This window comes from Cryptomeria japonica, chromosome 1, assembly GCF_030272615.1.
Source record: "Cryptomeria japonica chromosome 1, Sugi_1.0, whole genome shotgun sequence".
Lineage (NCBI taxonomy): Eukaryota > Viridiplantae > Streptophyta > Pinopsida > Cupressales > Cupressaceae > Cryptomeria > Cryptomeria japonica.
In genome coordinates, this window is record NC_081405.1 from 663,258,500 (window position 1) to 663,402,678 (window position 144,179).

Genomic DNA, 144,179 nt, shown 5'->3' on the forward strand with positions numbered 1-144,179 from the left:
AACAAATATGAAGACATATAGAAACCACTCATTCTCGCAAACCTGTTTAGACTCTCATGCTATCTTTCTACAATAACCTGCCCCCAATCTAGGTAGGCGCTTCCATTGAGCATGACTTGGATGTAGAAATACATCCAGTCTTCCCAGTAAAAGGCAAGGGCATTTCCTTTTAACCTATTCAGCAGAACGACAATGTCCCACACCTCTGTTATGAAGTGCACTCTAGTATGTGGCCTTGGTAACCTTGAACCTCCCTTTTGAATCTTCAATAACCAATTCCTAGCAATCACACTTTTATAAGCACTCTTTTTCTCAGAAAAGGAGGAGTATGAAGTGCCAATAGTCCAGTCTTCATATGGCTCCTTATGAGGTATGCCCATAGCTGCCATTACGATTTCCCTGTCTATTTTTAACAGCACTTCACCATTAATGTTCTCGATACACCTGTGCTCCACATCATACCGGTTCATACATTCCAATACTAACTCTAGGCATGGTACGGCGATGGGAAATGCAACAACCTCAACCAAACCACTCTTCACAATTTTCTCCATCATAGAATTTTGAGCTGGGTTTTTGGCTCTCTCAAGAAAATCAGAGAAGTTTGCCTGCGCTAATGAAGTATCCCCCATTTCTGGAAGTGAACTAACTAACAAGAAGTGCGGCCCAATTTGGGCAGAGTTGGCCTGATAATGGCCCCTCTCATTTTAAACAAACAATTTTAGGAATGAAATGAATTCTCATACACAACAAAGGGGAATGAACAACAACTAGCTCCCAGAACAAGTAAATACAGCAGAAGAGAGAACGATTTAAACTAACTTGATCTCGACAACAAATTCTCGGAAACCTTTTGAATGCAAATACAATACCTCTAATTTTCATCACTTGTAGGGCTACTGAGAACATTCTAGAAACAATTGCTAGATTTTGCAACAAAAATGGACAAAATTTACATTCAAAACTTAGCTAGCTATACTAATTAAGTAAGTTTGTGTGAGCTGACGCCTGATTTGATATATAACCAACATGCATTTATTTTTGGGTCATAATTTAGAATCTAACATTTTGAATTCCCCAAAATATTCTCTTTTCTCGTCGCCACATTCACTTCATGATGCATGTGTCAATTCTACATGGAACTTCAGACTTTAAGAATTCAAACTTTGAACCTTGAACCAAGAACCAAAAGGTTGAAAGGTTCAAGTTCAATTATGAGAAATAGCACAAATCGACACATAAAACCAACTACGCGACATAACAAAGAACAATGAATAAGCAAAGACAAAACCGACGCATGATCGACTTTGAACCTTGAACCTTGAACCAAAGAGGTTCAATGGTTCAAGTTCAATACCAATTTCAACAAAGCGCTCGTTTTTACCATAAAACAAAGCCGTGATGAAAATTCTTTTAAAACATGATTTGAACTTTGAACTTTGAACTTTGAAAAGGTTCAATGACTCGAGTTCAAAGAGAAGAAATACATGACCAAAAGGAAAATAACACCAAAAGGCGACCTTGGAATTTGGAATTTTTAATTAAAATAGGAAGGGCTAACACGTATATAAATACATATATATATATATATGTATGTATATATATGAATATATATACATATATACATAATATATATGTATATATGTATATATATATGAATATATATATATGAATACATATATATATACATATATATATGAACATACACACATATATAAATATATACACACAGAGTATCATATATCATGTGTTAGGCCTCATTTATGCGGGTGTCGCTCGGTTGGTTGAGGCAATCATTCACTTGAGTCGCCAGAGCGGATGGTTAACAGATGATCATTAATAGTTAAGTAATTACAATCTCTTGAAACGATCCAGCATGGCATCCTAGACACAGATACTTGTCAGAATCACTCGATAATCATTGCACTCACCTATCATGAGATGAAGAGCCACTCATGGCAAGATAGCATATCTCCTAGCACCAGTCTTTATTGTTTAATCCCTGAAATGAGTGGCAGAGTTAGTCATTAAAAGCCTTATATATCTAGAGGCAGTATTTCCACTCCAACATTGCACTCTGTCTTCAACAATGGATTCTAGTATTTGCTTATTTCCGGATAAACGAGAGATGACCTTTGTTGGAGAGATCTCTAAGAAGCGTTGGACAATTATTCTAAGATTGGAGGATGATTTGGTCATCCATGCGACCGAGAGAATTTTGGGTGATGAGCTCCTGAACACAGAGCATCGGAAACACGTTAACAGTGACATCCCTGCTGGTTTTGCAACCATTCTACTCACAATGGGAGAGGATAAGGTAATTGCAGCTTCATTATGCAATATAATCTTTAACAACAAATACTCGGTTAATCTTGAGATGGCCATTAATTGTGTAGACGACAAACTCCTTATCCCCTACCCGGAAGACTATGTTAGGGTCTCAAAGGCTATTGATAAGGGTGAAGCACTCAGAATAGACTTCAAGAGACCCATTCTCATGATCAAGGATCAGAAATCCTTTTTACAACGCAAACCAGATATAAGGAGGAGTATCATATTCCTCAAGCAATGGCTTGGTGTGGTAAAAGAGCCAAAAGGAGAATGGTGGGTAGATTATATGATCGGTGGGGGTTGGGTACCGATGTAGGCCGAAAACCCCAACGGCATGGGTGCTGCAGAGACACGGGATTCTGGTACGGAAGTCGTAGATGAAAATAAGGAATAAGGGTATCCTCATATAAAGGTTTTTGCAACCGGGGATGGCTCTGGCTTTGGGATGTGCCTGTATAGTTAGTTATATCATATATAGGCATGGCATACGTAAACCAAACTGGCTTGAACCATAATAGTATAAGTTGGTATAGTTATGTCTATAGTTTATAAACTATATGCCAATCCCTGGTTATGTTTTCATTTCGATAATGGGGATGCCCTGTTATGTCCTCGGTTATGCTCTCTCTTGAGCTTCTTCATCCGCTAAATACACATAAACATACTTATAATGATATTGATACTGTTTTCATTTGGATAACTAAGGATAATGATATTGATATTGTTTTCATTTACGATATATATATATATATATATATATATATATATATATATATATATATATATATATATATATATATATATATATATATATATATATATATATACAATTTTAGTTTCTATCATAATCAGGGCCTTTCCTTTCACACATCTTACATCAATGCAAATGCTCTAATGGAAGTATTCATGTATTAGCATATAGATATAACTTATCAAGTATGGTACTTTCTATGTGACCCTCCATCGCTATAATTTCTCTCAGTATGCAGGCACAGTAAGTACCGTTGTGCTCCAGACTGTACTGTGGAATTAGCCTACATGGTTTGTTTTTCGTTGAATCATCTCTCTTAAGCTACTCCACTGATTATATTTTCTAAGTGGCAAATAAGGTACTAACATTGAAAACAAGATAGATGGAACTTGTCAGTTTTGAGATGTGCAGGTTGCAGGTAGTCTAGCTTTATAAGCTTGGTAGTGCCAAAGTTGGAGGGGTCGGGGGAGACTGCATATCTTGATACAAGTTGCTCCATTATATCACATATATATTTTCATGTATCAACAACCCAAAAGGGCAATTGTATGTATGGTTTCAGTATAATATGTAAAGAAGAATATCCTTGAATGCTCCTCTATTGTTCGCATGGAGGGATAAGAGGATGTTATGTAATCTCTTAAGTTTTCATTTTCGGGGCTAAATTGGAGGTTTTCTCTACCCAGCTCTTTCCTACCAGTGCCCCTAGTAAGCTGGGTTGTATTAGGTCTTTAAAAATTAATAAAATGATTTGGCTATGGTCATTTACCAAAAAAAAAAAAAAAGCTCAAAGGATTCATATCCACCATAATGAAACTCCGAATAGCATCACCAATCTCCTCAAAGAGAGAGTCAGCCCACAAATGGATAGGAAGATAAGGAAATCGAACCCAAACCGGAATTTTGTTGAACTTCTCAAAAAGGGGGTTAAAATCGAAGTGCTAGGGTTTGGCCAAAAGCGACATTTTATCTTTCTCATAGAAAAAAATTTCACGCAGGATTTTTCTTCTATCCTTAGCATTCTCAAATTTACCTACAAAGACACCTTTAGCCATAGGGTATATGTGAACAGTACCATAAATGAGTGGATCCTAGTGATGAGAGATCCATTCATGCAGCTCCGGGAGGCTAGGGCAAATACCCTTGAATCTACAGATAATGCCATGCTCCGTAAAAACCTTCACATTATTCTCTATTTCCCAATCTGAATCCTTATTCACATTAACAGAGGCTGCACAGGAGACAGGGATAAACCCCCTTCCCCCCCCTCTGCGAAAATATGTTGACGACGCCCGGGCAGAGCCGTTGCAGGGGATCTCTGCAGCCACCATCACCCATGAGGGACCATCCAAATTGGGTGGAGGTGTCATCAAGGAGAACAACAGTAGGAGAGCGAGCGGGAACAACAAGTGAGACGACTGCAAGAGACATTTTATTTTTTAATTTTTATTGATGCGTGAAAAAAAAAAGTATTTTCTATCACCTTCAACCAAATTTCCCTGGATTTAGTTATTAGTTGTCAACTTTAATAAAGTTGTTCCCACCTTAGAATATAGTTTATGTTTGTTTCTATTTAGTAAGTTCTTTTTATTTATTTTACATTCATAATGTGGTTTGTCATCCTTCATAATAATCCTATATAAGAAATCTTATGCTTCATATTTTATCAATGAATATTTTGGTTATCTATATGTACTCAACATGGTATTAGAGCTTAGCTAAAGCCAAAAAGATTATAAGAGCGTGAAGACCTAAGGACTTTTGCTAGCAAAGACTAATCAAGGAATCATCCACGTAGCATAGTAAACAACCAAAAGGATTCATATGGAATTATATATTGTCATTTTTTAAGATTACATAAATGTCATTTCTAAGGAGAATCAAAGGTCACATGGGCCCACATTTTTTAAATCACAACTAAGCTTTTATTAAAAATCAACATTTTTTAAAAAGAAAAATTGTAGATATTTTTGTCAAATTTGCATCAAGGTTTCTACAATTATTTTGCAAGTCTTTTTGGTAAGTTGAGACATGTTCTTATAGTAAATTATGTTTTCGCAAGGCCACAAACTTGTAGGTTGTGTTGGCTAGGGCACATTACACTAGTATAAAAAATGAATCGTTTTTTCCTTAAAATAATAGCTAGGACAATCTCGATGGAGTCTATTTTTTAATAATATTTAAATATATTTTTTGCTACTAGGGCATTGATTTAAATGTCATATTTACAAGATAGTTAAAGGTTTTTCTATGGTGTCGACAAGGAAGCATTTATTTATTTATTTGTTGTTGTGGTGAGAATCACAATAAAATATTTTTTCTTATTCTGAAACTATAGGTTGAGGAAGGGAAGAATACTATAAATGGCCTCATTAGCCAATATCATGTTGAAATGAAAGGAAACCATAGATACCTTAGAAAAATTATAATACATAGAAGTAGTGTATGTTAACTATTTTTTGTATAGATGCCTCACAAATATTGTCCTTGGTAAAGAATCATATCTGGTCATTATAGGTATAGACGAAAATAAATTTGATGAACATGACTGTGAAGCAATAACGTTGATCAAGTTATCTATGACAAATGAAATGCTTCCTAAAGTCCAAAGAATGGATGACAAAGATTCATTGAAAGTGTATTTATTCAAGATCAAGGACATCAAAGGTCAATTGTTAGTTATTAGTTGGAAAACGGAAGAAGATGACATGGTGGTAATCACTTTGAAAAACTTATCATGTGCTTATGAAGTTTTACTAACACCCTAAATATCACCTCTATCAATGTTGACTTGAAGTTTGTAGAGTTGTGCAATAAACTCCTATAACAAGACAGGGGGAAGAAAAAATTCAATAGTAATAATGAAATAGAGGTGTAGGAAGGGCTTTGTAGCCAAAGACGAGGGAAAAGGCAAAAAGAAAAGTCAAGGTAGCAATCATGATATAACAAGGAATCTAAAAAATATTGGATGTCATTATTGTGGTAAAATGGGTCATATGAAGAAGCACTATAGAAACATATTGGCTAATAAAAAATCCAACCAAGGAGGGCCTCAAAAAAATGTTCATATCACAAAGCATTTAAGGACAAAACTTTCTATATTTTCACAACCAAAAGGTCAATTGATTCAAGATCTTAGGTGGTAGTGAGTACATGATGGTCAACAAAGTGAATGTGCAAATATCCTCTAGAGGAAAAATATTTTCTCAATATCTTATGTGTTGAGAATGGAGCTTGATCTACTCTTAATGAGTTAGATTATAAGACATTGCCCCCATCTAAATGTCATCTTTAGCAACTACAAATGCTACATAGTGACAAAGTGACTAAGGAGACTATTTCTCTTGGTGCAGAAGATCTTGGACTATATAGATAAGTCAAGGAATATGTGTTGACAACCACGAGTGCATTAGACATCAATACACTTTGGCATCAACAATATAGACATATTTAATTTAGCTTAGCTCTCTTAATTGACTTGAAAGAACTTGGTAGATGGGCTTCTTGACACCAAGCAATAGATATAGGATGTCTGTGAAGCTTGTGGAGGAGGGAAGCAACATAGAGCTCCATTTGATAACTAACAAGCTTGTAGGGCCAAGAATGTCATGTAGCTAGTGCCAACTATTTTCTTCTATTTGTTATTTTTAGTAGAAAAATATGGGAGTTTTTAAAATTAAAACCAAATGTGTTTAATGAATTTCAAAGTTTAAAGCATTAGTAGAAAAAGAATCAAGTTGTTGCGTAATTACTCTTAGGTTTGATAATGGAGAATTATGTTCAAAATAACTCAACTTATTTACTAAACACAATATTGAAAGACAATTTACTTCACCCTACACTCCATAGCATAATGGAGTGGTTGAGAGGCAAAACCACACTATCATGGAGATGGATCAATATATGATGAAAAATAATTGTTCCCAATAGGTTTTGTGCCAAGGCAAAATATTAGTGGCAATATATCTACTAAACAAATCTCCAATGTACATATTGAATCAAAAAATCTCAAAGGAAGTATGGTCTAGAAGTAATCCCAAAGTCATGACTAAAGAAGACCAAATGACTAGATTCTAGATTAAATGAGAACCAAGTTAGATCCTAAGAGTAAGAAACTGAGGATTATTGGGTATAGGGACACTCGTAAGGTAGCATGTTTGTTGATGTTGATACAAATTTAGTAACCTTCAACCAAGATGTCCTGATTGATAAAGAAACTAAACCTTTCTTGACTTCTCTAGAGTTCCAAATTACTAAAGAAGAGCTTGCTATGACAAAGGATTCAAGAGTTCAACTTCACTTGGCTCCACTTGAAGGGGGGAGGATCCTAAGAATGAGGAGTCTCCCAAGAAGATAATAGTCGCAAAATCTATTGAGGACAACCTAAATTAGCATTCATATGACATTTTATAGGTAGCCAAAGTCACGGTGACAACACTAATTTATACAAAGAGGATCCAAAGAAGATAACAAAGTGGTAGCAAAGCACCATTGGAGATGTTTAAGTGAAATAATCACAGGATTATCATCAACAAGCACAAGCAAGAGGAACACTGTCAACTTTTCTCTAATGGGCAATATTCAAAGAGTACATGAATCACAAGTGTTTGAGGAGACACAAGAAAAACCTATATGAAAAAAGGCCAAGGCAATTGAACATTAGAGTTTTATGAAAAATAAGACTTGGGACTTCATAGATCTTCCACCAAAGAAGAAAATCATTGGTTGGAAATAGATGTACAAGGTGGATGATACACTAAAGAAAGTTCAATTATTTGCAAAAGGGTTATCACCTAAAAAAAGCATCGACTATAAGAAGAACTTTACCCCTATAACAAAGATGAGCGCCATTTAATAAGTCATAGTCATGGCAGCTCAATTTGGCTAGACAATCCCTCAAATGGATATAAAGAGTGTCTTCTTCAATGAGTATTTGGAGGAAGAAGTGTACATGTATCAACCATAGGGTTTACAAGTTACAAGGAAGGAACATCCTATATGCAAACTAAAAAAAGCTCTATATGGCATGAGATAAACACCCAAGGCATAATACATCAAAATTGGCAGGTACTAGTTGAAGAAGGATTTCAACGTAATCCTTTGGATTTCAATTGTACATAAAAAATCATATGTAATAATCTCATTCTTTTGTTTATATACGTAAATGATATCATTAATGCAAGTAGTGAAGCACATGTTATTGAATAGATCAAATCTAATATGTGTAAAGCCTTTGACATAATTAATGCCTACTTGCATTATCGTTTGGGTGTACAAGTTTAGCAAACAATGAGAATATTTTTTTTGTCTCACAATCCAAATATATCAATAGTTTTTTTACAAATTTAATATGACTAGTTGCAAAATCTTGTCTACACTTATGGAAATAGAGTTGAAGCTTTCAACCAAACTGACTCTAAGACAATTAATGGGTCAATCTCCAAGCAATTCGTGGGAAGCCTCATATATCTTACAACCACTAGACCTTATGTGAGTTATGTTATGAGTTTAATTTCTATATTCGTAAGAATACCGAACATAATATAGTGGATTGCAACAAAGAGGGTGTTGAGATGTGTAAAAGGGGACCTTGGTTTTGACATCCTATAAAACAAAAGCAAAGATCTTAAGCTATGCAGATTTACATATTCAGATTGGCTGATTTTGATTGGGTGGGCTCTATGGATGACATAAATATACTATAGGATATGTTTTCAACTTTGACACAAGTGCAATCACATAGATCGACAAGAAGTAACATAAATCGTTTGTGCTTCACAGGGTGCTGGCACAACTTCTGCTGGTTGTGACTCTGTGCCCGCGACGGTTGTTGCTCCCTTTTCTAACACTCTTTTTTCCAATCCGGAAAGATCGGTGTTGGGCCTTTTGGATTGGTCTGTGTTGTGACGTTTTCACACATCGCCCCATTGCAAATGGGGACCCATGTTTTTTTGCTTTTTAGGGTTTGTTTCTTTGGTCTTTTAGGGTTTTGTTAGTTAGCCTTTGCATTTTGAGTGTTGTCGGGAAGATCAATAGGATAGCAGGTCCTGCTTGAGTGATGTCCTGATCCTGAAATTTGGCTAAGTCTGGAATGTCCTGATCCTGAAATTTGACTAAGTCTGGAAACTGAAAAACCTCAAAAAACTAGATTTTGCAATATAACTCTTGGAGGTCTGAAACCACTCTCAAACATCCTGAAAGTATATATGGAATATAACTTAAAGTATAAGTGTTTCTTCTTTCTTATACTTAAATGTTATATTCCATAAAAGTTATCCTGATAGAGAGTTCGGAAAGTCAAATTTTGCTCCTGTCCTTCTCCAAGGGCCCAGAGCGAAAAGCGCTCCTGTCCCTCTCCAAGGGTCCAGGGCAAATCGCTCATGTCCCTCACCAAGGGTCCAGAGCGAAAAGGCTTAGTGGAGTCATTCCTGACCTTGTTTGGTTAAATTGAGACATCAAAGGCATGGTGAAGGACGAAATGAGCATGATAGAGCATCCAGACTTGATCAAAAACAATGAAATGATGAAGTTTTTGCCTAGAAGGTCAAATTCGCTCCTGTCCCTCACTGAAGGACCAGAGCGATTTTCTTTATATGCACAATTTTAGACCTTTTTTTGGACATTAACTTTTACTCATAGCATGAAGCAGGATGATATCTTCCCTAGCAAAGACATTTCATGGTGAAAAGTGAAGCATTTGGGCCTGGAGGACAAAAATCGCTCCTGTCCCTCACTGAAGGACCGGAGCTTGAAATCCAAAATTGCCTTGTCCTTGAAAGATTTGAACGATTTCGCGAATTGAGAAGATCAAAGGAGATACATTTTATTAGTTGAATATAACTTGAAAGCGCAATCATGAGGAAAATTGACCCTAGAAGCAAAATCGCTCCTGTCCCTCTGCCAGGGACCAGGGCGAATTTAAGTGATAGCTCCCGTCCCTCTCTCAGGGACCAGAGCGATTTTCCCTATAAGACAGGTTTTGGGCGAAGATCAAGTAAGTGTTAAGTTTGAGGCAAGCAAAGGAGGCGTAACGAGTCCATTGAAGATAATTTGAAGATTGCAAAACGCCAAGTGAAGCCCATGTTGTCCAAAGCGCTCCTGTCCCCCAGCCTGGGACCAGAGCGATTTCTTCCTAAGGAGAATTTCTCACCAAGTTGAAATGAATTCCATGCCAATGGTGAATGAAAGGGAGCATGACGAGTCCGTTGAAAACAAGTTTGAAAGTTGGCAAAGCAAGAATGAGCTTACAAGTGCAAGATCGCTCCTGTCCCTCAGCCAGGGACCAGGGTTAAATCTTGGTTACTTTGCCTTCCATCCAAGTTTAAACCACTCCAAACCAAGGTACAAGGGGCAATGATGTTTGGAACGCCTCGGAGAGAAATGAAGTTGCAAAGACCGCAAAATGTGATGAAATTGCCCAAGTTCGCTCCTGTCCCTCTCCAAGGGACCAGAGCGAAATAGTCAAATATGCTTAAACTTTGAAGGCCACGTTCGTTTCAAATGTTCAAGAAGGAATAAAGGACATCATTCTACACCTTGAAGATTATTTGATATCAATATGATGGAGGATTTGCACCATAGATCAAAGTTCGCTCCTGTTCTTCAGTCAAGGACCAGGGCGATATTCACAAAATCCATCATTTTTCTTCCTAGATCACATCAAAGCAAAGTTATACAAGGTTGAAAATGTCATTTGAAAGGTGATAGGCAAGACGTGAATGTTAAAGGATCACAAATTTGAGCTAGAAACTAAAGTTCGCTCCTGTCCTCCAGTCAAGGACCAGGGCGAAAACCACTTGAAGGACAAATTTGCTTTGCAAAGAAGAAGTTTGGCGTGTGTGAAATAAACAAGGGGATCATTGCCTACCTCACAAATCAATTTGGCAACTTAAAGAGACAAAGGCCAAGGGGAAAAGCAAAGTTCGCTCCTGTCCCTCTCCAAGGGACCAGAGCGATTTTCCCTCAAGACAAGTTTTTGGCAAAAGGAAGGCAAGTTTCGCGTTTGAGGTGGGTGAAGGAAGACGCAATTGATCCGTTGAAGATAATTTTCGAAGCTAGCAAAACACAAGTGAGCTTATAAATGCAAAATCGCTCCTGTCCCTCTGCCAGGGACCAGGGCGAAAAACACATTAGCCAACCTTCCTCTCCAAATTCGGACGAATCCAAGTCAAGACGCAAGGTCAAAATGATGTTTAAAAGGTTTCACGGAGGAATGAAGTTGCAAAGACCACAAGACTTGATAAAAATGGCTAAGGCGCTCTTGTCCTTCACTCAAGGACCAAGGCGAGATTCTTAACAAAGTGATATTTTCATCATGCTTAGGCGCCAATATCCTTCAAATTGTATTAAATGCCAAATTCGCCAAATCCTTGAAATATTTTAATTAAATTTGCATTTAATAAATGTGCGTTGGTATTTAATAATTAATTTAAGCCTTTAAAAAATTGAAAATTTTAATTGTAAAGGCATTTTAAATTAATTATTATTAAATTAAATTTAAAAAGAGAGCGCTTGGGATATTATTTTAATATTTTATAAAGGTCGGCCTCTCCTTTTATTAAATTTTAATTATTTTTGACTTGTTTTCCAAGTCGGCCTATGGAGAAATGTAGAAGGTGAGCGCTCTATATATTGGAGGTGTTGTTTCACAATTCAAATCATTCAATCATCCTTTCAAGTGCAATTTGGAGAAGCAAGGAAGGAAGTGCGAAGTCTAGCTTGTGTGGAGCGAATTTCTACCAAGTGTGGAGACTAAGGAAGGCGAAATTCATCTTGAAGGCTATTGGAGAGGCGTATTTCTTGCTAGATTGGAGGATAATTTCCAGATTTTTTGAAGACATTTGAAGGCGAATTTCCAGATCTTGAAGAAGCTAGTGGATGATGGAGTTCTTTTCCAAGCTAAAGGGGGCGCATTTTGCTAAAGGGAGTCTTGATCTACATTTTGCCTAGCGAATTCTCCTATTTTTGCATCATTTTTTAGAATTAATTCCCAAGTGGAGGTATGGCGTAATCACCTTGGCACCATTTTTAAAGATTTAAATTTTGCTTTGAAAATCCTAAATTAGGAAATGATAACTCAAGATTTATCATGAGGTTTCCTAATTTAAAACTTAAATCCTCTTTCTAGGTCTATATTTCCACGTTGCAAATCATGTTACTAATTTTGAAATGTTGTGTAGGTATCAAGATGGCGACTCCCGAGCTCGAAGGATCTACAAGTCGGAAGGCTCTCATCAAGGACAATCAAGCATGGACAAGGACGGCCTTCTTTGGACTAACGTCATCAAGGGCGACCTCTTCCAAATCCAGCATTCCAAGGCAAGGTACATCAATCGTCCTGCACATCAAGGACAAAAGGAGTTAGAACAAGAGTTAATTAAAGATAGCCTCTCAACGACATCAAATTGAATATCTAGCAAGCTACAAGTGTCAGATGAGGTGGCATCCCAGTCATCACTCCTCCAGTCAGTGTGGTCCACCTCAGCATGTCCAGATTCAATGTACCTAACTCATGGAAGGTGGCACAAACTCCGATGTACCTACCTCGGCTATCCATTGGTCGATTTTTCTAGAGAGGACATGTGTCCAAGCAATACAATTTTATCATTGGTCAAGCATTAAATGTTATGTAATGGTTGTAACAAACCCTAATTAGGGTTTTCATTGTTGAATCTTGGCCATTGATCTCGAATTGATCTAAGCCATTGAATTGTATTGAGGGCACTATATAAGCCCTGACATTTCATTTTGTAAAGGCTAATTAGCAATAGTTAGATAATAGTTAGTGAATAGAGAGTAGGTAGAAGGTGATTAGAATAGCAACTAGAGTAGAGTAGAGAGAGAAGGCAAAGATTGTTGCCAAGAGGTTGTTGTAAAGGACTTGTAACTTCATTGAAGAAATGGTGAAATTTATGGGTCAATTCGACAATTTGCATGGTCTTTATACTTCTCATATTTGATTTCATGTTATTAGATGAGTGGAAGAAATATGCTTGATTGATGGTGAAATTCGCATATCCATACTACTAGCAGTTTGTTGATTGCAGACTTGCCTTGTGTAGTCAACTGGAATCGTTCAGCTTAAGCTTAACTTCAATTATCGCTTCTTCATTGATATGCATCAACCTGATGGTGTCTATGCCTGCAGTGATGATTTGAACATCATAAAGCTTCCCTTCGAAGATCGCACTAGCCTTGTGGAGATGGTCCTGCGATGTCAAAACAAGACCTAGTTAGAGTTTCATCAAAGATCAATCATTGCTCCTACATTCTTAGTATTAGGATTAGATCCTCTCTTCGCCCTCATCCTTTTTCCATTTTTTCAAATCTAAGCTAGTAAGAGCCTGTGTTCCAGCAAAGCAGATCAGAAGTTCAATCATCAAATGTAAGTCCCCTTGTGATGACACAGCAATCACAACGACCACTAGTGCTTATCCACACGTAGAGACCCTATTAAAAAGAACCTTGGAGTCATCCTAATTGATCCTTTTTCGCGATATCTTCAGCAATCAGAGACTTTATTCAAGAGAGGATAAGATGCCTTTGGGTATTTTATTCTGTGTATGATTGTGTACAAAATACACGCCAACAGTCTGCTGCGGCAGTTAAAGTTGAAGAGGGTTGGATTACTGTTAAGGGAAAGCATTCAAAGACGTCCAAGCCCTCTTTTGATGTGACTCTTCGTTCCCACAGGGCCAAATTTTGAGGGCCCTTGTAGTTGGTTGTTTGGGCTGGTTTTACTGGCCCTCTCTTTGTTTGGGTTGCCTACTATCTTTTGGGGCAGTCCCTGTCTTTGTTTTTGGTTCTATCTAGCCGGGCTTTCAATGCTTTATCTTTCTTTTAATCTGATGTAAAGGGTTTCGAGGCCCCTTCAAAACCTGTTTTCACTTAATCAAAAACATAAATCATTTGTTATTGATAATGTTACATTATTCCTCAGTTTTCAATGGTCTACACCTGATTACTCCAATTTCCAATACAACATGCCATTCACCCAATGTCCCATCAAAATAACTCAAAGAAACTGTGCTAACTAGTATATACTATCAATTTTCAAACTGCAAATAGATTATATCAACTCCAAACATGAGTGGAAAGGAATAGGAGATTCATATGCAGTCAGCAACATGCAAAAGAAAGGCAGACGCTAGCAATCCAGATTTGTGCTAGGGTCAACCGTCAAACTATTTCTAGTGTTCAACCAAACCTTTCAATGGCAAAAAGTTGAACAGCGATGCTGTCATTTACAAGCAAAATCTATAAATGACAAAAATAAATAAAATGATTCCCATGATTATTGAATCACTGAGGCAAAAATGTCTAGTAGCTAAGGTCAGTCATACATAAAATTCTTGATAGCATCTAGTGTACATACAACTATCACTCCAATCATTGGCACTTATTACCACATGGCACAATTGCTCTTAAAGACATTTTACCAAAAAAATCTGAGCAAGTTAAGACTTGGAATAAAAATTGCCTTATCTGGCTAGAAAATTCAATTGAGGAAATTTCTATTCCCTATCTTTTGAGATGAATTGGACTCCATATCAACAATAATAAATAACATTCTTGTGCACATGAGATTCTAGTTATCATTAAACCTTTCACCTTTTACACTGCTGCTAAAGGATGTTTTTGTAAAGCAGCAAACGGTTAAAAAGTGGGAACCCATTGAACTTATTCATGCTTGCAAGAAGGACTTCTTAGTTAACATAGAAAACATCCCACAGCTTCAGTTGGGCATCTAAAAACTAGAGTTTTGAAACAAGTATATTTTCAATGTGATAGAAATCCTTGTCGATAGTTGTAATATTGTTACAAGTAAAGAAAACAACAAAATTCCCCCAACTTTTTATTTCAAAGCTGCCACTGCTCAAATTCCCCCAACTTTTTATTTCAAAGCTGCCACTACTCAAATTCCCCCAACTTCTTATATCATGTAAGCTGTTCGATTTTGTTCCATTTGTACTGAAACATTAAGGCAATCAAAATGGAATTCCTTCATGCATGAAATTCCCTTTTCTTCAATGAATCACACAAAAATCTTTATAGGCTATAGAAATGCTAATCTTCAAAAAGGATCTGTGCAGTTATGAACCTTAAGGCAACCTGCTCCTGCATGCATCCTTTGATTTGCTATATATTATGTCTGACAACTTGCTAGTAATGTGAGTTGACCACCAAGGTAGTCATTACAGCCTGATCTTTCTATGGACAACAGAATAAAGTTGATACTCATAGTGCCTGAAAAATAAATAAAAAGTATCACTGCAATTCTTGCCTCATCCTATTTAGACTTTATCCATGTCAAAGACGATGCTATTACATTACTCAATCTGAAGATGGTCCACGTTGACTCAACTGCACATTACAAATCAAACATATATGATAATTAGCATTATGCTACAAGAACCATAAACTGAAGTTATTGGCGAGTTATGAATTCCAACGAAACAAGAAAGGTTCACCAGTTACAACGTACACCTAAAAGAAGCTTTAATCAAAAAATGGAAAAATTAAATCTCACTTTGAGAGCATGATTTTGATTCTGGAAAAATTTTGCACAAATTATTGTATAAACAGCATTGAATGCAATTAAAAATAAATAAAAATATATAAAACTTTGGGAGATACTAAATTTGGCTGATAAATTTGCAATGGTTTGGTAAGCATCATTGCATCCAAGATTTTTTTTTATAAGACTACATTTTCCATGTTGCTTTTTTATTCTCCCTCATATCACTTATAATTATAGCACCTCAAATGCCTTGTGAAAAGATGTAAGGTGTGAATGGTGTGTAAGCCATTGTCAAATTCATGTCATATTTCAGTCGGCAGTTTATCTCAACCCCGTACTAACAAAATCTAGTGACTCTATTTATATATAATATACTCATAGCGTAGCCGAATTGGATGGCACTGCTATACCCAGACCGGTACCATATCCCACATGCCCAAGTGACTATGCAAGATTCCTTCTCATCCAAGAAGGATGGAATGGAGATATGAAAAGAGAAATTAAAAATGTAGGACAGAAAAGAGTCGGAACAAAACAATTTATTTTCTTGTTCATTTTGCATTGCCAATCTTTCCATTGACAAAATGTATAAAATTAGAGAAAAATTATGAAACTAGCACACACCATGCTACTTTCATTTGATTCAGGATTTTCTTCCTTAAACTTGAGGATGCACAAGCTCATACTAGCACTTGTATGTATAGGAGGTTCAAGGGATTCACAAAACTTAAATTCAAAACTTAAATGTATTTTAACATCTCATAATTAGCTATATAATAATTAAAATCTATATATGTTTTGACATATAATAATTGAAATCAATATATGTTTTGACATATTGTTGCATGATTCTTCATGTGAAACACCCCTTTCGGGTTATTAGATATTATTATAGTAATATGTTAGAGCTGATGGAGCATTATTATTTTAAATTAACTTAATATTTAAATTTTAGTGAACAACAAATTTGTAAACAAATAATTATAATTATAAATAAAAGTAATAGCTTAAATATTATATGGTGAAAAGTAGTGTATGTAATAACCTTAGTGATTAATATAAATAGCGGAGAAGTGAGGTAGAGTGCATAAAAATTAAGGGAGAAAGTTAAAGGCTGTTCTTGTGGACTTTGCAATAAGGTGGGCTATTTACATTGATAGATTATATAATATTATTATGTATTATATATATAACCAATGAACCACCAAAATGCGTCTCCCCCCCCAAGCCCCCCATTTTGGAGACTAGGACGTCTCGGAGATGTTGAGATGGAGACGGCACGCCCCACCGCCGAGACGTCTTAGAGACGCCCAGGCGTCGCTTGAGCATCTCAAAGACTTTCAAGCATCTCCTTTTTTTGGATGTGCCAAAAAGTGTTTTTTTTTATAATTATTTTCAGGTTATTGACAAACCCTAATCTTATGTGGGCCCCATGTATGCCTTCCAAAGCTTACAAATCCCCCTCAAATCCTCTCATTTTCTCACATTTAGTTTAATAGTTTTTTAACCAGCTAGCTGAAGAGGAGAGAAAAGAGTGTTTGAAGAAGTGAAAAGAGGCTGGTTGAGTGAGTGCAAGTGCAAGAGGAGTGACAAGGCGCAAGAAGAAGAGGAAGAAGATTCTACTTCAAGTTGGAAAGATTTTTCAAGCTCAAGGTAGGTGTTTTTTGTTTGTTTTATCTTTCGATTTTCAATTTTTTTTGTCGTTTTTTCTTTGTTTCATTTTCAAAATCAGATTTGATGTCGAATCTTGAGGGAAAAATGAAGAATGTAACATTGGGATCATTCTTCATTTTGCACTCAAGATTCAACATTAAATCTGGCTTTTTTGTTTTCAAATTTGTTAGAAACTTAAAAATAAACATTAAAAATTAAAATAGGCTGAAACTAGGCACTTATTGAGTTTATTTTTAATTTTAATTTTTGTTAAATGCAGTGTCACAATGAGCTCTCATGATATGAGTGAGGATGAGTTAGAAATGCATTCTCATAGTGGAAATGAATCAGACTATGAACCTAAGGCTGAGGGGGATGACCATGGGGTGATCCTAAAGCCCAAACTAGTTCCATGGCAAGTGCACCAGCTACTATAGATTGCCCCTCCAAAATATTGTCACAGTAAGCTAAGGGTCCTTTTGATCCTAAGTCTCCTCTCAAACAATTTGCAACAAAATTACCAGGCACAAGGACGTCAGCTAGAGGCACAAGGAAGTGGAGATGCAGATTTTGCAGTGCAGAATGGTTTGGCAGCATTATTAGAGTGCTTTTTTATTTGAGAGAAAGGTGTGGAACCATTGTGCTTTTTTGCAAAAAACTGCAAATGTACAATATAGAATTGAGATCAACAAGCTTTGAGGTGTTCCCAAGGATAGTGTGGTTGCAATGCCTACTACTTTGGCAAGTAGGACACAGGTTCAGCAAAGTCAGCCAGTTGCTTGTAGTCATACATTGCAGGTGAGATCAGGAATGATGTCAGAACCTTTGTCCACTCAGAGTGTTGTGGCCCAGTCACGAGAGGGTACAGGGAAACGCAAGCTGCCAGTGCAAAGTAACCCCATAGCTGATTTGTTCAATGTGCAGCCAAAGGATGAGGTAGATGATGCCATTGGTAAGTTCTTCTTTGCCAATGGTCCCATTTCATGTAGCTCGATCTCCTTATTATAAGGAGATGATATCAATGATGGTGAGGGTAGGACCATCATATGTGCCACTAGGTGAGAACAAATTAAGGACCTCGATCTTGGATAAGAACTATTCCAAGATCAATATTTTGATGGAGAAGATGAAGGCATGTTGGGCAGAATCTAGATGTAGCATAATTATGGATGGGTGGACGGACATTAGGCATTGTCCACTCATCAACATCATGGTTACATGTGTAGAGGGCCCATACTTTCTCAAGGCAGTTGTTTGTACAGGGCATCACAAATATGCTGATTTTCATTTGGAGGTCCTTAGGGAGGGTATTGAGGAGGTTGGGCCACAAAATGTGGTCCAAGTATTGACATATGTAGCACATGCGTGCAAAGCTGCAGGGAAACTTATTGAGGCAGCCTATAGACATATTTGGTGGACTCCATGTTGTGTGCATGCCGTGAAAAATGCACTCAAGGACATGGGGAAGATTGGGTGAATTAGAGGAGTGGTCAACGATGCGAGAGATGTGTAGATGTTTATCTGCAACCAACACACTTCACATGCACTCTTCAGGAGCTTCGTGAAGGAGTTCTTGAAACCTGTTGAGACTAGATATGCATCTTACTTCATTCTCATAGAGAAAAGGATTGAGTTGCAAGAGGCACTGCAACTCATGGTTATGACTACATATTGGAATTGGTGGGCCGAGGCCAAAACAAAGCAAGGGAGAAGGGTGAAGGAGATAGTGAAGAGTGATGTGTTTTCTAGTGAGGCAAAATACATAGTCTCCATCATTGCTCCAATTTTCCAGGTCATCAGCTATGGGTATGGGGATGCACCTACACTTGGAGAGGTGTATGAGTGCATGCTTGACCAAATGGGGGTTATTGTGTGTGAGAAGGACCCCAATTTAGCATTCTATAATGAGCACATTTGGTCAATCATTCAGCATAGATGGGTCAAGCTCAACACTCCCTTGCACATGGTTGCCTATGCATTGAATCCTAAGTGGCACCTACCTAGGCCTCGTAGAGTTAGACTGTTTCAGGATGATGAGGTGAAGGCAGGGTTCTTCAACCACATTGATAGGATGTATGATCCTAATGTTGCCAGCACGATTCACATTGAGTAGACCAAATTTGCCACTCTCAGGAGTTATAGAAATAATGCTAAGATGGATATATGAACTATGGCACAGGAGGACTTGCTTTTGTGGTGGAATTGGCATGGCCAAAACTCAAATACTACCACTCTTGCCATTCATCTACTATCTCAAGTTTCTAGTTCTTCAACTACTGAGAGGACCTGGTCTAACTATAGCTTCATCCACTCTCTTAAGAGGAAAAGACTTACCTCTAGGAGAGCAGAGAAGCTAGTGACAGTACATAGTGCTTTGCGTCGCATTGATCACAAGACACAAGTGTACAAAGAGAGTCCAACACAATGGGATGTAAAGCCAGAGGCGCCAACACAAGTTGATGAGGATGCTATGACTTCAGATGTAGGGTTGGTTGGTGTCAATTTGGTGGATCCATGAGGACTCCAGTAGTTCCAATGATGAGGAGTTTGGGGATGAGTAGAGGCCTCCCTTCACTACATTTTGTGCTTAGTCTTATTTTGATATCATGCTACTCATTGTAATCATCCTTATGATAAATTCAATATAATAGAAATCTCCAATTCAACAATTTCATTTGTCAAATTGAAATTTTTAATTTTATTTAGTATTGAAGTTGCAAGTATTTAAAATTAAGTTTCATTTGAAATGTAATTCAAAATTCGAAGATTCTTATACATCTTTTCATAACTAGTTATTCAAGTACTATATGTATATTAGCACCACCCCTTGGCACCCCCCACTGTCGTCCCCCCACCATCCCCAAACTTAGGCCCTTTGCCCCCCCGTCTCGAAACGTGGTGGAACACTATATATAACTAATAATATATAAATATTATAATTATATTATATCATGCATTATATTAATTATTATAATGTTAATATTGTAAATATAAGATAATTATATGTAATATTATTATATCTATTAATATAATATAATATATAGATATGGAAAAATATTTTTATTAGATTATAGCTTTTGATGTCGCTTTCGTAGCCTCCAGAAGCTAGGGCTTCTTGCAAACCTTCAAAGCATCCTGATATTTGGCGACATCGCACTGAGCACTGATTTACAACCTCTCGCCTCTTGTTATTTGCCTCCTCATTTCTTTTGGAATCCTTTTGAACTCTCTCAAATGGATATTGTTGCTAAGGCTGGCTCATTTTGGGCTCCAAATTTGTGTGATGCGGAACTCAAAGGCATGCAGAAACCTTCATATTCTTTTGTGACTAATCCAGATCATGTTAGGCCCCGACATGGGCTGAATAGGTTAGATCCGAAAGTTCACTAGATGGGGAATGGAAATCCCCCTATGCTAGACCGGGCACCCAATACAACACCTTAGGTTCTCCAGCCGGCTAAAACCCCTCTCAAAGTTGACTTTGGGATGGATATTTTACAGAAGGTTGATGAGAAAGTTGATATTTTTGCAAAGCATGAAGTGATTGGGAGATTTCGAGGGTTGTGGTTGAGTCTTGCAGAGCTACATAAGTGGATTTCTGACATTTGGAGGTCCATTATGGAAGGCAATTTGCAGATTTACCCTTGTGCACCGAATTCTTCATTGTGGCTTTAGACAATATAGAGGATCATCACTCCATCTGTAATTACCAATGGGATTGTGAGGAACATTTGTTAATGTTGAAACCTTGGCACCCTTCTTTTGATCCGGTTTCAAAATCTTTCTCTGAAGTTCCGACTTGGGTAAGGCTTCCAAACCAACCTCTTCAATTTTGGTTTGATTCTTGCTTCTAAACCATTGGCAATTCATTGGAAAAGTTTTTATGGGTTGATGAGGGATCCACAAATTTTTCTCACACAACATATGCTCACATTTTGGTGGATGTTGACATCTCTAAAGATCTTTTTGCTGAGATGTCACTCAAAACGAAAAATGGATTTTGGACACAAGTTGTTGACTATGAAGGTATCCCCTTTCGATGCTGCAAATGCTTCAATGATAGGCATGTTGCTGCCCATTGTTCCAAACAGAGAAAAACAATCAAGCTACATGGTAGAAAGAAGTCTCCCCACATAATTACTATGTCTGAAAGGAAGAGTCAGTTACGGAAGAAGAGACCATTGAGGTGAATCTCAAAATATCCAATTGTGATGGTGGTGGCCTGTCAAATCCAAGTAATGCATTATCCAATATGGGGCAGTTTACTCTGGGATGGGATGTGACAGTGGCAAGTCCATTGGGGATTCAAACAAGATACCGATGGAGCAAAATGAGAGCTCGGGAATGGTGCCTCTGGTTGAGAAGATTGAGTCTCCAGGGATGGAAGATAGATCCCAACCTGAGGAGTGCCTTAGTGCTAGGGCTCCAACAGAAAAATGGGGTTCAACGAAAAAGGAAGAAACGTGAGATTAAATTTAACATGTAGCTTCGCTCCCACTCTAAAAATGGAGCAATCTCCTAAATCTGTAGTGGGCCTATCTCCACTTTGTCTCCAATTTGGACTGGATGACTTTTTGTTTTGCTTCCATCACCTGTTAATGGGTGGGGTCCTTTTTTGTTGTATTTAGGGGTTTCAGGCTTTGTGTCAAGAGGTGGAATTATGTTAAGTTTGGTCATCTATTTTTATGTTGGGCCTATTAATGGGCTTTCTTGGGTTATTGGCTTGAGACCTCTGTAACAGAATGTAAAATTAGTTTTTTATTAATATCAGGGTGCAGCCCCATAATAGCTGTTATTTAACTACCACATATATATATGTGGAAAAATGTGGCCGCTTCTAATTGCTTCGAAACCTAGGGTTTCAACAAATCTACAGAAAAATGGTTGCTGCTTTAGTCATTGGCATCGCAATAGCACTACGGCGTATTCTCGTTTGGCCATGGGTTTTTGGGCCATTCTTCATATTCTTCAGTGGTCAAGGCATACAATGATGAGTAAATGGTTGAGGGATGCAAATAGTGACAGCCCTCCCCCACACAATGATGGATTGAGAGCAAAATCAATTGGGGGGAGAAGGGTGTGGAATACTATGCATAAGCAGCAAAAGAACGATGTACTGAAGCAGGAGCATGTTGATGGAGAGGGATGGATTGGTGATTTTAGCAAGGCCACCCGAGGTTTTTTCTAGGTAGAGCAAGTTGTGGAAAGACCCACGGTAAAGTAAATAGTGAAATTACTGAAAATGAAAAATATTTTGTACAGATTGGATTGATAGGACATTTCCAAGGTTCTTGGCCAAGTCTAGGACAGATGCAAAAATTGATAACAGAGTGCTGGAGCCCTATTTTGGAGGAGGAGGTGCAGATTTACCCAGGAGCTCGTGGCTTTTTTGTAGTGGTGTTTGATAATGTGCAAGATAGGAAAAGGATCCTATGTGAATACCTATGGAGTTGGGAGGAGAAGCACACACTTTTATTAAAACCATGGTACCCGACCTTCAACCTGTTGTGACCATTTCACACATCGCCCCATTGCAAATGGGGACCCCCACTTTTTTTTGCTTTCTAGGTTATTTGTGGCATCTTTAGCTATTAACCTTTCACTTGTAGGAGATGCGATGCCCCAAGTTGACAGGGAGTAATGAAGTCAGGGCTTAGGAAATGAACGATTTTGTGATGATCATTCCATTTGATCATCATCATCTTATGCCTTCAAGGTGAAGAGTCTAAGTGTTGAGTCATGAGGGTTGAGCTGATTGATGAGAGGTGTAGGCTTAGACTGCCTGAGAAGGCTTTAATAATGACTAAGTTAAGTCACAGTCAGTGACCCCCCAAAGCCCCCGTTGTGCCTTAGCTAGTAGTTAGTGACCCCTTGAAACCCCTACCGTGCCTGACACCTCAGTCAGTGACCCCTCAAAAGTCCGAACTTTTCCAATCAATGCATCCTCCAAAGTCCGCTCTCTCCCTTGCTCAGTCAATGACCTCTGCAAAGTCTGATCTAGATGAGGATGCTTTTGCCAAGCAATGAACATTTTGAAGATGAATGTTTGATATTTGATGAAGTGGAAGTGATTGAGTGAGGCTAGCAACTTTTGAGCACAGTCAGTGCCCTACCAAAGGCCCGACCTTTCTCAGCAGTGCCTGTCTAATCCACGACCTCATTTGAAGCTCAGTCAGTGCCAGGTCAAATCCCCCGCCCGAGGATGGAAGATGATGTTCAAGTTTATGATCAAGCAAATGATGAAGGGAGATCAATCCAGGGCATAAGCGTGAAATGAAGATTAAGGAAGATTAACAAGTTTGGAGACTCGATCAATGCCCCCCTGGAAGTCCGAACTTTCTCAGCCAGTGACCCCCAGAAAGTCTGAACTTTCCCAGTCAATGGGGTACCAGAAGTCTGAACTTTCTTAGCTCTCAGTCAGTGCTACCTCAAAAGTCTGAAATTCCTTGGATGACTGTCAATGCATTTTAATAACTCCGCCCAAGGTTGGATGAAAATGTATAAGTCAATGATCATGTTAGTGGTGAAGGAAAGATGAGTTCAATGAGTCAAGCAAGACAAATAAAGAAAATAAAGATCAAATGAATCATCAATGAAGTGAAAACATGATGTGATAGAGATTGGAAGTCTTTGCTTCCACTTGAAGGCCCAAAATGTGACTAAGGCATTGTCAATGCCCCACTTGAAAGTCCGGCTTAATCTAGTCAATGCCCTATTGAAACCCCAAACTTTCACAGTCAGTGCTCATTGAAAAGTCTTAACTTTTTGGGAAGTCACCTCTAATCCATGGCTTGGCAAGCTAATGAAATCAGGCATATCTCAGACTTGAAAACAGTGAAAATCAGATTTGCAAAATCAGAATCAGAATTTAAAGATGAAAATCAGAGATCCAACAAAGGGGAATCATTTACAAATTTAAAGAATGAAGTTGTTCTCTTCTATATCTTGATCAAGGTTTGTCTGTTTTTCAGGTTATGATGGCTAGAGGAGGAGATTCAAGCTATGAAAAACTTAGCAACAAGTGATGAGGATCAGCTCCAAGATGAAGGCTCATCAGCTCACCTTCAACATCAAGATCACGCCATTGGAGACCTTAGCATCTGAAGGAGGGTCTAAGATATTGCAACACTCCAAGTCTCAAAGCTCATGCAAGGCAGCGGATAGGATGACATCCATCAAAGGAAGGACACTGTAAAGCAAGTATAGGGTGTAGCATCAAAGGAAGTCAACACATATACTTCGCTTTTTCAAAATTGCACTTCAAGCTAAGGAGGTATATGCAACGTGAGGATGTCAGCTTGCTTCATGAAGAGAGATTTCATCACATAGAAGTGTTCCAAGTTCAAGAAAGCACAAGATTCACAAGAGCAAGCATGAGACTGCACGTGCTAAAGGAAGAAGATTTTCACAATCTTGAATTTCCTCCGGAAATCCAAGAATCAATGCCAGTACATTAAGAGATTTTCCGATGAATGAAGAAGAAGAGGATGCAAAGGTGATCAAGACGAGTTAGTTGCAGACGAGTTAATCAAAGTCAGCAAGATAATGCAATTTGGAGATGTCTCCTACCTTCATCTCATTCACTGCAGATGCTTGGATAATGTTGAGTATCAAGGCATATGCCTCATTCATTCACCTACCCTCGTGATGAGTTACAAAGATAAACAAGCTAAGGTGGTGTCATCGCTTATCCAATCATACTATTTGAAGCTAAGGCATCCATATTCAATGTACTTAACTCATCCAGTGAGGCAGATAACTGCTACATGTGGGCACAAAATCCGATGTACCTATCCTCGTATCATTGGTCGAAAATTCAAAGGACATGTGTCCCAATTTCTTGTAATTTTATTATTGGTCAAGCATTAAATGCTTTGTAATGGGTGTAACAAACCCTAATTAGGTTTTCTATCTTTCAATCTTGGCCATTGATGTGGATTTGATCATGGCCCTTCATTGTAATCAAAGCACTATATAAGGCTCCACTTCTTCATTTGAAAAAGGTGAATAGTGAATAGTTGATATATGATAGATAGCAGATAGCTAGAGTATTGTAGGAAGAGAAGGCAAAGATTGTTGCCAAGACATTGTTGTAACCAGCATATTTATTTCATTGAAGATATAGTGAACTTTATGTGTTGATTCAGCAATTTGAATGGTCTCTACTTCTCATTTAATTTTCATGTTGTTTAGATGAATGGAAGAACTTTGTGCATGATCAATGGTGAAATTCGTAAATCCATACTACCAACACCTTGCTGATTATAAAGTGTCTTGTGTAGTCAATTGCATCCATCTTAGCCAAGCTTAACTAAAATTGCTACTTCTTCATTGATATGCATCGTCTTGATGGTGTCTATGCTCGTGGTAGTGATTTGAACATCATACGCTTACCTTAGGAGATTGCACTAAACTTTGCGAAGTTGTGTTTTGCATGGCAAAGCAAAGTCTAGTTGAGTTTCACCAAAGATTGTCCATTGCTCTTACATTCCTAGGATTAGAGTAGCTTACTAAACCCTATCCTTTTTTTCCTTTTTTTCAATTAAGTAAAGTAAATTTCCACGGTCCAGTGACATTCAAGCATTCAAGATTCCACATAAGTCCACCTTGTGATTCCAGCAATATCCAAAGAAACGGGACTCGGACTCGGCAAGGCCGACTCGGACTTGGACTCGGGACTCGACGTCAGACTCGGCTGGACTCAGGATAGTGAAAAACTCAAGAAATTTAGAGATTTTTAAATATTTAAAACTTGTTTCAGACACCCTTTATTGAAAACACCTTAAAGACACAATAACATCATCAAACTCGGCTCATTTGATTACATACACAAGTATACATCAATCACATAAGCATAAACGCAAATTGTAGCTGAAGAAAATAACAAACATAGATATATAAATATTGTCAAATGTATACAATATTACAAAACTCATGGAATAAAAAATCCATGTCATCATATTATCATCATCAAATGTTTCATACAAATACCAAAGGTAAATACAACTACAAGTCTATGGCTCAGAGGAGCCTGCACCCTCCGGCCCCGACCCCCTGCGAAGGCGTCTAAGGTAGGTCCTAGATGATTCGACTGCCATAGCCGCTCCTCGTGACACCATGCCATGCTCACCAACATCAGGAACATTCGCGTCACTATCTGCCTCTGAATCTCCTGTTTGTGCTCGTGCTCTCCGCTCCTCCTCTGCCATGGCTATAGTCTCAACCTCTATATCTACCTGGTCGATCCAATCAGTGTCAAACTCGGAGGTTAAATTTTCTCTACTTCTATCGACGCAGTTTCCCCCATATTTTTCAACGAAAGTTTGGGGGCAGCGCCCCCAAGGTGGGGTCAAGGGGCATCGCCCCTTGCGCGCTCCCTGTCGCGATACAGGGCGAGGTCGAGGGGCAGCGCCCCACGAGGCCAAAAAAACTTATTACAAGTCTGAATTAGGGTTTCTTTGAGAGTCTTCCTTAGGGCCTGGTTTTGCTCTTGTTGCTAATTGGGTCTTTCTTGGTGAGTATCATTCTTGAAGGTCCGAGCTAGGTCAAGTTGGTGAGTGATAAAGTCTGGAATGTCAACCTGATCTTCAAATGCCCTGAAATTTGGCTAAGTCTGGAATGTCTTGATCCTGAAATTTGACTAAGTCTGGAAAACTGAAGAATCCTCCAAAAACTAGATTTTGCAATATAACTCCTGGAGGCCCGAAACCACTCTCAAACATCTTGACAGTATATATGGAATTTCTTTCTTATACTTAAATGTTATATTCCATAAAATAATCCTGACGGAGAGACCAAAATGTCAAATTTCGCTCCTGACCCTTCCAAAAAAACTTATTACTTTTAAAAAAAAACTTTTTAAAATGTTTTTTTTTGTCATTTTATTAACCCAACCAGTAGCCGAGTCTGGGGCTCAGGACTCGCCGAGTCTGGCGATTTTGAGCCAAACTCGCCAACTCGGCGAGTCTGGCCAGTTTACTCCCCAGACTCAAACGAGTCCGAGTTCGAGTCCCTAGGACTCGCCAAGCATGACTTGTACTCGGACTCGCCGAGTCTAGGCAAGTCCGAGCGAGTCCCGTTTCTCTGGCAATATCACATCAAACAACTGAGACTAACCAAGAGCATGTCAAGACTTGACATTTAGAACCTTGGAGTCATCCCATTTGATCACGCAGTTTAGCACTTGGGAGGATTTTGTTCAAAAGAGGATAGAATACTTAGTATTTTATTTTGTGTTCCATTGTGCATAAAACACACATCAACACAACCCTACCACTAAATCATTTGATAAGATTCCAATCTGGGTAAGGCTTCCTAACCTCCCTTTGCAATACTAGTTTAAATCTTGTTTTGAAGCTGTAAGGAACACTTTGGACAGATTTTTGGGGGTGGATGAAGGTTCCTTAGATTTTTTGCATACTACCTATGCTCGCATCGATGTAGAGATGGATCTGAGGAATGCCCTTTTGACAAACGTAGCATTGAAATCCACAAGGGAATTTGGATCCAGATGGTGGATTATGAAGGTATTTATTTCAAATGGAAAAAATGCTACCAAATGGGGCATATAGCAGCTAACTATGACAAACAGAAACAGAATATGCAAGAATCTTGGTGGAAGGATGTCACCCCCTTTCATTATATGGTGGAGAAATCTATGGATAATGCGCAAAAGGATGTTGCCAAAATGGAAGTGGGTAAAACTAAAGAGAATAAGAAGAGAGTGGTTTCATCCAAAGATTAAAAAATCCTCAAAAAATCATTTGACTTGCGATTTCTCACGAGTCAAACATGCCCCCGATTAAATCACGCAAAAAAACGGCATGATTTTTTAGTCACTTATACATTGTTTTGACCTGCAATTATAACTGGTCATTTTCGCACGAGAGAAAAGGCATGTGGACGGGAGTAAAATCCGACTGGTCTGCATTTTGTGACTCGTCTACAGCCAACTCGCAAACGTAGCGGGAGTAAAAAACAACTAGTCTACTCCGCATTTCATTATTGGGATAGTCCACTATCCACACTCCACACGTGTTACTTGTTTAAACGCTAAAGGTGATTTTAATTTTTTAGAGTTTGCAAAAACCATCAATCTACATTTCTAGTAGAAGTTGCATCAATTGTGATTGTTTGAATCAGGCTTGCAAAACTCGGCGAGCAATTCAAAAACTCGCGAGTAATCGCGATCCATAATGCCGCGCGAGTTAATCGCGGAAATACTCGGGCCAATTTTTTTATATACTCGCCGCAATTTTTTTGGCAAATAATCGCCGTTAATGGCCAAAACCCGCCCGAAACGCGGCACAAAATGCGAGAAAAAGGCGACTTAAGTCGCAGGCAAAAAAAAAACCGAAGTCTTTATTCCATTTCGCGGCTCGCGCGACTCCGGAAGGCAAAAAACGCCACGCGATTTGCATAGGGTTTGCATTTGCACGCACGACCAGGTATCTTTTTGTATTGTTTTATTTCGAATACACAGTCATTTTGACTGTGTAATACACAGTCATTTGAAATGACTGTGTATTACACAGTCAAAATGACTGTATTGTTTGCATTTGCACGCAAGACCAGGTATCTTTTTGTATTGTTTTATTTCGAATGACTAAGACTGTGTAATACACAGTCATTTGAAAATGACTGTGTATTACACAGTCTTAGTCATTTCAAATGACTGTGTATTACACAGTCACAGTCATTTCAAATGACTGTGTAATACACAATCATTAGTAATTACAATTTCAGTCATTTGAAATGACTGTGTATTACACAGTCATCAGTCATTTGAAATGACTGTGTATTACACAGTCACAGTCATTTCAAAATGACTGTGTAATACACAGTCATTTCAAAATGACTGTGTATTACACAGTCACAGTCATTTCAAATGACTGTGTAATACACAGTCATTTCAAATTTTCAAATGACTGTGTATTACACAGTCATCATTACACAATCATAGTCATTTCAATTTTCAAATGACTGTGTAATACACAGTCATTTCAAATTTTCAAATGACTGTGTATTACACAGTCACAGTCATTTCAAATTTCAAATGACTGTGTAATACACAATCATTTCAAATTTTCAAATGACTGTGTATTACACAGTCACAGTCATTTCAAATGACTGTGTATTACATAGTCATCATTACACAGTCACAGTCATTTCAAATGACTGTGTAATACACATTCATTTTCAAATGACTGTGTATTACACAGTCATCAGTCATTTGAAATGACTGTGTAATACACAGTCATTACAGTCATTTCAAAATTTCAAATGACTGATGACTGTGTAATACACAGTCATTTTCAAATGACTGATGACTGTGTAATACAGAGTCATTTTCAAATTTTGAAATGACTGTGTAATACAGTCATTTTCAAATGACTGATGACTGTGTAATACATTAATCATTAATGTACATTGTAATTAATGACTGTGTATTACACAGTCAATTGTGAAATACTCATAGTCATTTGAAATGACTGTCAACTGTGTAATGTCAATGTGTATTAAAGTATTTCATTTAAATTTAAATTTGAAGTTAAAAACTTAAAAAAATACACAACCAATTAAAAATTTTAATTTTAGAGAGTCATCTATTAATAGATGACTGTAAATAAAATACATTTATACAGTCATTGTAATTTTTGGATGTTTGTGATTTTTTTTGGTAACAATGTTATTTATCTCTAAATGTTGCCTCTCTTTTGCTAGGTTCTTTTCCACATCTTTTTGAAAGAAAATGGATTCAGCTTCTACAATTAAAGTTGGTGGCAAAAAGAGAGACCCTTGTTGGAAACATGGGAGACCAGGTCCAAAACGAGGAGATGTTTTTTGCAACCATTGCAAAAAAATTGTAAAAGGTGGCATTAATAGGTTCAAATATCACCTTGCAAAAATTCAATGCCGAGATACCACAAGCTGTACGGAATGTACTGAAGAGGCTACGAGAGATGCAATAGCAACGCTTGAAGCATATGATCAAAGGAAGGCAACAAAAAAGAGAACAGCAGAGGCAATGGCAGCCCCAAGGGCAGATTTGAGTTCCATGGGGTCACATACAGATGTGGGGACATCTGGTTCTTCCCTTGGGCCACGGATACGAGCAAAGGGAACTTTGGACAGCAACATGGAAAACTTCTTTATTCCACGTAACACACCTGGTGCACAACCTGGATTGCTTGGCACTGCATGGAATAAAGAGGCTCACCAACAAGCCAAGGTGGCGTGTGCTAGATTTTTTATCTACAACGATGTTCCGTTCAATGCTATTTCTAGTCCATCTTGGGACCAATTGGTCACCGCGTTGACTGTGGCAGGTAAGGGGTTCAAATCCCCAAGCCGTTACGAGGTAAGTGGACCGTTATTGCAGGATGAGGTCCAAAACACTCATGCATTAGTGGAAGAGCAAAGGACTATTTGGGAAAAGAATGGCTGCACCATTCTTTCTGATGGATGGACAGATGGTAGGAACAGGACACTCATCAACTTTCTAGTTGCTTCAGGAGGACAGTTAGTATTTTTAAAATCAATTGATGCCTCCAATGAAGTAAAGAATGCGGAGACCTTGTGCAACATGTTGGATGAAGTGGTGATGGATGTGGGAGTGCAGAATGTCATCCAAGTTGTGACTGATAATGCAGCTGCATATGTGGCAGCCGGCAAACTTCTAATGGCTAGACATCCGACATTATTTTGGAGCCCTTGTGCTGCCCATTGTCTTGACTTGCTCCTTGAGGACATAGGGAAACTAAGTTGGGTAAAGAAAGTGGTTGAAGATGGAAGGAATATCACCAAATACATCTACAATCACACATGGGTCCTGAATCTTATGAGAGAGCACACTGAAGGTAAGGATCTTGTGCGGTCGGGGGTCACACGCTTTGCTACCAATTTCCTCACCTTGCAGAGCATACTTGCTACATTGCCCAACCTGAAGCGGATGTTCGTGAGTGAAAGATGGTTGGGGAGTCCTTATGCTACAAAGCCTGAAGCAGAGAAGGTTGTGATTGCCATTTTTGATACTAATTTTGCCAAGATAGTGGAGGAGATCATCAAGGTAAGTTTTGAAACTTTAATTGATGATTTATTATTTAATTTTCTAATATTTCAATCTGCTGATTTTGTTAGATTTTTTATATCTAGGTGTCGGAACCGTTGGTGAGGGTGCTACGAATGGTGGATGGGGATCATAACTCCATGGGGTATCTATATGAGGCCATGGATAAGGCCAAAGAGGCGATTCAACACTTGTATGGGTCAAACAAGACCAAGTATGAACCCATATGGCGCATAATTGATCGAAGGTGGAACCATCAACTTCACCAACATATTCATGCTGCTGCCTACTTCTTGAATCCCAAGTTTTTTTACTCTCCGAGTTTCAGAGCAGATGCAGAGGTTAGAATTGGCCTTGACACATGCATTCGGAGATTAGTTGATGATGAGATCCTTCGAGACCTGATACTTGATGAGTTGCAGAGTTATAAGGCGGCCTTAGGGGAATTGTTTTCTTCACCTGATTGCAAACATAGGAGAGCCACCTTACGACCAGGTAAAAAAAAACATATGTTTAATTTTTACCATTTATTTCTCTCTTTAAGATTATTGAAATCTTTACAAGTTATAAATCACATTTTGTATCCTTGCAGATTTGTGGTGGGAAGATTATGGTGCCACAACACCTAATCTTCAAAAGCTTGCCATCCGCATATTATCACAGCCTTGTAGTGCTTCTGGTTGTGAGCGCAACTGGAGTGTTTTTGAGAACATCCACACAAAAAAGCGCAATAGGTTGACTCAACAACGCTTGAATGATCTTGTCTATGTGCGGTACAACATTCGATTACATGAGAAGAAGGTGCTAGGGCAAGATTCACATGAAGCACTTGACTTGGATGACATTGATCCATATGCAGCAGAATGGGTTGCTTCTCCTGATGATGTTGATAATGATTTGGATCCATTCCTTACTAATGAGCAGCTGAGTGAGTTGGAGAGGGCAGGAGAGGAATGGGATGCGGAAGTGGCAGCACGTGAGGAGGAGCAGGAGGTTGATCATGCAGCAGAGGCACCTGTTAGTGTTGAGGATGTTGCCACTACTTCAGCACCACCCATCCAGCGGCCACAATCTGTTTTGAGCTTTAGTCCTAGATGCAATTTATGATTTCTTATTTTCATTGATACCAAACTTTGAACTTGATATGTAATCAGAATTTCAGAGGTTCTTGTTTTGTGGTCTATGACTCTATAACTCTATGAGACTGTCACTATGATACGTTGATATGTATTGAACTCTTATACATATGTTGCACTTGGTTTTTGGTTTATGCTATGATACTTGCATTTGTTGCTATGTATTACCAAAAAAATTTGATTTATATATCATGGAAATCATATATGTTATACAAATTTGGTGTAAATGTGTGTTTTTGAATTATATATAAAAAAAAAATGTATTTTCAAATGTTCGATAAAGTTGCCGAGTTTTGCCGAGTTTTTTGCCGAGTTTTGGCGAGTCCCGAGTTTTTAAAATTTTTTGGCCTTGCCGAGTTATTGCAAAATCCGAGTTTTTCATCTATGGTTTGAATAATCAAACTTCAATGCTTCATTTAGAACGCCTTTAAACAGTTACCTCGATTATACCAATTTGACTCCCTACAAGATAAGGTTGTGAAAAGTTTAAAATTTTACCCTTTTTACTGTTTTTTTTTTTTAAGAAAATTTTGAGAAATTATATATTTTCAAATGTTCAATAAATTTGCCGATTTTTTCCCGATTTTAAATTTTTTTTGTTGCAAAAGAGTTATTGCCGAGTAAGAGTTTTTCATCTTTGGTTTCATCAATGGCCACAAGGGGGTCAATGGAAAATAACAATGCCAACATTAATGCTGGTTGCTGCTCTGCTATAGATAATGATACTGGTCATGCTAATGTGCAAAAGACAAAGGATAGGGAGAGGTTATCAAAACCTTGTAGGGAGGTGCAAGGTGAAACAAAGCAGAAAGGTATTGAAGCAATGAAGGGGAAGAGGGAGGAGAGAGATTTGAAGGAACCCTCATTAAACAACATAGGGTTCAAACGAAAAAGATGTAGGAAGTAGCAGAGTTGGAGGATGGATGGAAAGGGGTGAAGGGGAAGAGAGATAAAAGGCAAAGCAGGAGGAACCTTGCAACATGTTGCACCGATCACTTATCGAGATGAATCAAAATGATGTTGTAATCTACTGACCTGTTAATGGGTCTTACCATTTTGATACTTTGTTTTTATGCGGAGGTGGCTCCCTATTTGTAGCCCCACCTCGTTTAAGCTAGGCTTAAAACTCGAGTTTATTCCTTTTACCGATCAAAATTAATAAATAATATAATATATAATAATAATTATTATTAAATTAATATAATTTAATTTATCAATATTATAATACACATATAACAATTAATAATATTATCTAGCAAGTTTGTGGATGGCTGCTTTGAGTCTTCCCACCCTTGGGGCGATTTCAAATTCTGTGTCTGGCGCTTCAAGTCCCTCTGGCCCCATCGGTCCTATTGTGGATCTTGGTGGCTTATCCTCCGACGTGGGAAGCTTGCATGCTTCCTCCCCTCTGGGTGTGGCTGCGAATCTTGATTCGTCCCAACCCTGTGCCTCTGGTGTGGCTCTATCTGCTGGGCAGAGGCAGTTGGATTCGAAAGCACGATTTCAGCAAGGTTTGAAGAGATGGAAGTTCGACAGAGGGTTTATTCCCATTTATAATGCTATCACTATTAAGCTGAAAGTGGAGAGGGAAGAGGAAATAGACTACAATGTTTATGTTTTTTCTACTCATGGTGTTATCTGCCGGTTTAGAGGTTTTTGGCCTCGCTTCCCTTAGCTACATGCCTGGATTTCAGAACATTGGGAGCCTTGCATTACTGGTAAAGTTCAGATTTATCCTATGGCTAAAGGGTTTTTTATAGCTAAGTTTGATATTGCTAAGGATAGAGACATTATTTTAGCTGGGAGGACAAATTCATGTTGATGATTAAACCTTTGCATGTGGATTTTAATCCCTCTTCTAAAACTTTTAACAAGATACTGATTTGAGTTCAACTGCCTAATCTTCCCCTTCATCTCTGGGCTGATCCTCTTTTGGAGGAAGTGGGTGATGCCCTTGGTGATTTTTTGATGGTGGATGACGAATCTTCTGATATTCTTCACTCCACCTTTGCCCGTATTCTGGTTGAAATGGATGTCTCAAAAAGGCTGCCTGCTGAGATTGTGCTCAAATCTTCTAAGGGTTGCTGGGTTCAATCTTTGGAATATGAGGGGTTACCTTTTCGGTGTAGAAGATGTTTTAAAACAGGTCATGCAGCTGCACAATGCAGATTAGACAAAAAGACTATGGCGGCTTCGTGGTGGAAAGGGGCTTCTGAACAACACTATACGATTGAGAAAAAATCTGAGCAAAAAATAAGTTTTTCTCAGGTGGTTGCTTTGGATTCACAGGGTGTTGCGGAATCCCCTCTAGTGAATGTTGACGCGGCATCTTTGGATATCTCAAAGGGAGGGAATGTTGATGCAGAGAAGGTTGTACATGGTGTTTCCCCAAATGCGAGTGGGATAGTGCCCCAGGTTGTTATGTCTTGTGATAGTGTTCTTGCTATCAATCTTGGAGAATCTTCTGATGTTGGGAGGAAAGCTTTTGATTCCTCTGATAGGATGATTACTCTTTCTGCTGGTTCTCCTTCTCTGCTTGATGGTGGACTTTCGCTGGCTTGGCATGACAAGGCAGCTCAAGTGGAGGAGGGCTGGATTACTGTTAAGGGTAAGAAAGCTAAGCCTTCAAACCCTCTTTTGATATGACTCTCTGTTCCCACATGAGTAGTGCAAAGTGTAAATCTTGACGGTTTTTGGTTGGGGGAGCCTTGGTTGGATTTTCTGGTCTTTCTCTAGTTTTGGTTTAGGTTGTGGGAGCCTACTATTAAAACCCATGTCTTTGTTTTTGGGAACTCTTTCCTTGGTTCGCTTTGTCTCTGCCCCATCGGTATCACATTGTATTTGTCTTCTATGGGGCTGTTTTGTTGTTGTGATCGGTTTGGGCTTAATGTTTTGTTAAGTCTAAACGGATCTTCTTTTGTAAAGGGTTTTGGGTCTCTTCAAAACCTATTTTTGCCTTAATCCAAAAACAATTAATAATATTATTATATTATCGTTATGATATTATTAATTTAAATTAATATTACATTATTATATCATCTTATGTTATTAACTTTATATTATATTATAGTATTATTAAATTTTGATATTATTCATATAATAATATGATTATAATATTATCTTCTTATTATATTGTCTTATATTATCTTTATTATAATACACATAACAATTAATGTATTATATTTTAATATTAATTATTATAATAATATCATTATGATATTATTATAATAAATAATATTATATTATTATTATACTATATTATATTATTATAATTATTAATTTTATTCTTATATTACTGTAATTAATATTATATTATATTATTAATACAATGTAAATATTAAGTTAAAAAATTAGTTTACAAAACCATTCAAATATATTTAGGGTTAACACATGGATAACATGTAAACAACAAATAATTTCAAATTTAAACCAAAGCTGCCATAGAAATATCAATCGAGAATGATAACGCTTGGTCAAAATTATTAGTGTGCAAGAGTGGATATACTTGGAAATGTCTATCCAGCCAACCAAAAAGCAATCCATATGAAGGAGGACGCTTAAACCTTTTTTTTTTTTAACTTTTCTTTATGAATTGCTTTTTAGTGGTTGGATAGCCACAGGTGATATACTTCTCGAGTAATATGCTTTTTGGTGGTGGACGGATCTTTGTACTTATTAGTATTAAGTTCATGAAGGAACTAGAATTTAGCATTTCATCCCCTCTTCAAGTGGCTAGATAGTTAGGCCCACTACATGTGACTTAAAGCCACCCATGTGAGCAATTTAGTTTATATGGAATGTGACAACTTTTCTGATCGCACAGAAATTATTTACCAGCAACATGTTTCTGGTGTGAGACAATTTTTTCAATCGCGAACTTTATCACTGGGGAAGCCTATTGGCTAACTAAGTGCCAGTTGACTCGTCTGGAAAATATTTTACCTTGCACAGCTTATGAATAGGTTTGTCATCTAATGCACAAGAATCCATAAGAAAATCTTCTGTCCAAGTTACACACAAGCAACTTACAAGTCGAGTCATCAGACTATATTGCAAGTTACTCGGCAAGTCTTGCCTGCGAGATTGCTCTAAATCAGCAAGTATCTCTGAAAACTTGGCAGATAAAACAACACACTGGAAGATATTAAAAAATTTAAAATATTTGGTATTTTGTCATTTTCTCTACAGTGATTGCAATCTCAATGGATGGAATTGATTGTGGACTGACTGAGAGTGCGATTGGAAGAACTTATTGATGATTGGAGTACATTTGGACAGGAATTTCTTTTGTTTTTTATTTTTATTTTTTAAATTTCAATTTCAAAGCAATGAAAACTCTGCTGTTATGCTGCTGATTTTTTTTGTTCTTTCCAACCCTGCTGTTATGTCACAGAATCTACAGCATGCAATGAGACATTCTGGCAGAAAGGACCCTACCATGAAAGGAAGAATGGCACACCAGCTGCAATCAAGGGCATGGTAACCTGCAATTACTGTGGGTTTAACATGAAAGGAGGTATCAATCAATCGAAATACTGCCTTGCTCAAATATCTCACTAGGATGTCCAATTGTGAAGCCAAGTAGAGTAAGAGGAACGAATGCCCTACTTTCTAGTTATGATGAGAAGAAAATTGAATAAAAGAGCACAAGGGAACTAGTTGCATTGGTGATGAACTTCATTGCCACCCCTGAATCATCTGGAAATTCTCTTCTTGGATCACAGATTTGACATTCCTCCACTAAGGAGAGTTCAAGCCATCTAAATTCCCCACCTAATTTATTTGTTCCTCACAATGTTCTAGGTGGACAACCTTCACTCGACAGTATTGCTTGGGACCAAGAGAAAACCCTAAGGTGAGGATAGCAGCTGCAAATGTTCAGTACTACAATAAATTATAATTTATAATTTAATGTGGCAAATAGCCCAGTTTGAGATATGTTGGTACATTAAAAATGCACTAGTCATTGCTAGTGCAGGGATTAAAACACCAATTTCACATGGTTTCAGTCACTCATTGTTAGAGGAATCTGTCAAAAATACATGGCTAGTAGATAAGATGCATAAAATGGATTCAGCATTTTATTGGATGGGTGGATACATGTCAAGAAAAAGACCCTGAAACTTTTTAGTGGCTTTCATTGGCACATTTGTGTTTTTGAAGTCCACAGATGTCTCACACAAAGTCAAGAATGTGGAAACTTGGTGCAATCAATTGGACAGGGTGATCCAAGAGGTTAAGGTGGATAATGTTGTCCAAATTCTCATGGGGAGTTCAATTCATACGTATCCACAAGGAGACTTATTAAAGAGAGGCATCCCGCCATTTCAGGAAGCCCTTGTACTGCCCATTGCCTAGAATTAATACTCAAGGAAATTACAAAAATCGGATGGACCTGAAGTGTGGTTAAAGATGCTAAAAACCTTAACAAATTTATCTACAACTGTACTTGGGTACTGTTGTGATGTTTTCACACATCGCCCCATTGCAAATGATAACCCCCATTTTTTCACTTTTTAGGGTAGTTGTTTTGCTTAGGTTGTCTTAATTTAGCACTAGTTCCCTAGTTTTAGCCTTTGCTAGTGAGGGAGAAATGTGGTCAATAGGATCAAAATGTTGAAAGGATGTTAAAATTGTTAAAATGATCCTAAGTGTCAAGTTGCCTTATAGTTTTAATTTTGCCTTGAAATGTAAGCGAAAATGATAAAAATGTTGCCAACTAATGCAAATTTTGTGCAAAAATGTTTAAAAGACCCTATAGGAGTTGTTTTTTCACTCCTAGGAGGTGAAATAAGTTAAAAATGCACAAAGTCCCGATGGATTCCTATTTTCCACCCTTCAAATTTTGAGAAAATGTTAAAAGTCCTGATGGAAATAGAATTTCCACTGCATAAAATGGTAAAATTGGATAAGTTTGGATTTTTGGAGTGTGAAAATCAACTTAGTCCCAATGGAAAATATTTTTCCACCAAGAAATTAAGGCATAAAATAAAAAATCCCACTGGGAGGCATTTTTCCACTCAGTTATAAAGATGAAAATGGCCAAAGTCCCGATGGAGCATGATTTTCCACTCCATTTTGAGCATGAAAGTGTTGATTTAATGTTAAGGATGATGAAAGTCCTGGTGGAGGTTGTTTTCCCACTCCGGGATAGAGTTTGCAAGTGATTGTGGAAAGTCCAATGACTTAAGAATTTCAACTCAGGAAAAAAGAGGTGTCCCGATGGAGGTCGTTTTTTCCACTGGGTCAATTAAAGTGAATTGCATCAAGGAACTGAGTCCTGATGACCCACATTTTTTCCACTTGAAGGTAAAAGGTGTTAAGGAATCTGGACCAGCGATATAGAAGATAACAGCTTGATAATATTTAGGAAGGATGGACTTTAATGAGATCACTGCAATGAATATGTTTTCCTCCACTGCGTATCTATATAACTCTATTATATTAATCTTCTACGATAATGTCGACAGCTTGCTGGGTCATGAGATTGCCACAGTTATTGATTTCAATTACCAGCAAGTTGTCGACGCCTTTGCATATATAAGGATGGAGAGTCATGTCCACGTAGGGGCATGACTTCTACGTGGCTTATGTCACGTAGAGTCATGACCCTCCGTCCCTTGTTCACCGTTGATGTTCATTAGTTAACAATGATGGTGCTCGGGCTCACTGACTAATTCGACCCCGATAGTTATCGGGATTATTCTGAACCATATCGATTATTATATAAAGTAATAAATATGTATATGTATATATACAGATTGCTTCAATCCAACTAAAGCTATATCCTTAACATGTTAAGGAATCTGGACCAGAGATATAGAAGATAACAGCTTGATAATATTTAGGAAGGATGGACTTTAATGAGATCACTGCAATGAATATGTTTTCCTCCACTACGTATCTATATAACTCTGTTATATTAATCTTCTACGATAATGTCGACAACTTGCTGGGTCATGAGATTGCCACAGTTATTGATTTCAATTACCAGCAAGTTGTCGATGCCTTTGCATATATAAGGATGGAGAGTCATGTCCATGTAGGGGCATGACTTCTACATGGCTTATGTCACGTAGAGTCATGACCCTCCATTACTTGTTCACCGCTAATGTTCATTAGTTAACAATGATGGTGCTTGGGCTCACTAACTAATTTGACCCCGATAGTTATCAGGATTATTCTGAACCATATCGATTATTATATAAAGTAATAAATATATATATATATATATATATATATATACGTATATACAGATTGCTTCAATCCGACTGAAGCTATATCCTTAACACTCCCTCTTAGCAAAAGAGGATTGAATTTCATAATTGAGTTTTAAGGAACAACCTTCTAGATATACATATTCATTTGACATGATCATTCTCTCAGTAACACTTACTAGTGAAATACTTCATATCTCAGATGGGACAACAACTACATGAAGTCTTATCAGATTACAACCTTGATTCTAGTGACAATTGTAACATTGTCATTATCATAGGTGAAATAATTTTAGTATCATGATATCCGGCATATTCCGGGACAGCAAATTAATGTAGTCAATCATGATATGATTGTTATCATAATTTCCGACATATTTCGAAACAACCATTTTAATGATAACAATTCAATAACTCATCATAGAAAAATTTAGTATCAAGATTTCCGGCACATTCCGGGACAGCAACTTAATGTAGTCAATCTTGACAACAAATCAGACTATTGTGAAAGTCTTCACCTTACAATAGCAATCTTAAACTTACATCACATGAAAGATCGTCACCTTTCATGACATAGCACATACATGCAATATTGCATCCAAGATATTCATGAATATATCAAATTACATATGAATCATATTAATATCAGAAATTTCCATTATAATTTAGTCATACCAAGTTTACCTCTTAAGTATTCCACTTTCAATTTTACAAGAGGTTTGGTGAATATGGCGGCACTTTGCTCTTCAGCTTTGATGTAGGTCAATTTGATAACATCTCTGTCTACCTGTTGACGTGTATTTTGTACACAATCATACACAGAATAAAATACCTAAAGGTATCTTATCCTCTCTTGAGAAAATAGTCTCTAACTGCTGAAGATTCGCGTAAAGGATCAGTTAGGTAGACTCCAAGGTTCTTTTAGTGGGATCTCCACGTGTGGACAAGCTCCAGTGGTATGATGTGATTTGCTGGAATCACAAGGGGACTTACATTGAACTTCCGATCTGCTTTGCTGGACACAGGCTCTTACTAACTTAGATTTGAAAAAATGAAAAAGGAAGGGTGAAGAGAGGATCTAATCCTAATACTAAGAATGTAGGAGCAATGATTTGATTTTTGACAAAACTCTAACTAGATCTTGTTTTGACATCAATGGAACATCTACACAAGACTAGTGCGATCTTCTAAGGGAGCTTTATGATGTTCAAATCATCACCGCAGGCATAGATACCATCCAAGTTGATGCATATCAATGAAGGGGCGACAAATTGAAATTGAGCTTAAGCTGAATGATTCCAGTTGACTACGCAAGTCTGCAATCAACAAACTGCTAGTAGTATGGATGTACGAATTCCACCATCAATCAATCACATTTCCTCCATTCATCTAATCATCTACCATCTAAGATTGAAGACTCAACAAGAAACCATGCAAATTGCAAGAAAAACGACATATTTCACCATTACTTCAATGAAAATGGAGTTTTTTTACAATCAATGGCAACAATTTCTTGCCTTGTCCTCTTATTCTACTCTAATTGCTATTCTATCAACTATATTCTAACTCTTCCAACTATTTACAACTCTCTCTAATCATCTAAAATTCATCCTTACAAAATGAAATGCCTGGGCTTATATAGTGCCCACAATACAATTTGATGGCTTAGATCAATTCAAGATCAATGGCCAAGATTTTACAATGAAAACCCTAATTAGGGTTTGTTACAACCATTACATAACATTTAATGCTTGACCAATGATAAAATTGTATTGCTTGGACACATGTCCCTTTTAGAAAAATCGACCAATGGATAGCCGGGGTAGGTACATCGGAGTTTGTGCCACCTTCCATGAGTTAAGTACATTGAATCTGGACATGCTGAGATGGACTTCACTGATTGGAGAAATGATGACTAGGACGCCACCTCATCTGACACTTGAAGCTTGCTAGATATTCAATTTGATGTCGTTGAGAGGCTATCTTTAATTAACTCTTGTTCTAACTCCTTTTGTCCTTGATGTGCAGGATGACGATGTACCTCGCCTTGGAACGCTGGATTGAAAGAGGTCGCCCATGTCTTGGCTTGATCGTCCTAGCGAAGACCGTCCTTGATCCGGCTTGATTTTCCTTGAAGAGACTTCCATTTGACGCCTACACAACATTTCAAAATTAGTAACATGATTTTGCAATACATAACATAAATTAGAGAGCAAATTTTAGGAAACTTAATGATAAGTCCTTTATTAATCATTTCCTAAAAACAACTGAGCTAAGGCAAAACAAAATTTCAAAAATAAGGCAATGACAATCAAAATTTGAAATTAAAACAAGAGATCTTGCCATACCTTACTTGAGAGCTAACTCTAAAATGCAAAATGAATAAAATCGCCTAGGCAAAATTTGAAATAAGATGGTCTTGATGTGATCTTCAAAAGAACGTTCCTCTTATCAACTTCGCCACCCTTCAAGTCTTGGACGTGATTTCCTCTTCAAGTTAGCAATTTCGCCATCTTTGATATGTCCTTGACGTGATATCCAATGCCTTGGACAAGTTCGCACTTCCTTGGATAGTACTAACGCCTTCCTTTGGATATAAATTCGCACCTCCTTGAATACAACTTCGCACTTCTCCCTTTGTCTTCCTTAAATCGCACTTAAGATGATAAAAATGATAATGTGAAAATAAAAATCTTTCACCTCCCTTATATAAGCGCCTCTCATCATTCACCCTAAGGCCGACTTTTGTGAAATAAAGCAATTTTAAACGATTTTTAATTAAATAATAAAGGCCGACCTCCCTACCTAAGCGCTCCTCTTGATTTTTATTAATTAATAAATAATTAATTAAATGCCTTTATCATTTAAATTGACAAATTTCGATTTTTTACAAAGGCAAAAAAATTAATTAACATTAAGCGCAATATTTAAATGCTATTTTTAATAAAATATCGATTTTGTTAGCATTTAAATAAATTAAAAAATGTGTTTTAAGCGCCAAAATGAAAAAGTGAGAAGATACGTACCTCATCGCCCTGGTCCCTGACTGGGGGACAGGAGCGATCCATCAATTTGATCATAATTCTTGCATTTTTTACGTCCAAGGTCTTCATTTCTACGTTGAATTTGCCATTTTCCTTGGGATCTTCGAACTTGATTGACTTATCCTTGCGATTGAATGTCCTTTTGTGGTAATATCGCCCTGGTCCCTTGAAGAGGGACAGGAGCGATCCTTATGTCCTAGCTCAAATTGGCAAGTTTTTTGATCTTCGTTTTTCGTTCATTGCCTTCCAAAGGACGTCCTTGACCATGCCTATCTTTGCCTTGTCTTGGTTTTGACGGAACATGAGTGTTTTAGTAAAAATCGCTTTGGTCCTTGTCCAAAGGACAGGAGCGATATAGGCTCTTTGTGCAAATTGGTAGCATTTTAACGTTCGACACTTTGGTATATCACCTTCAAAAGACGCCTTAGACCTTTTACCATCTTGCAAAACCTTGGCTTGACGTAAATTTTGAGAGACTTGGCCAATATAATCAATATCGCTCTGGTCCCTTCCTGAGGGACAGGAGCGAACTTCAAGTTTTTAAGCTTGTCCTTGCGTTCTTCAACTTGCCATTACCTTCAATGCGTGAAATGACGTCCCTTGATTCCTCTTGGTGGCTTGATACTTGCTAAACTTTCAAAATCTTGGTCTTTATGGAAATTTCGCTCTGGTCCCTTCCTGAGGGACAGGAGCGAATTAGGATATTTTAGAGCAAATCCCTCAATGTGGCGATCCTTGTAACTTTGTGCTTGATGGAGATGCTTCGAAACGTCCTTGGTACCTTGTTCTTCGCCTTGGAGTGTCCTGATCTTGGAGGGACGGCAATATAATCATCATATCGCCCTGGTCCCTTGGAGAGGGACAGGAGCGATCTTGGCTTTGTATGCTTCACTTCACTTTGCTAGCTTCCAGATTTATATTCAACGGGTTCATAATGCGTCCTTCCATTCATCCATGCCTTGGAATCGGTCGTAACTTGGCGAGAAAATCATCTATAACAAAAATCGCTCTGGTCCCTTCCTGAGGGACAGGAGCGAACTTAAGCATTTTGGTCCTTTGTTGACGTTTGATAATCTTCAATTTGTCTTCAACGGGTTCGATTGACCTCCTTTCTTGCCTTCGAACATAAAATTTGCTTGATCTTTGCCTAGATCGTACCTTATGAAGAATTTCGCTCTGGTCCTTGAGTGAGGGACAGGAGCGAATTTGACCCTCTAGGCAAAACTTCATCATCTCATTGTTTTTGATCAAGTCTGGATGCTCTATCATGCTCATTTCGTCCTTCACCATGCCTTTGATGTCTCGATTCGTCCGAACAAGGTCAGGAATGGCTCAACTAATCATTTTCGCTCTGGTCCCTTGGTGAGGGACACGAGCGATTCGCCTTGGTCCCTTGGAGAGGGACAGGAGCGCTTTTTCGCTGTGGACCCTTGGAGAAGGACACGAGCGAAATTTGACTTTTCGCACTCTCAATCAGGACAATTTTAATGGAATATAACATTTAAGTATAAGTGACATTTCCTTCTATGTTTCTTCTTTCTTATACTTTAAGTTATATTCCATATATACTTTCAGGATGTTTGAGAGTGGTTTCAGACCTCCAGGAGTTATATTGCAAAATCTAGTTTTTGGAGGTTTTTTTAGTTTCCAGACTTAGTCAAATTCAGGATCAGGGCATTCCAGACTTAGCCAAATTTCAGGATCAGGACCTCACTCAGGCCGGACTTGCTATCCTATGTGATCCCCTGGGCGACGCTTCAAGTTATATTCATTTGATAAAATGCACCTCTCTGGACCTTTTCACATCGTCAAGACGTTAAAATCTTGCAAGGACAAAGCAAAATTGGATTTGTAGCTCCGGTCCTTCACTAAGGGACAGGAGCGATTTTTCCCCTGGAGGCATTTCTGTGTTCATGAAAATCTTCAATTTATATTCAATGGAAAGATCTCGCCTTTCTCCATCACTTCCAATTCGTAATTCATCTTGACCCTGCAAGAATAGTAAGATATTTGAAAACGAGCTCCCGTCCTTCACTGAGGGACAGGAGCGATTTTGCTCCTACAGGCCAAAATATCATGATTTTACACATTTTATCACTTCACAAGGCGAAAACAAATCATTTGAAATGCCTAGGATCAAAATTCAAAAAAGTCAAAATTTGGTCAAAAATATTCAATTGGACAAAAATTCACATTTCATCTTCAACACTTAGACAAATTTAAGCTCTGCATCAACATTCCAATTGAAAATTAGACCATTCTGGCGAATTCATTTCATTCAAAATTTGCATTCTAGAAAAGGAAACTCAAAAGCCCTCAAAACGATTGGATTTTGGTCCGAAAAGACGGTAATTAGAACCCTAAGGCTTGACCCTAAATCCAGACAACTAACAAACTAACAAAACCCTAGAAAAAGCAAAGCGAAAACGAACAAAAAACATGGGTCCCCATTTGCAATGGGGCGATGTGTGAAAACGTCACAACACTACCATATCTCTTATGTAATAGTATGGGATTTCTATATGCTTGGATCGATTATGAAAGACTAGATTTACAGAAAGTTTGATGCAGCTTTGATTATCACAGTGGGGTCTAGGGGTTTCCCAAATAGTCCAACTAGCAATTTCCTTAACCATACTGCCTCACGTGCTCCCATGGAGGCAGCCATATATTCGGCTTCAGTGGAACTCTGAGCAACTACTAACTGTTTTTTGCTAAACCCAGGATATCATAGCTGATCCAAGACTAAAACAACACCCCATTGTACTTTTACGATCAATGGAACTACCTGCCCAGTCGAAATCAGAATACCCTTGGAGTTGTATCTCAACATTTTTATATTTCAGGCCAAGTCCAATAGTGCCACGCAAGTATCTTAGAATATGCTTAGCCGCCATTAGGTGAATCTTCTTAGGTTCGCACATGAAGTGACTTAACACATTGGTAGCGTAACAAATATTAGGGTGAGTGTTTACCAGGTACATGAGAGATCCAATAATTTGTCTATAGTATGTAGGATCTGTAGGTTCTGAATCTACTGCTTCACTTTTGAGCTTATGAAGATTTGTTTCCATTGGAATGGAGAGAGGTTTACAATCCATCATACCAAAAAAGGTCAAGATATCAGTGGTGTATTTTCCTTGATTTAGGAAAATATAATTCTCCTTTTGCCATACTTCTAGGCCCAGAAAATAGTGCAGTAGACCTAGATCTTTCATATAGAATTCAGCCACAAGATCTTGTTTGCACTTTGCAATGAGGTGATCTTCTCCTGTTATCAACAAGTTATCAACATAGAGAACAAGTATTAGCATGTCACCATCCGATATTTTGAAGTATATGTTGGAATCTACTTCATTTTTGGAATATCCTAGTTTGGAGAGATAGCTATCTATCCTTCCGTACCATGCCCTAGGAGCTTGCTTAAGGCCATAAAGAGCTTTTTTTAGTCTACACACATAGAGGTTTCTATCATGTATAGCAAAGCCTTTAGGTTGTTCTATATATACTTCTTCCTCAATAATACCATTCAAAAATGCGGTCTATACAAATTTGACCTTAAATTTGACCTTACCTTGCTATTAGCCCTTGCTTGGAAGAGATGTGATGTCTCTCTCAGGTGGCAATCAAATCAAGTCTCTCTCTTTGGGATGAAGCAGTCAGTCAGTTTTCAAGGCTAAGAAAATGAATGACTCGTATCTTTGCTTGCAAAATCAGAGTTACGATGCAAATTCAGCTAAGGCAGATTTGTTTTGGAGAGTCAATATTCTAAGGAAGAAGGAGCTGAAGTTCAAATTCTCATGAGAAACTCAGAATAAAGGCTTCAAGATGGTGAAAGTTGCATTTTACGGCACTTCCATTTCCACCTCCCCTCATTTCCATTCCCTTCCATCTTTCCATCTCACTCCATCCCACAACCCTTCCACTCCCTTCATCTTCCTTTTCTTTATCTTCACCTTCCACCCATCCTTCTTCCATCTCCTATCTTTCATCCCTTATCCTTCCATCTTCCTTCACCTTCCTCCCTTTATCATCTCCTAATTTTCCTCTTCATCCTCTATCCCTTCATCTCCCCACTTCCTAACTTCCCTTTCTATCCTTTCACCCTCTACCCACCTACCTTCCTATCCTCCATCTCCCCTTTCATTCCATTTTCCCTCACTCACTCCCATCTCCTACCATTTCCTTGTCCTCATTTCACCTTCACCTACCTTCCTTCCTTTCAACCATCCTACCTTCCCACTTCCCACTCCCCCCTTTCTACCTTTACCTTCACCTACACCTACATCCTCTAACCCACATCTTACACTCCTTGCCCCTTTATTTCTCTCTCATACCTTCCATTCCCTACATTCTCTAGCCTACATCTCACACTCCTTACCCCTTTACTTCCCTCCCATACCTTCCATTCCCTACATTCTCTAACCTACATCTCACACCCCTTACCCCCTTACTCCCCTTAGCCTACCCATCCACTACCCACACTCCTTTACCACCCTACCTCCTACCCCTATCCTATCCTAAGCCACCTTCCTTGTTACCCTTCATAACCTGATCCTATCCTAGCCTACACCCCTCCTAACCGTAGCATCCATTCCTTATACCTCCCTCTCTCAACATATCCTAACCCACGTCCTTTATCCCTTATGAATCCCCACGGCAGCACTTATCCTACCCCCTCATACCTTCCACCTTACCCCCCTGTGACTTCTCCTTATCACTCTCTTCTTCACCGCACCCTTTCCACCTTACTAGCTTCGACTCCCTCCACTACCTTGCCACGCATGTTTGGGCCCATCAAACTCTAAGATGGAGATTTAAAAGTTTTTTTAAGGCATTGTGATTTCTTTTGACTCCCTTTTACCACCGTAGCCTTGCTTGCGTCCCACCAATTAAATAATGGACAGCAAAAAGTTTCTAAGGCAGAGCACTGGCAAAAGCACTTCCTTTGGGGTCCTAAATCCCCGACTCACCTTGTAGGCCGATTTCCTTTACCTATTGAAATCCATGATCAAGCTTGGGCTTATTTCCTTTGACTTATCAAAAGCCCAACCTGGGCAGAAAGTTGTGTCAATGCTGATTGAGGGTGATATTTTAATGTTCTTGCAGTTGGAACTAAAGCTTAAGCGAATAAGGCAAGTGTCTTTGACATTGCCTTTGCCCTCTCCAATCCCCCACCTAGCCTAGGACCTATTTCCTTTGCCCCTTCATATCCTCTATCTATTTTTGAATGATTTCCTTTGGGGTCTTAAAAGTCCGAACTGCCTTTGCATCATTTCCTTTGACCCCCAAAATCTCCGATCAAGCTTTGGCTCACTTCCTTTGGGGTCCAAAATCCATGATCTGGCACTTGCTTACTTCCTTTGACCCCCGAAAACTCCGATCAGCTCATGAGTCATTTCCTTTGCCCATCCAAAACTCCGATCAGGGTATAATGTTTTCCAATTTTGATTAAGGAGGAATGTTTTGATATTTTTTTGTGGCAATTTGAAAGACTAAAGTTGATATCTTGGAGCATTGTCTTTGCCTCTTTAAATGTCCGACCTGCTCTCACTGTCATTGCCCTATCCAAACCCTGATCTCCTCATCAGCAGTGTCAGTGACCCATTAAAAGCCCGAACTTGCACATGTTTAGACAGAAATCAGGTCAAAGCTCAGAAATCAGACCTAAGATGATTAAATCTGACGTAAAAGTAGAGTCTCAGACTGAAAGTATGACAAAATCAGACACAAAATCAGACATAAAAATCAGACCTTGGAGATGATAATCAGAGGTCAAGTAAAGGGAATTCATTTCAGATTTTAAGATTAATATTGTTCTCTTCTACATTTTGATCAAGGTTTGTTTGCTTTTCAGGTTATGGAAGCAAACTGACATCATGGAGAACTCGCCAATACATATTCAGGATGCTCACGAAGAAGCAGACTTCATTTCAACATCAAGACTCATTAATGCAAGGGAATCAAAGGAATCAAACTCAAGAAGATTCGATCAAGATGAGGAAGATAGCAAAGAGCAAGCATGAAGATGCTAGAAAGAAAATTTTCACAATCTTGCATTTCCTCCGGAAATCCAAGAATCAATGCCAGTACATCAAGACAGGAGATAGTTTCAAAAGAGTTAATCAAAGTTATATGCAATTTGGGAATATCTCCTACCTATCTCTCATTCGTGATCGCGATTGGAAATGTTATCAAGAGATATATCTCAATCACTTACAACTTGTGATGAGTTACAAAGATCGAGCAAGCTGAGGTGGCAACCAAGTCTTATCCAATCATATTATTCCAAGTCAAGGCGTCCAAATTCGAGGCACCTAGCTCATCCATCAAGGAGACAACTTCCACATGAAGGCAAAAACTTTGATGTACCTACCCTCGCCATTCATTGGTCAATTATTCAAGGAAGGACATGTGTCCATGTTATTATTAATTTATTATTGATCAAGCATTAAATGCTTTGTAATGGGTGTAACAAACCCTAATTAGGGTTTCTATCTTTCGATCTTTGCCATCGATTATGAATCAATCTGAGCCACTCAATGTAATGAGAGCACTATATAAGGCTCCACTTTTTCATTTGTAAAGGTTAATAGTTAATAATTCAAGAAAAGTGAGTAGATCAATAGCAAATAGTAAGAATAGAGTAGGAGAAGGCAGAAATTGTTGCCAAACTTGTAAATAAACTTCCTTTTCATTGAAGTTATGGTGGAATGTGTTGTTCATCTACATATTTGCATGGTTTCTTTTTGGATCCTCATGTTAGATATTGATAATTAGATAAATGAAAGAACTTTGTGTATGATCAATGGTGAAATTCGTATATCCATACTACTAGCAGTTTGCTGTTTGTAAACTTGCCTTGCATAGTCAACTCGAATCATTATTCACACTTCACTTCAATTGTTGTTTCTTCATTGATATGCATCATCTTGATGATGTCTATGTAGTTAGTAGTGATTTGAACATCTTATGCTTAACTTAGGAGATTGCACTAGCTTCGTGGAGATGTTGCTCACATGTCAAAGCCTAGCTTAGTTGAGTTTCACCAAAGATCATCCATAGTTTCTTGCATTCCTAGGATTAGATCAACTCTCTCAACCTTTCATCATTTTTCAATTTTTTTCAAATCAGTTAATCCCACATTCCAGCATAATTCAAGCATTCAAGATTCAACGTAAGTCCCCTTGTGAATCCAGAAATATCACATCATACACAACTGAGTCTATCCAAGAGCACGTCAAGACCTGACATACGAGAACCTTGGAGTAATCCCACTTGATCAAGCAGCTTAGCATTTGGGAGTCTTTGTTCAAGAGAGGATCGAATACTTAGTATTTTATTCCTGTGTTGCATGAAGTCATAAAACAATCATCAACAATATTCAAACTTAGACATCAAAGTCAGACCTATCCTAAGTCTGAAAATCAGGTTTCTAGAGGGCAAATTTTCCAGATTTTGATTAAGATCCTCACGTCTTCCAAAATTTGTGTTACATAATGTTGAATTTCTGATTTTAGTGAGCTTACAAGTCTAAAAATCATTCAAAATTAGAACCCAAGTTAATTCTTGAAAATTAAATGTTCAAATTACCTATCACAAGCTGGGACAAAAGTTGGGAGCAAAGGTCCCTATGAGGTTCGAATTTCCACCCAAGGGTATGGAAGGCATTACAAGGTAAATTGAATCTCCACTCCAAGGGTAAGGCATCAAAATGAAGTGAAATTTGCTAAGAGCAAGGAGTCCCTATGACCTTCGAATTTCCATCATGAGAAAATGATCATGAAGACAATGATAAATTAGTCCCTACAAGGATCGATTTCCCACCAAGGTTGAGACAAAGTTTATCCCATAGGTGTTTGATTCAATATTTGTTTGTTTTGCAGGTCTGCTACAAGGAAGAGAAGCATGATGATCAAGGCTTGAGATGAAAGAGGATGCAACTTGCAAGGATACCAAAGGCTCAACACTTCAAAGCAACAAATGATGAAGGATCAACTCCAAGATGACAAGCATATTGCAAGGATAACATCACAAATGCGAATGAGGAAGATCAACATTTCAAGGATTGGAAGAGGATTTCCAGATAAGGATTTCCAAAAGCAAAGATGAGGACTAGCTCAAACATGAAGAAGACATCACCTTGATGGTGAATAAATGAAGGAAAGCAAGTTCAAGACATGAGCGCCAAGGATTCCACATTATGAAGTAGGAACTACATCAAGGGATCTCAAAGCCGAAGAACATTAAGGAGGAAATAGTTCAAAGAATTCCCAAACATAAGGATGAAATGCAAAGTATCACAAGGAATTCCAAGCATCATGAAGATGTTCAAGGCAAATTGATTGTCTACAATGCTAGCCAAGGTGGCATCCCAGTCACCATTAGTCCAATCAAAGGGTACCAAGTCAGCATTCATTCAAGGATGGAACAGGTGACACGTGAAGCTACATCAAATATTATTTATTTTACCTATCCTCATCTCTCATTGGCCAATGTCATGGTGGTTGTGACAAACCCTAGTAAGGGTTTTATCTTGCAATCTTGGCCATTGATCTTGAATCGATTTGAGCCATTCATTGTAATGAGACTTCTATAAAAGGGCTCAGGCTCTCATTTGTAAGGCTAATGTTAGTAGAGTAGAAGAATAGTTGCTAAGGCAATTAGGAATTAGAAGTTAGAGTAGAGTAGAGTAGAGTAGAGTAGAGTAGAGTAGGAGAAGAAATTGTTGCTAAGACTTGTAAATGCATATACTTTTTTCATTGAAGATATGGTGAAATGTGTTGTTTCAACAAGTTACATGGTTTCCACTTTTCAATTGCTTTGATGTTGATTAAATGAATGGAAGATTTAGTGGGTGATTAATGGTGAAATTCTTTTATCCATACCACTAGCAGTTTGCTGATTGTAAACTTCCCTTGTGTGGTCAACTAGAATCCTTATTCAAGCTTAACTCCAATTGTTATTCACACATTGATATGCATTGCCTTGATGGTGTCCATGTTGTTGGTGGTAATTTGAACATCATATATTTACCTTAGAAGATCGCACTAGCTTTGTGGAGTTGTTCACTAATGTCAAAGCAAAGTCGAATAGAGTCTCACCAAGTCATTAACTAAATCCTTTTGTTCTTTCTTTGTTAGATGAGTAAATTCCCAAGTTCTAGCAAATCAATGCATTCAACGTAAGTCCCCTTGTGATTCCAGCATTATCACATCAAACCATTGAGCTTATCCACACATTGAGAACCGACATTTGGAACCTTGGAATCTTCCAATTGATCACATAGTTTAGCATTTGGGAAGATTTTGTTCAAGAGAGGATAAGATACCTTGGTATTTTATTCTATGTTAGAGGTGTCTAAAAAACACATCAACAGGTACTCAATTTGATGAGAGAGCACACCAAAGGCAAGGCACTTCTGCAATTGGGGGCAACACAATTTGCCACAAACTTTATCACTTAAGCAATTATGAATGAACAAAGTGTGGTTGGATTCTCCATATCCAAAAGGCTAGAATAGGAGAAAATTGCAAGGACAGTTTTAAATAGGTGTTCGCCAAGAGTGTAAAGAAGATACTCAAGGTGAGTAACAAAGTTAAGTTTTAGAGGGAATTTTGTATTTGCTGGTTTTTTATATTTTTTATAATTATTTTTTTATTTTATATTAATTTTAATTGTGAGTATTGTTGGTATCTGTTTTATCATCTATCAAACATTAGAATAAGATACCCAAAGGTATTCTATCCTCTCCTGAAAAATCACTACTAATTCCAAGGTTTATATATGCGAACAAGCGACTTTAGTGGGATAGCTACTTGGGTAGTGTATGCTGAAAATCTCAAGGGGGACTTACATTTACAAGCTTCTTTCAAGCTTCTAGACTTAGATAGATTTATCAGTTTCAAGCTCTCTCTTTTTTTAGGATTTTCCGGGATTCAGACTTTTAAAAAAGGGGAAAAGGGGATAGGGTTAAGAAAGCTGATCTAAACCTACGAATTCTGGAGACGGTGTTAACTAGGTGTTCTCGGGAAACCACACTTTGTTTGGCCACACTAAGGACAACTACACAAAGTGGGTGCAATCTTCAACGGGTTGTGCTTATGATCAAAGTTTTGGCATACACAGGGGATAGGCTCAGACTAACTTTGCACAATGAAATGGAAATCATCCATTCACCAAAAGTATGAGCAGAGATACACCGTTAATTAATACTCATCAAATCCTTCATTCAATTCTAACAACTTTGAGAGCAAATCTAAATTAACTTTTAACTAATGTGTTGAGGAAATTGAAACCATGCTAATCACTCAAATAACAGAGATTACAAAGCCTCAAGAGAAAGCGCACATGCAATATATTATTTGAAAAATGACCTTCACACAACAAAATATCAAAAACCTCACTCTCCAAATGAGAGGAGGTAGCCTTATATAGTTTTCCAGAAAATAATGAACGGCCGAGATCAAACAATGATCAAGGGCCCAGATTGAAAGCTACAAACCTTAATTAGGGTTTCTCAAAACTAACTACCCTTCAGCCAATGAGAAAGTTACATTTGGGGACACTTGTCCTTCTTGCTAAATATGAACCATCAATGAAAATAGAAGGTTGTTGCATTGTGAAGTGTGCCCTCCTAGAAGCTTCCAGATAAGTCAGGTTCATTGAACCTGGACATGTTGACTTGGAACAATCTGATTGGTTGGAAGATGACGAGGCGCCACCTCAGCGTGTTGGATATCTTCCTTGAATTCTCCAATTTGTGTCAAGAAATTGTCTAAGTATGGAAATTTGATTCTTCTTGCCACCATCTGCATCTGATTGGGAGCTTGTCTTTAATTCTTCAAAAGATGAAATCCTTCAAGAAGTTGGAAATTCTTTTGAATATTTCACTAAGTCTAAGAACTTTTCTTTCTTGATGCCTTGAGATTCTTTCAAGTGCCTTAAATTCGGAGAAGAATTCCTCTAGGCCTTCGTCATAATAGCTCTTCCCGTACTTAGCCAAATTTTGGCCATCTCTATGCTTGGAAAAACCTTGCTCGTGGACTTGTCTTCAACTCTGAATTTGGCCTGAAACTCCATTTGTGTTTTTTGCGATGATCCCGCCTTCAGCTGCCAATTTATGTTGCACGGGAGGAGGGTAAAAAGCTCTAGATAACTCCTCACAAATATGAATTGATATGATCAAAAGTTCCGCTGTTCAAACATTTATCACGTTCAACCATCATCCAAAACCTGCAAAACCAAAAGAAAATAAATTAGAATCTTCATTTTGAGCATAAACTTTGAAGGTTTGATGGCAAAGTGTGCTCTAATTCTCCACTTCCTCAACACTTTTAGCTTTCAACAAGCTGCGAACACTTAGCAATTTTAGAAACCCTTGAAAACTCATTCTGATTTGAAGGTTTGGGAGTGAAATTTGTCTTTGATTACTCTAAAAATGAACTTAGTCCCAAAATCTGTGAAATGAATGTTGAAATCAGATTCGAATCCTAAGTCCCTAAAAACTCCATCCAAAATTTGAAAACCAGGTTGAAAACTCAATAAATCTTCCTTGAATACCCCTGTCACCTTCAGAATCTCAAAAAAAATATGTGAATTTGCTCTTCAAAACAGTCAAGAATCTCCTTCAATCTGCGTGTAAACTTGTGGTAAATGGTTGAAAATCTCAAACTTATACTTGGAATCACCCTTAAAATCTTCTTTCAACCTGCAAAACTCTTAAAACTTCTCTCAAAATGTTCTTTATCTGCAGAAAACATCTCTTAATTGCTCTCAACTTGCTCAAGAAATTCAAACCTCATGTGTAAAAATGAGAGAGTGAATGAAATATTTGTACGAGGGTTCGATTTTATAATTAGAAACTCAGAAAATCTCTTCAAAACTTGTTTCTAATCCTTCCCTAGTCTTTTGAATCTGCAGAGAATGTTTCTAATTTTGACTTTAGTTTGCAAATCGAGCTCAATCTTCCATATTCTTCTTTTCAAAACTTTCCAAATCTGCACTCAGTTCAAACTTGGATGATAGATTCTGCTGACATCATCTTCTTGTCTTCCATTTTAGCAAATATCTTACTTGGGCGGACTTATTTCAAGTTGGGGAACTAAACAAGGCACCACACTCCAGCATAGGGCGGACTTTAGAAGATTGGTGGAACAAGACAAGGTACCATACTTCATATTCATTCATACTTAACCAAAATCTGATCATTTCATCTTGAACTTGAACTCCTCTTCAGCTTAACATCTCATCTTCAAACCTGATCTTACCATGATCCGATCATTTTCAAGGCATACTTTGGAGTTTGTTTGATCTTTCATCAGTGGGGCGGACTTCAACCAACTCATGACACCGCACTTGTTCATCTTTTAGGGCGGAGTTTAGAGAATTTGTGGCACCACACAATCATCTTGATTAATACTTCCAAGGGCGGACTTTGAGAAGGTTTTAGAAACCTTGGAGAGTGGACTTCATCAGCTTCATGCCACATTGCTTGGGCAGACTTTGGAGATCATGACCATGCTTCAAGGCAGACTTTGAGTCTTAGGCACCACTTACACCTCCCCTTGGGTGGACTTTGGATGATTGTACTCCAATGCTAGGGCCGACTTTGTGAAGTTAGGCATCTTCACTCATCCTTTTGGACGGACTTTTCATCTCTATTGCCATCACCTTCAAGGCGGACTGTGTTCCTCTTATGCACCATATTCCTTGACCAAGGGCAGACTTGAATGGCTTCTCTCCTTCTTACACATGGCAGACTTTGTGAGTCTTGTTCTCCATCATGGGGTGGACTTTCCTTGCCTTATGCACTTGGTCTTTGTAGGAGGGCGGACTTTCTCACACCACTTACCATCTCCTTAGGCGGACTTTGTGAGACTTATGCACTTTTTACTTGCTTCTTATCTCACCTTAGGGCGGACTTTGGAGGGGTTGATGACACTTTGCCTCAAGGTGGACTTTTTACTTCCTTGCACCATTGCATTTGCACCTTGTCTCACCTAAGGGCGGACTTTCTCACTTCCTCACACTTTAACTCTCCATTCATGGTGGACTTTGAATGGCTTGTGCACCTTGAGGGCGGACTTTGAATGACTTATTCTCTTCTCAAGTGGGAGGGCAGACTTTCTCATGACCACTTACCATTCACCATCTCCTTAGGTGGACTTTTTCAAACTCATGCACTTTTCACTTGCTTCCTACCTTAGGGCGGACTTTTTGGAGTTCATAACACTTGCTTGGGCAGACTTTGGAGTTCACAACACTTGCTTGGGCAGACTTTGAGTCTTAGGCACCACTTACACCTCCCCTTGGGCGGACTTTGGATGACTTGTGCTCCAATGCTAGGGCGGACTTTGTGAAGTTAGGCATCTTCACTCAGCCTTTCGGGCAGACTTTTCATCTCTCCCACATGGCGGACTTTGGCCACTTTCCTTTCATTGCAAGGCAGACTTTGAGTTGGCTATGATCTTAGGAGGGCGGACTTTTGCTTCCCCCAAACACCTTCAACTTTGACAAGGCGGACTTCTTTGGACTCCCTTTCCATCACCTTGGGCGGACTTTTTCAAGTTCGTGACCTTCTCCATCATCCATAGGGTGGAGTTTATAGAGCTTGATCCTTTGGAGGGCGGACTTTTGGAGTTCACCTTCTTGGATGTGGCGGACTTCATCTTACTTAGGTACTGCTGATTGCAAAGCAAGGCGGACTTTGAGATGACCATGACCATGCTTTTGTACCTTGAGGGCGGACTTCATCTTACTTAGGTACTGCTGATTGCAAAGCAAGGCGGACTTTGAGATGACCATGACCATGCTTTTGTACCTTGAGGGCGGACTTTAGGAGTTCCCATGACAACGCCATTAGCTAGACTTAGAGACATATTTGGAAAACTAAAAAATTTAATAACTTCTTCAATTATAGCCAGATTAATGTGATATTTGAAGTCCATGCTCAGGTAACCCATCCGAAGCCATGCTCAGGTAACCCATCCGAAGCGTCATGACCCCTAAAATATAGGTACTTAGCTTTTTGGGTCAAAACTTGAAAATCTTTGATCGCGATTGATGCAAATCGATGTTACTAGTGTAAACCCTAGGTCCCTACTCCGAAAAAGCAAAAAATAGACATCCCTAAAAAATAGGTAAAACTTTCTAAAAATAGCCATCCCGGGGATCGAGCTAAAAATGCCAAAAACCAAACTTCCTAAAAAATGTAGACTTTCCAAAAATAGAAAGTTGTCCAAATTCATTCAAATCAATTGCATTCTTCGTCCTTTGGCATTTTTGGGCACTTTGATGATGTCTAGAATCTGTTATCACTTGGTTAGCAAAAACTGACTTTCAATCCTTAGGACTCAAACTGTTCAAAACTTGACAAAACTAAAGCGGAAGGCCACGGGACACTAACAAAAACCCTAGAAAGCAAGAAAAAGGGAGGGTCCCCATTTGCAATGGGGCAATGTGTGAAAAAGGTCACAACAAGTATCCTTCAATAAAGATATTGTGTTTGGTTGATGGGGATTAAATGCCAATATATATGGCCAAGGTAGCCATCTTGCATTATTACAGTGAGAAAGAAGAGCAAATATGAAATCATTTGGTGCATCATTTATCGTAGATGAACAAGCCAACTCCACCAGCCAATACATGGCAGAAGCTACCATCTAAATCCTATTTTTTCTTCTTTAATGCATATAAGGTTGATGAAGCTATTGTGGTGAGTCTTTGTACATGCATAGAGAGGATGACAAAAATGAAGGCATTAAACACATAATTCTAAATGACTTGGAACCCTACAAGGTATGGAGGAGAGCCTTTTTTCAACACCAGATACTGCAGAAAGGTGCTGAAGGGGCCGAAAGGTGCTGAAGGGGCCTCTCAACAAATTCGTCATGGTGAAAGGGAAAAATGAAAAACACAAAAAATTGGACTAATATGCTCCTTGAAAAATTCAAATGGCCTAGTTTCAATACTCATTTAGTGAAACATACAGGCCAAAATCACTTAGCTATTTATTTCTTTCAGTCATAGTATGGTAACATTTTTTGTACATATTATCAATCATACTGTTCACAATGAAATTAATTTTTGGTGATCTCATGATCTGTCTTAGGGAAATTGTTTGGTTGACGAGGAATTCCTTCTCATGCTGGAATTTGGAGAATCGTCTGCAATTCATTATTCCAGCTTATGACTTTGTTCATATAAGCTCACTGTCGTAATTCCTCCTTCATTACCAATATGATATATTTAACATTATTTCAAGAGAGTAGCATGACATTTCTTGCAATCTATCAACAAAGATAATCTGCCTTTCAATTGCACTAAAATTCACATTGGAATATCCCTGAATGAAATCCAAATTAGTAAACATAGAAAACAACATGAAGCCCACTGGGCATTCATAACAAATGGTGATGGAATAATTTTAACAATACACAAACAACAAACACTCAAAATATGTTTCCTCAATTCAAATTCTGTACACATATGAGAGTTTGCATGTTTTGTACATATAGGAGAGCTACACAGGACATTTTGGCTAACAATCTCATCATATATCTGCTGCTAAGGCATCACCCTCTTGCCCTCACAACAAAAATTGAAATCTATATTTATTGGTAGGCACATTCCATCAAACCAAATTGAGATGGAGAAACATATACAAAAAGCCAACATGGTGGACAGAAACTTAATTTAGTATTAAGTATTTCCAGACACCTTCCAAGAAACGAAATGTGCTATCAGTGCTAGAGGTTAATAATCTGCCTTTCTACCACAGCAAGGAAGTCATTTGAGGACATTAAAACTGGATATTTGACCATTACCAAGGCCTGTTACTACTCTTTTGTCTTGGTTAACAGCCTATATTGCGCAAGTACAATTAAACTTGCAGATTGTACTACAAAGCAGGTAATATTCAGCTCACTAATATAACTCTACTGGTATTATCAGAAGAAATGAGGCAAAAGTTTATTACGTGTGATATAATAGAAACCCAGTCCCAGCCTCGTGGTTTCTCATTAGCACCATATCGATCAAAATATCGCCTTTTCTGAGATTTTGTCATTTTCTCTTTTGCTTCCTTCTTCGTTGATGCTAAATTTTTCTCATTCAGTTGATCTTCTGCATCCATGTCCTTCTCATGGTCCTGCCATCATTCACATGATTGTAAAGCTATAATAGACACACAAATATGCTTCACTAAAATGAAGATTAACATATACATAGGAAAAAAAATTAAACCAGAAGCTTAAGAAGCATAGGATAAAAACATTCAATCTGTAAAGAAAACAACTAGACCCATCGTGGACAGAAAAGAAAGAAAGCCTAAATAAGACATTATGATGGTATGATGAGATTAAACTACCAGATTGAACAACAGATTGTGTAGTTAGGTGGGTTTAAGAAAGATTCACAGCACTAAATATTGAGACATGCCACATCATCTTTCAATGAAGTATATTCCCTCCAGGAGGATGATCATCCAAAAAGTTTTGCTATTTCTCATGGGCTATTGCAGCTAGATTTGGAATAAGGCTTTGTCCAAAGATTCTATAGAAACAGGACCTATGGCTAGCTTGTGTGTAGACTGTACTTTGAAAACTACTATCTGGATACTACATAATAGTTTCCCTTGCTAAGAAAAACATTACCTATGATGCTTGCATTATGCAAAGACAATTTCTAATATTCTCAAGGTAAACACAAGATAGTAAAGAGAACACATTTTAATGAGACTAAGAAAAATCCAGTCACAAACTAAAGAAAGGATAACTGCAAATTGACAGGCAATATCATTTGACAGAGAAAAAAAATCACAAGGTAAAAATGAGAAAAAAAACAGACAATAACAGTAGTTTAAAGTTTAAACAAAACATTGGAGACCAAACCACAAACAAAACCTGAAGGAATGAACTTCAAAATGTAGTTCTGATGATGCAATGCACAAAACAAACTAGGGTCAAGGAATCAGAAACAAGGAGGGTAACTATAATTTGAACCGAGAGACATAGCATTCAGATCACCTCCAGTTGAACTTAACTTCCAGGCTACAAATGACTCACTTAAAATTTTATGAAATGAAGAAATATATTTCTAACTTAAGTTTTCACCATATGTGTATAGAAAATGAACACACCATGACTGTAATGATGTGCTTCAAAGCAAAAAACTCTGGTAGTTTATCCTTTAACCACTCAGCAAGGTTGTAACACATGTTTTCTCCTGCTTGACTCAATGCCTGTGAGCAAGAAACAACAAAAAAATATGAATATCCAGAACTATTATGTAATAATACCATAGCATTGACAAATGTATCATAATAAACAATTAGATAAGCAACAGAAAAATGTACGCACCAGAGTAAACAACTAGATAAGCAACAGAAAATCTCTTTCTGCAATTTAACAAACTGTTCTCAAACTACCAAATTGCTTTTTTACTGCCATCTAAGCTAAGCTATGCTAAGAGCAAACAGCAGATGATTATGTTTCTTATAACATGAATAATTCCTTAGGAAAATGTCAACAAGCTCAATAAGTGCAGCACATAAAGTCATTCAATGGAGCAAACCAGAACTACAAATCATCTCAATTAGAAAGAAAAATCGAAATTACATTGAAGCCCACAATAACCAAGAGAGGTTAATGGGACTCAAAAAGAAATCATAATATGTTAATAAGACAAGTAATAGAGTAAAACGAATTTGGCTTATGTAAAGTAACTAAACTCAAAGTACAAGAAAGGATAAACCTACAGTTGTTAAACACCAAGCTAGGGCAGTAGAATTGTCAGGGAATCATGAAAAGCGACTCATGTCTGCAGTAGGCCTTGGACAAGACAAACCAAGTCAAAGAGATCAGAATGTATTGTGAACAAATATTCCATATGACAACTCTATTGATAATCATCTTACAAGGTGGAAAGAGACTAGAAGTCCCCAAGGAATACTTGAATGGAGAAAATCCTTCAATAAAGATGTCAATATATTGGAGGAACAAACTAGTCTCGTGATACCAACACAATGTCAACATCTAGTGTGGCCCAAAGAGGCAATCCCATCTAAACAATAAAGTGTCATGTATAGTTACCTCTTGTGATATGAGATTAAATCACCCAAACATCTAAGCCTATGGATATAGAAAGTGACCATGAAGATACACTCAAGGAGAAGGAACTGAGCAACAAACATTAATTGGATGATACATTTTCCACTGCAATGAATCATATGCTGAAGCATGAATTAGGAAACTCTTTATAGGAGCACGTTGAGAAAAAAGCAAACTACAGCTCCAAATCTCAAACCATAACAACCTGTACAGCCAAGAAATACTATTCTTGGGTATGAACAAATAAAAGCCCTTCCCCACGTGATTATGTCTACCCAACCACCACTATTGTAATCCACCTCCATTTCACCCTTAACCATTTGCCACCAATCAAATGTTGATCCCTCTAGTGTACTGAAGTGATCTAAATTTTCCAAAAATCTACTGTAGGATTTAGCTAAAATAAGCGATCCAACTTCGAAAATTTGAGCCATGGCCTTAATGCTGTAATGCAACCCATGAAACTCCTGCAAGTATCTATTAACTAAAAGGGTTCTCCCACTGGTCTTTCTTTCCAGCCTCTCTTCCTCAATTTTGACGTACACAAAGGCGTTCTTCTTCATCCTCCCATTGATATCTTCATTCTCTGTTATAAATATATCAAACAAGAGTGATTAGCACATAGTTTTAAAACTCAGAGTTAGCAAAAACTCAACAGCCCAGAACTTTGAATTGAACATGGGACTTCAGAAAATATTAAAACATATTTAAGTTCATAAAAAGAAAATCAAAAAAAAAAAACTTAAATAACAATTGAATAGTGAATTTTGAGTATTCAGGCTTTTTTCATTAATTTTAGACCAAAAAGGAGGGCAATGCACATTCTAGTGTCATTTATGATGCAACAATTGATTATCAAAGAGAAAATTACAAACCCATAAAAATATTTTACAAATTCTCCTACTAAAGCTCCTCATTTTTTACATGCTTGAAATCATCCTCAAACTATCATCCTGAAAACGGTTATCATCCTCAAGCTATCATTGTCCAATGCAATTCCTCCTGATGCTTCTGCTTTTGCTTTTGCATGTATTTCTCTTTCCGTTGTTTTCCCCTCAAAATAAACAATCTCCAACTCAATAAATAGGGTCACCATATCCTTGACAATCCAATCTCTTAAAGATTGATGCCATTCAATTCTATAAGATCATGACTGTCCTGCCATTCCACATTTATGACATGGAGACAATTGTTCCATATCCTTGACAATCCAATCTATATAAGATCAATGCCATTCAATTCTATCACGAGTGTCCTCCCCTTCCACATTTTTGACATGAAAACAAAGTCATTGAGTTGCTTTAAGATCAACCCTGTTACATTCATTAATGTGAATGGCCTCAAACATGTTCAAATTGTGTTTAAACACATAAGTGTTGTAAGCTTGAAACAAAATATGAATGGCTAGGCTTTGAATATTTGGTAATTTTGCACTTTAATCTTCCAACCACGAAATGTACAAAGAAAATTATTAATTTATTATATTAATAACTTTGGAAGTAAACAAGAATTGACTTATTAAACAAGTCTATTATCTAGAAGACTACAATTGAACTTTTGAGGGCCTCAATTCTTTTCCCTAGTCATTGGGTCCTTCTTTGAATACACAAAGGTGAAGAAATACAACCTCCCCTCATACACTTGTCAATCTACAACTCATCAAGAATTGCCTCTTAAGAGTTTTGTCGAGTGCCATCCTCTCTAGACCATGTTGAGGCTATCCATAACCTCCTCATTAACCTTAAAGGAATTGAAGAAGAAAAACTTGGGACTCGAGTAAAAGGTTGTTTGTTGTTGCTTATATGTCTTGATGGAGCTTCTTCTTCCAACTCCAATAATTTATTTGTCAAATAAGTTCATATTTTCTTTTAATTTCCCCATAGTAAGGTTGGATAGCCTTCTTGGCTTTGTCCACGACATCATAAATAAAACCCATTAGATTTTTTCCCAATCCACCAAGCATGGAACCCTAGCGAAGGTTTTTTACACTTCAAGTTAAAACAAAATCGTCTAGACTTTAAAAATTAAATCAATAAAGACTTGAACAACAATTAAAAAGTAAATCACAAATCTAAAAATGAATAATTTTTAAGTTTTACAAACCTAGAAAGTAATGGAGTTGATTACTTTGTAAGTTCATAAACAAACAATTTATACATGGACGATCTAGCTTGTGTTCTTGGAAAACACATCATCACACATTATCTTCAAGACCCTTTTCCCCTTTAACATTCTTTGAATATGGTTACTCCAATCACCTTGTGCTCACAAACATCTACATAAGATACAGACGTTAGGATGAAGTTGGTGGTGAATCGTCTGACTCTAAACCGCACAAGCTCTTTTATTTTGGTGTACACTCTCATCAAGTTAAGAACCCAAGAGTAGCTGTAGGTCCATTTGGTGATGTTTCTCACTTCTTTAACAATGGTTTTCACCTATCCAAGTTTTTCATACTAGTAGGGTGCACTCCTCCAAAAATCTAGTTGTTACTAGATATGCTACTACATTGTCAGCCACAAGTTGGACAATATTCTCAACACCCACTACCATGATGACATCCTAAAACATATTGCACAAGGTCTCAAAAATTTCCCACTTCACAGGAAGCATCGCTGTCTTCAAGAATAACAACTGTTCACCTAAAGCAACCCAGAAGTGGATCAATGTGTGGTTCCTGCCATCCATCCACTAATCAAACAATATACTGCAGAATTTATTTGTGGCAAATTATTTTTGGATCTTCTACTCTGACCTCAGTATTTTTCACAGCTTCCTTGAAAAACGCCCTGCACAAGTCATGTGGACTAGGTACCTTGAATAGCAATAGTCAATGCATCTACCATTACCGATGATTCCTTACATGGGCTCCTCATAAAATGGAATGGTAATAATATCAAATATTTGCAGCGGCCATCTTTGCTTCTCCAAGTTCCACGCAATACCTTCGAGTGAAGATTGGTACGAGGATTGCTACAAAAAACAAATAAGCCTTTGAATACAATTAGCTAGAACTCTCTACAGTGGATAAGCCCCATATAAATAAGAGCCTACTAATTTAATACCTAAATCAGGAAGAGCAGTTGGCTCAAAAGTCCTCTTCTACAAAGAGAACTTTCATCTCTGGCCTAATTTTAAGTTCCACTGAAATACACAGCTACACATCTTAGCCAGAGATTTGTGCAAGGTGATATTTGAGATAACTGATGCCTCCTCTCATGTTACAGCCACAATAATTGCTTACCACCATCCATGAATCAAACCTGGTTTTCCAATTTTGCAAATAGAGAAAGTGGTTAGAATGAATGCAGGCCAGAGTTGGCTGAAAAGAGACTTAAGTGGCCCAACATGTTATCCAGCCAAAAAACACCTTTTAACAATTGCTACAGGACTCGGGCATTAGTATAACTCACTTCAAAGTGTTTTTGCAATTTTGGGGGTAAACTTATTGTAAGTGACATTTTTCAGATGCTGGCTGCATAATTGACATGTAATTGACAGCAGAAATTAATGGATACTATTGACCATCGTTAAAACATTCCTGAATGATTGATTTATTCTTCATCACTAACCTATTTTGTAACTAGTTCATACCTCCACACCTAATTTATTTCTCAATAACTGAGTATTTCTCCACAACAAATTTATTTTCTGCATAACTGATCATTCCTCCACAACTAATTTATTTTCTGCGTAATTGATTCCACCTGCACAACTACATGAACATACATATATTTAACACAAGGATTCCTCCTTTGCATATCATGACATCTCAATTAAATTTTTGAAATTTGGTTTGAGTAGCTACACTGGGCAATGTATCACCAAAAGGACCTGACTAGACGAACTCTCAGTTACAATAGTCAACATTGCTTGCAACTAAGATTGATGGTACAGCTTTACCAATTCAAGACATGATTAAAGAAGTCAAAGCAGCTGAAGTGGCCTGAAAGTTGGCATCACACAAGGCAATGCGCAGAGCAGGTGGAGTACTTGGGTAGGCTTGGCATAAACCTTCATATTGTCAATTTAATTACTTCCAACCTGTATATCATTCACAGCAAGTGAGCAAGGTTATTAATAAACTGGAATAATATTGTCACTTTGCATTGAGTCCATCTTACAATTTGGCTATGGCTCCATTTCACACTTTGGCATTCACCCATTGCAAAGCTTCAATGTTGTCTCTCTTCTCTTGATTCTGTTCAACATGAAAGCAAGAAAATCAAGATTGAACAGTTGTCTTTTATCAACTACGTGAGCTACACCCCTGCTGGGCATTCCACGGAAGAAAACTACATGAAGCTGTTGAATAAACTGTTGGCACTTGCCAACGTGGCTGTGGAAGGAGATTTTGTAGCCAAGCCAACTTGGGTGGTAAATTGAGCTGAACCCGTTGTTATCAAGTTGTGATATTAAATAGCTACATTGTGAGGCTTCCAATCTAATAGTGCAGGAGATGAGTGTTACGGTGGAGGATAACACAGGACACATTACCATTCAGGTCATCAATACAGTGAATTACCACCAAAAGTTGCAGGAAAATTGTGTGATACAGGTTGGAAGGAACCCTGAAAAGAATTAAGTGTTGACACAAGCAACATTTAAATTAAGTGTTGGGACAGAATCCTGCATACACAACTGATGGTATCCTGCAATGAGGCTGCAGCCATCATGATTCAGGAGCATGACCAAGTGACGGGCATCAACCAATTACTAGAAAATCAGAACTTTAAAATAATTTATAAATCGGTGAATGCAAAGACACTGTGAGGGGATGTTTAGGTGGAACTTGAAAGCATTACATCAAGAAACAAAATTCATGTAGGTAAACTGTGAAAGTCTTGGGAAATTACCCTGGTGGAAAAAAAAATAAAAAAATTCTAGAGAAAATTGAGAATTTTGTGTAGAGTAACCCAAAGCCCTAAACAGAACTCTTCCGTTAAGTACAGAAAGCCTAAAAAAAATAAACAGATGAACAACATAGTTTGATTTGGCAATTGCCAATGAGCCTTTGTGAACTTAGTGGATTTTCTCCTAATATGTTGGTATGGACATCAAGAAGAATACAATCGTACAAATTAGATTGAATTTGGAAATATATCTGACAATTTCCTCTTCAATATGTAATGGCTTATACAGCTGAAGTTGATGTGCAAAAATATGTAAGGTCCTTACAGAATAAGTTTGAACTTGTGATATTATTCAAAGAAAAACCACTGCTAGTGTTTTTCTAAGTCAAGCTGAACTTGTTGCAAATCTGAGAAAATGTGGATGGTATCATATACTTGCTATGGTAGATTTCAATGAGTTCACAGCAAATGAGGATGTTTAATTTAATTTGGCTAAACAGTGTATAGTTGCAACCAAGGTAAACACTAGGCTTGACTTACAAAGAAAACAAATGAAATTGATTCTAAACCGGGAGTTTCAGAATCCTTTTTTGCAATGGGAAGAAAGAAGTGAACTTATAGAACTATCTGGTGGGCGACTACTAAAATTGGGGTTCACTTTGCTGGAATTTGAGCCACTGAATTATCCATTACAAAAGTTTATTAAGGAAATGTTTATCAGTTGAGAGATTGAACGCATCCTGGCCTCCCACAATGGCCACATTTTTCAATACTTAAAATGTTGATTTTAATTAGGGAATGGCGGATTCCAATTGCCTTGGGCAACATTGGAATCCGCCCAAAGGGCTGGCCCCTTTCCTCAAACGTGTAGGGCAGGGCCCTATACCTCACGGCAACATTAAACCTCACGCCACACAACTTAAACCCCACGCCACATACCCAACGTGTTGATAAAATAGGGCCGACCCTATTCACAAGGCAATTGCTAAAAGGGAAAAATATAATTAAAGATAATTATAAGGAAATCCGACCTATCTAAAGGCTTCGCTCCACATATAAGTAATTGTCAAACCTTATTGTTATTCACTTATCATCTCTCCATGCGAAATATACCTCTATTGACTGCGAAGGTTAAAGAAGCTAACATATCCATACTTCGGTACACTACAGCAGAGCACCTCTAGGTTTGGCGAAGCACATTCAGAAATCTGTGAATCATCATTAGGAGTCAGCAAACTTTTGTGGATGCGCAGCAAATTCCTTGAAAGCACAGCAAACCCTTCTTGAAGTTCTGCAATCTAGGTTAAAGGGGCAGCAAACATCAACAAAGTGACAGCAACCATCATTCATGTGACAGCAAGCTAATCTTGAAGGCAGCTACCTCAATCTGCCATCCCTCTTGTGACAGCAACGTCTGCATCTTCAAATACTTGAGATAAGTGTTGTAATGATTACATGACTATAATCCATAATCAGATCTGAGGATCTTTTCTGGCTGGGTTTTTCCTCCTTGGAGGTTTTCCCAGGGTAACTGTGTCTTGTTCTCATTTTGTTCATTTCTATGTTGTCACTAATTTCTAAATTCTTTCAGCTAATCAAACTAATTAGAAACTAAATATAAATTCTGAGTTTATATCAAACTGAAAGTGTTAAAATTAACATAAAATAGGTTGTTCAATTTTTATATGGGATAGGAAGGTGCTGGAGATTGATATAAACTAATCTTAAGCTAATCTTGAAGGCAGCTACCTCAATCTGCCATCCCTCTTGTGACAGCAACGTCTGCATCTTCAAATACGTGAGATAAGTGTTGTAATGATTACATGACTATAATCCATAATCAGATCTGAGGATCTTTTCTGGCTGGGTTTTTCCTCCTTGGAGGTTTTCCCAGGGTAACTGTGTCTTGTTCTCATTTTGTTCGTTTCTATGTTGTCACTAATTTCTAAATTCTTTCAGCTAATCAAACTAATTAGAAACTAAATATAAATTCTGAGTTTATATCAAACTGAAAGTGTTAAAATTAACATAAAATAGGTTGTTCAATTTTTATATGGGATAGGAAGGTGCTGGAGATTGATAGAAAAGGTATTGATAGGAAGAAGGCAGAGAAAAAGGGAGGACTGTTGTTCAAATTTATGTTTCTGGGGCTTCTTCCTTCTACACAAGCTAATATTATGATTGTTAAGATGTGTTAAGATGTGTTTATGGAATTTTGTGATGTCTTTAATCCACACATTGGTAGCTGGTGATGACATAGTCAACGTGTTTCTTTTTAATCATTTTTCTGTCATTGGATTAGTTGCAGGTTGAACCCAACATTTCGCAGTTTTTGTAAGTGGGTGTAATAGAAGGAAAGAGATCGAGCATCAATCTTAAACATGGCAGGGAGGAGATTAACTATATGTCACTATCACTCAAAAAAGGAGAAAAATTTGAATAATTATGTAGCACCCCAATAAAAGATATAAGTTGTATTTAGTCACTCTATCTGGGAGCAATTCTATAAAAAGAGTCTTGAATATGCGGTTAGAAATAGGGCAAAATTACAGGGGACGGAATATATCTAAACTAATAGACAATAAAGATGTGTTATTTATGATTATTTAAGGGGTCTGAAAAATGCAGAAACCACCCCAACTATTTATGGAAGCTTTCAAAAAACTGATAAGCTATCGTTGAATTTTCTGATAATTTTTCTTGAATTACCAATCTACCGTGGAGAATTAGAAAACCCTGTTGCGACACCAAAAAAAAGTTACTTCCTAAAAATCTACCTTAACTATGTTAATTTTCTGAGAGATTATCAGTATTATCACTATGAGGTTTTTCATAAGTAAAAGCCTCGCCAACGTGCCTGGCATTATATATTTTGGATTTTGAGATCAAAGAAACTTATACGGTTATATTTCTTACTGCCCAATCAGTGAGCATCCCCCTAAAATATAAACACTGGCTTCGCAATGGAACTACACATATTATGGATATCCCTAAAATGGAAAATAATCTACACCAAAAGAAAACCAATAAAAAAAGCTTTGAAAATATATTGAAATGGTAACGAAGAGAACATAACCCGATACAATGGTATTAAACAAAATCTACACCAAAACAGCCAATAACAGGAAAAAAAAAACTAGAAACAAGAAAACAAACAAAAAACCAAACATAAAGTAAGGAACCTGATCGTGAAGACCTTCAAGGATCGCTTTCTTAGCAGGCTCAGAATACTTGATATTGTTGAGATTGTTGAGGTCAAATTGAGGGATGGCCTGAGGGTACCCTTCCGGCAATGAAATCTCCAGGAACAATGGAGGAGGTGCCCCTGCATCATTCTGATCTGGATCAATTCTGAGTCTGAATCGGTGATCGTCAATCTTGGAGAAGCTGTCATAAAATATGGATTCCAATGCCATCATCTCTTCTTCTACTTCTTCAGACATATCTGCAATTATGTGTAATCTTTTAAAACCCACAAACCAAAACAAAGAAAGAATGTATTGCTGTGGCTGGTGAGCTAAGAAGACATTTATCCAAAGCAGGCAATAGGCTGTTTTGGAAAATTGCAAAGGATTTTCCTTGTATTCGCAACTCTTGCGTTCTTCGTAGGCAGACTCAAGGTAATCGGATAAAAAAATAATGTAAATGCTATCTTGTGGGCGACCATTGTTGTCAGCAGCCTCTTTCAAGGGCTAGTTATGCAAAATGTATCATTGAAAGTATTAGTTGTCCTCTATTTCGAAAGCATAAAAAGAGATTTTGTTTCTACTTGTCCAAATTAGACTTTCATAGATAAAATTGGGTTTGCTGATGGATTTTGAATGTGTTTGTGTTAAAAGGTGCATATTAATTGAATGATTCATAAAACATAGTATTGTTGAAAGCATTGGATTTTGAATGTGTTTTTATTAAAAGGTGCATATTAATTGAATGATTCATAAAACATAGTATCATAAAACATAGTATTGTTGAAAGTATTGTAAATGGTAAATTAAGTGGATTTGATATTGGAGAATTTTTATAGATATTGCATTTGAGTTGAAGTAGTAATGGAATGGGTGATTTCTAGGAAGTCGTAATGTTTCATGTGTATGAGCATCACCTAGGCGCAATGAGTGTTGAGTGGATCATTCATACTTGTGAGAGATGACTTCATATGAACCATTATTTGTGAAATTTGGGTCAATAATTTTGTGATTGAATCTTAATATAACATCATAATTTGACACACTACAAAAAATATTATTATTTGTTAGTGTTTTATTATATTGTGAAGAATAAGTTTTCTCATAGAACAAGACAACTCTAATGACTAAATAATATTTTATGATATGAAACAACCTTTTTAATGCTTTTACTTGAAAGCTCATTCGAAAGCCTATCAACTATATATTGTTTTAAATGTTATATTTTGTAAGTTTTAAATTCAAATTGTAATTAAGCCCCGGGTGTATTGGTTACATGTTATCATAATTATGGTGAGGTTTATGATATATGTTTGATGATAACACAATGTTCTTATGATATAATCCTAGAGCTTTCATGTGTTCCTCTATAAGAGTATTCATTCATGAAATGTCATTCATAATCTTCCTAATTTTTTATTAGTTGTTTGTCATGGTAGGATACTATAGTAATTCATCCAAACAAGAACTAAAATCAACTAGCCACACATATCATTGTATTTTTCTTTTTTCTAAAATTTTGACAATATTATCTAATATTAATATTCAAAAAACTAGTACTATGAGTCATTTCTCTCATACCTTGTTGCCTTGCCTTCTTTTCATTTTATGTCTACTCTTTGCACTATCTTTCTTTTAATTTGTATTCAAACTTTTAAAAGATTAATTGTATCTATTTTTTTCTCAACTAAAAAACTTATATAGTTGTTAAGAATTTCCACCAAATCATATATGTTTGAAATTATATTAATAAATATTATCATCAGTATCACAATCATTTTGTCTTATGAGGACCATCCAATATTGTATTACAAATAACTTAAGGTGTGGAGCATATAAAAAAGGCAAGGTAAAAAGATGATATATTCAATAGTTTCTATTAAAAATATACAAAAAATGAGTTTGGACTTACATCATGTGAACATGGATGAATAATTTTTTTGTGCGACTAATAAAATTGTGGTGGAAAAAGAAGAACCTATCGTTCCCATTTTTTCCACCAAATAAAAGTTGGATAAATGTCGACCTTTTTAAAATGTGTTTTCTTGAAGCCTACACTTTCTCTCAAAAACATATTTAGTGAGTTTATCATGTTGCATCCTAACTTTGCTTTTATTAGGACTATATCAATCTTGGGTTCTTCATTGGTGGTGAAAATATTTTTCTAGAGGTTGGACTTTTGATTGTTTTGTGACGATATTACTTGTATCGTCTTCAATTTAGGTAGCTTGATATTTAGGTTCCTTTTAAATTTTTTTGTATAAGCTATATGAAGCGTATTATAAAAAATAAAAAAGAAAAAGCATTAGATTCCAACACAATCTCTAGTTGTGGATGCATATGTTCTTCAATTATTACCACTTTTTTACAAATCCTTCATTTATTGGTGACATCCTTTCTAAAAATCAGCAAATTGAGGTGTACCTATTGCTTTTGTGTTGGTGTAATGTCAAGGGTTACTTCTCCAATCCCCAAATCCTTTAATTTTTCCTCCTCCTTTAATATTTTCTTAGTCTCCAACTTGAGGGCGGTTGTCAAGGAGTCTAGGAATTTGTCCATCAGGTCTTCGAGTGTCTGGTTAAAAGCCACCATGTATCTTATTTATGTTTCTTCTATGAGCAATTTATTTTTTGTTATCATCTCAAGGTACATTTGTGTTGTCTACTCCAAAACATTTGCTCTAAATTATCCACTGTACAACTTGTCCTCATCTAGTATAGGAAGAAATTTTGGGGCTAATGTTTATTCTAAGAGGGAGGTATCCTCCAATCCTACTTCTTATTCTTCCTCGGTGTCTATTGTTTGTAGAGATGTTATTTTTTATGCTTTCTCCTTCTTTCTTCTGTGCTTTCTTTCTACACTCATTTGTAGTAATGCCTTTGAGGCTTCTTCTTTAGTAGGATCTTTTCATGGAGGTGTAGGGGGAAGCTTTCTCTTCTTCCTAGGTCAGCTACTTTCTCCTTATACATGGTCTATAGAAGGGATCCCTACATGCAACCTTTTAGATCTATGAGGGTTAGTTTCACTTTTCTCCTTTGATACTTCTTAGTGAATCCCCATTTTATTATGTAGTTTTTCTTAGCTTTTCTCCATATGTTCTTTGGACTTAGCCTTAATCACTGAATCCATGAAATCTTGGTATGGTGGAAAACTTTTTTGCCTTAGGATCTTTTAGGAGACTCAACAAACCGGTCGTATAAGTGTATATCTCCACATCAATTAATTCATAGGGTAGTTGGGGTATCCATGAAGCCTTTTGTTCAATTTCCTTCATCATTGTGAAGTCCTTAACTACTAGAAAGACAATGGTGACCATGTATTTGTAGACTGTGTCATATAAAATCCTCTCTTTCTTACATCCTTTGTTAAAATGATTTGAGGAACCCCAAGTAAAATTTGTCCCAAATATTCCCCACAAAGGCCCAAAACTCACTCATAAAATAAAATGTCAAGCAAATAAGGAGAGTCTTGTACCTGAACTGATAGTGGGATTGTTTGGTGTGTTGAATATTATCCAATAAATCTTGTTGCAAAACTTGACAAAGAAAAACATCCTTCCCCTTTATGACCATCTAATAGGTAGTGTGGATGGCAACGGTGGTGGCAAAGCCCTCCCTGTTGGTGTAATACACCTTGTATGTGATGTCCATGGTTGCACATTTTATAGCTAGATTTATGGTCTTAGTAACATCCAAATTCCTAAAATTGTTTATGGCTCCTATGAACTTAGTAACCTCTATGTTTTTTATTGCCTTCTTTGGTGGAACTTCCCTCTATGCCCATAAGTTGATAACCACCACAATTGCTTCTTTTGTGATCCAACTAGGCTTATGCAAGTATAGGTATTTAACATGAAAATTGCTTAGAATGATGCAAACCCACTCCTCCTATGTAGTGAAGTTCAAAAGTTACCTCCACACATCCAAAATCTTTTATTTTATTTTGTTATACTAGGGTAGGGAATTGTGTACCTTAGGTTAGAGTAGAATAAACCTAAGGGCTTCAAATTGTGTATGGTTAATTTGAGTGAGTGGGGCATGAATGCATTTATAAATATCTTCTATATCTATAACATCACCAAGCACCTTAGAAAATGATCTCATAGAGTCGACCTCCATGGCTTTGTATGGGAACTTCTTGTATTTTGGGTGGGGCGTCTTAGAGATATCTACGAGTGTTGGTGTGGTCATTTTAATAGATTTAAAGTGTAGTAAAGTGGAGATACTTTGCTAGGGTTTCATTGTGGATGTGGGTAGTTGAGTTCATAGGAGCAATATGAGTGCAAGAGAAAGTGAGTGGAAGTGAGATGAGAGAGTGATAGTGATGAGTTTTATTTATAGATTTTCTTAAGGTGAATCCATTTATTACTAATGCATGGAAAAGGGGACACAAGCCAAAAACACAAGTTCACACGTTAATAAGTTAGTTCCAACCAAAAACCAACACAAATAAACTAAAATCCTTCACATACATATCAAAGGAGATAAAAGCATACAAAGAAGCATAAACAAGGGAAAGAGGAGTAAGAAGACTCCCTAAGATGCTCCCATGATGCTCACTGGTTCTCCCTTGTTCATGTAGCTCTCAGCTTTGGCACTAACTATGGATGCCAAATGGAGATTCAAATGGTTGAATATGATAAACTTTCTATTTTTATGCAAATGCTAGAATAATATTGCTATGAGAAAAGCTCTATGATAATGTAAGTATAAAAAACAATGTTCAAAATGCTTCCTCCTTTGCTTGAGGAGAAGGGTTCTATTTATAGGCAAGATAGAAGATTGAATGGTCAAGATTGATCTAGTTTGTAGAGGGCCAAAATTGCATGATTCATGATCCATGTGATGGTTTTCAACCCAATCTCATGATGACAAGTGTCAACATGAGATGGCGTGAGAGGAGAGGGAAAGAGCATTTAATGCCTAAGAAGACAAGAGGGTAACCTCATGTGGGTTGGGTTATTGGATAAAGCTATTATCCAAGGGTAAGGTTATTATCCAATGGGTAAACTCTTGTGCAAGGGTTAAAGGGATAACCATGGTCAAAGCAATGAATGCTTGAAGAGACCCATGAGTTAAAAGGAGGGTTAAGTTGGAGAGAAAGTCTCTAACCATGGGTCAAGGTTGAGTTAACCATTAATGGTTATGTAGGAGTCTTACAAGTTTTGGAAGACTTTGGAGGTTATCTTGTTGAAGAAATAAAACTTTTAATGCTTTATGAAGACTTTGAATGTTTTATGAGAAGTGATCCCTTCTTAAGGAATGCACAAATGTTTAGGAGGGAATTAGGCTAATTAGAATGGATTAGAATATTCTAGAAGAAGGGTGAGTGTGCAAGTAGATTTTGTAGGAGAATGCAAGTGGGAGGATTTTTGTAGGATTTTTAAATAAATATAAATTTATTTAAATGTGTGCAACTTGCATTTGGATAGATATTTAAATAAATATCCATTTATTTAAATGTGAGAGGGATTTAATTAAATGTGAAAGGGGGATTTAATAGGCTTAAGAGGACTCTAGAAGGAAGTCATTAAAGGCTTGAAGACTTTGAGGATAACCATTAAAGACTTAAGAATACTCTAGAAGGAAACCATTAAAGGCTTGAAGACTTTAAAGGAAGCCATTAAAGGTTTCAAGTGGGCAAGGATAAATAGGATTTTTAAATAAATGTAAATTTATTTAAATGTGTGCAACTTGCATTTGTAGGAGAATGCAAGTGGATGGGGATTTAAATAAATATTCATTTATTTAAATGTGTGTGCAACTTGCCTTTTTAGGAAAATGCAAGTGGGTGAAGGATAAAGGGGATTTAAATGTGAGAGATGGGATTTTAGGGATTTAAATAAATATTGATTTATTTAAATGTGGAGAGGGGTTAATTAAACAAATATGCTTTATTTATTTAATTAATTGTTAGGACACGGTTTAATGAATTAAATCAAATAAATTGAATAATTTATTTAACTAATAGAAGAAGAGGGTTAGGGTAAATTAATTAAATATTAATTAATTGTCGATCGATGGTTAAATGATCAAATAAATGATAACTATTCATTTAATTAAGTGGACAAATTTGGGTGTCTACAACGACTATAGCCATTTTTTTTCCTATCATTTTATACCTGTTAACTTTCTACAACTCTATTATCCCAACCACTTTATTGCTTATTGTAAGGAAAGCATAGTGCAGAAAACTCCTTCCCAATGTCAAATTCTTAGAGAAGTAAAGCAGATGAGTGTTTCAATTTGAATTACAACAACTAAGATACATAATTCAAGATAAACAGAGCAACGTGAAAAACACAAACACAGAGATGTACACCAGATTTCATGTGGGAAAACCCTTATGGGAGAAAAACCCACACACCAAAGTAATCCCTTGTATTACAGTAAAACAATTACATACAAGTTTCAGACCTTTGATCTAATCTTTGTTCAAGGAGCAATACATAAGATTACAACCTCAATTAGCTTCTCAATTCAGCTTTTTCCATAATTACCAATTGATTGCTTCAATCCTCTTTTGCACAATGACATAAATCATTATCACATGATCCAACCTCCTACAACTATTTTCCAGACATTTAAATGTCTCTGTTGAAAAATAGTTCATTTCAGTTACTTCGTCTTCCAACTATTGAACTTCTCAAAATATCAATAACATGCATGTTGTCGCCATCGCTTCCTCTGAGTTGTTCAAGTTTCCACCAATCATCAATAGACAAGTCGGCAAGTCAAAACGAGTCCATCATGGTCCCCACCAAGACCATTTCAAAGCATATCAACAGATTGCCAGCTGATAGAAGTGTAACTCATCAGTTCTAATTGTCACCATGCTTTGTTCCACCCAACCTTCGATCCCCAATAGTGGGCCCCTCACAAATCTCTTATCATCTTATCGCACTTTGTCAGAAAGGTGACTTCGGCTACCGAAAACTCAAGTTCAACCGATATACCACTTCATGTCGGTAAGAGAAGTGACTTCTCTGAACTACCTGGTAGAGTCTTACCGAACCCATATGCTATATTGAAATCACTGCTTCTCCAGTCGAGTGCATAACACGAAGGTTATCAACTATTGTATCAATAACACAAAGGTTATTTATTCCCTTTTAAGATAATCAATAACACAATTTATTCATACTGGACTGCTCATTTCGGAGACAAAGTGACATTTGTTCGAGATTTCAACCAGTAAGTTTGAGACACCCATTCTTAACACTTATCTCTTACTTTATAATACAATATGATATATATGTACACTCTTGATGATGTTAAGTTAGGGAATCCTTAGAATATTATTTTCATATTTTGCATTTGATCTTCTTAGGGTTAGGTTGTCAAATTAGGTGTTTGGCCACAAACCTACCTAGTATATTTTGCTAATTTAGACTCACTATATAAATTTTATGGACTTTCCCTTTGTTTAGTATTAGTGACCTTCTTCTTGTCTTGTCTCTTAGTCTAAAATTTAGTGGTTCAATGAGTGGTGACTTTTTCAGCTAATCTGCATATAGATTTTTTATGCTTCTTTTAGGTAGCAGGGTACTTAAATGATGATTTTATGTTATGTTTATTTCTTTGAAGAACCCTAAAGCACTTTTTGGTGTTTTAGTGAGCTCTGATATATTTCTTATACATCAATAATTCTCTTTGGAACCCATAGACCATCTAGGATGTTAACTCCCATTCTCCTTGCATTCATGCATCAATGACTTCATCACTATTTGTGCTATCACAGTCATTATCCATTCTTCTTCGTTAGGGAATTTTGATATGGAATAGATATTTCTTAGGTCATCACCTTCTCGATCTTTTGAAATTTCTTCAACATAGGTTTTGTCTTCCTTTTTCGCTAATGGAATATGTACTGTCTTATTATCATCTACAAATGATATCTCTTCTTTCCTTGAGTCAACAATATTGTTTGAATTCATAAACCATCTCAATTTCGACAAAGCTCTAAAATTATTAAATATCTCTTTCATTTCCACTACTTTAAAATCCATTATTGTTTTTATTCTCTTAATGTCAACTTCTACATTTCTCCATGTACCCAAAGTTTTCATACCATAATTGTCTTTTATTATAATGTTCATTAGTTTTTTAGCTAGCATAGTTCTCTCCAATCATTTCCAAGTTGTGGGTAGAATGATATTTAGATTTGCACCCAAATCTACTATCATATGTTTGACTTTGCTTGTAATGCCCTGTCTGAAGGAGCAAGGAAAAAATGGGCTAACAATTTCTTTATTTATTTTTAAATACTAACATTAACATACCACATCATGGAATATAAAAGAGTAATTAAACTCATCTATAAGGGAATAATTCAGAATGAATTTACATAAAGGTGTAGTTTCATTATGATTAAGTTAAGAGAGAAATCCTCACTATTGCATAAGCAAGGTGTTGCTAGCATAAGACTAATATTTTTTGGAACCACGAGGTAGAATTAAGAGAGTTCATAAGGACACCCTAGAATACCTTGGGGACATCCTAAGAAAGATGCCTCATCAAGGAGATATGGATTAACATAGTTTAATTCTCTAGGTATTTTCTATGTCTCATGAAACTGCATTTTTGGAAGTCTTCGGAGTGGAATTTGGGGTCTAAACTTCCATCAATCTCTTAGAATTGTTGTCATGATCATGGTTCAAAGTGATAAATTATAGATATCTTTGAGCTCTTTCTATCAAGGTGTGTAATTTTGATTTTTTATCACCGGGCTGGAAGTTATGACCTTTTGAAGTTAGGTTTGATAACATTAAATTTCTTGTTGAGGTTCAAGGGATAAAAAGCTAGGTTTGATAACATTAAATTTCTTGTTGAAGTTCAAGGGATAAAGTTTCTCTTTACCTTGTTCACAAAATAAAGGAAACTTGAATAGATGAAGCTTGAAGTTTGATGTTCAAAGAACAATTGGGGGTTGAGGGTCGAGGGTTCAACCTACCCAATTTCGAACATAGGAAAACACGGTAATGTATAGGTCCAAGAGGTCTAAGATCTGACATCTAACAAACATGGAACCTCTGATGTTTTAAAGGTCCTCATCGAGGATCGGGGATTGGGGATTTTACTTACCAAGTTCACTAACTGGTTGAAGTCAAATAGGGAAGGTTTGATACTTAATGTCCAAAACTTATTGCGGGTGCAAGTACAAAAGTTACTTTTGGGGGTCATGGATCAGGGGTACACTTTCCACTTTCAATAAGAAACTTAAAGTGAAGGGAAAACATTTGATGCTCTATGCTCGACACCCCTGGGCAAATTTAGCAATTGTGAACAAGCTTTCATGGTTTGGGGGCTGAGCTTACACCTTACCTTCTTCCAAACATAATGAAATTCAAAGGGGGGAGGCCTAATCCTTGAAACATGAAACACTTGGAACAAAATTAATGATAAGAGAAGGCTTTTGGGGGTTGGGGGTCGGGGTTACACTATACCTTGTTCACGCACTTAATGAAATTGTCAAGGAATAAGCCCAATCCTCAAATGCTCGAAACACTTGGATAATTTTTTGTCTTTTGGACTATGAAATTAGTGTTTAAGAGGATTTGTTGTAACAACTAGGAGATTCATTTTAAGCCCAAATAAAGGTTCATATATACATTTTAACTAATTGCAATATTCAATATTGAGGAAAAATATATAAAAAATGAAAATAATCCTTTATCATTTGTTTAAATTACAAATGCCTCTTTAAGAGAGACTCAATAACATAATTTACAAGTTACACTTCATAGGAGTCAAATGTCACAGACTTGCATATTCTTGTGAATGGAACTACTAAAATGCATAAGTTAAATAACAAGAGCTGATGGCAAATATTTCCTCCAATCAATAGCCTTTGATCCTCAATGGTGGTTACCATGTCACTTGACCATGTGGAACTCATAGGTCCACCCCACCATGGTAGGAGATGGTCACATGACCCAAACACACACACACACACACACACAACAAACAAGGGGAGGGGGGCTTACACTCACATCAAACATGAAGAATATATAAAATCCAATGAAGTAAAGTAACATCAACATGAACAAGAATGATACATCATTTAGGTACTACTCATGCTACAATAGGACTAGATGCTAGAGAGATAATTAGGGAGTGTGAGCATAGAGCACAATAATAGCTATCACGTAGAATCGAATACCCTCTCATACGAACGAGGATGTTCAATCATACAAGAACCGTGATCCTATATTGGGCTTGTCTTCCCAAGACATCCTTAGCATTTATGAGCACTCAAGACATGCAAGGGTTAGCCATTAATTTGGTTAATTGTTTACCCATATTTTCATTAGTTTTCACTTGATTAATCAAATTCCACATGCAATTACCTCACTCAACCCCTTTGGGTCGAGGTCACATTGGAAGCCACTCCCTCAACCCTCTCTAATACCTAATCCCAAGCTCATCACGTTCACAAATGAATGTGGGATAAGTACACAACCATAACATATTTTTGTTTTCACGTCAATGTTTACTTTTCTCAATTTCCAACCAAATTGTGCAACATAATCGAAATGGATCCATTTCCTCTTTTCGCTCGAGGTATAATAATAGCCCTATATAATAAGTCAACATTAAACACCATAAAATCACATTTTTAATTTTTTTTTATAATTTTAACTAAAACCGGTAATCTTTAGCAACTCCATGGAAATAGCTCAAAATACATCAAAATTTGAAAATCACAAAATTGAAATTTGAAGGACACCCTTTTGATTTAAATGCACCTAGCGCCCCTATTTTAACATAAAACATAAAACATGTGTTTCATGTATCCTATTGAAGATTGGGCAACACGAGGGCATGTTTGGTCTTGATGCTTGTTACCATTGTACATTGATAGATAGGGAAATGTAGAAGTCTATAGAAGACAAAGGATAAAGAAAGTATGAATACAAGGGATGAAGGAAAGGTATGTTGATATGTGAAACTCTTAAATCTTTCCAAAAGCAAGAAAGTGCCTTTGACATCCTCATACTTGGTGTAAGGGATATTGCATCATGCAATGCAACCAAGTCATCTATTACATGTAAATGTATTAAGGACTAGAAGGGGTCCTTCTTGCACTAGTGAGTAAATGATTACAATGTGACACTAGGAGTTCCCAATCTAAATTTTTTGGTGTTGCATTGTTAATATTGGAGAGAGGGCTACAAAATATAATTTCAGATGGATTATCAACATGCTGATAAAAAATTGTGGTTAATATAACAAATATGCTGAAGCTCATCCACACTCAAATTTCTTATTATGATTTTCATTGGAATCTTGTTGACCATGAATATAAGCTAAACGAGAAGAATTTTATCCTTCCTAGTGCACAAGTATTAAAGTTGATTAAATCTAGTCAAATAAGACTAAAAAATGCACACCTATACCTTAGCTTTTATTTGAATCATCCTTAATAGTGATTACATAACTATATCATTTATTTATTTTTATATTAGGATGTGCTTAATCAAATTTATTTAACATAACCATAAAAGTGTGTAAGTAGTATTAGAATTGGAACATGCCCTTAGCACGATAAAGTAAGATTTTACATTTTTTCATAATTGACAAGCACCTCAATACAAAGACATGACATAGATAAATTGAAACTAAAATTGTGACATTGAAAACCATTATAAATGACAACAATTTTGTATAATTGCAGGGAATGTTCCACTCTGGGACAAGTAAGACATTCACATTTTAGGGAAACTATTTCAATTTATTATGAGCTAGCCTATGCAACATTATTTTGCAACTTGAATTTAACAACTCAAAATTATCAAATTTAGATCATAGCTCATTTTTATTTTTATATATAATAATGTTTAGAATCTCATATTGACATTTCAAATGTGCTAGAAATAAGAATGATGATGTCCTTTGCTTAGCATCATTTTTATTTTTTTTTGAATAAAGGGGTAAAATTTTTATTGAAAATCAGACACAAACATTACAAGGAGAACCAGAGCCCCAAGGCCCCAAAAAAGAACCACAAACCCAGCCCAAGATCAACTAGCATCATAACTATCCATGTCCTCAACAAAAATCTTCTGCAAGACCCGACGATAATCCGAGGAGAGATGCTCCCAACCTTCAACTTTCCAATCACTGTCATGTTCCAAGGTCCACTTAGCCAAACAATCAGCTGCTCTATTCCATTCACGAGGAATGTGGATGAAAGACACCTGCTCCATTAAATAATTAATTTCAAGAATCTGATGAACAATCCCCGCGAGCTGCCAATGAATCCCAAACACCTTCTGCTCTGTCAACAAGTTAACAATAATTTGTGAATCTGATTTGCAGATAATCTTCCTTCAACCCAACTCCCAAGCACGCTTTAGGGCATAGAGAATAGCAAGTCCCTCCATAAAATTATTAGATTGCCTCCCTCTATGCACCGAAAAAGAAGAAAACTACCTCCCTCATACAATTCCTACCAACACCACCAACCCCAGCAGGGCCTGGGTTACCCCTGGAGGAGCCATCGGTGTTAATCTTGATAAACTCATCCTAAGGTGGTCTCCACTTTCTCACCCTTTGGACCTTCTTCATAGCATGTCTACCTCTCCTGACACAAGCTGAGGTGGGAGCCAACTCCTGCCAGCCAAACCTACTCACAATATCCACCTCATCTCTATCCAAAGGAAAATTCACCTCACATTTAGCTTCCACCGTCTCTCGAATCATAACCATGATTCTACTCCACACTTGCTGAACTAACAGTCTGACCTCACGAAAGATCCTCCTGTTTCTCTCGAGTTAGACCTGCCAAAGTATGAAAATGGGCCCAATATACGAGACAGTCTGGAGGAAGGAGGACAAGATAGGAGGTCTGTCTAAACTGCTCTAAAAATACACCAAAGAATCTACATGAACGCAAGGGTGCTTCCACACCCCCCACCAGTAATGCCAAATAAGCATAGAGAAGGGACATTTGAAGAACAGATGTGAGGAATCTTCCTCCCCATTACCACACAAAGCATAAATAGAAGGCCCCAAGAATCCTCGCTTGTGAATATTGTCCCAAGTTAGGCATCTATTCAAAGCCAAAGTCCAAGTGAAGTAGTTGCACTTCAGCCAAGAAAAATTATTCCACACCTGTTTCCACCAATGCACCTCTCTTCCCTCCAATCTTCAGTTCAACAGTTCCCGGTATCCACTAGACACAGTAAAGACGCCCTTAGGATTTAGAGACCAGGCAAGTCCATCCCTACCCTTGAGGGCACTACAGTGTCTACTCCCCATAATGCCATGCAACTCAGCACACTCTCCCTCCATCCCAACAACCAACCACTCATTAGGAGCCTTCCACCGCTCCAACTCCAGTGGCCCACACCTATAAACAACCTTGAAGTCACTCACCCTTGACCACCCTACCTCTAAAAACCTCTGGCTAAGGTTCCCAAGGTTAGGAAACTGATCAAGGATGGGGGATTAACCATCCCAAGAGTCATTCTAGAAAAGGACCTCTTCCCCCCTCCCGCAGATCCAAAAGATTCCTTCCTTAATGAGAGAAGCCCCATTCTTGAGAGTATACCAAATTGTTGAGCCTTTTCCCTCAAGCGGATATCTTGGAACCTCCTCCAAGGGGATCCTTTGCATATATTTGTAGGCCAAAATCTTAGCCCAACCTCGATCCTGCTCGACACACCACCTCCAGTACAATTTAGCCACCAGAGCCTCCCCGAATAAAATAGCCTGCCTTAAACCAAGCCCCCCCCCCCCCCCCCAACTGCTTTGGGCTACACACCAAGTTTCAATTGACAAAGACTCCATTTGGATGAGGATAGATTGCCTGTCCATAAGAATTGCCTTGCCAGAGAGTCCAAACCCTTCAAGAACCACTTAGGAGCCACTTGAAGCATACATTGATAAATCGGAAGAGCTTGAACCACCAACTGAATTAGTTGAACCCTCCCAGCAAATGATAACCATCTGTGAGTCAAGTGTTCAACCTTCGAGTGAAATTTATCCAAGAGACCCTGCCATGACTCCCGAGGAGGGTTGCCAGGAGAAATAGGAATACCCAAATAAGTCAAGGGCAGAGAGCCAATTTGGAATCTCAAGATAAGAGCAATCCTCCTTTGAATAGTTCCAGGAGTGTTGAAGAAAAGGATAGAAGATTTATCCTCATTGATCAACTGGCCCGAGGCCGCCAGATAAACATCCAAAACCTTATGCAGATTAGTAGCTTCTTTGATCCAAGCAAGTCCCATCAGGGTCGTGTCATCAACAAACTGCAAATGAGACTGCGACTGCAAGTCATTACCCCAACTCCAACCTTGAATACTACCTAGACCCACATTATGCTTAATTAGCCTCCCCAAGCCCTCAGCCAGAAGAATGAATAAGTATGGGGAAATGGGGTCCCCCTGACGAAGACCCCTAGAAGCACCAAACAACTCAGTATGATCACCATTGATTAGCATTGAGAAAGAGGTGGACATAACATAACTCATAACCCATTGGATCCATTCCTCAGCAAAGCCAAAAGCCCTGAGGATCTTCTGGAGGAAGGACCAATGAACTTTATCATAAGCCTTAGCCATGTCTAACTTGATAAACATAGCTTTTTCCTTGGAGGTTTCCATAGAATGAATGGTCTCCATAGTAATGACCACACCATCCAAAATTTGGCGCCCTTCCAAAAACCCGCTCTTCTCCTCAGAGATAACATCCCCCAGACACTTCTTCAACCTATCTGCTATCAGCTTCGAGATGATCTTATAAATCACATCGCAAAGAGAGATAGGGCGAAACTGGCCTAACTAGTTGGCCCCATCACACTTGGGGATTAGCGCAATGAAAGTCGCATTCAAAGCCCAAAGCATCTGTTTATTCCTCTTGGACTCCTGGACTACTTCCAGTAAGCCCAATTTGATGATATCCTAGAACTCTTGAAAGAATTCAACCGGGAACCCATCTGGTCCAGGATCTTTTCCTTTCCTCGTGTGAAAAATAATCCTCTCGATTTCTTCTAGCAAAATAGGACCCATAAGCTGCTCATTCATCTCCCCAGCAACAAGAGAAGGAATGCAAGCAAGAACCTGATTCTCCTCCACCGATTCCCCAAGAGAACCCTCACTAAAGAGGGATTGAAAATACTGTAAAGATTCCCTAGAGATCTTCTGCAAGGATAATAACAACTCACCTCTATCATTGACCATAATTTCCATGTCTTCTTGCTTTCACAGAGTTGAAGAAGAAAGCAATGTTCTTATCGTCTGCTTGAAGCCAATCAATACGGGCTCTCTATTTCTAGTAAATTTCTTCCTTGAGCTCCCATTCCTCTAAAGCCTTGACAACCCTGTCCTCCTCCCTAAGCAAGGCTTCAGACAAACCATGCTCTCTGATTTCACTGATCATGCCATTCAACACTATTTGGGCAGCTTTCTTAGCGTGAAAAATGTTCCCAAAACCCTGTCGGTTCCATTGTTTAAGCTGAAACTTAACAAATTGCAGTTGCTTGGCAAAAGTGTACATAGCAGTGCCAAAGGTCGGCCTCCCCTTCCTCCACCACTCCGCAACAAGAGCCTGCAAAGTAGGATCCCGGAGCCACATAAGTTGGCATTTGAAGGAAGGAGAGCGAGCAACCCGGGCATAAGAAGAAACCAGCTTGATAGGCTAGTGGTCTGACCCTCTCCAGTCAAGAATCTCAGAGCTTGCGGACCACCCCCCACCAACCCAAAAACTGGAAACTAGAAATCGATCCAGCCTCTCTGCAATCCAATACCCCCCCACTCTCCTATTGTTCCAAGTGAACAAACCATTACCGGGCTTAATATCAACAAGATGCAACAAAGATATACTATCTCGAAAAAGGTAAGAAGAAGGTTCCAATCACATGACACCCTCCTTCTTCTCACTCAACTCAAGGATGGCATTGAAATCTCCCGCCATAATCCAAGGATGAAAAGGGACCAACCTTCACATACAAGAAATATGAGACCATAAGTTCTGCTTACCTTGAAGATCGGTGGGGGCATAGATATTAGCAAACAAGATAAAATCCCCAGTCTCAAGACTAGAGACAACCTCGGATACCGAGGATCTGGAAGCCACCCACCAGACAGGGCGAATCCTTAAAGGGTTCCAAAGACAGGCCATCCCTCTAGAGGAACCAGCTGCCCCAGTACACTGACACTCGCCTCGCCCCCAGAGCTTCGGCACCAGACCCTTCATGCTCTCCATCGAAAGTTTAGTTTCTTGCAAGAACGGGACATCAGGTGAATGATTCCTAATCAATTCTCGAACAACTTTTTGTCTAGGGCCTCTATTCAAGCCCCTCACATTCCATGAAAGCACAATCATTTTGGAGGATTGAAAAAGTGAGAATCTAGAGTCTTTATTGACCCTGACTCAACCAAATTCTCCCCCATCAATTTGATTTTATCCAAATCCTTCTTTCTGCCAACCTTTGAGTTCTTCTCTGAAGCACTTTTCTTAATATCTTTCTGATGCAAACCTAGGTGAACGGAGGACTTATTACTTTTAACCCCAGCTGGTTCCAATTTTAGAGCTATCAATGAGAGAATGCTTTCAATGAAGCCGATGCAAGAGGCGACGATTGGAGCAATGTAGGTGAACGATCGAGCATAATTGCTTCAAGTATGCCCTAGTTCTAGAATGTGCAGTGTTGTGGAGGATATGGGTACCTGTTTTTTCCAATTTTTATTTACAAAGTGGTGTAATTTTAGTCTTGATATATTTTGAATTATGTATATGTCTTTGGTTGTAATAGGTTTATGTAATGATGTCTGTATCTTCTAGGGTTCGGGTTGATTGGATTTATGGTTGTGTTGGTGGTTGGGATTTCAATTTTGATAATTATTTGTATGAAGCCCATTTGAATGATGTAATGGTGGTGGCAAATTTTAAAGAATGCCAACCAGTGAAGGGTCCGTGGTGTAGGCATGGTGGTTGTAGGGGGATGGATTTGTTTGTGGGTGCTTAATTAATTCAGGCTTTTTGAACTTTTGAATTGTACCTTTGATTTATATTATTAATAAAGTACTAACCAAAAAAAACAATGAAAACATACTTAAATTAGACATAAGGAAAAAATCACTTCCTCACATGGAGCCCACTATGCATCAAACTGCTAAAGTGGAGGTGAGTATAGTGGAAGTTAGGAATATAAAAGTTTGATTGCCTATGATGGACATGCTCAATGGAACTTAATGTCACAAACACCATGTAGAGAAATATCAACCCTAAGAGTGACATGCTAATAATTAAGTTGTTTGGATATCTCTCAACAAATTATAGGAGGCATAATTAAAGAATATGTACAAGTAGTCTACAAGTTATGGTTGGATCATAATGGTGCTCTCACTATTTCAATCCTCTTTTAGAGTTTAATAGGTTGTCTTCTTTCTTCAAGATCTCCCAAAGGTTCCATTAAAATTACTAGATTTAGTGACACCATTTTGTTTTCACATATTGCTTAAGAATTTCCTAAAGTTGCACAAATTTAGATTCCTATAAGAGTGTAGTTTTTAAATACTTGCAATCCACAAAGCATATCTAGGCGTCTAGATGGGTAAGTATAAAAGCCTAGATAACTATCCATTTTTCTTTGATGACTTGTTAGAGTCTATGCTAACACCTTCACACTACTTGAAATTTAGTTTCCAAATTACCTATAAATTTGTTGTGTTCTTTCATATTTTTATAAGTCCTTGTAAGATTGTAGGGCGTGGTATCGTTTACTACTATAGATGCTATACCTTTGTAATAACTATTGTGGTATTTTCTATTAGAGAGGGTGTGGTATTTGTAATAATTAATACCTTTTATCCACACATATAACTATTGTCTATCTCATAATAAATACATTCGTTATAATAATATAACCAAAATTATACATTACATCAAACAAATTAATAATCATAATTATTTTGTGTGGCCTTGGAACCTTGCCACTTATTAACTATTGGTTCTATATTTTCACTAGCATTTTCCATAAAATAAATCCCTTTGGTGTAAATAATATGTTATTTCGAAAATAATATTTTTAGCCGATAGGCTATTTTATGTGGAGAACCCTCCACTGGTTTCTCCTCATGTCTTATGCCGTGAGTTTAAAGCCGTAATTTTTTTTTGGAAAGGTGTTAGTTGTGCACATTTCCTTGTTCATTGTTAAAATTGCTTTCTAATTTTTTATTTGTGTTTGGCACGACACAACTATCGCATCAACATTGTTCTATGTATTACAAATCTATGTAATCTGCTCACCTTGTTGATGCAATGCAACCAAGGTCTTAGAAGCACTGACTTTGATATCCTCTATAACCTTAAAACAATTATTCACAATGAAAATGGTCTTTGTTCGCTTTGTAAACCACATAGCCCTCCAACTCCTGCATAGACTAGTTTTCGACCCCCCACTCTTAGCAAAATCATTCTTGTACTATCTGCATGTAGCCTAATCAACATAAATAATCTGTTTATCCTCCTCCTCTTTCCCCCCCAAATAAAAGATCCATTTTCTGCAAATTAGAATTGGGTACAAAAAACCCCTTGGAGGGAACGAAACAAAAGCCTTTGGAGAAAATGACCTATTGGGATTTTTGATCCTCATCTTGTGGGCGGAATTGATGCACATTTCTTTTAATTTCTTTGTAATTTTAATGGTACGTTTGCCCACAGGGGTTGCCCATTAATTAAATTGGAACTTAAATCAATCATCCCTCTTTGGTCAAACTCTCATTACTACTAAAATTATCATCAAGTTCCTTAAAATTGAAGATGCGCTCGCTTCGTTACTAAATGGTGAAATTATGGGCGCCCCCTTGAGGCGCACTAGCAGGAACCTCGCCTCAGGGACTCTGGAGAGAAATGCGTTGGCGAGCAACGAAGAAGGTTCAAACTGTAATCCCCACCTACAGTAGAGCCAAAAAGAGGTTCTACGAATCGAGGCGACAAAGGGGTGAATCTCAGTGGATCATGGCAGCAAGCCACTCTGCCATTTACAATACCCCGTCGCTTATATAAATCATCTGCAAAAGATTCTTCTTGTCGACAACTTGAAATTGTTATCCAAGGTTGCTCCAACTAGGCGATTGCATTGATTGAAGATAGCCAATGACACGGGCCCCTATGGTGCAAGAGCACCCCTACTGCAGGTTGAGATTTGCAAAAATGACGTTTTCAAAATCAATTTTTTTTGAGACACCAATTTTTTAGCTTTCTTATTTTAAAAATTCTGAGCTATCAATACTTAAAACCACCACTGGATTCCACAATTCTCACCAATGTTTTCTTGTTAGATATTTTTTGAAACTTGAATTTTCCTATTAATTATTTGATAGCCTTTATGGTGTAGAGGATTTTGTTTAGCGAGGGTTATGAGAACATTAAAACTTCCCTCAAACTTTACTTCAAATTATCTACAGGTTTGGGAAAAAAATGCCAAACTTCAAAAGTTAATTTACTTTTATAAATGTGTATATGTTGCATAGTAGCATAAATTTTTAAGATTTAACTTTTTTTAAAGAATGAATAGTATGTTATTTTTTATATTTTTGTTTTCAACATGTGTGTGTGTGAGAGAGAGAGAGAGACACACACACATTATCTTATATTATTGTTTTGGTAATGATCGGGAAATACAAGCAATCAATATTATTTGAATTTCAAATATCATAGTGCAACACATATGGTATCCCATGAAGGAGTATTTAATTAAATTGTGCATTATAGGAAGCACAAATGGACCCTTGCAAAATGATTCATTTAAAAAACAAATTCAATTTTTGTTTTCTAAATACGATGACCAAGTTTTTCTATCATGAAAGACAAACTTGAAGTGCGTTGAGGCCTTAATATACATTACTTTTTGTTTTAACTATATTGACGTAGAAACTGTGAATGGAGTGTTATTTGTTTTGCTCTTTTTCGAGTAAGTGGGAGAATGAAAGCTAAAAGAAAATACAAGTCAATGGGCCCTAGGTCTACTGGTGATGTTGAATGGTTCCAAATGAGCCCACCACGGATCAAGTCTTGTTGAGTGGAAGGCTCCGACATCATAAAGGATGAGGCTGGGATTGTGTGCCTTGGGCAAATTTGGTGGAATGGATACCCCTCAGTCCTTAGCTCTTAGCCAAAGAGGTTCAGCCTATTGGCTCGTGCCCTCGTATCGGGTGGCAAAAATTACTTCGTGAAGGCCCTCGCTGGGTTGGCAACTCACGGGCTTCATGCCCTTGTTGCGTTGTTGTGCTTAGAGGTCTGGACCTCCATCAAAAAAAGAAAAGAAAAGAAAATACAATATTTTACAATTTTAGTTATTGTATTGTAACAAGTAAAAAAAATTATTTGAAGTTTTTTTTAAATTTGTGATTTGAAATTATTTTTTATTGTAGTTTAGATTATTATCTTTATGATCTTAACATGACAAAATTTATTTTAAAAAATAAATATTAATCATAGTTTTAGTTTTAAGAATTTTTTTTCTCATATATTATTTATTGTCATTTTAGTTTTGTTTTATATTTATACGTTGTATTTAATAATATTATAAAATTTAAAAGAACCAATAAATTAGTCAATAGCATAAGTATTTTGATTTGTAAAGGGGTCATAATTTTTATAATTTTAGCTGGTTAAATAAAAATAATATTGTATTAAGTTTATCTATTTGACTGAGAAAGAATATTTTGGAACTGTATATTTTTAATTATGTAAATGTGAAAGAAATTATGTTATAAATTTATTATTTCTAAATTTAGTTTAAAAAAAATATTATTTGTAAATTTAATTTACAAAGAAAGAAAGTTTAATATTTTAATATGTTTATTGAATTCATTTATGAAAATGTGTGGAATTCTAAGTTTATATTATGTATATGATGAGTGTAGGAAATAATTTGACAAACACAAATAATATTGATTAAGGGATGCAATAGAAACATAATTTTATAAAAACAAAATTTTATGTGTATATTAAGTAAGGAAACTTTTCAATAGTTTGAATAGGTCAATTTATATCATTTTTACAATAAATAAAATTAAAGTGAAGATATTTGATATAACTTTATTAAAATCTATATATTCCAAACATTTTAATTAATCAAAAAAATGAAATGAGAGAAATGATGTAATCCAAGAAGAGAAAAATTAAAACCCAAGACAATACTATATTGAACAAAACTTTATTTCATGAATAAGAACACATACGAGATCAATTTGAGTTAACCAATTCAAAGGGAAGGGAGACACTTCAAACCACTTAGTTGCACTTCTTGTAGTACTAAACGAAGTTTAGTTTTGTATTTACACACCTATTGTGGAAACTTGAATGCTCGTCCAACTATAGGTAGGCTTTGAGGAAGGCTTTCTTGATTCTCAAAGCTAGAAAGAAAATTGTTTCACATCTTTTTATGTCTTTGCCATGCATGCATGCAGGGTGGGTGGAAAGTAAACAAGACTTATTCTAGCTTGTTTTAGCCCCAGTTAAGCCCCTAGGGTTAGCTTACTCTCCCGTTTGAAAAACCTTGGGTAAATTAATTGTTTGGTTAGAGTTTTAGTCATGACCCATATTCCATATCGTACGATATGGTAGATAGGGCAAGTAGATAGGATATGATATAACATTTAATTAGAATCAAAATAGTTATAATTTTATTAGAACTAAATTGAAATAAAAAAGGTTTTTATCAATAGATCTAATAAATTTCATTCAAAATTTGAATATTATTAATATATGACAAAATAAATAATGTTATAAAATAAATTTTATTTGTTACTTTTTTGATCAATGATAAATTTTTTTGCATAAAGTATGGAAAATATTTACATATACTTCCAGAGTCTGAATTATCAAAAGCGGCCCCTGTAGACCCCTACAAACCACTATCCCCCACTATTCTTCCATTACAAAGACACCCTGTAAACAAAACTGGGTGTATTCACCAACCCAAGTTACATTTTTTATCCCCCTACACATATCAAATTCAAACAAAAACCCTTGCATTGAGGGGATCATGAACAAACCCTTGAAAACAAAGACACAAAAAACCTACAATACATGGCGCACGTCGTCTCTCAATCTTTCTCCATCTTCACCACCGAATCTTTTTGCATCAGAGACACCAATCCAACTTGGGGCCTTTTGCCACACAAATGGTCTCTTTCCACCGACACCATTTTCAACTTCTGGTCCCTCGCATTCAAATACTCTTTTAAGGAAGTCCAACCCATATGAGCTTCTACACAACGTTCATCTTTATCCCCAAACACACTCCAAATAATAAATGGCTGCAAAGAAATTTTGACATACTCGGATTGCCTCTAGTCCCTATGATTTACCCTCAAACCAACACCAAGCTCCGCCATCCCCATATAACCGGCATCCCATCATACCATTTTGGCCTCACACAATCCCACATGGCTCTCAAAATCTCTTCCTTTGACCCTAATTACAACCCCCACACCATAAACATTGAAGCAAGGTCGATGTTAAAGTGGTAGCAATAAGCCGCCTTCAGAAAATCCACCCCCAGAATCCATTCCACAATTTGCATAAACAAAGGATCATCGATTTTAAAGATACCGTGCCGCCTCCTCTCATAGACTTTGCCAAAAAAGCACAGTTGTTGCTTCATAGTGACAAGTGAGAAGCTTGCCTCCATGGCACCTGTCAACCGCCCTTTCACCCAAACATCAAACTTAAGGTGAAAATGACCTTTGCAATAGGGAATTTAAAAGAAGATGGATGCCACCTATCTCATGCCATTTAATGATGGTATGGTCTATGCGTCCACACATACCAAATCATGATTATAAATCTCCTTAAAATCCTCAAAAAGCTCTGGGACATTGAGTGTCAATGATGACATGACAGACTTTGACAACGTGTTCACCACTTGGTTCCCACATCTCATCACATGTGATATTTTGAAGTCTTTGAATGAGGGGAGAGTATTAAAAATTAATTTAACAAATTTGTTTAGGTTCCAAGCAATTGCTTTACCTTTCACCAGAGCATTAATCACCAACAAAGAGTCACCTTCCAAATGCAAGCGAGAGACATTTAGTTTTTTAGCCATTTGAATGGCCTCCCAAGCGGCCCGAACCTTCGCCTCATTGTTAGTCCCATCCACAACTCACTTTGCTCCAATAGTTAGCAAGTTACCCTGGGAATCTCTCGCCACAACTCCTATGTCGAACGACCCAAGATTCCCTTTGGATGCTCCATCAAAATTTAGTTTTATCCACCCTTTCTCAAGACATTCCCACAACCCCTTTGAAATTAAATTTGCGGGATGAACCTAGAAAGGTCCATAAACGAACAATAAATTTAATTGTTAATACACACACATACACACACATACACACAGATATATATATATATATATATATATATATATATATATATATATATATATATATATATATATATATATATATATATTCTTAAAATAAAATTTAATTAGACAAAAAAAAATAAATAAGAAATCAATCAATAAATTTTCTATGTAATAATCTTGTTCTTATGAACTCAATATCAAATATCAAATATCAAATAATTTATATAGAGTAAACCTTTGCACCCCCTTTGTGCAAGTGCTAGTATTAAAGCAAATATTGAAAAGCAACACGGACAAATAGAACAATCGACCATCGCAACTTGTTACTCTAAATATCTGTATATCCGGAAATCTGTAAGAACTAATTATTTCTCTAACCAGTCAGCCAGATCTACTCTCTTTTCATTGTTGAGAAGATGCCTCAGAGACACTCCAAGAACAACAATGATCTTGCCTTCTTCACCTATGACGAGAAAAGAAAACTGGGCTATGGAACCCAGAAAGAAAGACTGGGAAAAGACTCGATCAAGCCCTTTGATGCTTGCTGCCTCTGCCTTAAACCATTGATAGATCCTCTGTGCTGCCAGAAGGGCCATCTCTTCTGCAAGGAATGTATTTTTGAATGCCTTTTGGCCCAGAAGAAAGATATCAAAAGGTACGCGCGTTATTTCTTCCCCCTTCTGTAGAAACCCTACTTTTCATTTTCGGTATTTTGGGGTTTACTTTAATTGTTCAGTTTTTTTGTATTGCATTGGACACGATTTTTACTTTCATTGTTTTTGGATTGCGAGTCTGGATCTTCCAGTCAGTTGGGCAATTGGGCTCATTTATATAAATGTTTTTTCACGTCTTTCACCTAGATAAAACGATATAACCCTTCCTTCTATTTTATTACTTTTTTTTTCTTGGATGTTAGGTTTACTTTTTTCGGGGATTTGGGTAATCAGGTATCTCCGAATTGGCTATTTAATCAATTGGTTTTGTCAATTTGTCTTTCGGCATTTGACTTAATTTTTGTTGTGTTTTCTATAGTTCTGGTTTCAAACTACTTTCAAACTGCCAACCAAGATTAAGTCAACACAATTCTGTCTGGCAGTTGACACATCAAAGCTGTGGATCATATAAAAAGGGGGACATTTCAGGATAAATGAATAGAACAAAGATAGATTAGGGTTACTTAGCTCTAGGTGCAGTTTGATGACACTACACTGCTAACTGTCACTTAGTGATGCAAAATGACTTACTTGTATCAGATTTGACTCTGTGGTGATCTCTGGAAAATAGGGAATCGGACTTTGCCTTCCACTGGTGTGTAATTGACCTGACAGGTTTTGTGGTCTGGAAACTGGTTTATTATTGCCTTCTGATATTTAAATTTGTAATAAATAAATTGGTGTTTCTAGACAATTTTGGGGAGCTTGCTAAGTGAGGGTTATGTTCTCCATAATCAAACTCCTAGGTGGACTTATTTGACTTGTAAATGGCTTGTGAACAATGGTTGAAGACAACAAGCAAACATACAATATGCCTATCTTTCAGTAAATATGCAGCTGTTGATGTGGTAGTGAATGCTTAGATGTGCTCTTTAAATGAAGAATCACGACGGTAAGAGTGAGAGCTAGGTGGATCTCGATTCTAGATGATGTCATAATGAATTAGGGTTTGTCTATAATACAACATTCTAGAATACAATTTAAAATATCTTATGCTTCAAGTTGGCGCACAACACCTAGGAAGAGGAGGAGGACGTAGCCCCATTTTGAATTTAAGAGTGGGGTTGATTTTGCATTTTGTTGAACTAAGGTGGTGGATGAGTAAATTGAGGATAATAACTGCTTCTTGGGATGTGTGGAGATAAAATCAGGAATTGTTTAGAAAATGTGTCAAATCTTGTGCGAAAACATTTTACTTGTACACCAGTTGTTGCATAAAAGCTAATTAGGTCAAATTGATTAAATATAAAGATGTATAAAGAATAAGAATTATATATGAAATTTTGGCAAACTAGTAAAACTACTAAACAGTTAAACTTTTAAGTTGTAAATACATTGCAATAATTGCATTAAACATTTTATTTTTGAAATTTGAAGTGAAAATTAACAATGAAAATGTTGAATTTGAAACTTATATTGTCTTTAAAATCTCGTAATGATTTTTACAATGAGAAATGTTCAAAATAACAAAATGGAGTGAAGTGAGGCCTCTATTCATTCCCAAACTCCTCATCACTAGAATTGTTGGACTCCACATGCTCAAGCTCCTCCGAGAAGAAGACTCATCAAACCTAGAAGGGGTAAAGGAAGGAACCTTCTTAGCCATTGAGGAGAGGACACTATTTCATGTATATTGGGAGTAGTAGGGGAATCAAAGTGAAAGGAAGAGATAGAAGGGGTAAAGGGAGGAACCTTCTTAGTCATTGATGAGAGGACACTCTTTCATGTATAGTGGGAGTAGTAGGGGAATCAAAGTGAGAGGAAGAGATATTATCCAAAAAATCTTCAGAAGAAGATTTCCATCATTATCGGGATCAATCACTTGGTGTAATGGTTCATCTACTTTCCACAAGTTGCCTCCCTTGGGGGTTCATGGTATAGAGTTTGGAAAGATGATTTCAGACAATTCACAATCAAATTGCCCATTGCAAAGCATGACCTGCATCTAAAAGCAATACCTTCATAGTCAAATTGTTGCTTCCAAATCTTGTTTCCAATTTTTAAACAAATTTCTTTGTGTAACTTCTTGGAAAAATCCATTCTGTCGAGAATTCTTTCAAAGGTGAAATGTCAAAATGTCTAAGACAAATTTGGGATGGAAAAAAGTTTTTCCAGTGACTTTCCAATTGAAGAAAGACATTGAACAGATGAACATTGAAGTGGAAGGTTCATAAACTTCACCAAAACTAAAGAAAGAAGGATTCGGAAAGGTGATTAAACTTTAGATGCCAAGTTTCTAGAAACAAGAAAGTCATAACCGCAGGAAGTGTTGTTTGTAATTAGGGCGGCGGAATCCAATTGCCTTGGGCATCATTGGAATCCGCCTAAGGGGGCCAGCCCCTTCTCCAACGCATAAGGGCTGGGCCCTATATCTCCTTGCCTCACCTCCACGCTACACTAAAGTCTACACGCCTCATGATAGGGCCTATCCTAAATTTCGCATTAAGCAAATTAATGAATTAAATAATTAAAAGGTTTTTAATTACTTTGCAAAGCCGACATGTTAAAGGGGTTCACTCCACATATAAATGAGCATTCAACCCTCATCACAAATCATTCATTTTCAGCTCTCACTTCATGCGAAATATACAAGTCTGGATATTGCGAACTTCAGGAAGACAGTCTACATCTGCCATATCAGCAATTTGAATCTGCCAGTTGAGCTGTGAATTCCATCATTAGAAGTCAGCGAACTTAGTGAAGATAGTGCGAATTCCTTGAGGGTCTGCAAATCTGGGTTAAAGGAGCAGCAAACCAGCAGCAACCAACTCACATATGACAGCCAACCAATCTGCCATTCTTTCTGTGACAGCAACATCTACTTCTACAAGTTCTTGAGATAAGTGTTGTAATGATTGCATAACCATAATCCATAATCAGATCCGAGGATCTTTTCTGGCTGGGTTTTTCCTCCTAGGAGGTTTTCCCAGGGTAACTGTGTCTTGTCTTTATTTCATTCTCTTTCTTCACAATGCTTAAATCTGAAACTATAAATCTCTAATCTAATTAGCAAACAAATTCTGATTTTCTGAGTTTAGTTAATCTGAAAGTGTTAAAATTTACAGGAAGGTATCTCTATTGAAGGGTTTTTATAGACTACCCAAAATCAATCTTTTGCACATGGCAAATACCCATGCTCTCTTTCAACAAAGGTTCCATTGAATAGACAATCAATTATGGAGCTTAGGCAAACTTGGCCAATTTTTCTGAAATTTACAGATTAGGGTAACTTGCATCAGCCATTCTTTGCTCCCAGCCACCTCTTTTCCAAAATTGCATCAGCCATTCTTTGCTTTGAGCCATTTCTTAAGAATTGACTCTTGTCTGTCTTGGTATCCAAAATTGACAAATTTGAATGAGGATATTAAGCTCCATCCCTGCCAGGAGCCTGCCAATCCACATGAGGCAGAAGAACCTCTGCAAATTCACTATACTGAAGTTGATTTGTAGGGGAGAAGGGGGGCTCTTCTCTGGTAGCAATAGAAGTATTCATACTTGAAGATTGAGAATCCTACGGGCCATTTGCAGTTGGAAATTTCTAATTACCATTGACACAGGTTGTAATACAGAGGCAGAAGTTTGGAGGCCAAAGCTAGATCTATGGTAGAATGCTGAGTAGGGAAACATAGTCTGCCATTGTAGAGAGTTGCCACAAAGGACTTAACCACCATTCATTTTAAGAAACAATTCCCTTCTTTTATAAATTCACTTTATTTATAAATTTTTCTGATTTCTATGCACCGAATATGATGTGATATAAAAATTTCCATATTCTCTTTATTTTTACAAATATAATATAGTTTTTCCTTTCAAGCCATAGTACCAATGCCATTTAAATGGAATGCTACTATGGTTTTTATCCAACAGGATCTGGTTATAATTTTTTCTAATTTCTATGCACCGTATATGATGTGATATGAAAATTTCAATATTCTCTTTATTTTTTACAAATATAATATAGTTTTTCCTTTCAAACCATGGTACCAATGCCATTTAAATGGAATGCTAATATGTTTACATGAGGACTGTGGGGACATGAGAATGCAGTTTCAGGGATGTTGAAAAGTTTGCCAAATTTTTGGGATGGCAAGGGGGATGGCTATTTAAGTAACTTGAACAACTAAAAGCAGCTAAAATCTTAAAAAGAAAATGCAATATGTGGAATTTAGAATAACAATTCTCCCATTTATATCTTTTGAGTAGGTGGTTTAGCATTTTTCTTTAAAATGTTAACTTCTATTTTTATGCACCAAATGGAGCAGGCTGTCCAATTCTGAAAAGTGGGATATCCAACTCAAGTCCCCAAGTCTCCAAGTCATTAGGATGTCTGGGACATCACCTAGACCGCAAGGGATGCCTCCCCATGGAATGGTAGGATTTAATGACTGGTTTCACTTTTACCCCCTCGTCCTCCCTTTCCTCCCGTACTTAGTGTACCCTTTTTACTTAGAAGTTTTATTTTTGATATTTTTCAATGTATCATTGTTTTTTATAATGTGGATACGCATTCCTTTCTGAAAATCAGTGATCTCCCATACAGCAGGCATGGAAAATCGACAGTATGTATTCTTTAATATGCATTGTGTGATCATTGAAGCAATTGCTGCTGCTCACATTGAAATCAGAAACAGTTGTTTGTCTCATCAAAATCAGAAACTGCACGAATTATTCATGGTAGAGTAAATAGAATTTAATGAATTCTTGGGAAGCATGAAGATTCTACTGCATGCTAGTTAGTTGAACAAAAAAATGACTGTCTATCATTTGGACACAACATTGTTAATTTATTTAAGATATTTATTCTGTGTATCAAATAATAGCAGATGATCATTTGGACACTCCCCATATCTGGTACTTTGGACAAGAATAAATATTTACCCTTGTTTGGGTCGGCCCTATTTGGGCAATTTATGTAACTTGTAATTATGTAATAGGGCTGACCCCTAGCTTGCCGGTTCGGGTTCGAAGAACCGGTATGCCGGTATGGCAAAATTTTGAAAAGGCGTTTGGGTTCGTTAGTACAAAAACATGTCACATAGCATGAATATAAACAACATAACAAACATAAGCCTGTAAGCATGAATTAAGATTAGCATGTCACATAGCATCATATAAACAACATAACAAACATAAACTTTTAATCATAGCATCATGATCATACCATAATAGCATCATATACATCAAGTTTAATATCAAAATGACAAAATATTCAAGTATCATCGTTTCAACTTTCAACAATATAAAGTTTAATCATCAAATGGATCAGCTAATTCATCCTCCTCCTCCTCCTCCTCCTCATCCTCCTCATCATTGACATTGACATTAGATGAGCCAACGCCACTTGCACTTGCACTATAAGTTTGCTCGCCCTCCAAGTCATCGAGTGTCAACACAAGAAGTTGAGAAGCGGGAGCATCCAAATCGGTATGCTCTGGCTCTATATCCCACATTTTCGTTTCCCCTTGTGTGTAGTCACGTTGTTTGTGTGAAAGAAGACGTAGGTTGGAATGCACACATACTGAATTCTCTGCTCTTTTTGATAGCAACCTATTGCGCTTTATTGAGTGGATGAAAGAGTATGTGCTCCAATTTCTTTCCAAAGCAGATGAACTAGCAACCTATGAAGACAAAGTAAACAATTAAAGTTATACATTAATAAAATTAAAATTAAAAATTACTAGTAACCTATGAAGACAAAATAAACTATAAATAAACTTGTGATAATTTTAATTAATTAAACTTACTCGTGATAAAACTTTTACAGCGAGGGGTTGTAGGTGTTGGAAGCATGCACCATGGAAGTACCACCAGCTATGAGCATCCTTCTTGGATCTGTGACGAAGTGCCTCAACACTTAGACCATTCCCATTTGTGAATTCTATGAACTCATTTGTAACGATATCTCGCAAATCATCATCAGGATATAGTCTAAGAAATGCTGCCTTGTACCCATCAGGTACTTCTACATCTCTCCGTGGTGGAATCCTTCCTAGTTTATCAAGAAACTGATTGCTATAGTACTTTGGTGTCAATGCATAGGCAAGAAGATGCAAAGGAGTGGTCATCTTATTCTACCTTTCTACAATAATTGCTTTCACTTCTTTGAAGAATTGCTCCTCGGGGTCATTCTCTTTTGCATTTATAGTGAACTTAATTTTTTCAAGCATTGAGTCAATGCCATCATAAATCTCACCAATGCAAGGTCTATCCATGTCGGTATAGCGAATCATACTCATAATGGGCTTAGTGATACTTAGGAGATATGTAACAAGATCCCACCATTTCTCATTCAATATTCTCTCCCTAATTTTTTCTACCCTCTCACTGCTACTCTGCTTCCATACAGTCCAATTGTTGCTGATCACCATATTGCATAGTGCCACTCTAACTTTCACAAGTCGTCTTAAGACGATTGTGTATGATGCAAAACGGGTCTCAGCAACCTATAACACAAATTAATGCCAAAATGATTAAAAAATAAAGCCAAACTTTAAAGAAGAATACACAATATAGCTTACACAATGATATTATGAACATTGAAATTAAAAAAATCAGAAAATGTAAAATTAAATTACTATTTCACTTACCTTCAATAGCTCCAAATTCGAAAAGGATCTAAAAATCCCTTGAGACATGTGGTGGTTTGTGATGAACATCTGGATGTCCTCAGCCTCTGCATACACATCTTTGATCCATTTTATTTTAGTCCCAATCCTTTGTAGCATAAAATTGAGTGAATGGACCGCACAAGGTGTCCAAAAGATGTGATCATAGCGTTCCTCAACCAACAAACCAGTAGCTCTACAATTTCTTGCATTGTCCGTTATGACTTGGACAACATTGCGGGGTCCCACTGACTCAATGGCGGAGATGAGAATTTCTGCAATAAATTGACCATCTTTTACTTGGCCCTCACAATCCACAACTTTCAAAAACATTGCCCCTTTAGGGGACACCGCTATGACATTGATCAAGGGACGATTTTTAGCATCTTTCCACCCATCTGAAACAATTGTTACACTTGTCTCTGCCCATGAATCCCTTATGGGTTTCAATGCATCTTCAACCCTCTTCACCTCTTTGTCCAATAATGTTCTACGTACCTTCTCATAACCGGGGCCCTTATACCCTCTTGGAGCTTCATTAACACTTTTTATCATTTGCTTCCAATATGGGGAGCGAACTACATTGAAAGCCAACCCATTTGCACAAATGCACCTTTCTATATCTTGGTCAGCAATGTCTCTACTCTCATTTTGAAATGCGGTTTCTAAAGGCCCCTTTGTTCTTTTGTGTGTCAAGGGTGGTTCATTTTCAGGTTCATTTGTGGAAAAGAAGGTGTGGTCTTGTACTACAACATCGGATGAGATGGGGCTTGCATTCCCCTTGTTTTCTTTGCAGAGGTTTGAGTTAATCTACGGGCTTCTCTCTCTTCTGCCTCCTCATGCTCCTTAAAATATTTCATCACTATCTCATTTGGTATAGGGTTACCATCTTTTCTAGGGCATTTTTTGATGCCTCTTCCTTTTATTCCACACAAATGGCCTACTACCCGATAATATGAACTATTACGTTCAATACCACATCCTTGGCATCTCCAACGGAATCCCCCACCTTTTGGAAGTGGGTTTAAAATTTCAACATACTTCCATAAGGGAGAATTCGGATCATTTCTTTCTTTTGTAATTGTTTGTTCATTGCCAACGGAGGAAGAGGTAGATGCCATTCTAGTTCCTATGGAAAGAAATAACATAAACATATTCAAAAACAAAAACAAAATAAGGAAAAACAATTAATGTTTCATGTTTGAAAATTTGGGAAACAAAAATAGTTGGAAAAAATTGTTAAAAAATCTACCTCTTGTAGGCAATGGGAGCTTGCAAATGTATGGAAATGATGCTGCAGCACTTGTTGAAGCTTCAAAAATCAGTTTTCAACTCCTCCTATTTGATCTTGGAAGCCAAATTTTGTTCACCCTTTCTTCAACCTGTTCTCATAAAACTTTTGCTTGCAACATAAATGAGGTGAAATGAGTGAATATAATGTTTTAGAAGTCACTTTTAGGGTATAAGTTTCACTTTTTACATGGCGGATTTAAAAATAAACTAAAATTTTGCATAAAAAAGTGCGTTTTGGGCTGCCCAGCTGTCCGGGTTCGACCTGGTTCGATCTTGGTCCACCCGGGTTCAAACCAGGTCGAACCTCCTTTGGGAAATTCGAACCTTGGTCGAACCAAGGCCGGACCGGACCCGAACCAGGGACCCGGACCGTACCGGACCCGAACCAGGGAGGGGGGGAGGCGAACCCGGTAAGCTAGGCTGACCCTATATTGGGCGCCAAGTTTAGAGCACTATATTATTATTAATTGTCATCTTTGCAAGGCCATCCTGAGGTATCCAATAAGGTCTAGGCACATATAAATACAAGGTTCATTCACACATTCATACACACCTTCATTCAGCGATCAATCACCTTCAGCAGAGCAGCGAAATACTTCTTCTGATCAGCGAGTATATACCAAGAGCAGCGAACTCATTTCTAAGAGCAGTGAATTCATTCCCAAGGACAGCGAACCAGTTCTGAGCAGCGAATCTCAATCATGGTAGCAGTGAATATATACCTTCAGCAAGTGAACTGATCTAAGGCCAACGAATCATTCTCAGACCAAGCAAAGTATCTCCTTATCAAGCAAATGGTCTACATCTGATTGGTGAATCACCTGCAGCAAGGATCATGCAGATAAGTTGCCCTAAGTGCAGATTTGGTTACTGCTGTTCATGCCCTAGTTTTGGAATTATACTGTGCTGATATATTGCTTCAAGTGTTGAAGCAAAACTTGTAAGATACATACTGTTTTAATCTAATACAACTGAGATTTTGATTTCTGGTTTTTTCACCTCCAAGAGAGAGGTTTTCCCAGGGTACGGCTGTGTTCTATGTGTTCTTGTTTTATTTTCTGTTTGCTGCTTTCAGTCTGATCTATAAAATCAACAGGTACTTTGGACAAAATATTGCAGGCTGTATTTTATAATATCGATCTTGTTTTTTTTTTTACAACATGCTCTCTTCAAATGAGGGAGAGATCCTCTTCCAAACTCGAGGATGAGCAATTACATTGCATGGTGCTCTTGGGCATTGGCCACCAAATTATGCTCACCTCAAATTTATGGCTTATGACAGGTCTTGTCAATGGAGCATTAGGCAAAGTTATTGCTTTTGTTTACAAAAGTTAGCGAACTGCCAGAACTTCTAATCTTTGTTGTCATCAAGATTGAATGTTGTAAACTCACCCTGGGATTTGAATGACCAAATCTTATGCCAATCATTCTGGTCACTTGTGGTAGTATCTGCCAACTCCTATCTAAAATCCCTATTAGCGTGCCTGTTGCACATTAATTGCAATTGCTAGTAAATATATTGTTTCCTGTTTCATCTCCATTGCACTTATTGACATCTTAGCTTCTTATATAGCTGCCCTTGCTATCTCGAGCCCTTTTTTCATTTGTTAGATGCTAGTGAATGCTATTGCTTGAGCTCTCTTCCTCGTGAGGGTGTTCTGAGCTTGATGTTTTTGGTCCTTGCATAATCTGAAGGGAGTTGCTGACAAGGAGATCAGCCTGTGTAACTTTGTTGACTGAAAGTGGTGAAAGAATAAGCCTGTGACAGTGGATAGAAAATGGTATCAATGGCAGCAGCTTAGCTACCCTGGTTGATCCGGCTTGTACAGAGAATATAAGTAAAAGAGAAGGTGAAAGAGAAAATATTGTTAATTTATTTAAGATATTTTTTTTTTGTATCAAATAATAGCAGACGATCATCCAAGTTTGAACCAGGTGCTAACTTGGTTGGTCAATATTAAACAGGCTTGAATGGACTCTAAGCTGGGATTTTAATGTTTGCATTAGTTTAATTTGTAAATCAACGTGGACAATAACTCTTATGTAAGGAGATCATTAATTACTTTGACCACAGTCCTCTTCATCTAGAAAGTAAGTTGGATAATAGAGTATAGCTGGTCATTCCAGTGATCAAACAAAGGAGAAATGCATTAAAGCAAATGAAGTTCCTTGAGGTGTACTATAGTCTTGATGCTCCTTATACCTGATACTCAAAGACACAATATTGCAGGTTGTATTTTGCAATATTCTGATTTAGAATTTGTTCTTGTCGACAACACCCTTTCTAAAGTCCTTGGGGATGCTAGTTGCATGATGTAATGCAGTCATCAATTTTTCTCACTTAAAAATTTCAAATTGATGGGTTGCTGCAGGTCTTGTCAATGGAAAGTTGTTGCTATTGTTTACAAAAGTGATAGCAAACTGTCAGATCTTGAAATTTTTGTTGTTATCAAGTTTGAATTTAGTAGACTGACCTTGGGATTTGTATGACATACACCTTGTGCTGATCATTCTGGATACTCATGGTAGTCCTTGCCAGTTCCTGCTCAAATACCTATTGGTGTGTCCATTACACAAGTGTGGTTTCTAGTAAATATGTAAGTATATGTTCAGGTTGGAGTGAATGTAGGATATAAATTTGGTTCTGTTAATGTGTTTTCTTTTCTATTTTTTGGTACTTCTAGTGGTTGTATTTCCAGGTAAAAATACCAAGGGTTTTGGTATCTTTTTGTATTGCTGTTTAAAATTAGTGACAAATTTTTTTGTGTATGATGCTGGAACCTTGCTTAATGCAATGTGTTTTTTGACAGGAAGCGTGCAAGTTATGCCGAACAGCAAAAGCAAGAAAAAGAAGAGGAAGAAGAGAAATTGATGTTGAAGAGGCAGCAGGAACTTGATGCATTTGATCAACAAAACAATGGTGCAGTACCTCAGTACAATGACAAGAACTATGTTAGAGATAAAAGTAGTTTTCATGGGGCCAATAGTGTTAGAGTGACCTCATTTGAAGAGGAAGCTCTTCGGACGATGAAAGCATTTTGGTTGCCTTCTGCAACGCCTGATGCACCTGTGAAAGTTGAAGCACCTTCAATTGATACAATTTGCCCAGAAGGTAAAGAGAAGCTCAGGCTGAAATCTCTGTTCCCTGTTATTTTCACAAAGGATAAGCATGAGAAGCAATCTGAGGCTTTGGGCGCGAGTCATATTTGCCCCAGCTGCAAAGATACATTAACAAACAGACATGCATTGATGGCTATCAGCACATGTGGTCACATTTACTGCAAAAAGTGTGCTGAAAAATTTGTTGCGGTGGATAAGGTTTGTTTTGTCTGCAACAAGAGCTGCAAGGAAAAACATTTGATTGCCCTAGAGAAAGGAGGCACTGGATTTTCTGGACACGGGGATAATTTAGAGGCAACTGATTTTAAACATGTTGGAAGTGGTTCAGGCATGGGTCTTATAAGGCCGACAGTTAAAACATGAGCAGGAGATTGTGTTTTGAATTTATTGTACATATATACTTGACATGTTTTCTGAATTTATTGTTGTTATATTCCTGGAACTCACTGTTGTTTTATTGTCCGATTGCTGTTGAGCATGCCTTCCAAGATGGGTAGGCTGTGGTTTGTTGTTTTGATTTATAGATGGTTTACCTTGAATTATCTGTGTTCTTTGTAGCAATTTAGTAGCTCAACATGTACTAATGCTTCAGGGTTTATAAAATTTTCGACCCATATAAAAAGCGCCAAGGACAATCTTCTATGTACTTATTTGAAATCGTTGTATTTAATTTCTATTTGAATTTATATATATATTTTTAAATAAATATTTATACAATCAATATTTGTTAAGGGGAACTAACACCTCTCACATAAACATTTTAATAAATTAATTAGATTGAGATGTTGTGCCTAACCTACATTTGTAGTGGAAGAACTATTTATACTATTCTCACACAACTAAAACAAATATTAAATAATTATATTAAATAATTTTATAGTATTCTCAACACAACTAAATTAGATATAAAAGGAAACGTTACTATTTATTTGTAAGTAGATATTAAAATTCTCACACAAAAATAAAATAGTGTAAGTTAGAAGGAAACATTGAAATAACTATGGAATGAAAATATTGAGTAAATAATGTGTATTTAATTAAAATAATTAAATATTTTTTACAGTAAATAAATAAATTGTTAAGGTATAATGTTTTTGTAGAAAAAATGTCATTATTGCCTCATTGGATAGTTGATTTCCTCTACATAAGATGAATTAAATAATCTTGACTTCGGCAAATAAATAAATAAATAAAACAAACAATAAAATAAAATAAAATAAGAGAGTTATCTCATAAAAATAATAATTTATATATTTATATATATAGTAAATATAAGAGCTTTGCATCAACAACTCTTTTTGATCTGAACTCTATTGAGGATTAGTTGAGCTCTGCTATCTGGCGAAAATGCGAATGCAGCGCGCAACGAACTTGTCAAGATTTTCGGCGGGGGGGTGCAGGCAGGTGTTTGCAACATGCCCGAGGAGCATCTCAGTCTTCAGTCCGCCGTGTAAGAAAATCCCTGCTAGAAACATAACGCTGTCAAATGAAAGGAGGGATGCGATTTTTAGAGAGGGCGATTTAGGGTTAAATGATGCAATTAGGGCAAAAAATGCCGATGCCCTGCCGCTACCCTCCGATGGAAATTGGCAAGTGTTTCGTTCGAAAAGAACCATGAAAAAAATGGGCAATCATAGAGAAACATCTTTAAATGTTGAAAGACTCAAACACACTGCCTCAAAGCAATCTCCGACAACTGGGGCTAATTTGGTGCCGCTCGGGAAAGTTAGAACTCTTGAGCCAAAACCTAATATTAGGCAGAGGCGTATATGCAATATTCCGGCTTATCTGATGGAACCCCAATTCAATATATACAGCAAATGTGGGGTTTTTGTAAAATGGACTGGAATTGGTGAAGATACAAAAAGGATTGTCGACTGGTGGTTGGCCCTATATCCGGGACAGGTAAGTATCACTATCCTGGAAAATAATTTTCTTGCAATTTTGTGTGATAATCAAAATACAAGGAATAACATTATGTATGGTAAGGTCAAATTGTATAGAGGCTATGGTTTTTTTCGATGTGAATGGATGCCGAATTTTGATCCACATGCACAGAATTTAAACAAATACCCAAGATGGATTAATCTGGGCTCATTACCAATCGAATATTTGGATTTTAAAATTTTGGAATTCTTAGGGGAACAGTTTGGGTCCTTTTTGGGCTGTGAAGGATTAGAAAGAATGGATTTAAACAGGAACACCAAAATCTTAGTTGAATTTGACAGTAATGCTCGGGTCTTGGAACCCACCAAGCTAGTAACAAACAGGGGGGAATGGAACATTCATCCCACTTTCTATGATGGGGTCATAAATGAAACTGATATTTGGCTGAAGTCTAGCCCGGTACTAGTTAAAAGTATCGAACAAAAGGAAAACCCTCTTTCAGATCAGAATGAAAAAATCACATCAAACTCTATCCATGAAAATGCTAACTGCCCTCCTGTGGCTAACACAGATGAAAATAAACACAATAATCGCAGTAATATTAATGATCTTGATAAGATAATAGATGAGGCAAATTCCATTAAAGAAGAAGCCTTAGTGGAGATGTCAAAAAGAATCTCCGATTCGGTGGATTCATTGAAATCTCCTTCTGAAACAAAATCAGTCAAAAACTTGGGGCAAGATAATGAGGCTGATCAAGAAGAAATGTCTTCTAGAATGGCTGCTGTTATAGAAGTATTCAATAATAATGTAGTTGAAAATCTTTCCCCGGAAGAGGAAGATGAGAAGAGGTTTCTAATTCAGGAGCTTCTGGCCTCTATGGAAGAGGAAGAAAATAATGAAAATAGGGTAGGAGATATCTCCCCTCTCCCTGTCAATGACTACACAGTAGCCCAGTCCCAGCTGGGAGAGGATGACGGAGAAGGAGTGATAGTTCCCCAGCAATCCTTAGGAATAACAAACATATATGACGGGAAAAACTTTCCTGACTGCGCTAGAGAAGCTAAAAGTAGAGGCAGAAAATCTTTGAGCGAGTTAAGGTTGCAGGACGGAAATGCAAAAGACCAAGGCAAATTAACTGCCTTCTTTGATGCTGGGAAGGGGAAGGGCCTTCCCACGGTCCAATGAAAATCTCTTCGTGGAATGTTAGGGGTATGAATGCCCCTAACAAACAGCGTCTAATTAGACGCAACATCATAAAATGGAAACATGACATCGTTCTCCTTCAAGAAACTAAATTAGCCCTGGTAGAAGCTGAGGCTTTTAAAAGGAAATTAGGTCTTCTTAGCTGTGAATTTGTGGAAGCCAGGGGTGCCTCTGGTGGATTAGGTATCATTTGGAATCCGCGTCGTATATTATTTTGTCCCATAGCAGGAAACAGAAACTGGCTATTGGGAAAGGTAAGAAGCAAACTCAGCGAGCTTTCATTTACCCTAATTAACATCTATGGCCCGATTCCAGATGCTGGGAAACGCAAAGTTTGGTCGGAAATCTCGTTTATGATGGGGCTAGATCCCTATTCCCCTGTTATCCTAGGAGGGGACTTCAATGCTATCCTAAATCTATCAGAAAAAAAGGGTGGTATTCGTAGGGAACCGCAGTCCTTAAAAGACTTTAGAGAGTGGGTAGCTCATAACAATCTGATTGATATAGAAACTAGTAATGGAGTGTATACCTGGTACAATAGAAGATCAGGCTTTACACAAATCGCTGAGAGACTAGATAGATTCCTTTTTAGAGGGAATCTGAGCGATCTAGCGGTTAACCTCACAGCTTCGTTACTCCCATCTTCAGGATCTGATCACTATCCTGTCATTCTCAATATTGAGGGAGAGGCTACACCGAGGTGTTGCCCCTTTAAGTTTGAAAAAATGTGGATGCAAAATCCGGATTTCTATGATCTCGTAGCCAGGTGGTGGTCTGAGGTTAATTTTCAGGGATCAAAAATGTTTTGCCTTGTTAATAAGCTAAAACATCTTAAAAGCAAGTTACTGAAATGGAATAATGAAGTCTTCGATAACATTTTTGAAACCAAAATTTCATTAGAAAAAGAAATCGCTGGCCTAAATGAAAAAGTGTTTAGACTAGGAATGGATCAAGATAGCTTCCTCAAAGAAAAGGAGCTCCTCGGGAAATATGAGGACAGGTTAACAAAAGAAGAAATTTTCTGGAAACAGAAATCTAGAGAAAATTGGCTTCAAAATGGGGATAGGAATACTAAGTTCTTCCACAACAGTACAAAAAACAGGAGGAACACCAATAGTATTCACAAGATCATGAGTAATAATGGTATATTTCTGGAAGATCAAAAGGACATAACTACAGAAGCGGTGAACCATTTCAAATCCCTATTCAGTTCGGAATCTTCCCCTAAAGACGCCAATTTAACTTTGCTTAGAAATATTCCAAAGATCATAACTGAAAACCAAAACAAGGCGCTTAGCAACAAATTTTCAGATTCAGAAGTAAAATTAGCTTTGGGGCAACTTAACCCTGATAAAGCTCCCGGCCCCGATGGCTTTCCAGCTTGCTTTTTTCAAAAATGCAGGCACATTATTGGAAAGGAGGTGGTGGATGCATTGGAAGCTATTAGAAACTCAGGAAGTATTTTAAGGGAGATCAACAATACTTTCATTACTTTGATTCCTAAGAAGGAGGAATCAAGTAACTTTGATGACTTCCGACCTATTTCCTTATGTAACACAATCTACAAGCTTTTTACTAAAATTTTAGCGAATAGATTGAAGGGCATTCTCCCTTGCATAGTTTCAGAGGAACATACCGGATTCGTTCCAGGTAGATCTATCTTTGATGGCATTATTGTTGCCCAAGAAGTCATGCACTCGCTACAACAAAATCGTTCAGCTGCTATGATGATCAAATTAGACATCAAAAAGGCATATGATAAAGTCGATTGGAGATTTTTGTGTAAATGTTTAGAATCCTTTGGTTTTTCTAAACAATGGATCAATTTAATATTCGAATGCATCTCATCTCCCAGGGTGTCATTACTTATTAATGGTTCCCCTGCTGGCTTCTTCCAGATATCTAGAGGGATTAGACAAGGAGATCCTTTATCCCCTTTCTTATTCATCATAATGGCAGAGGGCCTTGGGAGAATCATTTCTTGTGCTCGTATGAATCAGATCATTAAAGGTATTAAGATCACTAATGGAATGGAGGCCATTACTCACCAGCAGTTTGCTGATGATACAATGCTGATGGGTTGTGCGAATAGGACGGAAGCCATGGCCTTCAAAAGGATTCTTGACATTTATGCATTAGCTTCTGGTCAGGAAGTGAACAAGAATAAATCGGAAATCTTCTTTTTCAACACTTCGCAAAACTTAGAGACAGATATTTGTAATATTTTTGGGTTTGATAGAGGGAAACTTCCTTGTAAATATTTAGGGATTCCAATGGATAAGGGAAACAATATTATTTCATTATGGAAAGGTATCCTTGATAAGATGGATATCAGGTTGAACTCTTGGAAGAACAAATGCCTCTCTTCGGCTGGGAGGATTACATTACTTAAAGGTGTTTTGGCGGCTATTCCGATATATCAAATGTCCTGCCAGCAATTACCTAAAGGAGCGCGGCTAGAATTGGTAAAAAAGATGAGGAAGTTCTTTTGGAATATGGATTCAGACAAAAAGAAATTCGCATTAATTTCTTGGGATAAAATTAGCCAACCTATCAGTCTAGGGGGAGTTGGCATCAAAGATTTGGGGGTACAAAACATGGCTCTGGGGGCGAAGTTAGTCTGGAAAATGTACTCGGAACCTAATCTTAAATGGGTGAGGATCCTCAAAGCTAAATATCTTACAAACTCCAACCCTGATAGCATATTGAGGACGGAAATATTACCCAAGGGATCCAAAGTTTGGAATTTTATGATAGAATGTAGAAAGGTGATCAGGGATTATCTAACTTGGGATATTGCGGAAGGTTCTGAGGCACTGTTCTGGGAAGATTCTTGGGGGGGCTATCCAGCCTTAGACAAAATTGGTATAAGCGAAGATGGTATAGAACTTTGTAAATCTATCAGGGGTAGGTTTGTTAAGGATTATATCAAGCTTATCTCCAATGATCCTGCTTTGGGCTGGGAGTGGAAACCCCTTGATGAGATAAACTTGTCTAATGCAGACAAAGAGATCCTCTGGAATAACTTGAGGCATAGGCATTTATCATTACATAATGGGAAAGACAGGATAATATGGGCGGGTAGCTCTTCAGGCATTTACAAAGCCAAAGAAGGATACTCACTTTTAAAACTCAGTCGAGCTGCAACCAATCCTAATATTCCGATTAGCCTATGCTGGAATAACGTTGGTCTTCCCAAAGCTGGTATCTTCTCATGGGCAGCTTTCCAAAAAAGAATTCTTACCTCAGACTGGTTCTCAAAATTAGGATTCCAGGGTCCATCGAGATGTCCCCTATGCGAATCAGAGGAAGAAAATGTGGATCACCTGCTTCTCAATTGCAGTTTCAGTCAGAGGTGTTGGGATTGGCTTTGCTCAAGTCTTGGATGGCTGACGCCGAGACCTAGGGACATTTCAGAATGGCTGATTAGTTGGCAACCTCCTCACACAAAGGATATATATCACTTAGTGTGGTCAATTTCCCCGACAATCCTCATCTGGGAAATATGGAAGGAGAGGAACAGGCGGATCTTCAAAGAAACAAAATTGAGGGTAGAATCCCTTCTAAATAAGATCGAAGCAACAATTGTGGAAAAAATTAATAATAAACTTAGACATACACAAGAAAAATCTATTAACTTAACCAGATGGGATGAGGTTCTTCGATCTAAATGGTTGGGTTTGATTATTCCCCCGTTTATTGGGAAGGGTGGGAAACAGGCTGAGATAGATAGGAAGCTAACAAAATGGGCTCCCCCCCAAAAGGGCTGGGCTAAGCTAAACTTTGATGGCGCATCCCGTGGGAACCCTGGTGTAGCAGGTATTGGGTGTGCTATTCATCAAGATAACGGAGATCTAATTGCTAGCATTAATAAGCCCATAGGTGTGGCTTCAAATAACATGGCTGAGTTTTCAGCGTTGCGGGAGGGACTGATTATAGCTAAATCACTCAAGATTAAATATCTGGAAATTGAAGGTGATTCGACATTAACTATAAACGCAGTTAGGACTAGGGAAGTGTCTAACTGGAGATTAAAAGCGGAATTAAAAAGAATTCTGGATTTGATCAATTACTTTGAGGAAACTTCGGTTAATCATATTTATAGGGAAGGTAATTCTATAGCAGACAAGTTAGCAAATTTAGGGGCAGATGGTAATTCGTTTGTCTTTAGGATGGATACTCCCTCGGATTAAAACTTTGGCGTTGGCCATGTCTTCAACTCATATCACTCCGCTCCAAGTCCTCTCTTTGGCCCTCATGTATAAATTCTGGGATATGCGGTCACCGTTTCCTTAAAACAGCAGTTTGGTATACTAAGTGTTAGATATATATATATATATATATATATATATATATATATATATATATATATATATATATATGTATATATTTGTAGTTAATCCCATATGGACTGATTCATGTTATATGGTGTACTCTTATAAATACAAATATATACATATATATATATATATATATATATATTCATATATATAGATATATGTATATATACACAATCATATATATATATACATATATATATATATATACATATACTCATATATATATATATATATGTGTGTGTGTGTGTGTGTGTGTGTATGTGTGTGGATGTAAATAGAATCACATACAATTACACACACATATATACACATAGGTATATATATAGATACTATATATATATGAGTATGTGTATATGTGCTTAATAATATATGCATAGATATCCTTATTCGATCCTTCATTCTTGCTTGTATTAATCTCTCCTCACCTGACCCTGTGTGTGGGTAAAAGGGGTGTTTCAGGAGGGTTGTAAGGAGATTGGTAGATGTCGGGTATTCCTGTTCTGGCACATGCAGGTCTCCCCTCCCATGCAAGTTATCTGTGTTTAGGCTGCCCTGGACAGCGAGGGTATAGACATCAATATGGCATATATGATGTCTTCTAATGTTAATTAAAGTCTGCCAGGATATGTGTATACATGCTCAGGTTACTGGCTTTTTGACTGCTGATATTCTTAATACATTGCATCGGATAGTGATTGATATAAGCCCTGTGTTAATTAGGGGACTGATAGCACTGGTCTCTGTTACGTTGATTGTGGTATAGCAGTGGATTTTATAGTGTATCATTGTATTGGATTTATCTTGGTTTTTAGATTCCCCTTATCTATCGGGTGGGGGTCAATCGGGATATCACCATCTACTGTGCAATGGAAGGAATGTTTTTTTATTTTTGTAGTGGTTTGTGGAAGGTAGTAGAGGTCTGTCCAGGCTTAATCATTGATTCAGATTTGTAGTAGGTTCTATTGGATTAGACTTTGTACAGGTCCTTTGCTCTTTCGTTGTTTCACTCCTATCTCCAGGCATATATATTTCTATGTGCATTTTTACATATTCATGATCCTGGCAGTCTCTATGATAATCCCGCACATTGACATTTAAAGTACATACTTAAGTATATGATTTTATTTATGTTTTGGAGTACCAGATGTCTGCTGTGTTAAAAGTAATTAAGGAACTGTTAGAAATTGAGCTTTTCCATTTGTGTAGGCAGAATTGTAGCCTGGATAATCTCTTAAATTGAAACCTAAAAGGTTAAGATGGTTTCAAGCTAAGGGATATCCAGGCTACAATCCTCTTACATAAATTAGAAAAGATGTTATTATTCATTGATTGATTGTTACAAATTATCATGTTTACTATGCTACTAACAGTCTGGCAAAGTAAGTTGCAATAAGGTTTTGCAGATTCGGGATACAGGACAAAAGTTAAAGCTCGTAGTATGAGGGGATTCGCCATATTTGTGAAGATGGATCCAACCAGAAAGTGTTGCAAGATTTTATGTACAAAAAGAAACTAAAATGTCTTAATAAGACAGCGACCATCCTCAGATGAGGAATTGTAAAAATTTACAGTTGTTTTTGTTATCTGATCCCATAGGGGATCTGGGCTAGACCGGAGGTTTTCTTATCTCCATTCTTTCCTACCGGTGCCCACACTGAATGGAGATGTAATAATATTATAATAGAAATAAAATTTGGCTTCGGCCTTTTATCGATCAAAAAAAAAAAATATAAGAGCTTTGAAGTAAAATAAAATAGTTCTTAACTAATCAAATTAGCTATATGTTAGTCTTTTAATTAATTAATTTAAGATTATGTTGATTTAAGAATGTTAAAAATATTGGTATCATAACATTAAAATGAAATGAGTACTATTAAAGTGTTATTGTAGGCTACTACTGTTGCAGGTTCAAATTATTTACCCCATTTGTTGCAAGTTAAAAACATTCTCTCTTGCCCTCTATTACTATCACAACATCATGTTATTTTGCCTTTGATCAAAATCCAACCCCCCCCCCCCTTGGCTTGAGATGGGTCTTGGTCATCCATGTTGCTAATCCCGCTTTGGCGCTAGCTCTTTATGTTGACCTTGGTCATGTCTTGGGTGTGGCTATGCTTGAATCTTTTTCCTAGGGTTAACTCCCCTCTCGTTTCTAATGATGTGGGTGTTGGTTGCTACCCCTTTAGTGCTTGCTTTTGTCATTAGTGGACACAACTTTGCTTAAGAGGTTGGTTTTGGTGTTGCTGGTCTTATGAGGAGAAAATTTGTCACCCTTCCTTGTGCCAAATCATCCTCGATGGTGGTTTGTGGTTAGGATGCAATGGAAAATAAGGACTTTTACCATTGTAGCAGTTTGGTGTGTAGATTTTTCAATCTTTGCCTACTCCCAATCTTCACAAATGGGTGCCAAATTCTTGGAGGCCTCTTTTGATGGGTAAGATTGAACTCTTTCCAAGTACTAAAGGTTTTTCATTGCCTCTTTTGAGGACAAAAAATGTGGGCTTAAGGGAACTCTCTCTCTCCATTGAGCCTTGGTCAACCTCCGTTAACCCTTTACTGAGCCACTAAGTGTACATTTGGTGACGGCTAGATTTTTGAACCTCCCTCTACAATTTTGGGAGGTTTCATGTTACAAGGCCAACTCTATTGGTCACTTCTTGAAAGTTGACGATTCCACTTCCTATATGGGACACCCTACTTTTGATCACATTCTGGTAGATATTTACATTTCCAAGCCTCTTTGCAAGGATATGTTTTTGATGGTTGGGGATAGGCTATTAACTCAACCTCTTACTTGTAAGGGCTCCCTTTTTAGATGTTGTTGATGCTTCTCCATCGATTACCTAGCTACAAATTGTCCTCTCTCGTCTTGTAAGGGCTTTGCTACATGGTAGAAGGATGCTAATGAAGATCACTCAACTATTCATGCTCTTGATTCTCTATTAGATGACTCTTTTTAGGAAATTGATTAGTATCTTTCTTTTGGCATGGATTTGATGTGTCCCTTATACCCTATTGAGGGAACTCCTACCCTACCCTCACAATTCAACTTGCCCTTGGCATCAGACCAACTCTAAATTACTTATGTGGTGGATGACCACCTTTCATCTCACCATTCTTTGGATCTCTCCTCACGTGTTGATGGGTTCTTTGTGGGGTAATCCCCCCTTCTTCCCTTGGTTATGAAAATTTGGATGTTAATTTTTCTTGGAATGTGTAAGAAAGAGCAAGAAAGGTCTTCCTATATCACTTTCCAAGATCATATTTGAGTGTTGGGCGAGAGGCCAACATGTTCTAGGCTTGGTATTGCCTAAGTGGAACCTTGAGGGTCCCAAATCTTTCATTTCCTTATCACAATTTTTTTTGCAGCTTGGTTGCAACTATTCCTCTCTTTTGGTTGTGTTTTATGTGACTAAAAGGGTTTGTTTTGCCTTGCCTTATGGAAACTTTGTAAAGGGTTAGGACCCTAGTTTCCCACTCGCTTTATTGTTTTGTTTTCTCTCTTTTTGTACAAGGGTATGAGGCCTTTTAAAATCCATGCTCACCCTAATAAAAAAAATAAAATAAAAATTTAATTACACTAGCATAATTATCTTAACTTTATTTATCTAAAATATGTTGAGATGAAGTCTTGATGTGCTTTTCTGTAATAAATAACAATTTTACTAAAGACATCTCAAGATTCATATCTCTCGGTGTCTTTTAAAAATATGTTTTTAAGGCATTTATGCTAATTAAATTACAATGACAAGTAAAATCTATTTCAAGAGAAAGAGTTGAGATTGAAACAAAAATGCAAAATTAATTTCATTTAATTTAAACTAAATATGGTACTAGCTTAACATTTGAATGGAGGAATATATTGAATAAGAGTGTTTCTAGTAATTTTTGTCTAGGTATTTTTTAATCAACATTTTTTATTATACTCCATGTCTAATCATGAAGAAGGTAATTTGTTTTGGGAATGGAGCAATATATTGTTGAAGATGTTAGGAACAAATTTCTTAGTATGCATAAAAATAAGGTCTTGTTGGATGAACATCTCAAGGTTTTTTAATTGATTATATCTTGCTCTAGTTCACATCTATGCGTATGAAATTGAAGTTAACACTTGTGGAAGTGTTGTGCTATAGAAATCTAAACCAACGACTGGTGTTAACTTCCACAACACTTCCACAAGTGTTGAATTCATTTTCATACGCATAGATGTGAACTAGATCAAGATACAATCAATTAAAAAATCCCGAGATGTTAACACTAGTCATTGTGGAAGTTAACACTAGTCATTGTGAGTTGACTAGTGTTAACACTTGTGGAAGTGTTGCTTTAGTTCACTAGGAATTGGTTTTGATTCATCACCTTAGTTTTCATTCATCATCATTGTCTCTAGTTCCACAAGATCTCTTGGAACAGTATTTTTGAATCCATATAATTTTATTTTAAAAGAGTCTCTTTTCCATCTTCTTCTAGTATAGGTTTCTAATCAATCAAGCAATTTTTTTAGTTTCCAATGCAATTCAAGAATTTGTAAATACATCAATCATCATTGAAGAATTGTCAACTATAGATACTATAAATAATGTTAGACTTGTAAGAATTTTATTGTCATATTTGTAATAGGGAGATGCCAGGGAAGTATCAAATATCGAAGCTAATACAAGGGCATCAACTATTACATTATTTTTTGTTTCAATCCATTTAATATCAAAGGAATCAAACATCTCAATAGTATCTCATGTGACATTTCTATATATTTTTAACCTCTTCTCCTTAGTAGCACATGTTCCTTTTACGTGTGATACAATCATTGTTGAATTAGCCATTCGATCACATATCTTGATGCCACATTTAAACCAAACAACAAAGTATTATATTAATCACGTTATTGCTACACTCAAATTTTAGCTTAAAGGTGAACATAATTTGTGCCATTAGGTGAAATCAATACAACTCTTGCATCATTTTACTCTCTTGATTAGGCACTATTGAAATGCATATTCCAAATGTCATCACTCTCAGGATATTGATGTGAAGGAAATAAATCAAGGTCAACCTACTTCTCAAATTTATCATCACATTATCCAATGGAATAGCCCGGTTCTACGTTAGTAACATATTTCATTCTTTTATTCATTTGGATTCTCCATAACGTGGAGCATTTTTTTTCCCTATACAGTTGGTCTTCTTTTCCTTGTAGTGGTATCAGTAGAATAAGAAAAAGATATTTGGATGCTACCACCAATTGGAGCTACCCAATTTTTGGATAGAAGGTTGGACAATCAACAATTATGATATCCATTGAAAAAGATTTCCTTGGGTATGAAACAAGAAGCAATTCTACATCATTTACTTTTCAAGAATCTATGGTAAAACACTTGTCATAGTATTTCAAAACTTGCAAGCCCAACTAGGTCACTACTTATAGAGGCATCACATTGCGAGAAACTTCAAAATCCAACATATAATTATGTACCTACCAACCTTTAATAATAAAATATGTGTAAAATGAATCAATTAACTGTTTAGTCTAGTAGAGGTAGTACCCAAGAAAATATGAAGTGATTCTTGGACATTTGCTCTATTAGTGCCTTTCTTAGGAGTGTCAAAAGCTTCACCAAGTTGATAAAAAAGGAGGAGCATTAATATATAGCATTGCCTTTTCTTTGTGTTCAAGGATCTTGAGTAGTTCCCTAATTGGAATTTTGACCTTCATTTGATGCAACACTTGAGCCATATATATCAACTACTATGCTAATAAAGGGGTTGATAATGGGATGATCAAAAAATGAGTGTCTTACTAGAAAATTTGGAATTAGATTAGGATATCTTGGAATTTATTAAATTCAACTTAATTGTATATTTCAATTCCTAATGGTTGTCTTATTAGAACAAACATCTGAGAGTTCTAGAGGTTAACTTTTATGTTTTATCTTATACCTTGTTGTTGTTGATGGTACGTTGATTTAGTTCCACATTGTGTGCATACTGATTCAAATCGTTATGTGCATTGTTCTAATTTCTACTAAACTTTTGGGCAATGATTTTATTTTATTTTAGCAATTATGCATTTAGGGAAATTTGTGCTTGTTGTCTTTTAATCGGGGTCTCTATCAATTATTTACATCTTTGATGCATTTGGTCTAACAAGTTAATTTCCTTATCTGACCCATTCTCCTTTCATTGATTTTATGATTGAGTAGATATATCAATGTCAAGGAATGGAGGTTCTTGTTCAACCTTATCTCTGAGTAACCTATTGGGAGAATCAACATTTAAGTGAGAAATTTTCTCTTCCATGCTCTCCTTTCCAACATTATGATAATTCATCTATGCATTATAATGGTCATCTCTATTTCTTCTACCAAAAATACCATTATTCCTTCTAATTTCATGTTGAGCTCTATGCATTTTTATCATTGTTCTAATCACGTTATCATCAATCATTAGAAGTATATTAAAATTGGGCCTCTAATGCTTGTTGTCTACCTAAAGAACTAACTAATTTAGTACCTTGGGAGTTATCTACATGTGAATTGCCTAATTTCTTATCTCTCCACTCAACCTACTATCTCCTTACTTTAGATGGAATCACATTAGGCTGTCTTTGACTTCTAGCTCATCGCCATCTCTCCATTTTTTTATTTCTCTTTCTTGCAAATAATCTTTGAGTGTTTCCTTTGATAGAGTTTACACTCCTAAAATTAGGATACATATAATTTTAGAATATAATATTCTCTATAATATTAATAAATATTCTATTTTTTTAGTTGCACCATATATATTAATGAACAAAGTCTTCATATTGGATGTTGAATCAAACTACTCCACAACATTGGTTCCAGTTTATTGGTGTGACTTGATGGATAAAAAAAACTTACCCAAACACAAATATGCTGGCTAAAAATAGTAATTAGATTGAAAAGGTTTTCAAAATATGTAATGAGTTCACACTTTACCAACAATAACTAATCTCCCCAATAATGACACTGTATATGTTGAATTTGAACTCTCTACTATATTGCAAATCCTAGTTCCAACCACAAAACCCTAGATATGAAATTTGAATTCAAGAGAGGGTTGGTATGAAATATAGTATTTTGGATTATTTTGATTGGCCGATTTTATTGCATAGTTTTTAAATGAAATATTATTTTTTGAGCTTTTTGAGATTTTATCGAGGTTGGTTTTCGGGAACAATTTTTTGCATATTGAGGATTTTGGTTTGCTTGCTTGGAGCTTGGTTGGATTTGGCTAGAAGCTTTCTTGTTTTGGATTTGCTCTTCATCGATTTCATTTTCGCCATAACTTCTATTATACAGGTTGGTTGAATTCCCTTCTTGCAATTTGATTTTTCGGAAAGATTGTCCTCTCTGTGTCTGAGAAAAGATTGATTGCAGGATAGTTTTTGGAATAGTGTGATTATTATTATGACGCTTTATGTTGAAGGTTGGGGGCTATTATATTTCTATGTAATTACTATTGAATTATTGTAGTATTCATGTCTCTGTGTTTGGTTGTGTTTGATCCCATAATGTAGATTATTTTTGAGTTGCATATTCAAGTCTAGTTGGTCCAAGTATTTTAGTGTATGACCTTGTTGTACATAAGCTTTCAGTATCATTTTCTATTGGTAAGAACTTCTTCTGTGTATTTCTTGTATCCCTGTATGTGTCAAGCTGATAACGAAACCATGTTTATACATTGGTTCCTGATAACAACTATGTTTGATTCCTTGGATTGCGCATGCCATTACGTCTATGTTGATGTTTTTGGACCTTATTTGATAGCCTTGTCGATTTCTCAATTTGATAACAACTTGAGTTCCATTTTTTGAGTTTTAAACGTTAAATACGTTAAACCATGTATCGAAGGTGCTAAACTTATGTGCAAATGTGCTAAATCAATGGATTCTCCATTTTGGCTAATGAATGCACTTCTAAATAAGGTAAATGCCTTGTTGTTGAAGGCGCTATTCTAATTGCCACATGCGTTGCTCTATCAGTTATATACGCTGATATATCTATCAAAGGTGCTATATTGTTAGTCGAAAGCATTGTTCTATTTGGCAGTGACGCTAATTCATCTATCAAATGTGCTAGTCTGTGTTGTAAAAGCACTATTCTACTTTGTTGATTATTTTGAGTTGATTTTGGAGTTTCGAGTTAGTTTTCTGAGTTTGATTTTGTACCAAAGGTTGTTTTTTCCAATTCCCTATGATTTCCAGTGTTGTATACTATTCAGATTTGGTTATATGATGTATTTTAGCTCTGACAAGTAGAGTTGTGCCTTGCTGTTGAGGAATGTGATAGTTTGGCTCCAACAAGTTGATATGCCTTGATGTGGAGGATTGATTTGCATATGGCTGAGCAATGGGATATTATGCTTTCTCTTGATATTGATTATTTTTATTAGGCTCTTGGTTATTTCATGAATTTGGCATTATGGTTTATATCTATTAATGGATTGCATATCTACATGTATGTGGATGCTTCTTATATAATGCATTTGTATGAGCCTCTATGTGTTATTGTGATGTGTATACCCTAATGTCTTGGAACATGGTTAGGGGGACTGTGCTTTCATGTGATGACCGGGGTCGTGATAGATAGGCTGCTAAGAGGTTCCTAGTAAGGATGATTAGAGTCTAGACCACCAAGGCCCATTGAAAGTTTTCCTTATTTTAAACAAGTGATAATGTTAATAATTAATTAGATGGGTTGGGTAATTAGGATTCATTTAAACAAGATAATGAATTGGTTTGAGCCCCAACACTTAGTCCTTGGGAGGATGTTTTAGGATAAGCTTGGGATGGCCATAGTGATGGCAAATCGAACTCCCTTGAATCTCTCATAGGTTGAGACGGTTCCACATGTCTATCAGGGTTTGGCATTATTCCCTTCTTCACGAGGATAACATGTGATGACACTCCTTCCCTGCATGTGTCCCTGTTCCTTATGCCTTTGTTGTTGACACGCCTCTGGGAGTTTCTCAGTTTTATGATTAAGCCTTGTGATGTGATTTGGCTTGTTGATTACGTGTTACTTTTTATTGTGGTATTTGAGTTATCAAGTTCCTTTGGTTTTTAGTTGTCATCCTAGGTTTAGAGTGTGTGTGGGACCTTGTGTCATATCCTAGCACGGTGGGTGGTTCCTTATGGTTCCACATGGTCGGGAAGTTTGATGCCTTCTTCCATTGGGATGTTCTTCATTGGGTGCTCTTGTGTGTGGACAAGATTTAATACCTCTTCGACTTATGGAGGGATTTTTGTAGTAGATTGATGCATCATGATTCTTGATAGTTATACTAGAATAAAAAGAGATTATGTATCATGAGATAGTTGTACTTATGGATTGAGAATATGTAGCTCTATGTAAGGATCTTGTATTCATATGTAATGGGAATGTTATAATAGGATTGGAACCATGACTCTTGTAGTAGATTATGATGTTGTACCTTGGATATTTCTCATTAATGAAAATAAGTTTTAGATTCATGATTTTGTTATTGTATTATTCTTGAATGAGATAAAGTATATGTTCATGTTTGGAAGAAGTTATTTCATTATCATGGTTGTATCTTGGACATGTATATGTATTAGATATTATGATCATACTCATGATGGTGATGGATTAGTTATTTGGTAGGTGATGTTTAATGACAGTTTAATGATTTTGTTAGTAAAGAGAAAATGGGAATTAGGAAGATTTGGTATTGGTGCTCTTAAAATGTACCTAAGGAATAATTTGGGAAGGATTAAGGATAGATTATATTTATGATAGTTAAATTAGTAGATGTTGTCTATATAAATGTAAGGAGTAAATGAAGATAGTAAATGCTAGGTTGATTTATATTGTGATAGTAGGCTTGATGTGGTTGTGTTCTTGAGTTAGTTAAGTAATGGCATTGAGATACCCTAGGGAATGTTAAATAATGGATTCTATTTAGTTTTGCTTGTGTATTGAGTTCATATGATTGTGCTCTTATGATTATGTTTAAGTCGAAATGCATATGTCTAGTAAATGGTGAATTAATGTACATGTGTATTTTAGTAATATGTGTTGCATTAGATGATGTTTAAAAAAAAATCTCTATGCTAGCTAGTTGTATTTCTCTAAGGTATTTTGGCAGGAATTACATCTGGTATCGGAGCCTATGTTCATACATTGGGTACTCTAGTTTCATATGAGCCCATTGTGCGTAATAGTGCTATAGCTTGGGTTAGCCATGCGGTTATCCCCACTAGTTGTTTCCTTTCTTTAGTTGCGCTAGATTTGATCTCATAGTTCCCTTGCGTCTTGGTTAGACAAGATTCCTGCAAGAGGTAGAGGTCATGGACATGGTGCTCGTGTGGATACTCGATGGAATCCACATCCTGATGTTTCTGAAGAGTCACACCATGAGGAGCAGTAGCATGACCAACAGGAGGAAGGAGCCCAGGGTGATGCAATCCCATAATTGGTAATTAAGCTTCAGGAGATTCTTGGTCGTTTGGGACCGAGACAGGATGAGAATCAGTAGGAGGAGTCACGTCATTCTGGTTTTCAAGTGAGGGAGTGTTCACATTCACCTTAGAGGAGAGTTGATGCTGTTCTAGATCAGGATGCAATTGCAACAAGTTACATGAAAGATCTTCTTATGTCTCATCCTCCCACTTTTGATGGTTCTAGCAATAGTATGGAGGCAGAGACTTGGTTATTGGATATGGGTAGGTGTTTTGCTATGCATCCATATAGAAGTAACACCAAGGCTATATGTGCGATTATGCATCTTCATGACTTTGCTTCCACTTGGTGGCGTATGGAGTAGTAGAAGCTACATTTGGACATTGTGATAATTTCATGGGAGTTGTTTCTTGAGCAGTTTCATTCTCGTTTCTTGTTAGATCTTTGGAGATAGAGGAAGGCAACTGAGTTTCATGATTTGAGGCAAAAAAACATGACGGTTGAGTAGTACAAGCATAAGTTATTTGAACTTAAGAAGTACATTGGGATAGTGGATGATGAGGCTATGATGCAATATTTTGTTAGAGGTCTTAATGAACGTATCAGTGGAGGAGTTCGTGTCTTTAAGCCCAAGACTATGGAGGTAGCTGTGGAGAAGGTGCATTTGGTTGAGGAGAATTTGACCTTGGATTTAGGAGGTATGCCAGGTGTGTAGATGGTTAGTGCTCTAGTTTCAGGCTCAGTTGTGAGAGGGGCACAACCACATGCTTCATGATTCGTTAGGAGTTATCCTTCTTCTTTTCGGAGTGGTCAACGGTATTCGAAGAAGTATCCTTAGAGTCAAAGTTTTATGGTGGGGCTAGATCCCACGCTGATAGGAATCATAGTAGGAAGCATGATAAATGATCCCTTCCTTCTTAGCTAGCATAGAGTTCTCAACAAAACTCCAACAGAGGTAGTGTACAATAGTCTAGTGGACCTCCAGTTACCAGAGGTTTCAGTAGGAGAGATTTCTTCTCTTGTGGTAAGCCATGCCATATTGTGATACACTGTCCTAAAAAATTCACACAGATGTCAGAACAAAGGTAGTTTCTTCAGAGCCCACAATAGGTGATTCAGGGAGATCTCATCATGTATTTGCAGTGGTTGATAACCGTCAAGTTGAGAATCGAGCTACATTTGTTGAGACCACAGGTGAGATAGGTGGTATTTCTTGCTCAATATTATTTGATTCAAGTGCTTTAGATTCTTTCATTTCTCCATCTTTAGTAGAGTGATGCAATCTTTCAGTGGCAAAGCAAGATGATAGGTGACAGGTTGAGTTGGCTATGGGGTCCAAGGTGGCAGTGGATTCCCTTATGCATGGTTGTGTGTTGGATTTGGGAGTATGTACCAAATTAGTAGATCTTCGTGTTCTCTCTTTTGGGTCCTATGGTGTCGTGTTGGGTATGGATTGGCTTGAGGCTCATTAGGCTAAGATTGATTTCTGTGGTAAGAGGGTAAAATGTTTGGATGATAGTGAAAAGAATGTGGAGATAGTGGGTGTGCAACATCCTATTTGTCTTTGCATGATTTATGCTATGCAGATGAAGCATTGTGTGCGCCACGGTTGTTAGTTGTTTGCATTGAGGGTGAATGATTTGGAGGAGGGAGTGAATCGCGATGATCTGTTTCATCATCACCCCATCCTTCAAGAGTTTTTAGATGTATTCCCTAGTGAGATTCTGGGTATGCCACCTAAGCGTGACATTGACTTTCAGATAGATTTGGTTCTCATAGTAGAGCCTATATCTAAGGCTCCCTATCAGATGACTACTTAGTAGTTGCAGGAGTTGTTAGCTAAGGGATTCATTCATCCTAGTGTCTCTCCTTAGGGAGCACCTGTGTTGTTTGTGAAGGACATATCTCTTCGCTTATGTATTGATTGCAAATAGTTGAGTAAGGTGACGGTGAAGAATCATTATCCTTTGTCGAGGATTGATGACCTCTTTGATCAGATTAAAGATGCTAAGGTCTTCTCTAAGATAGATCTTAAGTCAGGGTATCACCAGTTGTGGATTCACGAGGCAGATATTCATCGAACAAATTATTCCATAGTCGATATGGTCATTATGAGTTTATAGTGGTACCATTTGGGCTTACTAATGTGCCTTCGATGTTCATGAGTTTGATGAATGGAGTTTCCGGACCTATCTTGATAGGTTTGTTCTTGTGTTCCTTGATGATATATTGGTGTCTTCGAGGACTGTAGAGGAACATATGAGGCAAGTTTTGCAATGTATTCATGAGAATTAGTTGTATGCCAATATGGATAAGTGTGAGTCCTTCTAGACAGAGGTTAAGTATCTTGGCCACGTTATTTCAAGTTTGGGTATCACAGTGGATCCCTCTAAGATCTAGGCTATTGTGGAGTGGCCAATACCCACTAACATGGGCGAGGTTACCCGTTTTATGGTCCTTGTAGATTATTATTGCCATTTTATTCAAGGATTTTTGAAGATTGCTCATCATATCACTTCTCTTCAGAGAAAAGGGAAGAAGTTTGTGTGGTCAGATCAGTGTGAGACAAATTTTGGATCCTCAAGGAGCGTTTGACTAGCGCACCTATTCAAGCAGTGCCAGATGCTTTGGGTGATTTTGTGGTGTGCACTGATGATTCTTTGGAGGGATTAGGAGCAGTCCTTATGCAAGATGGTCATATGATAGCTTATGAGTCACGTAAAATCAAAGATCACGAGTTTAACTATCCTACTCATGATTTGGAGTTAGTGGAAGTTGTGCATGCTTTGGTGAGATGGAGGCATTTTCTTCTTGGGAATCAATTTGAGTTGCATAGTGATCATCACGGTTTGCGGTATATTTTCACACGGCCAAACTTGAATGCTAGGCAGCGACAATGGATGGGGTTTCTTTGTGAGTATGATTTTGAGGTGAAGTATATTCAAGGTAAGGTGAATGTGATGGCAGACGCTTTTAGCCGTAGGAGGCACGAGGTTTCAGTGTTGACTCAACATGGATTTGAGGAGTTAGATTCTTAGTGCGCTTCCTTTAGATGTTCGTACCAAGAGGTTAGTGAAAAGGTTTCTTCAGGTAGACCTCTTGAGGATATATATGTAATATATTCATTGGAGTCAGATGGTCTCCTTCATAATTTGGGACGTATTTATGTTCCACCTTCAGATAGAATTAGAGCTTTGATCTTGTCAAAGACACATCATGCACCTTACTCGACACATCGAGGTATCAAGAAGATGCACACAGATCTACGTCATTTGTATCATTGAGCCGGTATGAGGAGATATATCGCAGATTTTGTGTCTTGTTGTTTGGAGTGTCAGCGAGTGAAGGTAGAGCATCAACGTCCAATAGGTTTGTTGTAGTCGAACCTGGTTCCAGATTGGAAATGGGATATCATATTGATGGATTTTATTGTTGGGTTGCCTATGTCTTCTCATCATCATGATGCTATCATGGTCACCGTTGATAGGTTGACCAAAGTGGCACACTTCTCTCCTATCCGATCTTCCTACATAGTAGCAATAGTGGCTTGGATTTTCATGGAGGATATAATGAGATTGCATGGTATTCCTCTTCAGATTATATCAGATCATGATCTAGTGTTCACTTCAACACTGTGGACCATTCTTTAGCATGATTTAGGAGCTCGGTTGAACTTCAGTTCAGCATATCATCCTGAGATAGATGTGTTACAAGTGCGGTTGTCATTGCACCAAAAGATCGAGCTGTTAATGCCCGATACAACCACTAGACTTATAGAATCCACATGAGGTGGTTAAGCCAGGTCACAAACCCAAGCACTGCATTCCATAACACAAGGATACCAAGGGTACACACCTTGCAACAATCCCCCATCAGTGCAAGCGAGGGGTTTAAACCTGTGACCAAGCTCTGATACCACTTGTTACAAGTGCGGTTGTTGTTGCACCAAAAGATTGACCCGTGAATTCCTGATACAACTACTAGACTTATAGAATACATAGGAGGCAGTTAAGCCATGTCACAAGCCCGAGTGTTGCGCTACACAACACAAGGAGACCAAGGTCACACAACTTGCAACAAGATGGTCAGACTGAGAGAGTAATCAAGTTTTAGAGGATATGTTACAGATGTATGTCGTGGATCAGCAGTCCCAATGGGAGGACTACCTCTATTTGGTGTAGTTTGCCTACAATAATGGCTATCATAGTTCGATTGGTATGTCTCCTTTTCAGACATTGTATGGTCGACCATGTTGTACACCCTTGAGTTGAGATCATTTCGAGGATAGAGTTCTTCTTGGTTCAGAAATGTTGTAGGAAATGGAGTAGTAGGTGATGCGTATTAGAGAGCATTTGATGGTAGCACAAGATAAACATAAGAAATATGTAGATGCTCACTGAGTGGATAGGTTGTTTTTAGTGGGTGATAGGGTGCTTGTCATGCCCAAACTTTTGGGCAAAAAACACAACAATTTTTTTTTTGAACACATAATTACTTGCGACCTATGCTTAATTAGATGTGACAACTTAACAAGTTGTTCCAAACAAAATCTTAATTGATATTTAAATGGGTTTCTAAAGTGAGCGATGAATTAAAATTTAACTAGAAGTCTTAGGTTTCAACTTTAACTCCTAAGCGAAAGGATTAGATTTTTACTTACGTAACAATTATGATACTCCTATCATCAAAACATAATAAATTTATTTTATAAGGACAATATCCTTTTAGGTGTTAAATAAATTCGCTCAACAACCCCTTCAATTTTAATTATATTTTATATTATATAAATAGCCTAATTTCCACTAAATGACATTAATAAAATTTCTTGAACTAATATCAATTATTTTTCTAAGAAAAGAAATATCAAGCTTCCCCAAATCATTGATAATTTAATCTCTCTCTCTTTTTTTTAACTTAAGTAATTCTAAAATCCGCTTAATCAATATTAACACAAATTCAATGTATTAGTATTATTTAATTTAGCAATTAAAATTAAAGTGTCGACATTATGTTAATTAAATTATTTATTAAAAAGGTTCCACTTGGGTTAAATATATGCATAAGATCAAGTCCATTTTCTTATTTAAAATATTATATTATCCCGCTACAATACCCCCTTGCAACTAGTTAATAACCTTCATTAAATTATTCCAACTAATTACAAACGCCATTAAAAACCTCTAAAATGTGCTTATATAACTTAAATCAAGTTGTTATATATTACTCCTCCAAACATTTAAATATTAAATATTTAATAATCAACATTTAAATTTCCCCTCAACTTACATTTAATCATTAAACTATATAAAAATTCCCATTGAAAAATCTTCTAATAAATTTACTCAATATGCGTATATTATTACTCTATAAGTAATTAATCCCAATTTTAAATATAATCCCAATAAAAAGTCTACCAAAGTTAATTTAACATAATAAATGGGGATTTCCCCAATAAGAAAATCAACTAGATAAATTAAAAATAAAACTAAATGGGCAATTCCCATTTCAGATTTTTAAGGACCTTCTTTCCCTCTCCTTTATTATTTTATTCTTTTATTAAAAGAACTAGTGGGTATAACCCTATTTAGGGTTTCCCCTTTTCTTCTGGGATGAAGATACTATCCTATTCTATCTTCCCTCTTTTTCTTTTTTTTTTACTATTCCCCCTAACCCTAGGTCAGATTAGGGTTCCACCATGAAATAATTTTCATGGTGAATAACTTATTTTTGGTTGGAGGCATGGTCGGGAAGCGGCAATGAAGGGCTTAGTGCCGAGAGGGGGCGGTGGAGGGAAGGCTGCGCCTTAAGGTCGCGAGCGGTGCCAAAGGTGTGGGCGGCCCCGAAGGTGTGGAACCCCACAGGTGGTGGCGGTCGTCCACTGTGGCTTCCCATAGTGGCATATGCCGTCCATTGTGGGTTTACACAGTGGTGATCACCACCGTTGGGGGTCGCCCGTAGTGGCGAGTCTCATCCCGCCCACTGTGGACGACCCACAACGAGCGGTGACTCGCTCACTGTGGTGGCCACAGGGGGAGCGAAGGTCTCTTCCCTGATGGGGGCAAGGGTTTCATGGCCTTACCACTGTCAGATTCATAGAGATAATATATATATAATATATTTTTTTATATTTTATTTAAATAAATATTGTTTTTGAAACAACAGGTTTAATATATATATATATATATATATATATGTATGTAGTATATATATCAAATATATATGTATTTTATATATGTTCATATATATATATTTATATACATTTATATAAATGTATATGTACATATATATTTATATATTTTTATATACATATACTCACACCCATATATTTAATCTGATTTAAATACTTTAATCTATTTAACTAGCTTATACAAATGCTACAAAATAGATGCACATATTTAATAATCTATATTCATTTTTTTTTGTTAAATGTATGAATAAATCTAATTTTACATGCTTATGAGATGCAACACTTATTTCATTAAATCATTCTTACAATAGCATAATAGCATATCTGATAGATGCAAAATAGTAGACTTTTAGATTAATTGATCCTACATGCAAATATATTTATTTAAATGCATTAATATTTCTAAATCTGCACTTTTACTTTCTGTTACACAAATTTAGAAATAAGTACAAATAACATAAGTAAATTATTTAACAACTACATTATTTCTTCCACATTCATTTGATAAATAAAACAACCAACTACAAACTTTAAGAAGATTTAAATAAAACTACCTTTAAAAGTATTTTTCTTTCTACATTTCCTTTCCAAAACTATAGACATAAATAGTATTTCTCTTTTTTTTTTTTTGTCTAACTACATCTCTAGCACTTATTTCTTTTTGCAGATTAACATAAATAGCCAAAATGAAACTACTTAATTATACTACTATTTTTCTCTTCCATTTCCAATAAATTTATCTTTTATTAACTAAATAAAATAGAAACAAATTTCTTCCATCTTTTCAAGCAATAACAATTACAATGAAATAACTCAAAAGCCTTCTTTTTGCAAAAATATAAATACTTCAAATGTAAAATACATCTTTATTACATGGTAAAAACTATTCTAATAGTTACATTTTCTTTTCTGCAACAAAATACAATAAGAAGTTCTTTTTTCTTTTCTGCAATTGAAATACAATAAACAGAAGGACCATATCAACTTCCCTTCCAATTTCTTCCCAAGCAAACCTGCAATTAAAAGCTTTCAGGTTGTGACCATGGAGGCTCACCTCCCAACCTAGGCTTACAAGAAGCCACCCCTGAGCCAGGAGAACCAAGGCTAGTCGGGAAACACACATTCAAACACATACAAGCAAGAAAAATTCACAACTTTCACACACCCAACCCAAGGCTAAACGACATCACATATGTGACTTTTCAAGTGGGGTGAAGGTGGACTATGTACCTCGAGGAGAATTCTGCAAGTATAGAGAACATAATGCCATAACAAGGCTGCAAATAAACACATCCACAAGTTCCAAACTTTTCCTTATAATCTCTTATGTCCCCCAAGGCATACAAGCCAACAAAAATCCCCTTATGACCCCCATTGCATAAACAAATCACTATGTAGCAAGGGTCACAAAATACCTTGTGATTCACTCTCTTCCAAAGAGTGCCTCTTGATGAATACTAAAAGGGGGGGTGAATTAGTATGCCAAAAATCTTTGTACTTAAACACTTTGCTAGACTAATAGTAAACCGGTAAAACAGTTTAGCAGACAAACCGGTTAGCACACATGCAAACCAAATAGAAAATAATGCATTCACCCATAGAAGCACAAACACCATAACACAAGAGATTTTGATGTGGAAACCCAAATGGGAAAAACCACGGTGAGATGGAACTCATAAGTAACTATTTGCAGAATAGGAACTAGACCGGTTAAGGTCATACAATGTTCTTTACCAAAACAGATCCTGTTAGGAATCTCAATCTCTGTTAGGAGATAAGTCTGATTAAAGACTACCTTGTGAGAGGATTTTAGATCCACAGATGTGAACCACCTTGTTAGAGGATTTACAAAAGGCTTTTAGGCCTACCTGGTTAAGGGCTTCAGACTTGTCGAAGATGTGAGTAATCAACAAGTGAATGATCTAGCTAATAGCACAGATTGCTTGGTTAGATCCTTGATAGCTTGTTCCTAATGCATTCCAGCATTACTTCAGTCTTCTACACATTCATACTCTCTCTAACTCATCAACCACCTTAAACCCTCGCAACAACATCAATAACCTAAAACTCTAGACATGATGTCCTTATAAAGGAATTTGATTTCATGTCAGTCCAATAGGATTACAATACAATTTCCTAGGTTCAATGCATCTAGACATATCCTGTAACATGACACAAAAAGCACCGTTGAAGTGTCGGCACCATCAAACAATCGGTGGATGGTGACTCATCACAAAATGCCGGTTGGTAACTCATCACAGAGTATTACCGGTTCATACAAAATACCGGTTTAAGCAAAATACCGGTTGTCGGTTTGACAAAATGAAGACTGGAAAATATGTGTTTTGCTGCTTTGAAATTTTGTACCGCTTAAGATCCTCGAACCGCTTGGGGTCAACATACCATTTCAGATAGGTAAACACTTTCTGCAAAACACCAATAGTCTAAGGACTATAATGCATCATACCGGTTGGGAACAATTGCCCGTTGATAACTCATACATATAAAAGTGATCTCAATGCAAGTGTGTGTCCATCAATGACAATCACAACATAATCATAAAAAATGCCAACAATCTCCCCCTTTGGCATTTGATGGAAACACTTAGGAAATTTTGACATCTAAGTGTTTTACAACAAAAATATGCCAGAATCAAAATTACCCCCCCTAAGCATATACACTATCCCTTTTGCAGAAAATACAATGTATACTACTTCTTTAACATAAATAACATGAAAGTATACATCAAAACATTCAAAATTTATATTTCTCCCCCTTTGCCAACAATGACAACAAAATATTACAGACTAACCCCTGTTTCATTAGTATTAAAAGAATAAGAGTTTATGACAATAAGGAATAAAACTTGTCAAAAACTGATTTGAAGTCCTGCAAAAATTATTTCATAGATAAGGACCAGGACTCAAGTAGGGAAGTAGCCACTTCTTTCTGTGTCTGCATTTGGGAGACCTGTTCTTCCATGACGTCTAGTGTGCTAATCTCCTAAGTCACTGTTAAAGCATCCAGATTGAGATAACATTTCTAAAGGATCTGCAGGTGTGGGAGTAGAACCAATTGGAGTTCCTACAAATCTTGAGTCCGGTTGTTTATTTCCAACTCTATTTTGGCAGGTTGGATATGAAACTGGTGAATGGTTTGCCCATAAGCTATAAAAGAGTCATATGACAACTTGAAGGTACTCATATATAATTGCATAGGTGCCGGTTCTTTTTTCCTTAGGATCAAGAGGTGAGGCGATTAGGGTAGAAGCATACCCATCCAACATATCATACATCACCTCATAGCCCATAGGCTCTACTTCTTCCTGTCTTGGCTCAACAACCTCCATTATGCAATCATCAACTTTGATGACAAAGCAGATATCCTCTTCATATTTCTTGACAATGTCACTGGATATCCTCATCCTTAGGCTCATCTTGCTTCTGAACTCATCAAAGTACTTGTTCAGAACATCAGGATAACCAGTTCCAATTGCTTGCAGGCTTTCTTTGATCTGCTTGGTAACCGGTTGGTCCATAGACCACTAAATATCTCCCACTCCGGGGAAGTAACCTTGGAAGTAGAAAAATAGTCCTACTAGAAGTTGTCCAAACTTGAATTTTAATGCATTATCCTGTTTGATTGATTTAAGATTCAACAGGAGTTGCCTTTGCATACCGGTGCAGAGGTAAAATGATGCATCTTCCTTGATCATCTGGTAAGCAGAATTTATCGCTGCAGCAGATACAGAGTTAATTTTGCTAGCAGAGAACGTCCAGTATCCAATCACCATGCACACATATTTCACGAGGTCATCCTTGATGGAATTAACAGTCATTCCTCGTGAGTTTCTCATTGAACTGGTGAGCTTGGACATTTCTGTCTTGCCGACCTTCCTAAGGGCTGGCACTTCCCCTGTATTGCAGAAACCGGTGATGACATGAATAGCTTGCGGTGTGATATCATGCATCCGCTCCAGGTACATCTTGTCACCATGAACTCTGCTTAGAATGATCCTAATGTGGTCATCTGTGAAATCCTCTAGGAAGTAAACCACATTGTGAAGTTTCTTCTTCTCCAAAATGCTATACTCCGGTTTGATCTTTTTATCCTTCCCACAAAATAGACCTAGCTGTGAATGGATCACAAGAGACCCTAGGTCTTCTATTTTGTAGTCTATATAATCTAAAATCCCTTCTTCTACTATAACCCCAACCAGTATTTGTGACAGAGCATTATATTTTGATTTTCTTTGAATGAAATCCATAAAATCGACAGTTGCACTAGAACTGTCATGAGATGCGGAAGCCATTGCAAAACATATAACTTGAGCACAAATCACTTTTCCATCGCTCTACACTCGAAAACCTTCTTTGCTTGAAAAATGATAGTGAGAAATGATTTGAAAATTCCTTTTAAGCATATTTCTCACCAACCATAATTAATGCTCCACCATTAGGGTGTAAACCCTAATTTGCCTTTTACCATTTCCGGTCTTCCGCAAAATGACATTTATCACACATTGGTTAAGGTCTTTTACCGGTGTGAATCGAGGGTTCGTAGTGTTTCACCGTTTGCTCCCCCTAAGCTTTTCTGATGCTTAGTTTGCCGGTTCTATTATTTCCACACTAGGTGTAGAAACTGGTTCTTCTTGCAACATCGTTGGTTTCTTCTTCCAGGTTTTGTTCATATCTGCTTGAACAATGTCAATATCAATCTTTCCTTCCGGAGTGACCGGTATGTCATCCGATATGTTCTTTCTTATTCTACAGAATCTGGCAATGTGACCCAGTTTGTTGCAATGATAGCAGACCATTCCAGGTGCTCTCCAAGGTCCATTATTCATGTTGCTATTCTTTTTCTTGCATGTTGCAGCATTGTGACCATGATTATGACAGATCAAATAGTTTGCTCTCCATCCGGTTGCCGCTTGATAGCCACCACTTCTTGACTGATGATTGAAGGCATTAAACTGGTTGTGATTCCAGTTCACAAAAGGTTTAGGACCAACTCTTTGATTCCTCTGAGGATATCTTCCAGTGTTGTTCATAACAGACCTGCATTCAGATGCTCTATGCCCAAACTTGTTGCATGCATAATAGTTACCATTGAATCTATATGATCTAGGCTTATCATTTAGAAAATAAGGAAAATTATTGTAAGCCTTACTCCTACATTGGGAGTATGTCCTTCTTTAAGACAGTTAAAGCAAACAAGTTTAAACTTTTGCTTACCTTTATCCTTTGATGTCGGTTGTTTCTTTGATGCTCCAACATTTGTACCAGAGGTCTCACCTTCCTCATGACCAGAATAACCAAGTCCATCAGTATTCTTGACAAGTTTGGCAGATTCAAGGTTTTTCTCTAGCTTAACAGAGCTCTTGTTGAACTTAGCAAGTATTTCCTTTGACTCAGAGAGTTCTTTGGAAATAGCAACATTTGTTTCCATCAGATTTGCATTCTCAGAGATGGTAATGTTCAGTTCTCCTTGCATGTCTTCCTTTTCCATTTTGCTCACATGGAGTTGAGAAGTTAGGGCACTGATCTCTTGCTTCAGCTTGGAGTTTTCATGATCTTTGTCTTTGACCAGATCTTCAGCTTTTCTCCGGTTCTCAAGCTCTTGGCACATTCAGATAGTCAGTCCTTCCAATTCCTTTCTCAGGTTGGATTTGGATTCATTCAGCTTCTCTACTTCTTGAATCAGGGCTTCCATGTTCGCTTCATCAGAAGAACTATTTTTAGATAGCTCCATCAACTTTTCAACATGTTCTCTCCTCTTAGCTTGAGATGCCTTGTATTTGACCATAAGATTATCATAGGCTTGCTCAGACTGAGTGAGCCGATGAGTAAGTTCCCTCAATGTGTATTCCCCCATATTTCTTTCCAAGTGGTTAAACTTATAGAAAGGCTGGCTCTGATACCAATTGATGAATACTAAAAGGGGGGGTGAATTAGTATGCCAAAAATATTTGTACTTAAACACTTTGCTAGACTAACAGTAAACCGGTAAAACAGTTTAGCAGACAAACCGGTTAGCACACATGCAAACCAAATAGCAAATAATGCATTCACCCACAAAAGCACAAACACCATAACACAAGAGATTTTGATGTGGAAACCCAAATGGGAAAAACCACGGTGAGATGAAACTCACAAGTAACTATCTACAGAATAGGAACCAGACCGGTTAAGATCAGACTGATTAAGGTCATACAATGTTCTTTACTAGAACAGATCCTATTAGGAATCTCAATCTCTGTTAGGAGATAAGTCCAATTAAAGACTACCTTGCGAGAGGATTTTAGATCCACAGATGTGAACCACCTTGTTAGAGGATTTACAAAAGGATTTTAGGCCTGCCCGGTTAAGGGCTTCATACTTGTCGAAGATGTGAGTAATCAACAAGTGAGTGATCTAGCTAATAGCACAGATTGCTTGGTTAGATCCTTGATAGCTCGTTCCTAATGCATTCCAACATTACTTCAGTCTTCTACACATTCATACTCTCTCTAACTCATCAACCACCTTAAACCCTTGCAACAACATCAACAATCTAAAACCCTAGACATGATGTCCTTATAAAGGAATTTGATTTCATGTCGGTCCAATAGGATTACAATACAATTTCCTAGGTTCAATGCATCTAGACATATTCTGTAACATGACACAAAAAGCACCATTGAAGTGTCGACACCGTCAAACAATCGGTGGATGGTAACTCATCACAAAATGCCGGTTGGTAACTCATCACAGAGTATTACCGATTCATACAAAATACCAGTTTAAGAAAAATACCGATTGCCGGTTTGACAAAATGAAGACTGGAAAATATGTGGTCTGCTGCTTTGATCCTTCATACCGCTTGAGATCCTCGAACTGCTTGGGGTCAACATACCACTTGAGATCGGTAAACACTTTATGCAAAACACCAATAGTCTAAGGACTATAATGCATCATACCGGTTGGGAACAATTGCCGGTTGATAACTCATACATATAAAAGTGATCTCAATGCAAGTGTGTGTCCATCAATGACAATCACAACATAATCATCAAAAATGCCAACACCTCTCACTTATAGGCTGTCAAACATCCCTTCACCCCAAGGCCACTCTACCCTCCCAAGGGTGAGTTTGGCCTTGAAAACTCCCAAAAAATAAAACTCAAGGAAACACAATAACAAAAAAGAAAGAAAACTCATAAGGAAGAACTTCAACAATCTTCCCACACACAAAGTAACCAACATTGAAATCATTTATAACAAAAACTTTCAACAACACAAAAACATACAAGAATTAGAAAATAACCAACCTCAAATCTTCCAACAAAAGGGTGATGAATCCTTTGGAGAGGAGCTTCCCAAAACCCCTATCTTCCTCCTTCAAGACTTAGCCAAAATCCTCTACTAAAATCTTGCCAAAAATTACTCAAGAATCTCCAAAAATGAAGGGTGGGTGATCAAACTTCTCCCTCCCAAACTATTCCCTGTGAAGACACTCCTCACTCTTTCCAACCCACTTGGGAAGGGTGAAGGATGTTCATTGGTTGGTCTTCCCAATACCTTACAGACTCTCTAGCGAAGATACCTTAAAAAGGGTAAAAGGAATGGGGAAGAGCAATGCCACTCATGAGGAGGGTTATGTAACCTAGGAAGGCTCTTCTAAAGATGAAATTCGGCCAACTTGGGAAACTCAATTTTTGGGGAGGCTAAACAAGCCCTAGGGAGTGGACACATGGCTAAATTCGGCCTTCATCCACAGGTAGATCATATGGCCCACTAAAAATGCCCCTAACTTGACCCTATGAGTTAGTTTAACCCCCTAGAAGTCCACCCAAAGTTTACCTACGGGTCAACCCTGAGTTGATCTTTCTAAGGGCTCCCTATCCAAAGTTTACTTGGGACCATTTTAGGATAATTGAAAATATATGCATTGGTAAAATAAATTTCCTCAAAAGAGACATGAAATTGCCAACTCATCCTACAACACATGTGTCAAGTGACACTACAAAAAGAATTACACATCACTAAATTACACATGGCAAATGTCCCTTTTTTTGGAATTTATAAATTAAACAATCTCCAAATTAAACACACATCCAAGCGTAACATTTACAAATGAGGGGTTGTCTCTCCAAATAGACAACCCCTGGCTTCACAATCGCACATAGGCTTAGGCTTGATTCTCTGAATAGTTTCCATGGTCACATAGAATAATTTTTTGGCACATCTCACTTGCACATTAGTAATTCCAAAAATCACATATAATATTATCAAAAGAATACAATTCAGAAATCGCATAAAATTTCACTTATAAAAATCGAGTATCCAATTATCTAATAACATCCACATACAATCATCTACTAAATGGCATCATCCTCATAAACATGGAATTAAATCATTTATAGAGCATGCATCCATAATTTCAAATATCAAAAAGAAGTACTGCAAATTCTAAGATAGCTGACATACGTCATATCACGATTATCAAATCAATGGATCATATAGGATCTAAATCCATAACACATCAAAATGTGCACTGCAAGGTAAAATGATTCCATAACTTGGTTTAATTATTTTTCCCACTAATCTATCCATCTAGCATAGCCCATCCTATTGAATTGTAACATTTATTAATACAACCAACCATTGTCAACTAAGTTAACCAGAGCTTGATCGGGGAGGCGCTCTACAATGCTTTTGAGGGTTTGTCCACGAAAGAGTCTTATCTGATATGGAAAAGGCTCTAAGTTGGCACTTCGTTTTGTAGGACCATTTGAGATTTTGAAGAGGATTGGTCCTATGGCTTATTGCCTTTCCTTGCCGCCGAACTTGTTTCATATCTATGATTTGTTTCATGTATCTGTTTTGAGGTCATATTTTCCTGATGTGTCCCATGTTTTAGATTGGAATGCATTGCAAGTAGAGGACGAGAAAATTTCTTTGGAGCCCATGCACATTCTTCAGCGTCAGGGGATCACCCTCAGGGGACGCAACATAGAGTAGGTAAGGGTCCAATGGGACCCGAGTGGTGACTCTTCAACTTTTGAGAGGATGCAACAGGGATGAGAGAGCTTTACCCCTATTTGTTATCAGGCTTCCATGAGTAAGCCTAGGTAAAGGGGGGGAGGATGTAGTTTCCCTCCCTATTTTATCTTTTGATTTATGTATCAATAGACTTATCTAGATTCTTATGTGATGTTTTGGTTGATACTTATGACTTTATCTATATCTTAAATGCTAGAGATTTCATATGGATATTGATATATGGTGATTTATATTGGATGATGATATATCTTTGGTTACTATGATGAATGGATTTACATTTGATGACTAATATTCACTCATTGTTCATGAATGGATTATATTGCTTATAAGGATATGATGTAATCTTGAATATGCTAAGCCCACTTCATGATTATATTAGATGATATGGTGCTATGTTGATTGTAATTGTCTTATGATTGTATTAGTGAGAGATGATGTCATATCATTCATTGCGAGCATGATATGACGTTCCGATTCTCTCTCACTTGCTTGATCATTTATGATATATGTTATTGTATATGTTGTCTCATAGTTGTGGTGGTTGCAGGATTTCAGGTAGTAGAGATCGACTCCACCTGGTCTCACAAGTCTGAGCATGTCTTTATCCCAATGGCAAGTTGATTGGAGATGGCATGGGTTCCCTCTACACACTCTAGGCTTAATTTGATATCCATGTCAGTCTAGTGTCTTGTCATGAGTCATCATGTTAGTACCTTGTGATGAGATGTTAGTCCCTAATGCAAGAGCATCCCTAGTTCTTGGCAATCTTGCATCAACCAAAAACTTTTGCATTTCAGTTTGTTTTCTGTTTAGCTCGGCTTTACAATTTCAACATTTCACTTTGCGTTTTACCGCATTTGTTTCTCAAATCTTGTGGAGCTGGATTTCTTTCGTGGACATATTTTTCTACCTTATCCTAGGTCCACAGGTTGTTTGGATCTTTTTCTGGCAAATTATTGCTTTTAGAATGTGGGACAGTTTTTTGACCTGTGCACTGGAGCCATTTAGACCTATTTGCTAATAATGAATTTGTGAATCATTTCCATAACTTGCAGAGCCTAATTTCATATCGTCCAACGTTCCTTGGATTGTGGTTGACCTTCCCTTAGGCTCGTACTTCATTATGTGCTATTTCTGGAGGAATTCCTTTGGCGGAGGCCGACCTTGTGGTTCTACACATTACATCTTTATTCATCGAGAATTGTTCCATCTTGGGCCAACATGGATCATCATAGAGCTATGAATATCATATAAAAAATGCAACTAAGCATATTGTAGAGAGGTCTTTAGATATAGAAGAATAATTAGTAGATTAGGAGGTCGAGAGTTGGCTCACATTCTTGTTTGAGCCCAGATCCTGTATTTGAGAATGCTTGTAATCAGTCATGCTTGCCGAATCTGCAAGCCCACATGTTGCTAGCCAATTTGTATTTTAGTTCCATGATATAAATAAGTCTGATTCTGCATTGCCTCCATCACATTGTGTTATTTCTGTTGTGTTTACTCTTGTTGCACGGTCTGAACTATTCTCCTCGAGGACTCTCCTACCGTGACTGCACCAGGCCCTGTGTCGGGTTGCCTTGTGGAGCTATTATTATTTATTTAATTAATTAACTAATAATTGTAGACGCATAAAATTGTCATGTCTAATTAAATAAATATTTTATTTATTTAATTATCTAAGCTTAATTCTTCTATTAATTAAATAAATATTTATTTATTTAATTAATTCATTTATCCTCTTCTAGCCTTATTTCTCATTTAGATAAATACATTTATTTATTTAAATTATCCTTTTCCTAAATTAAATAAATATCTTATTTATTTAATTGATCTCACTCCCTCTATTAATTAAATGAATCTTTATTTATTTAATTAATTCATTAACCTTTTCTACCCATGACACATGTCATTCATCTCTTAATTCATACACTACCTACCCCTTTCATTATTTTATTATTTCTTTTACCTACCCTCTAATCATAGCCGACCTCCTTTTACACCTCTCAATCTTATCCCTCCATTTCTTATAGTGTCTTCTATATAAGGAGATGCTTCTTTCATTATCAAACCCTAATCAATGATCTTAATGACTTGACTACACTACGCTTTTGAGCATATGCGATCCTACTTGCAACCACATTCTGTTCTTTGTTGAGCTCTTGTGCACATAAAATCTGAGAGCAAATATATCAAGCAAGATCAATGGAGATAGGAAGAATAGGGATTCAAACCCTATTGGACATGTGATGGTATAAACTTTGTGATTTCATTTGATTTGCATTGTCTTAGGTAATCTTCATATGTTATGGTGGATCTTTGTTGTTGTTAGGCTAGGGTTTTGTGGTTGAATCTATTTAGTCTTTCAACATTGTTGTTATCCATTTTCACCATATACAATAATTAATTTAAATATTAAAAAATATTTAAATTAATTTAATGTATAGTTTGATATTTACTAATTAATTGGTTTGTATAGCATTTATTATTTATTGTTTAATTATTTATTATTTGAGCCTTTTTGGATCTATTATCCATTTATATAGTTTGTGGCTTTATTATTTAATTTGGGGTATTTATTTATATTGCTCTTGGTTTATTTTATTATTGGAGTTTTATATTTTATTGTGTCCTTGTCTTGTTTAATTATTGGTTATTTAATTATTATTCTTTTCTCTTTTTACTATTTGGGTTAATTAAATATTATATATTCTACCTACCCTATTATCCTATTGGCTGTGAGAATTGGTTAAGTAAATAACATTATTTTATATTTCTTACCTCGAGTTTGGGAGAGGGTTGGTATGAAATATAGTATTTTGGATTATTTTGATTGGCCGATTTTATTGCATAGTTTTTGAATGAAATATTATTTATTGAGCTTTATGAGATTTTGGCGGGGTTGGTTTTCGGGAGCAATTTTATGCATATTGAGGATTTTGGTTTGCTTGCTTGGATCTTGCTTGGATTTGGATGGAAGCTTTCTTATTTTGGATATGCTCTTCATCAATTTCATTTTTGCCATAACTTCTATTATATAGGTTCGTTTCTCTCCTTCTTGCAATTAGATTTTCCGGAAAGATTTTCCTCTCCGTGTCTGAGAAAGATTGATTGCGGGATAGTTTTTGGAATAGTGTGAAATTATTATTATGAATCTTTATATTGAATGTTGGGGGCTATTATATTTCTATTTAATTACTGTTGAAGTATTTCCATATTCATGTCTCTGTGTTATTTCGTGTTTGAACCTATAATCTAGATTATTTTGGAGTTGCGTATTCAAGTCTGGTTGGTCCAAGTATTTTGGCGTATGACCTTGTTGTAAATAAGATTTTAGTATCATTTTCTGTTTGTAAGGATTGCTTCCATGTATTTCTTGTATCCCTGTGTGCCTCAAGCCGATAACAGAACCATGTTTATACATTGGTTCTTGATAATTACTATGTTTGATTCCCTGGATTTCACATGCCATTGCATCTCTGTTGATGTGTTTAGAGCTTACTTGATAGCCTTGTCAATTTATCAGTTTGATTGCAACTTGAGTTCCATTTTTTGAGTTTTAACTATCAAATGTGCTAAACATGAATCAAAAGCGCTAAACTTATGTGCAAACACGCTAAATCAATGGATGCGCTATTCTGGCCAATGAACGTGTTTCAAAATAAGGTAAATATGTTGTAAAAATTATTGAAGGTGCTATTGTAATTGCCACATGCACTGCTCTATTGATCATATACACTAATATGTCTATCAACGGTGCTATACTGTTAGTCAAAAGTGTTGTTCTATTGGGCAAAGGCGCTAATTCATTTGTTAAATGCGCCAGTCTATTTTGTAAAAGCGCTATTCTACTTTTTTCATTGGTTTGGGTTGATTTTGGAGTTTTGAGTCAGTTTTTTGAGTTTGATTTTGTACCAGAGGCTATGTTTTTTTGATTCCCTATGATTTCCAGTGCTGTATACTGTTCAAATTTGGTTATACGATGTGTTTTAGGTCTGGTAGGTAGAGTTGTGCCTTGCTATTAAGGAATGTGATAGTTTGTCTCCAAAAAGTTGATATGGCTTGCTGTGGAGGATTTATTTGCATATGGATGAGCAATGGGATATTATGCTTGCTCTTGATATTGATTATTTTTATTAGGCTCTTGGTTATTTCATGAATTTGGCATTATGGTTTATATCTATTGTTGGATTCCATATCTACATGTATGTGGATGCTTCTTATAGTCTAATGCATTTGTATGAGCCTCTATGTGTTATTGTGATGTGTATACCCTAAGGTCTTGTAACATGGTTAGGGAAAGTGGGATTTCATGTGACGACCGGGGTTGTGAGAGATAGGCTGCTAAGAGGTTCCTAGTAAGGACGCTTAGAATCTAAACCACGAAGGCAGATTAAAATTTTTCCTTGTTTTAAATAAGCGGTAGCCTTAATAATTAATTAGATGGGTTGGGTAATTAGGATTCATCTAAACAAGATAATAAATTGGTTTGAGCCCCAACGCTTAGTCCTAGGGAGGATGTTTTAGGATAAGCTTGGGAAGGCCATAGTGATGGAAAACCAAACTCCCTTGAATCTCTCATATGTTGAGACGGTTCCACATGTCTATCAGGGTTTGACATTATTCCCTTCTTCATGAGGATAGCATGTGATGACACTCCTTCCCTACATGTGTCCTTGTTCCTTATGCCTTTGTTGTTGACATGCCTCTGAGAGTTTGTTTTATGATTAATCCTTGTGATATGATTAGGCTTGTTGATTATGTTTTACTTGTTGTTGTGTTATTTGAGTTGTCGATTTCGTTTGGTTGTTAGGTGCCAACCTAGGTTTATAGTGTGTGTGGGACCTTGTGTCATCTCCTAGCATAGGGGGTGGTTCCTTATGGTTCCACATGGTTGGGTGGTTTGATGCCTTCTTCCATTGGGATGTTCTTTGTTGGGTGATCTTGTGCATGAATGCGATTTCATACCTCTTTAGTTTATGGAGGGATTTTTGTAGTAGATTGATGTATCATGATTATTGACAGTTATACTAGAATGAAAAGAGATTATGTATCATGAGATAGTTGTACTTGTGGATTGAGAATATGTAACTCTATGTAAGGATCATGTGTTTATATGTAATGAAAATGTTGTAATATGATTGGAATCACCACTCTTGTAGTAGATTATGATGTTGTAACTTGGATATTGCTCATTAATGAAAATAAGGTTTAGATTCATGATTATGCTATTGGATTATTCTTGAATGAGATAAAGTATATGCTCATTTTTGGAAGAAATTAATTCATTATCATGGTATTCTCTTGGACATACATATATGTATTAGATATTATGATCATACTCATAATGGTAATGTATTAGTTATTTGGTAGTTGATGTTTAATGACGTTTTAATGATTTTATTAGTAAAGAGAAAATGAGAATTAGGAAGATTTGGTATTGGTTCTCTTAAAATGTACCTAAGGAATAATTTGGGAATTGATTAAGAATAGATTGTATTTATGATAGTTAAATTAGTAGATTTTGTCTATATGAATGTAAGAAGTAAATGAAGAAAGGAAATGTTAGGTTGTTTTATATTGTGTTAGTAGGCTTGATGTGGTTGTGTTCTTGAGTTAGTTAAGTAATGGCATTGAGATACCCTAAGGAATGTTAAATAATGGATTGTATTTAGTTCCGCTTGTGTATTGAGTTAATATGATCAGGCTCTTATGATTGTTTAAGTTGAAATGCATATATTTAGTAAATGGTGAATTAATGTACATGTGTATTTTAGTGATATGTGTTGCATTAGATGATGTTTTTTTTTAAATCTTTATTTCCATGTTAGCTAATTGTATTTCTTTAGGATATTTTGGTGGGCATTACACAAATGATACCTTAACACATTCAAATGGGTTTGATCTTCATTGTTCTCTTATCTCCATTGATCTTGCTTTAATATGGTTGCTCTCAGATTTTTATGCTTGCACAAGAGCTCAATGGTGAATGGATGTGGTTGTGATGATGTATAGCTAAAGTCAATTCGACAGAGTGTAAGTATGCTCCAAGATTGATTGATGAAAATAGAGAGGAAGAAGCATTTTTTATAGAGAGCATCTTAAAAATGAAGGGATAGGTTTACACGGTGGGATAATAGATGGTCAACGGAGATTGAAGGGTAGGTAGAGGGTAAAAGTACAAAGCCGTGTCACACTTTTATAAAGGAAATGGTCAATGTTGATTCAATTTTTTAAATTAAATCAACAGAAAGTGAAATAAATGTTTTGAATTTGAAATGATGTAAACTAATTAAATTTATATTCTTTTATCTATTTTATGTTTTTAATTTTAACAAAAAATTAAAAAATTATTTGAATGTAGTTTTTAATAAAGTAAACACTATAATTTAGTTACTGATAAAATGTTGAAATTGAAGTTACACAAGTCACCACACTTTATTTAGTAAATTTTATTTTTTTTTCTTCAATTTTTTTTGTGTATATTGATAACTTGAAACTTTAGTGCATGGATATATTTTTTGCTTTTTTTTTTATAAATATATATTTTTCAATAAATTTGAAAATTTGCGTGTGCTAAAATATAACTCTTTCCAATTCCCGCCACCTTTTTTCTTAATTATTTATCTAAATTAGAAAAGAATTATATCATTTTGGCATAGATTCTTTTCTCTACTGCATAATATTTTTTTTCAATTTTTTTAAAATAAATTTAAGTATTTTTCCTTTACAAGATAATCAACCTTATATTTTAGTGCTGATGACCTACTTTCAATAAAAATGCAATATAAATTATAAAATATAAAATATAAAATATAAAATATAAAAACTAACTAAAATATTGAAAGATATATATTTTGGAAAATCCACTTATAGATCTATAAAAGGGCATTTTTACATTTTAAAAAATATATTATTTATAAGAGTAGTAGTTGTTGAAACATTGAGTTTTTTTTTTTTTTTAATTTTTTGGTAATTAGACTCAAAGTGGTATAAAATATATATTTAGTAGACACTTCCAATCGGAAAAGATGTGGCCCATAGATAACTTAGCTATAATGAATCTATATAGACCATATGTTTGACTAAAATTATTTTATAGTTAGAATTACTTAAATTCACTTGTGCTGATAAGTTGGCTTGAAACTG

At 36.8% G+C, this 144,179-nt stretch overlaps 2 protein-coding genes across 3 annotated transcripts; one reads left to right on the top strand and one right to left on the bottom strand.

The window, feature by feature from the left end:
• Positions 1 to 14,631: 14,631 nt before the first annotated feature.
• Positions 14,632 to 69,413, bottom strand: LOC131071977 (uncharacterized). Of its 2 annotated transcripts, XM_058007972.2 has the most exons (5): positions 68,866 to 69,413; positions 59,861 to 59,962; positions 58,700 to 58,870; positions 15,411 to 15,445; positions 14,632 to 15,328 (listed from the first exon to the last, which is right to left on the bottom strand). In XM_058007972.2, exons 1-4 carry the CDS (start codon positions 69,124 to 69,126, stop codon positions 15,416 to 15,418), a joined length of 564 nt encoding a protein of 187 aa, XP_057863955.2. In that variant the 5' UTR covers positions 69,127 to 69,413; the 3' UTR covers positions 14,632 to 15,328; positions 15,411 to 15,415. The 2 variants fall into 2 exon arrangements, with proteins under 2 accessions (XP_057863955.2, XP_057863954.2); XM_058007971.2 differs by having other exon boundaries at positions 14,632 to 15,445; positions 68,866 to 69,410.
• A 23,051-nt stretch (positions 69,414 to 92,464) lies between these two features.
• Positions 92,465 to 104,466, top strand: LOC131071976 (E3 ubiquitin-protein ligase CSU1). Its single transcript, XM_058007970.2, has 2 exons — positions 92,465 to 92,848; positions 103,615 to 104,466. The coding sequence occupies exons 1-2, from the start codon at positions 92,610 to 92,612 to the stop codon at positions 104,285 to 104,287; spliced, it is 912 nt and encodes a 303-aa protein (XP_057863953.2). The 5' UTR covers positions 92,465 to 92,609; the 3' UTR covers positions 104,288 to 104,466.
• The last annotated feature ends 39,713 nt before the right edge of the window (positions 104,467 to 144,179 follow it).

Bases quoted from the DNA above. Each gene is read 5' to 3' on its own strand.
- LOC131071977 (XM_058007972.2), bottom strand. From the start codon at position 69,126: ATGTCTGAAGAAGTAGAAGAAGAGATGATGGCATTGGAATCCATATTT. The intron at 59,963-68,865 runs GTTCCTTACTTT...TCTTGCTCACAG, and splicing joins TTGAAGGTCTTCACGATCAG to GCATTGAGTCAAGCAGGAGA. The intron at 15,446-58,699 runs GTAATAAACTTT...TGTAATGTGCAG, and splicing joins GGGTTTCTATTATATCACAC to TTGAGTCAACGTGGACCATC.
- LOC131071976 (XM_058007970.2), top strand. From the start codon at position 92,610: ATGCCTCAGAGACACTCCAAGAACAACAATGATCTTGCCTTCTTCACC. The intron at 92,849-103,614 runs GTACGCGCGTTA...GTTTTTTGACAG, and splicing joins CAGAAGAAAGATATCAAAAG to GAAGCGTGCAAGTTATGCCG.